General features: G+C 34.3%; 12 protein-coding genes and 1 long non-coding RNA gene across 23 annotated transcripts in view; 2 read left to right on the top strand and 11 right to left on the bottom strand.

Annotated features, from left to right (window-relative positions):
• Nucleotides 1–11,352: 11,352 nt before the first annotated feature.
• LOC126659808 (PLAT domain-containing protein 2-like) lies at nt 11,353–12,349 on the bottom strand. The gene is made up of 2 exons (XM_050353136.2): nt 12,272–12,349; nt 11,353–12,194 (listed from the first exon to the last, which is right to left on the bottom strand). The coding sequence occupies exons 1-2, from the start codon at nt 12,335–12,337 to the stop codon at nt 11,727–11,729; spliced, it is 534 nt and encodes a 177-aa protein (XP_050209093.1). The 5' UTR covers nt 12,338–12,349; the 3' UTR covers nt 11,353–11,726.
• A 12,601-nt stretch (nt 12,350–24,950) lies between these two features.
• Nucleotides 24,951–28,636, bottom strand: LOC126662260 (RING-H2 finger protein ATL38-like). Its single transcript, XM_050356185.2, has 3 exons — nt 28,068–28,636; nt 26,926–27,023; nt 24,951–25,619 (listed from the first exon to the last, which is right to left on the bottom strand). The coding sequence occupies exons 1-3, from the start codon at nt 28,224–28,226 to the stop codon at nt 25,196–25,198; spliced, it is 681 nt and encodes a 226-aa protein (XP_050212142.1). The 5' UTR covers nt 28,227–28,636; the 3' UTR covers nt 24,951–25,195.
• A 3,083-nt stretch (nt 28,637–31,719) lies between these two features.
• Nucleotides 31,720–41,398, bottom strand: LOC126661886 (uncharacterized). The gene is made up of 11 exons (XM_050355768.1): nt 41,339–41,398; nt 41,198–41,281; nt 40,768–40,855; nt 37,558–40,259; nt 36,847–37,311; nt 36,003–36,764; nt 33,399–34,226; nt 33,168–33,283; nt 32,663–33,069; nt 32,358–32,422; nt 31,720–32,068 (listed from the first exon to the last, which is right to left on the bottom strand). The coding sequence occupies exons 1-8, from the start codon at nt 41,396–41,398 to the stop codon at nt 33,230–33,232; spliced, it is 5,043 nt and encodes a 1,680-aa protein (XP_050211725.1). The 3' UTR covers nt 31,720–32,068; nt 32,358–32,422; nt 32,663–33,069; nt 33,168–33,229.
• Nucleotides 41,399–57,784: 16,386 nt separating this feature from the next.
• Nucleotides 57,785–65,964, bottom strand: LOC126660727 (uncharacterized). Its single transcript, XM_050354378.2, has 5 exons — nt 65,633–65,964; nt 64,714–64,834; nt 64,146–64,576; nt 63,373–63,703; nt 57,785–59,078 (listed from the first exon to the last, which is right to left on the bottom strand). The coding sequence occupies exons 1-5, from the start codon at nt 65,665–65,667 to the stop codon at nt 57,969–57,971; spliced, it is 2,028 nt and encodes a 675-aa protein (XP_050210335.1). The 5' UTR covers nt 65,668–65,964; the 3' UTR covers nt 57,785–57,968.
• A 4,590-nt stretch (nt 65,965–70,554) lies between these two features.
• LOC126661885 (uncharacterized) lies at nt 70,555–78,786 on the top strand. The gene is made up of 5 exons (XM_056104159.1): nt 70,555–70,760; nt 73,911–74,023; nt 75,760–75,944; nt 76,265–77,905; nt 78,370–78,786. The coding sequence occupies exons 1-5, from the start codon at nt 70,555–70,557 to the stop codon at nt 78,784–78,786; spliced, it is 2,562 nt and encodes an 853-aa protein (XP_055960134.1).
• Nucleotides 78,787–79,083: 297 nt separating this feature from the next.
• LOC126660181 (uncharacterized) lies at nt 79,084–84,052 on the bottom strand. Its single transcript, XM_056104158.1, has 10 exons — nt 83,375–84,052; nt 83,137–83,253; nt 82,850–82,945; nt 81,711–82,532; nt 81,235–81,615; nt 80,802–81,147; nt 80,426–80,552; nt 80,221–80,338; nt 79,603–80,126; nt 79,084–79,518 (listed from the first exon to the last, which is right to left on the bottom strand). The coding sequence occupies exons 1-10, from the start codon at nt 84,050–84,052 to the stop codon at nt 79,299–79,301; spliced, it is 3,429 nt and encodes a 1,142-aa protein (XP_055960133.1). The 3' UTR covers nt 79,084–79,298.
• Nucleotides 84,053–84,805: 753 nt separating this feature from the next.
• LOC126660510 (uncharacterized) lies at nt 84,806–89,478 on the top strand. 2 transcript variants are annotated; one of them, XM_050354062.1, is made up of 3 exons: nt 84,806–84,985; nt 85,646–88,365; nt 89,214–89,478. In XM_050354062.1, exon 2 carries the CDS (start codon nt 85,871–85,873, stop codon nt 88,142–88,144), a length of 2,274 nt encoding a protein of 757 aa, XP_050210019.1. In that variant the 5' UTR covers nt 84,806–84,985; nt 85,646–85,870; the 3' UTR covers nt 88,145–88,365; nt 89,214–89,478. The 2 variants fall into 2 exon arrangements, with proteins under 2 accessions (XP_050210019.1, XP_050210018.1); XM_050354061.1 differs by having other exon boundaries at nt 85,635–88,365.
• A 3,281-nt stretch (nt 89,479–92,759) lies between these two features.
• On the bottom strand, nt 92,760–97,274 carry LOC126660704 (uncharacterized). 8 transcript variants are annotated; one of them, XM_050354341.2, is made up of 3 exons: nt 94,464–97,274; nt 93,880–94,357; nt 92,760–93,414 (listed from the first exon to the last, which is right to left on the bottom strand). In XM_050354341.2, exon 1 carries the CDS (start codon nt 96,792–96,794, stop codon nt 95,520–95,522), a length of 1,275 nt encoding a protein of 424 aa, XP_050210298.1. In that variant the 5' UTR covers nt 96,795–97,274; the 3' UTR covers nt 92,760–93,414; nt 93,880–94,357; nt 94,464–95,519. The 8 variants fall into 8 exon arrangements, with proteins under 8 accessions (XP_050210298.1, XP_050210299.1, XP_050210295.1 ...); XM_050354342.2 differs by having other exon boundaries at nt 93,880–94,051; XM_050354338.2 differs by having other exon boundaries at nt 93,880–94,560; nt 95,472–97,274.
• Nucleotides 97,275–109,954: 12,680 nt separating this feature from the next.
• LOC126659879 (putative disease resistance protein RGA4) lies at nt 109,955–115,698 on the bottom strand. Its single transcript, XM_050353198.2, has 3 exons — nt 115,222–115,698; nt 111,247–113,815; nt 109,955–110,502 (listed from the first exon to the last, which is right to left on the bottom strand). Exons 1-3 carry the CDS (start codon nt 115,513–115,515, stop codon nt 110,033–110,035), a joined length of 3,333 nt encoding a protein of 1,110 aa, XP_050209155.1. The 5' UTR covers nt 115,516–115,698; the 3' UTR covers nt 109,955–110,032.
• Nucleotides 115,699–118,997: 3,299 nt separating this feature from the next.
• On the bottom strand, nt 118,998–120,863 carry LOC126661884 (uncharacterized). Its single transcript, XM_050355766.1, has one exon. The coding sequence runs from the start codon at nt 120,861–120,863 to the stop codon at nt 118,998–119,000; it is 1,866 nt and encodes a 621-aa protein (XP_050211723.1).
• A 2,424-nt stretch (nt 120,864–123,287) lies between these two features.
• On the bottom strand, nt 123,288–127,810 carry LOC126659898 (putative ALA-interacting subunit 4). 3 transcript variants are annotated; one of them, XM_050353220.2, is made up of 8 exons: nt 127,565–127,810; nt 126,851–126,904; nt 126,543–126,622; nt 125,845–125,961; nt 125,695–125,765; nt 124,871–125,168; nt 124,114–124,403; nt 123,288–123,547 (listed from the first exon to the last, which is right to left on the bottom strand). In XM_050353220.2, exons 1-8 carry the CDS (start codon nt 127,677–127,679, stop codon nt 123,487–123,489), a joined length of 1,086 nt encoding a protein of 361 aa, XP_050209177.1. In that variant the 5' UTR covers nt 127,680–127,810; the 3' UTR covers nt 123,288–123,486. The 3 variants fall into 3 exon arrangements, with proteins under 3 accessions (XP_050209177.1, XP_050209176.1, XP_050209178.1); XM_050353219.2 differs by having other exon boundaries at nt 126,548–126,622; nt 126,846–126,904; nt 127,565–127,807; XM_050353221.1 differs by lacking the exon at nt 127,565–127,810 and having other exon boundaries at nt 126,846–126,864.
• Nucleotides 127,811–139,419: 11,609 nt separating this feature from the next.
• LOC126660833 (ATP synthase subunit epsilon, mitochondrial) lies at nt 139,420–141,788 on the bottom strand. The gene is made up of 2 exons (XM_050354526.1): nt 141,561–141,788; nt 139,420–139,675 (listed from the first exon to the last, which is right to left on the bottom strand). The coding sequence occupies exons 1-2, from the start codon at nt 141,730–141,732 to the stop codon at nt 139,647–139,649; spliced, it is 201 nt and encodes a 66-aa protein (XP_050210483.1). The 5' UTR covers nt 141,733–141,788; the 3' UTR covers nt 139,420–139,646.
• A 2,294-nt stretch (nt 141,789–144,082) lies between these two features.
• LOC126660835 (uncharacterized) overlaps nt 144,083–144,179 on the bottom strand; it is a 4,659-nt gene continuing 4,562 nt past the window's right edge. The window contains exon 3 of the long non-coding RNA XR_007635451.2: nt 144,083–144,179. This exon is cut by the window's right edge and continues 50 nt beyond it. This is a non-coding gene — a long non-coding RNA (uncharacterized LOC126660835).

The raw sequence follows: 144,179 nt of genomic DNA, 5'->3' as shown, positions 1-144,179 counted from the left end.
TTCCGATTGAGATCGGAAAATCACCTCCTCCCACCTTTTAAGAGATGAAGCAGAGAGGAAGTCGTTTAGAGAGAGGGGTTTTTTTAGAGAGAGAGAGTGTGCTTCTCCATATAGACTTATTTATATTTCATATTTTATATTTATTTTCGTATAGAATTTGTCAAAAATAACAAAGTAGTGTCACGTAATCTCTGATTAAAAAAGTGTCACATAACTGGTTTAAACTGGGGACGCGAAAAGCACATGAATGGTTTACATCAGTCCATATCTTATTTGCTTTCAATTATTCCCCATCTTTAGAAAAGCATAGTATATATAAGAGATTTTAACTTTTTAATAGCATTCCAAAATATTAAATCAAAATTGGGTTATCCGGCAAAGTGGATAAACTTACACAACTTTATTTGTACCTTATTTTTTTTTTCTTTTTCTTTTTCTTTTTTTTTCCCATCTTTAATAAAGAAAAGTAATGGGTATAATTTTGTTCAGAAAAACGTAATAGGTATAAACGTATAGAAGCAATTTTTTTAATATCATATGGATTGTAAGCGTCAGAGTTAGAAATTTCATTGAAAATAATGCAATTTTCTTTAGCCAAATAAGGTCTAATATTTTTTTTAAAAAAACCCTATTTTTAATGCTAACCTGATATTAAAAACTGATTAATTTTACTCTATTTCGCATTTTCTCATTTCAATCGTGCTTAAAATATTAAATTAACGCATTTCTCATTTGAAAAAATCAAAAATGCTCTCCATATCTGACATATTAATTGTATATGTTGAAAATTTATTTAGATTTAGTTAATTTAATTAAAAATTTAAATTAGTTTTAATTTTATTATGGTTTTTAGTTAGTTTTTTAAAAATAAAAGACTTTGTACTTTTTTAAATGAAAATGAATCTAATTTTCTCTTTATATTTAGTTAATTGAATGATCTCATCCTTTAAGTAAAACAATAGTCAAAAATTGAAATATTGGGCAATTGAAATGAGAAAATGCGAAATATAATAAAATTTATCAGTTTTCAACGTCGGGATAGGATTGAAAAGGGGTTAATAGGTAGGGGTATTTTAGGGCATTAGGCCGCCAAATAATCTATTATTCGGCTAATACTTTTAGAAATTTTAAAGTCAAACGGCAATATTATCTTGCTATTTCATAAATAACTAGACTAAATTACTCTTAAGTTTTTTTTAAAAGGGTAAATGTCAAAATTTCAAACCATTCGAGTGAGAATAATTTTCAACAAACTTTTTAAAAATATCAATTTTATCCAATTTTCGATAAATGTATTTCAATTTCAGCCAGTCATTTATTTTCTTAGAATACCAAACTTTTTTTATTTGTTTCAATTATTGATCATTTTGCTAATTATATCTTAGTTTCGATATGTATTTTTTAAATGAAAAAAATTGTTAGGTTTGGTTAGACTTGAAATTATTATAAAAAATTTGGTATTTTTTTAAAAAACAATTAGCAATTGCTAAATTGAAATTTACATATTAAAAATTAGCTAAATTAGTGTTTTTAAAAGGTTAGATAAAATTGACCGCACCTGAATTTTTTTGATACTTTTAAGATATTGATAAATAAAAAGTTATTTGACGCACCAGAAGTAATATATATGGGCTTTATTCAAAAATACTTGAAAAATGGTCCATATGATAATTATACTCCTGAACATAAACTTTAGCATTTGTACGCTTTTTTATTTTTCAACTTACAAGCGTACGCCATTAATTTTTGCTCCATCGGACCACATGTTCTTTCTTTAATTATGTAACAAAGCTATCCTATTCTCTTATGCATCTTATATTAGCGGCTCATTAGCTAAAATGGTACCCAACTTTTGCACCTTGTATCAAAATGGTACCTAACCTTTAATTTGTATCAAAATGGTACCCAACCTTCTAACATTTGTTTGAAAATGATTTTTTTAACATTTTCTAGCCACTTTTGATGACGTGGCAACCAGAAAAATATTTTTTTTATTGATGTAAAATAAGAGTTCGTTTTAATTTTTTAAAGGGTTAATGTCAAATGTCAAAAAAAATCACGAACTTTACACGTTTTCTCATTTTAATCACGAAGTTTAAATTTTCTCATTTTCATACACGAACTACCACTTTTTCCCAAATTTATACAAGGTGCTGAGGTGGCACTCATTTATTGGTGTAAAATGACCTCCACCTCAACGAATTAAACCAATGGAGCCGTGACACCTCAGCACCGTGCATGAATTTGAGAAAAAATGGTAGTTCGTGCATGAAAATAAAAAAATTTAAAGTGCATGATTAAAATGAAAAAACATGTAAAGTTCGTGAATTTTTATGACATTGCCCTTTTTTAAATTATATAAAATCTTATTTGTCATGGGATGTGGCAAAAATATAAAATCTTAGTTTTCCGGATTTTGACACGTGACAATAGAATTTTACTAATTTTAATTGTACAAAAGTAGGATTTTATTCTGAAAACTTGCCATGTATGCATAATTCGGCTCAAACGTTCCGTTTTAAATATAATTAAACTTACGTGATAAGATTTCAAATAAAAATAAGCAAAAACCAATTGTAAATTATGTATTTTTTTCGAAAAACTTTCCATTAAAATAAAATTAAAGATGGTAATTAAGAGGTCTAATGGTGTCAAGAAGCGAAACTTGTTCGATTTTTAAAAAATCTATCGAAACCTTTTAAAAGTTATAAATTCTATCCAATGTAACAATCTAAATCTATCAATTTTTTCAAAATTGATTTAATTATGCAACTAAATATTAAATGTATTTTTTTAATTGAAAAGAAACAAATTGTCGATATACCACATGATTCAAATAAATTAATTTAAAAAATAGTAAATTGAATTTGAAAATTGAATAGAGTTTTAATAAATTGGCTAAATTGGAATAAATTGGAATAAATTTTAAACTTTTTAAATGTCGGGGGATATCCAAACTGATACAGGTCGAACTACGAAGGTCGCCCGTACTGTTTTCCTGCACAAGTAACAAATGTAAGCTCAAAGGACCTCAGGCTGGTTCAGCCTGGAAGCCACTCCGATGCTTAAGTCAATAAGAGTTTTTTGGTAAGTAAATGAGTGTTTATGTGTTTAAATCTGATTTGTGCGTACCTCTCTCAGCATTCCGTGGCTTCCTTTTATAATGAGTTTATGGCGGTTGTTATCTGGTAGTTCGTGGGTTTTCCCCACGATCTTTGATAATGGTTAAGGCACGTTTCCCGATTATCCCGGGTAGTGGGTGTTTAGCAAATCAGAGTGGATGAGGTCGGCTTGATAACTGACCGGGAGGAGTCTGATTAAGATTGATATGGGCGATACTCGTATTATCACTGGGCGATGTATCTTTCGGAGACTCAACGGGCGAGCATAGCATTTTCTAGGCGATGCTTGGAGTTCGGATATTCTTAGGTCGGTATCAGATGTCCCCCCCCCCCCTTTTTATAATCTTGCTAAGTCAAAGACTTGAAGCGCCAATTTTCAAAATTCAAATTTCCGGAATTTTTGAAACGATTTGAATTTCAAACGTTTTCTTCAACGATTACGAATTTTAAGCGTCTTTTGGCATATAAAAGAACGCGACCTTTGGGTTTTCTCATTAATTGATTGATCGTTTCGAGGAGTTTCCTGCTACTAGGTACTTGAGTGCCCTATTTCTGACTTGACATATAAAAGAGGTATTATTTTCTAATATTAGTTTTTCACTCTTACTTTCCTTTTCCTTTTTTTTATCAGTCTAATTCTTTGTTTTTGTTGATCATCTTTTCCAGCCAGGCCTTCTTCAAGTTATATAGTGCCAGACTTTCTTCTCTAATCAGTAAGTAACTTAGTTCTTTTTACTTGTCTTTTTGCGTTCTTTCTTCTGTTCCAGTCTTCAGTTAGCGTTTTTAGGATGTCTCCTTCCAAGGTTTCTTTGTCTACTTCTTCTGAGAGTTCTTCTAGCGATTCCTCTTATCCTGCTCCTCTTGCAACCCTGGTGGACTTGGTTTCTGATGAGGAAGGGTTATCCCAAAAGGTGGTTCCGGACAGTGAGGAGGGTGTGTCCGCCGTAGAGGATATTGACACGTTATTGGGGGTTAATAACAGAGAACCGGAAGGCGAGGTTCCTTTAGAAGGTGATGATGGTGATGATGGCGATGATGGCGAGATGGGCGATGATGAAGAGGATGAGGAGGATTTCGTTTTCAAAAAACGTAAAGCATCTTCTGGGACGTCTTCCAGCAAGAAAAAGCCTTTGTCCGAATGGACTATCGACCTGGGTCAAAGCGCCCTTCTATGGATTAGGGCGAGGTATGAGATTCCCTCTTCTATCGGGCTTCAGATTCCGTCTGAAGGTTCTGCTGTTGAACAGATCCTAGATGATGACGAACAATTGATCTTTATTGAAGATTTTGAGGCGGGCTTAAGGCTACCACTTGATGGCTTCACTTAGATGGTGTTTGACCATTTTAAGATCCTCTTAGGTCAATTTCATCCTAATGCCCATCGCCATCTGACCGGGAATTTTCATTTGTGGGCTCCATTTGAAGAGGCAGGTCGGTTATGAGATCGTTCGGTCGATCTATTCTCTTGGAAGGAAGAAAATTGACGAGTTCTTCTACTTACAACCTGGCCGATCTCCCTTTAGTGGTCTTCCCAATTCTTTGAAGCGGTGGAAAGGTTCTTTTGTAATTGCCAAGAAGGAAGGGGGTTGGGGCTCCATTCCAAACGTATTTTTGGAAGGGCCCAGGAAGTTGGACAAGGCGAAGTTGAGTGAGGCTAATCAGGAGACGTTGCTTCTGCTTCGAGGTCGTGCTAAGGTGCATGTGGTGAATTTGATTGACTCCTATTTCGGCTGGGATCAGGGTGTTGCTTCCAAGATAAGTAAGAGAGTAAATGGTGAAAAGAGGGGGAAGAGGAAGAAGAAGAATAATGACAAAAAGGAGACATCGCCAAGACCGGAGATAAACCACCTTCTTCCCAGAAGGATGATGGCTCCGCCCCGAATCCTCCTACTTCATCCAGGGTGGTGCTCCCTGGTTTCAAGATTAAGGAGCCTACCATGAACCCTCCTCCTCCTGTTGTTCTCTCTTATACGGGTAAGGGGAAGAATAAAATGGAGGTTCCCTCAAAGGAGAAGCAGCCCAAGTCCATTCCTCCTCAAGGTGTTTTGACTGCTTCTTCGGGCTCGAAGAGGCGAGGTCCTTCTTCTGGGAGCGAGGAAGCTGCTGAGGAAGGTCCCTCGATGAAGAAGCCTCGGAGGGATGTTATGGTGACTCAGGTCGACCTGCTCCTCCAGAAAAATGGGGTGGAGGCAACCAGCCGTTGTCCTGCTGTTGCTGCTGACATCTTTAGGGGTTCTTGCTGCCCTTCTGATGTCGATTATTATCTGAAGAGGCCGGATAACGTGCTGATCGACGACTGTTTTACTGGCCTGCTGAGGGTGATTATTTCCTTCTCTCTCTTTTTCCTTTATTATTATTTTTTTGACTTCACTTTTATTTTGTTTTTAGACTGCCTTCGCCCTCCGTCAATATCGTTCAAACCGTCTAAATGATGACGAGATGCAAGTGAAGATAAAGACGGAGTATAAGATTTTGAAGGGAAAGTATGACTCCCTTCATACTGAGCATGGCGGATGCGCCCTTAAGCAGACCTCTCTTCATGCTGATGTGGAGAGGTTATCCAAGGAGAGGGAGGATGCCATTAAACAGCAGCAGGCGCTAACAGAAGAGGTCGCCCGCCTAAAGAAAGAAAACACTAGTTTGGCGGCGGAGGTGGTGGTGAAGGGGGCTGATTATAATGAACTGAAAAAGGAGTTCGACATCACCGTCCTGGCTCTTACTGAGAAGGTGTCCGTTGCTGAGAGGAAGCTTTACTTAAAGCGAGGCAGACTGGCTCGTGAGACGGAGAGGCGTCGCCGAAATACAGCCCAGCTTGCTAATGACCTGACTGACTTCACTGAAGCTATCGTGGGCACATATTTAGAGCGTCATCCTGAAGGTGACACTGATTTTTTGTATGGCTTTCCCTCCGGGGTCAACAATGAAAGTGATCCAGACTCTCCTGAAGACTTGTTTGTCTCCTTCAAGTCTGAAAAGAGTGAAAGTGCTGCGGAGGTCACCGAGTAGTCTGCCAAAGTGGCCGGTGATTTTGCCAAGGTTGGCGAGAAGCCACTTGTTCCTGGCTTGGGGGGTAGTCCTGAGGAGAAGGACTTTGGCTTGATTATTTCTTTCGAGCGCCCTTTTGCTGCTGTGGAGTTATTGGATCGGCCTTCTGATCTAGAATCTATTCTTCCTGGGGCCGATCCTCTTAGTCTTGCCGATGTCCCTTCTCCTACCCGTTCTGGCAACATTGTTGTTGATGATTCTTCTTCCGCCAGGCGGAGTTCGCAGGAGGGATTATCTGACCCAGCTGCTTCTGGAGAGGATAAGGAGGCTATCCCGGAGAAGATCGAGCAGAAGATTAAACTTTAGCCCCCCCCCCCCCCCCCCCCTTCTCCTTTGTCTTTTGTTATGTACTGTGCATATTTTTTTTTTGCATAGGAATTTTTATTTTTCCTTGTAATCTTCTGGAGGGCGTATTTTACCCTCTTTTTAATATATATATTTTTCTTCATTATGCTCTCTTCGCATTTTTTATTTTGAGAAACGCTAGTTATTTTTCTTCTTATGCTTTCTTTATTTTGGGCGATCTTCATTTAGATCGCGTGTTTTTTGTTGTTTCCTTTGTGGGGTTGAACTCGTCAGTTCTCCTTTCTGGAAATATTTTAAATAAACAATAACTATAGCTGAGAGACAGTATCTGTGAATCTTCCTTGTCCGAGCAAGGGTAAATTAAAATACTTGGAGAAATTCGAATACAATACTGTGATGAAATATCACTTGGAGGAATTTAAATACAATACTGTGATGAAATATCTCTTGGAGGAATTTAAATGCATACATAGTAATTCTTAAAGAAAATGAAATTGAGGAAATAATAGCTACTCATGCTGAGTGGTGAACTATTATTGCTAAATTTTCCTTAGGTTGTTGGCGTTCCATGTCCTTGGGATGATTCTTCCCATAGAGTTGGTGAGTTTGAATGTTCCTTCCTTAATGACCTCGCTGATGGTGTAAGGTCCTTCCCAGTTTGGTTGCAGCTTTCCGCTCCCTGCTTCTCCTTTTTTGACTTCGGTCTTTCTCATGACGAGATCGCCTAATTTGAACTTTCTTTTCTTCACATGGCTGTTGAAATGTTTGGCCATTTTTTGTCTGTAGGCTTCCATTCTGATATCTGATCTGTTGATTTTTTCGACCAAGAGGTCCAGATTGTTCCTGAGTTCTGCTTCGTTTTCTTCTGAGTTCAGCTGGTTGTCTTCTGTCCTTGGTGTGGGTGCGCCAATCTCTACAGAAATTACAGCCTCCGTTCCATAGGCTAGGGCGAATGGAGTTTCGCTTGTTGATTCTCTAGGGGTGGTACGGTAGTTCCATAGGACACTGTAGAGTTCTTCTACCCATCTTCCTTTGTATTCGTCCAGTCTTCTTTTTAGTCCGGCCAATAGAATTCTGTTGGCCACTTCGGTTTGCCCATTTGATTGTGGATGGTAAACCGAGGTGAACCTTAGATCGATCTGATATTCTGCACAGAACTTTCTGAATTTTGCTGAGTCGAACTGCTTTCCATTGTCTGTGATCAGCACCTTCGGTATTCCAAACCTGCACAAGATAGATCTGAAAAAAAAGTTAGTTATTCGTTGTTGGGTGATTTTTTCCAGTGGTTCTGCTTCTATCCACTTAGTGAAGTGGTCGATCGCCACTACTAGGAACTTTCTCTGTCCTGTGGCCAGAGGGAGAGGTCCCAGGATATCCATTCCCCACTGGGCGAAGGGCCATGCACTGCCGATTGATTTCATTTCTGAAGCTTGTTTTCTAGGTACCAAAGCATGTTGTTGGCAAGGCCAGCATCCTCTTACCAGTGTTGTAGCTTGCTCTTTCATCATAGGCCAATAGTAGCCTTGTAATAGGGCTTTCCTGACCAGAGTTGACGCTCCATCATGTGCTCCGCAGGTCCCCTCGTGTAGTTCCTTCATGATATACTCTCCCTCTTCTTTGTTGACACACCTTAGCCAGGGATGGGTGAATGAACGTTTGTATAGCTGGCCATTATATATTCCGAACTTGGATGATAGTATCACTATCCTTTTGGCTTCCTTTCTGTCCTCAAGGAGTATTCCATCAGCTAAATATGCCGTGAGGGGAGTCATCCAGGTTTCTTCCCCTTCCACCATTAGTACTTCGCCTTCTTCAATCTCCTCTTGAAAGCTGGGTTGTCGTTTGATCTCGTGAGGGATGTTTTTCATTAATTGAATCATAATTTCTTGTTGCGGCCCACTTTGCCAATTCGTCTGACCTTCCATTCATTGCTCTAGGTATTTGCTGTAACGACCAAGATCGCCCATTGTTGACAAAGAAGGTTTTGGCTTGCTTGGCGTATTTCTTCAGTGTAGCTTCCTTTACTTCGAAGTTCCCTGAAACTTGGTTCACGACCAGTTGTGAGTCGCTGTAGATCTGGGCTTCGGAGATATTGAGTTCTTCACACAACTGTAATCCTGTTATTAGCGCCTCATATTCCGCCACATTGTTGGAAGCTGGAAATTCGAGTCTTGCTGAGTATTCCATTTGGACTCTCCCTGGTCCTTTGAGTACGACACCGATTCCTGCTCCTTCTCCACAAACTGCTCCATCAACGTGTATTTCCCAGGGAGTCGCTTTGTTTTCCATCGGTTCTGTAAATGTTAATTCTGCGAAGAAGTCGGCCAGTGCTTGAGCCTTTAAGGCTTTCCGGGCTTCATAGATAACGCCCAAGCTTCCTATCTTGACAGCCCATTCCGCTATACGTCCACTTGTTTCCGCCTTTTGGAGGATCTTGCGTAATGGTTGGTCGGTCCGTACAATAACTTGGTGTCCTTCGAAGTAATGTCAGAGTTTAATTGTGGCGGTGTATACACATAACGCCAGTTTCTCCAACTTTGAGTATCTTAGCTCGGCATCCCTGAGCACCTTACTGATGTAGTTGATCGGGTATTGTTCTCCTTCTTTCTCCGATACCAGTACTCCTGCTATTGTTTCGTCAGAACAAGAGATGTATAAATATAATACATCGCCCGGATCTGGTCTCGCCAAGAGTGGGGGTGACGAGAGGAAGCTTTTCAATTCCTCAAACGCCGTCTGGCATTCTTCCGTCCATGTGAAGTTCTTGATCTGCTTCAGTGTCTTAAAGAAAGGTAAGCATCGCTTCGCCGAGCAGGACATGAATCGACCTAGGGCCGTGATCCGGCCATTGAGCTTCTGGACTTCGTGTATGCTCCGGGACGGTGTCATTTTTAGAACTGCTTCAATTTTGTCTGGGTTGGCTTTGATCCCACGCTGAGAGACCATGTATCCCAAAAACTTGCCCGCTGGTACTCCGAATACACACTTCTCCGGATTTAGCTTTAATTTGTATCTTTTCAGTGTCTCTAGGACTACCTTCACATCTGCTGGGTGGTCTTCAGTCTTGACGCTCTTAACAATCATGTCATCCACATAAACTTCCATGTGTTTTCCGATCTGATCTCTGAATATAGATTTAACAGCCGCTGATATGTGGCTCCTGCATTTTTTAAGCCGAATGGCATCATCTTATAACAAAATAACCCCTGATCCGTTACGAAAGCCGTTTTTTCTTGGTCTTCTGATGCCATGGGTATTTGATGGTATCCTTCTTTGGCGTCTAGGAACGCGTATAGGGCATGGCCTGCTGTGGAGTCCACTAATTGATCGATGCTTGGCAGCGGGAAGCTATCTTTGGGACATGCCTTGTCCAGATCTACGAAGTCTACACACATTCGGTAAGTACCATTGGACTTTTTCACCATTACCACGTTTGCCACCCATTTGGGATAATATGCATCTTTAATCACGTTTGCTTCTTTTAACTTAGCGATTTCTTCTGCGATGGCTAGTTGTTTTTCGGGTGAGTGTCTTCTTTTCTTTTGTACTACGGGCTTTGAGTCGGCCGCTATGTTTAACCGATGGCATATGACATCCGGTTTACTCCGATCAGTTCGTCTGTTGTCCAGGCAAAGGAGTCTCCAAGTGCTTTGAGAGTTTCTGTGAGAGATCGTTTGATTCCTTCTTCCAGCTCGTCTCCCACCACTATCTCTTTTCCTGGGGAAAGCTCTATCTTCGAGGTTCGCCCATAATGCTCCGCCCTCTCTGTCCTTTCCGGAGTCATACAGGTCGAACTACGAAGGTCGCCCGTACTGTTTTCCTGCACAAGTAGCAAATGCAAGCTCAAAGGACCTCAGGCTGGTTCAGCCTGGAAGTCACTCGATGCTTAAGTCAATAAGGGTTTTTTTGGTAAGTAAATGAGTGTTTATGTGTTTAAATCTGATTTGTGCGTACCTCTCTCAGCATTCCGTGGCTTTCTTTTATAATGAGTTTATGGCGGTTGTTATCTGGTAGTTCGTGGGTTTGCCCCACGATCTTTGATAATGGTTAAGGCACGTTTCCCAATTATCTCGGGTAGTGGGTGTTTAGCAAATCAGAGTGGATGAGGTCGGCTTGATAACTGACCGGGAGGAGTCTGATTAAGATTGATATGTCCGATACTCGTATTATCACTGGGCGATGTATCTTTCGGAGACTCAACGGGCGAGCATAGCATTTTCTAGGCGATGCTTGGAGTTCGGATATTCTTAGGTCGGTATCACAAACTATCATTTTTTTAATTTTTGTGAGCAAACTCTTTTTTTTTTTGTTACTAAAGTTTAAGTTTAGTGCAACAATAGATATTTTGGCCAAAATTGCTTTTTGGCAGCTAAATTTAATTTTAATTTTTAATTGAAAAATTACTATATATGTACACAATTTTGCCTGAAAATTCTCCTCCAAAATAAAATTATGTATTTGTGGAAAGTTTTTAAGGTAATAGTAATAAAATTTGATTGCTATGTGTTAAAATCCGGTTGACATATATGCGTTTTGGTTGTAAAATCCTAATTTGAATAAAATTAAAGTTCGTTAATCAAAATGAAACAAAATTAATAACCAAAATAAATAAAAAAATTGGTCATCATAATGGAACAAATGATAGTTTTGGTACTCACGTGGTCAATTGCTAAAAAATTAAAAAGATTTAGATAGACTCTTAAAAAGTAAAAAACAATTGTCTTTTCAACCATTATTAAACAAAATAACACAGATAAAAATTTGATCTCCAAATTAAAATAAAGGATATATATTACTGAAATAGGAAATATAATCATTAAATATAATTTTATTACTTATTAAACAAGAAAAACTATTCAAACGAGAAATCCATAACAAATTAACAAACCTCACAAAAAAAAAAACCTTAATATTTCTTACATATAATTTCGAACAAAGTAAAGCAAATACAAATATCAACATCTCCAACAAAAAAAGATGTAAATAATAGTTATTTGTTTTACAATTAAACACACCAATCAAACATATTAAAACAACCATGCAGACGATCAAACGGCAGCATTAACAACTGGTACGGGATACAGACAGTGGTGGAACGCGAACTCAAATTTAAAAGGGTCGAAATTTTCGCTTTCGACTATTTAGAAAAATAAACAGCAATAAACACAGTCTAACAATCGTAATTTTTACTTGTAAGGGCGGTTATAACCGCTCCTACAAGAAAAATATCTTTGATATCTATATTTCTTTTTTTTAATTTTTTCTGGCGAGGAAAGTTGGCCGACCCTCCTGACCCTCCTCTGGTTCCGCCCATGGATACAGAGCACATCTCTCCCGGCACGTAGTTATCTTATACGGTTGCTCATCATAGGCAAGCCACTGTCCGACGAGGAAATGTTGTTTTGGATACTTTGTTTGACCTCCATGAGTTTCTATTTCAACGTAATCAACATACCAGCCGGAATGTTCACCGCCATTATTATGGGACAATTTCATAAAACAGATTGGATATGTAGAAAAGCAGCTGCCGGTATATTTGAAAATGTCCAAATTGCCATTCTCAAAATAGTCATGGCCCTTCTCCATAACACCATAGTTTTCGAGGACAGGAATGTCAATAGGGGTCTCCATTAGATCGGAGAATTTAAGGCTTACGACGGCGTCTGTTCCGGCATGACTCTCCGTTCCGGTTTTTACTGATATTGTATATGTACAATAGTCCTGCAAATGTTTTGTTAAATAATATAAATATAAGCAAAGAAATTATAAGTCAAAAAGAATAATTCAATAATACTTACTGAAAGGACAATGCTGGAGAAAGTGAGACAGATGAGAAATGAGAGAATGTAAGAAGCAATTGCCATTTTTGTCACTAATTTGGTTCAATCTATATGCTATTTGCTGCTTTAGGAATCCATATTTATAGAGCCAATTTCAGGGTAAAAGAGTAATTAATCTTGAAGGTATCTAAACTATTGCGTTTTTGCAATTTGGGTACCAAACTTTAATTTGTTTCATTTTGGTTTATAAATTTTGATATTATCTCAACCATGTTTACCAGATTCACGGTATGCGCCATATGCGGTACGGAACGGGTACTCAATTCGCTTGTAGTCGGGGAATCCGATACTCCGGGGATAGGACTCTTCGGTGTTCTCTTTCTGGACCGGTATTCTGAAACAATATTATAGTCAGTAATGTATTTCTAATTTATTCATATATAGCCTTAAAATATCATATTAACTATAAAAGTAAATGATGTAGCGGAAGTCACAACTCATAAGGTTGTTTAAATACTAAGACAAAATAAAAATCCTAAATTGGGTGTAAAACGAAATAAACTAAAGTCTTAAAAGCTGCTGAAATCACAAAAACGCCATTTTGAAGGCCCAGATGATGGAATTCGGCCTAAAAGCGACGTAGGACATGGGTAAAGCCCATTGAAATCGATCGTTGGCCCGTTTCCAATAAATTTAGACTCCGGAACCGCCCAAATCGCACACTTTTCAGGTTCGGCAGAATCTACATCACTTTGCGTTCCCGTTTCTCCATGAACTCAAAATCTGTCTCCGCAACCGCATCAGTAAATAACAACTCAAAAAGAAATAAACATTAAGACAATTAATAATGAATGTTTTTTGACTTCTGAGTTATTAAATATAGGTTTAAATGCACCAAAAATCACCAACTTTCGCGTGTTTTTGGTATTTAATATAATTTTTTAATTTTGGCATATTTAACATGAAATTTCCAATTTTTGCAATTAATACCACATGTGTTTTCTTTTGAAAAATAGTGTTGTTTTACATCCAAAACGGCGTCGTTTGATGGTAAAACGGTGCTGTTTTACATCTAAAACGTTGCCGATGTCGTTAATTGTAAAATTTTGAAAGTCATGTATTTTTTTGTCAAAATTAAAAGATTATGTTAAATACTAAAAACACACAAAAGTTGGTGATTTTTGGTGCATTTAAACCTTAAATATATTAATTGTCCGTTTTGAGAATACATAGAGTCAGGTCTAATAAATTACTTGCTAAACAAGAAATTCTATCTTAGGGGAAAAAAACTATCCTTTTTTTTATTTGATTCTTATTGAAAATACCCATTTCATTAAACATAATGGGTCCAAAAACTTCCCATTTAATAAAGTAAAAGTCTAAATAACGTGAACCACTTTTTCAATTATAAAATCCTAAAACCTGCAACTTCAACTTCAACATTGGCCGGAAAATAGGAGCATTACTCTGGCAAATCAATACGTATCCTAAGACGAATCAGGACATTGGAGAACCGCAAACTGGGACGTACGAACCGATACGCGCTACTGGGAGAGCGAATTTGATAACTGTGATCTCAATAGAAGGTTTTCCAACCAAAATAGATATGTGATAACTGGATTTTTTTTTTATTTTTTTTAAATTCGTTATATATACATTATTTAATCTAAAAACTCACTTTCAATATTAAATTATGAATATGTGATAAAAAATTTTAGATAAAACTAGTAGATCTTGTTGTTATACTCTGCTAAAAAGTTGTTGAGTAGTGACACAAAATAAGTCACAACTACCGTTTGTAAATAGATTCGTCATAAATTAGTGACAGAGTTTTTCCTTCACAGATCTTATATAAATCATTAAACCGTAATAACTATTTATATTGACTATTATCTAATAGAAATTTCAAATTTTCATGTCATTTTTAAGAGTTTTATAAACTTTTCAATAGGTCAACCATTTTCAAATTACTCCACCCATGACTCATTTAACTGTAAAGTTGTCTCGTGCTTTATTCCACCTTGACCAACTCAAATAATTGATATATCTTTGAATAATTTATTTAGTCATAACAAAAATGAACAAATACATATTTAACAAATTTAATTATTTTTTAAAATATTTTATTTTTTAAAAATCAAAATATTTTAAAAAAAACACCCACCTTTACTAAATAGGTCTTTAATGTTAGGATTAATTCCAATAAAATATCAAATGTTTCTTAGTTTTATCAGTTATATTCAAACCTTTCAAAATCGATTAGTTTAGCCCATTTTGAAATATTTAAAGCCTTTTTTTAGCTACTCGTGAATCAAGCCTAAAATTTCGAGATAAATTTTTTCTTAAAATTGACTAATATTTTTGATATGATTCACAAATGGATAAAAAGTTTTCAAAAATCTCAAAATAAGTTAAACTAGTCAAGTTTGAAAGATTTGACTATAACTGACATAACTCGTTATCATTTGGTATTTTATTAGGATAACTCTTAATATTATAAATGCTACTAAAAATCCTTTTTTCCCATAAATTTAAAAAATAATAATAAATAAAAATAAATTTATTTAATTTATTTTAAATCTATTATCAATAATGTTTTAACTCTGATAATTAAATTAATTTCTATAACACAAATTAATTATTAGTTTAATCACTAAAAATATTAAATATTTTCTATTTAATTCTAATTAAAACTAATTTAAAATTTTAATAGCAATCTATCAAATTTCTTCCACTAACATTATAATTATGCAAACGAAAAATTAAATTTCAATACCTGTATAAAATGGTGGTTGTCCAGTTCCTCTATAGCTAACCATACCAGAAACAGTTGCTGGATATTTATAATCGATACACAAATGTTCGAGCACAGTTCTAATGAGCTTACATGGTCTCAAATTATTCAAAACCAAATTCGTCTTCCTCAAGACGAATAACATCGGGTCTGGTCCTCTGAGGACGAATATCGGAGGACGGTGGAAAACTTTGGGAAAGCGGCGGTGGGATCGGAAGAGGGCTTATTTAGTACCATTTATAATATTAAGGATTTATTTAGTCTTTGAGACAAATACCAAGGACATATTTGATGTTTTTTACGAGCGGAAAAAAGTCAAATTCTAAAAATTGGGTACAATTCAAAGTGAAAGGTAAAGATTAAGGTGAGTGTTTTTTTTAAAAATATTTTGCCTTTTTAAATAGTTATTTTTTTTAAATAAGATAATTTTTTGAGACTTATTATTTTTTTAAATAGAATAATTCTTTTTTAAAAATTTAATATTTTCAAACATATTGTAGTAAATTTCTGACATAAATTTCTGACGGGTTTATGATAAAAATGGACGTCAAAAATTTTGTAAAGAATATTTTCAGACACAAAAGTTTGTGACGGATTTTGGTCGTCATAAAATTTGTGATCGATTTTTCTATCACATAATTTACTGATGGTCTGTCACAAATCTTTCACTAATTTGTAACAAATTTACGAGAGATTTTTTCCGTAATAATTTTCATCACTAATACAATTTTTTTAGTAATGCTTTTTGATCAGATCTATCTCATTTAAAATTAATATTTAGTAGCAAAAATGATACAAAATAATCTTTTGTCACCAAAATGCAAAAAACAACAAAATACGATAGTTTGAATACTTTATGATCGATTACCTGTTGTAAAACTATTTTATAGCTATTGAATTAAATGTCTTTCACATACTGGATATTGATGGTTGTTTATAGGAATAATTAGGAGAATATTTAAATAGAAAAAATATTAGCATTGTTAATTTCAAAATCCCAACTTGATTACCTATCCTAGCGTGTTAAACATTTATTTTTTTACTCTGCTATTTATATTTATACTCCATTTATGCTTTACATGTTTTAGTCATAGTTTCTTCTATTTCTTTTTTTTTTAACTCATTCAAAAAAAAAATTAACAATTCAGCAATCCAATTCAAAATCTTCAACTCATACAATTCAACAGACTGATTTCTCTAATTCTACCATTATTTCTTGAAAGTATATCACGAATGTCAAATTTAAATTTTGATCCGCTCAAATTTTTAATTTGTAACCAAATTGCTCAAATTTTTCTCGAATGCATGTTCAACAATCATAACTTTTTTCAAAAAAGGAAAAAAATGGTAAACTATTAGTTTATTTTTTTCTAATTGAAAATCTATTAAAAACAGTTTCAAACGGTTTCAAAAGGTTTATGAAACACAATTTATGATCATTTAAAATAAAAATATAATGATTTCAAATAGTTTACCAAGGTTTCAATCCTTTAAAAAAATAGTCTCAAACAGTTTACAAAGGTTTCAAACAGTTAACAAAGGCTTCAAACAGTTTCCAAGAACACATTTGAACCTTAATTTAAAAATAATTTCAAACAGTTTATAAATAATTCAAATAGTTTACAAAGGTTTCAAACAGTTTCAAAAAATAAAAATTTCAAACAGCTAACAAAGGTTACAAAACAATTTATAAAAGTTTTAAAAAATTCACAAAAGTATCAAATAGTTTCAAACATTTCATTAAAAATTTAATTTGTTATAAAAAACACTTTCAAAAATAAATTTTGCAACCTTTATCTAAAAACAATTTCAAACAGTTTACAAAGGGTTTTAACCGATTACAAAAGTTTCAAACAGCTTCAAACTGTTTACAACCGTTTCAAACATATGAACAAAATTGTCAATAAAAATTTTCAATTAACATATAAAAAAATAAAAATAAAGAAGAAGATCCAAATAAGAGGATAAAGTGGTGGTGATGGCAGAATCGTTGCTTCAACTCTTCTGAGACAAATACGATCGATCTTTTCATCGGCGATTTCTTATTTGTTTTAGATCTAAGATTGTTTGTTTATATACGTATTAGATGAATTATACAAAACATAAATAATACTCCCTCCGTCTCATTTAGGAATCCCATTGTTAATTTTCACACATATTAAGAAGACATAAAAACATTTGTTTTTCTTGTTTTACCCTCATTAATTGTACTTTAGAATTATGCATGTCATTAATGGTCTTGTAAATGAGTTTTGCTATTAACATAAGATAAGGGGTAAAAATGAGAAGTTATGCTAAAAAGATACAATGGGACTTTTTAAGTGGGAGATAAAAAAATGATAATGGGACTTTCTAGATGTAACGGAGGAAGTATTTGCTAAGCAATTTTATTGAGAAGGAAAAGATAAAACAATTTACAGAGGAAAAAAAAAATAAGATGAGAAAAGGAAAAAAAAGGAAAGAGACAAACGATAAAAGAGAAAAAGAAAAGAAAAGAAAATAAGAGAAAAGAAAAAGAAAAAATAGAAAGAGAAAGAGAATGAGAAAAAATGTATAAAATTAGATATTTTTATAAATAAAAAATAGGTATAACTAGAGTACAACTAAAAACATTAAAAAAGGGTAAAAAATAATTTTTCAAAACTGAAATACTAAATGCAAATAGATTTATAATTAAAAATATTTCTGTAAATTCCTCATGTTTATACCAAAACAAAAAAAATTAGAAATGTAGGAGTCGAGAATTTGAAAAGCCCAGAATCTCTAAAAGATAGAAGCCCAAAAATAAATAAGATAAGAGTTAATTTAGCACTTTGCAAAATTTTATAAATATAACAATTTTTACTGAAGGGACAGTTTTCTGAAGTGGAACTTTTATAAGTAGAGAAAAAAAAAAGGAACATGAAAGTTGACTAAAAATGTGGGTAGGTGACAATTTCAAAAAAGAGCATATAAAAGCAAGAAGACAACGACGACTGCGAAATCCGAATACATCAATTTAAAACTCAGGAATCAATGAACTATTCGGATTTGATTTTTGTTTGTATTGTAAAAGGAGTGAATCACTACAAGTTTCATAATCCTAATTTTTGTTATAGTAGTAATGATTCATTTCAGAACTTAGCTTTTTTTGCCAGAAGCTAATCTTTTTTTATTTTTGCCTTCCATTTTTTATGGTAGTGCTTATATAATCATCATTTAAAAAAAAAAAAAAAAAACTCAAGAACCCCCGGAGAAAAAAATAAAGTCAACTTCATAATTTTTAGAATTCATATTTACTGTAGTTTGTGTTCAAATCTATATCTTCAACTTCAATCTTAATTTTTTTTATAATTACAACTTCAATTTCAGTTTTCAATTACAATAGTCGTCTTTTAATTTTTTTAACTTTATACATCGATTGTTTAAGAACCAGAAACCTTTTTTAGACCCTTTTAAAATTATCACAATCACCTTATTTTTATTCAGAATCTTTAATTTGAGATATTACCCTATGTCGGGCTCACACACAAAAGGCTATTGACCGTTTTCTAAAAGATCACGTGAAGAAAAAGTATATCCTCTAAAAATTCTACATCGGCATGCAAATAAAAAGTCTTATTGAAACTCAATAAAAGGGCAACACTCATCATTATTAGATTAAGTTATTATTCTTATTTCAATACATTGAAAAATCTATTTATCTTTACTGACTTAAGCATCCGAGCGGAGACTCTAGGCCTAAAAACCAAGGCTCATCTTCCTTTTGTCTACGCATATCTGCACGTCTGGTCCTGACCAACGGCCAATGGATCTCGTTCTACATCAAACCGCCAACCTCCATTTAGGATCCATTATTTGACGCTTCTGAAAAACACATTCTAGTGATAAGGTTGCAAGATTGAAAAATTAGGAAAATATCCACCAGCAACAACCAAAGAAACGCCACCATGACCTCCCCTGCCAACGTTGAAAGATATTATGATTCATCCTCAATACGCGCCTAGAGCGTACACACCTATGTCATGATCATTCATCGAAAGGCTGGTGATACCCTTACAAGGATATTAGACGTGACGAAGACCAACGCCCTATACTAGTCTTGGGGAATATTCTAAACCCACCTTTCAAGAATTAATTGACTAGGCTATAAAAGAGATTGTATGCCAGTTTTAGAATGGCATAGTTGCATATGTTAAAGATGTGGCATCAACACTTTCCCTGCTAACACAAATGAGGAGCAACAAAACGTAAAACAAAGATTCAACGAACAACGCCTTAACCAACGCAACCTCTAGAACACGAAATGAAGGAATGCCAACAGGAAGAGAGGAGATAACGCGAGAAAGAAGGGAACCAAAAAATACTAGAGATACCAACCGAGCGATACAAATATTAACAGTTAGTGAGAAAGAACCAGCATGACGTCACTAACGACAACAAGCATCCGGGAAAATGGTGACCCAGATGAAGCATATAAAGAAGTGCCTAAAGGAGTAATGATGCAAGATATGATTGATTGTTGAGCAATGAAAGCAGTAGTTGAATGTAAAACAACGTATCATGCCAATATATAAAGTGTGTCAAGTGGAAAGTCATCTCTGGTGACTGACATCTTGTTAGAGCGGCTACCGTACAAATGGAAGATGCCCAATTTGGACAATTTTGATGGAACAGACTATCTTAAAAATAACATGACCGCGATGTAGGATATTCAATGATTGATTGGTTAGCTGTAAAAGCAGTAGTTGAAAGTAAAGAAACACAATATGCCAGTATGGAAAGTCTCTCAAGAGGAAAGTCAACTATAGTGACTGAAATATTGTTAGAGCGGATGCCAAACAAATTGAAGATGCCTCATTTGGACAATTTTGATGGAACAGGTTGTCTTAAAAACCATATGACCAAGTTTTATAACAAAATGATGATATTAGACATGTCCGACGCCATCATATGCAAGACATTCCCAACCATTTTGAGTGGTACTACACAAAGATGGTTCAATCACATCAAGACAAGATCCATTCAGACTTGAAAGCAATTGTGCTAGAGGTGATCATGAGATTCTTCACAAACATCCCGCCGAGTAGAAATTCAGAGAATCTATATCGGTGTAAACAAGACGAAGGTGAATTACTAAGGACATACATCGATTGATTCAATAACGAGATAATAAAAATCAAAGATTTAAAAACAACGCGTTCATACAGGCGTTGAAGAAAGGGACAAGGCTTGGTATTTAAGAAGACAAATTTAGCTTAAAAAAACTTAAAACATGCCAAGAAATAATGGCAGTGGCACAATTGATGATGGGAGAAGGCAAAAGAACCAAGAAACGCCCTAGAAAGAAGAAAGCAAAGGTAGCACCACTTAAAAATAAACAAGTCAATCAAGATAGGATCCTACAGCAGGACATCACAACATAAACGGGTACTCTCCTTAATAAGAACAAGCATTATGGCGCAATAATGGAAGGTATAATACTAGTGACCATAGAGCTGGAGGATATGGAGACAATCAAAGAATAGGAAGATATAGGGAAGAGAACTAGATATTTATCCAACTAAACACGACAAGGGACAATATGCTGATGTAGGTCAAGGAAAACCAAAAGGCGGTTAGCTAGCCTAGGAATGTGATCCACATGACTGGATAAAAAAATGAAAACATGTATTGTAAATATTTAAGAACATCATGGCCATGACAAGGAACAATGTTCCGATCTTAAAAGAGAAATAGAAAGGATAATTGAGAGTGGCGTGCTGAAAAAGTTCACATACCAAAAGGAGGATAAAGAGCATTAGAGGGGATAATCCAAAAAGAGGCCAAGAAAGAGAAAGAGAAACCAAAAAGAAAGGAGATATCTAGAGTATTGATTATAGAAGGATGGAGAGTAGCGTTTAGTCAAAAAAGTTGAATGGCGGAAGTGTTGCAAGTTATAGCAGGTCATAGCGGCAAATTCATATTTTTTTAGTATTATCACGTTCAGACACGAGGATGGAGCACACGTCAAAAGGCCACACAGTGAGGCATTAGTCGTGTAAGGTATTATTAATAACTTTCTGGTCATGAAATTGTAGGTAGATGAAGGAAGTGTAGTTAACCTTATGACATGGGAAGTATTCAAGGAATTGGTGTGGATTTGGGGAAACTACGGCACTATCCAATTTTGCTAGTAGGCTTGGGAGGTGCCCCTATTTAGCCTAAAGGCCTAACGAACCTCATTTTGGAAATGATTAGGAAGGGAGGAAGTGACAAAGAAGATCAAGACTCGATTTAGCAAAGTGGACATGATGTTAGCCTACAACAGAATTTTGGGATGATCCTTCTTGTACAACTATGGAATAATAATCAGCAATAAGTATTTAACAATGAAGATTTCAGCATTGGGAGGAATGATAACAACGAAGGGAGATCATAAAATAGCGGCTTGGTGTTGCACACTTGCCCAAAGAGAAATTAGTAAAAAAAAGGAGTAATAAACGCCGAAAAACTGAAGGAGAGCCCCGAGGGGATGCTGACAATTTACTATTATCTTTTATTTTGAACCTTTTTATAATCTTAAATGATTAATTAAATGAAACAAACTTTTGAGTGGCGATAACAATACGAGAGATATACTAAAGCTATGCTCCTCGAGTATGTTTGCGTAAAGTCCTTCAACCAATTTACTTAAGGAGCTGTTCTCAAAGGGCAACTGTCAAATTACCCGAGAAACATTTCTCAAAAGGCAACAACCAAATCACTTGAGAAACCTTTCTCAAAAGACAACAATCATATCACTTGAGAAACCTTTATCAAAAGGCAATATGATAAGCCTCCATTTTACATTAATTTTATACCATTTATGTAACGTATTTCAATGTCTTATTGCGTAAAACAGAGAATTTCATAACAATTTTATCTTTTGGTAGTTTTTGAGCTAAAATATAAATATTTAGCATTTTTTGAGTATAATTAAATAAATAGAGCTTAAATGAAGTGAAAGTAAATCAGGATTGATTCTATTAAGTCCACGAAGAAAAATAATGGAAAATTAAGTCTGAGTGCAAGCAAAGTAGTCGCTAAATCAATCTCCGAAAGTTTGAATCAAAAAGCTGAAAATTCGGACATAATTTTGTTTTCATATCATATATGGATCTAAAAATATCTAAATCATATCATATATGGATCTAGAAATATCTAAATCATGTGATTAGACATCTTTTGGAAAGATAAAAGATAAACCTATGACTTTCAAGAAGAAATTGAGTCCAAATTCGGACTCGAACTAGCTCAAAATTGGCCTTTAACTTGAAACCTGGGCGAACTAAGAATGCAGTCGGCCAGAGTCGGTGAAATTGTGTGATACATCCCCTGAGCCGGCCCACGACCTGAAAAAATAGTTTTTAACATTTCGAGAAAGTGCAGAAGTTTTGGTGAGCACTCATAAACCTTCATATTGACATATCTTTGATTCACACTCAAAACAAATTTTCCTTGACTTACAGACAAAAAAATGTACTTTGACTCTAATAAAGTTCATTATGGAAATGAAAAATACAACCGTAACTTCAATCAAGCTAATTATGGAAATGAGATATGTCAAATGCGATTCACTCAATCTCATTATGGAAAGAAAAGAAAGACTTGACCATCATTCAAACCCTTTATTCCAAGAATATATGTCAAACTTGATTATCACTCAAGTTCATTATAAAAAGAAAACAATATTTGGCTGACATCACTTCTAGTTTCACTATAAATAATATTTCTTTGAGTAGAAAAAATCATTTACTCCTGTATTGGCTTATACAGGTTCCATAATATAAATTCTCTTACCAATTTTTTCATTTCTCCTTTATTATTCTTTCATTTTTTCAAGGTCTATTATTGTTATTTTCAATATGATAATGGATTGCTAAATTTCAAACTAGGATTAGGGATGTAACATAAGCAAGGTTTTTCTTTAAATCTCTTTTGATTATTATGAATATTAAGATTGACCATCTTTATGTTTTTATCCTATAATTCATGTGAAGTATTTAGTGGTGAAGTATGAAATTGGATTTAGAGATTTAAACACAATTCACTTAAAAATAGAGATATGTCTAAGAAATTGTGATGACGTTAATTGTTTTTCTTATGAGTAATTAACTAATATGGCAACTGGAAAATATCCAAAATTAATTAAACACAAATTTGTTCCTCGGGAGAGATAACAAACATATTTTGAGAAACGTACAATTATCATGCAAAAAACTTTTGAGATGTAATATTAAGTATGACAGAGTTTCCCTCAACTATGGTGAAACTCGAAGTCCTGATTGTTTCAAAAGCATTCTTTTAATTTTTATTTACAAATTAATTGTTTTCAAACCAAAATAAATTAACACAATTGTTCAAATCAATGGAAAAGATCAAGTATGGTCATCTCCATTGAGGGAGAAGACCAGACCTGGTCTTCTTCAATGGAGAAAATGATAGATAATGAAGAAGACGAACCATAGTGGCCGTAGTGGGAGTTGAGGAGGCGGCGGTGGTCGGAGCGCGAGGCGGCGGTGGCGGAATTACTATTTTGGAATAATATTTTTTAGAATAACAAATTAAATTTTGAGATAAATATTGAGATTTAATTTAATTAAATAAAATTTTAAACTAATTATATAAATTTATTAAATAAATTTATTTAATTTAGATTTAATTAGATTTTATATTTAAATTTAAGTATATTCTATCTCGGAATAAAAATAAAATCTCGAGACGATTAACGTTTAATTTAATTAATGTAATTTTAATGATTTTATTTAGTATAAAATTAGATTTAGTTAGATTTTAAATTTTAATTAGTTAATTAAGAAATATTAATTATTTTTATATATATAAATTTTGTAATAATATAATTAATTTATTTGATTTAAACATTGGATTTGTTTTTAGTTTGTTTGTCATGTGGTTTGATTAGGAATGCCTTTAATTTAATTGGATTTGTAGATGCTGCCAACTCAGCTTCACTTAATAACTTCTACTGGTAGCGATGTGGCGAGTGAGATAACAACTTTTTCGGTTTCATTTACGAATGGCTAAAAACGATTTAAAATATCCCAAAATTGGCTAAACTAGCCGATTTTGAAAAATTTAAATATAACTGACGAGACTCGCAAATGTTTGGTATTTTATTGAGATTAACTCTTTTAATTATCACTAGTTTTTTTGGCCACGTGCTACGCACGTTAATGATATCTATATGACCCGTTATTTAAAATTATAATTGTATATATTTTTGTAATAATATATTATTATTTAAATTTTATTGGACTTGTGTTTTTTTATTTGTTTTTGTTTAATTATTTTATAAAATTTTAATTTCTTTTATTGGAAATGTTAAAAAGTTAAAATTAAGCAATAGATTTAATTTTTGTTACTAAAAAATGATAATATGATTGAAGCAATTTTATATTTTTATAGTAAATAACTAATAAATAAAAAGATATCAAAATTTCAACACAAATATTATAATATAATTATTTAATGTTAATAAAACTCATCATATTTTTTTATATATAGTGATATATCTGTGCAATTTCTTTTAGGATTAGGAATTTAACAAATATGATAATTGTTGCACAATTCCTTTTAGGATTAGGAATTTAATACATAATAGTAGTTACTGCGATAATTAATTTTAATATGTTTACTTTATAGATTAGGAATATCATCTTTCTATTTGTTAAGCACAAATATTCTTATATGTCATAATTAGGAATATCAACTTGGATAAAATACATAGAGGGTATTTTTGTCCGTGAATGGAAGTGTTCCCCCGCGAATACACTTTTATATTTGTTATAGATTGTTTTTTTTAAATGTGGGGTCCTCCATCTAGAGGAACCCCAAACATAATTTTGACTATCAAGGGATGATATATAGTTATTATTCCAGAAAAATACAAATATCATCTCATTGAACAACTTTTAAAATTGATTAGAGTTGTACGGCTGAAACTAACAAAACTGCCCAGAAACCAAACAGTTTCCTTTATGTAATATATACATAACATAAAATACAAAGCAGTGAAATTCATGGCAAGATTCCAGAGGAATTAGATGCCCACCTTTATGTATATGAGTGTTTGAACTCTGAAACCTGAAATTGTCATGAATAAAGCTTACATTTTGATGCTTGAGGATTCAGGGATCTGACACGCTTTCTACATGCTTGTTTCCCGAGTCTTTAGCATTCTGGTTACCTTCAGTTAACGGGGACAAACGTTGTGTAACTTCTGCTTCCTGATGCTCTGATGCGCAATGACCCTCCTGAATGGAGTCCATACAGTTGTTATTGGATATTGATGAAATACCCTGCCCTGCCAACAAGCAGTTGTAAGAATGGGTATCGAAGGACTCTGTGCTATATGGCGAGCGGATAGCTGAGCTGAACAAGGGCATCATGCGCTTTTTCTCAGGAAGTTGGCGCAACGATATTCGACAAACAGGACAAGTGGAATGCTGTTGCAGCCATATGTCTATGCAGGTCACGTGGAACGAGTGACCACAGTAGGGGAGAATACGCAAGACATCATCTTCATGGTATTCTGTTAGGCAAACTGTGCATCTGCCGCATACAATAGTTCACTGCTTTATTAGTAAGAACTGGAGCAACAGAAATATAATGATCGCGAACACAAATAGAACAAGTAATAAAATAGTATCAATGGCTTGATTTCATAACGATTATTACCAATCCGTTCATATTTTAAATGCTTTTTGACAGATATAAGTAATGACAAATAATAGTACATTTAGCTAACTGATCTAAAAGCATCTTGATAAGGTGCATATAGGTCAAATAGCCTGGTTAAAGTGACGGGACGACAAAAAGAGAAAAAGACGACAGGCAATTAATAGCATTACAACTATTTTTATCACATGCATCATGTATATTTGTAATTTTGGAAAATCATTCTTGTGTTCAGATTATGTTTTTGTAGTTTACCAGGAAGACATGGCTACTGTCTTTCTTGCCTAAGCCAAATGGACCAAGAACAAGGTCCAAAAAAATAACGTCGGCATATATTGACAAAGAAAACAAAGAAATACTGAGACTTTCTACACAATTCACATTTTACCAAATCCATTGCTATGAGATATTTGCCAATTTGTTTTCTCAGTATGCTGACCTCTGCAAATATGGACTTAGGGAGACATCATTTTAAGTTGAAAACAATAACAAAAATTGTCTTAGTACTAGCTTTCTAATAACTATCCAAACAATTGTCCCGCGGAAGGTCTGGTATGCTATGTAACCCGAGTACAGATTTTGACAACTTAATCAAAGTATTATTAATGGTCATGAATAAAACCGTATTATGATTTATAAGCTTCGTAAACCCAACAAAACAAAGGCTATTAGCTTACAAGTTCTGGAGACCCCAGGTTGTAAGAGAACATACATGGAGAAAACCATCAAATTATCTTCATTCAAAAGAAATATCCTCATCCTATGTACCACGGAAACAAGATTGATGAAACCAAAAATACCGATATGGAAAACAGATAAAACTACATTTTTTACTTAGTAAATCAGTTAACTAACAAGGGTATGAAAATGAAACCCTCTAATTTAAGGATGGAAGTTTCAAAATGTCTGCTGATGAAGATATGCATATAACACTAGTACTTAAGTGAGGCAATTTGGATAGCAACAAATTAAGCTCCTATTGCTTTCAGAAATTCTTAGCATCTCGCTTCATTGAATCAGAAAATAAACTGATATCACAGAACACAATAATATGACCAAAAAGGATCACTCTCAATTTTGTGCATTTTTACAGTAATCTCGAAAGACTTTTACGACTTACTTTATGAAGGCACAAAAGAGACAGTCGCAAAAAGAAATGAAGCAGAAGAAAAGGACATACTGAGCATCTTCTGAAGCAGAGAAAAGGTCATCACTGTACTTCTTTGTAGGAAAGTTGGCTACAATTACAGGCTCAAGACCGTGCAATCCTCGTTCTAGCTATAACACAGAAGTTAATGATTAACAATTCTTATCAAAATGATAGCATATTTACGAGTAGCTTTCTAAAGCATGAAATACACAATGGAACAGATCAAATGTTAGGCACAATTAAACTTGCTCAAAATTAAGAGTGCGCAAACCGGTTTTTAGTTTTGTTCGTTAGTGAATTTGTCAAAAACGATCTGTTTTAAAGGAAATAGAAACAAGACTAATTGGAGGATAAATCTTGGTTTGGTTCAGTTTCCGATTTTTCCGAATATGTTAAATATATAGATAGTTCAGTTTCTCTAAATTAAAAACCAAACCAAACCGAAATATTTGTAACTTATATAACAAATGTATCAAGCCAATCATTTTCTGTTCGGTTTTTTCAGTCAGTTTGGTTCCGTACGTAATCCAGCTCAAAATATGTTAGAACAGATTGTCCATGACATATTTCCATTCTTATATTTGTCATGAAAGGAACAACTTGTAATTAGAGGGAAATGACATTCCTTCTAAGATGGCTATTTGAGATTTTCATTAAACTATATCAATCTGTCCATAATAACATTAATCTGTAAAAAGTCTAACAGCTCATAAATTTTAAAACAAAAAATCATCAAAATTCAAATTTCAGTATTTCCACAAGACCAGTACGAAACAGTGACGAAACAGATTAAAAAAACAAAGAGAAAAGAATTATTTGCATATTAAATCCCAACGTTTCACCTTTTTAGCAATTTAATCTCATTCACTAAAATTAGCATCGCACATCCCAACCTTTCAATTTCTTGGCATTCTGTAACCGTATAACCGTTTTTTAGTGTCGTTTCATACAAAACACTGCCGTTTTGCACACATTTTATAACTTTATATTTGGTGAAAAACACTATATGCTACAAAATGCTAAAAGAATGCCAAAAAATTAAAAAGTTAGGATGTCCAATGCAAATTTAAAAACATGAGAATACATCGCTAAAATAGTGAAACGTCAAGTCGGGATTTAATATGCTAAAACACAAGAGAAAATAAAAAGTTGAAGGGAAAAAAAAAGCTTACAATGCTAAGATCAGATCTGGAAGCAACAGGAAACGAACGTCTAGATGAGTTAAGTTGAATCCGAGCACAAACCAAACGTGTGCACACAAACACTATAAACATAGTACTAACACCAAATCCTATCACTGTCATCACCAAATTTAAACCTGAACCCATCATTTTTCTTTTCTGAACTCAAAATTTCAGTACATGCCCAAGAAAACAGAAAAAGAAGCAAACTTTCATGGCTATTGTAAAGAGGTTAATATAAACAAGCATATCTCAATCTTAAGTGGGAAAAAAACAGAAACTGAATCTGCATGAGAAGGGTACTGCTGTCTGTTTGATTTTGTGAGAATCCCATGAGGTAAAATTGGAGAAGAGGGGGGAAATTTTGTATCTTTTTTGGTGTTGGGATGTTGAAGAGAATTGGGTAGTTATAGTTGTTAAGGTGGTTTTGAGAAATATAGTTAAGGTAGTTGAGAGTGAAGAAGTGAGGAGGTGAGTTTGTTTTTGAGATTGATAAAGAAGAGAAAGGAGGGAGAGATTAGTGATGTTGGAAGTGAGATTTGAGGGAAAAGAGTGATTAGTGGGATCTAATATTAATTATGAATTGACTCTAAAAAGAAAAAAAAGATTTAAGAGGAGATTTTTAAATAAATAATAAAAGTTTAATCGCCTAAAAATATCCCATATTTTTATTTTTTTTGAGCAAATTACTTAAAGGCTCCTGAGCTATACTATAATTAACAGTTTGTTATTTCTTGTTTTAAAAGTCTACTTGATACGTTAACTGAGAAATCCTTCTGTTAACAGTCTTGTTACTTCTTTTTTATTTATGAACACATCTTTTAAAATCTTCGATTTTAACCCTTTTTCAATTTTATTTTTTTAGCAAAACGTTACAAAAGAAGGACTCCCTTTTTCTCTCTCCTTCTTCCTTTTCTTCTTCTTTTTTTGCTTTTCTCTGCAACTTTTTTTTCTTTTTCTTCTACCTTTTCTCTTTCCCACATAATATAAATGAACTCCAATACAAAGAAAAAAGTTTGTAATTGTGAAAAAATTGAAGATATAATATGATGGGTAGTAGATGAGAAACGTCTTTTTTTCCTTTTTCTTTTTCTTCTTCTTCTTTTTCTTTCTATGTTGTTTTAAATTATTGTAGTATCGTTTTCTGGAATTTTTTCAATATTTTTTAAAAAAAATCATCATTTTTCTTCATTTATGATGTTTTGACCTAATTTTCAAACGTTTTTTAATTAATTTTAAAAATCGTTTGAAACTGTTTTTTCGAAACTGTTTTATACTGTTTGAAACTTTTGTAAACGGTTTAAAATTATTTTATACTGTTTGAAACTGTTATTTTTTAGACTATTTAAAATGTTTTCTAAAAACTGTTTTAGACTGTATGAGACCCTTGTAAACAGTTTGAAACTGTTTTATACTATTCGAAACTTTTGTAAACAGTTTGAAACTGTTATATATTGTTTGAAACTATTACTTTTTAGAATGTTTGAAAGTGTTTTTGTAGAAACTGTTTTAGACTGTTTGAGAACTTTGTAAACAGTTTGAAACTGTTGTATACTGTTCGAAACTTTTATAAACAGTTTGAAACGGTTTTTTTGAAAATGTGTGAAACTGTTATTTTTAGACTGTTTGAAAGTGTTTTTCAGAAACTGTTGTATACTGTTTGAAACCTTTGTAAACGGTTTGAAACTGTTGAAACCGTTTTTAATAGATTGTTTAATGAGACAAATAAATTACAATTTACAGTTTTCTTTGTTTTTGAAGAAAGTTATGAACGTTGAATTTGAATTTCAAGTGAAAATTGAAGCGATTTAATTAGAAATTAAAAATTCGAGCGGATTCAAAACTATCAATAAAATTTTAGAAAATAATAATAAAATCGCAGGTATTAATTTCTTGAAATGCTATGAGTTGAAATTAGAATTAGTTTGTTGATTTGTTAAATTTTTTTGAAAATAAATTGAAAAAGAAGAAGAAAAGAAGAAGACAGAAAGAAGATGAAGAAAAAGAATAAACTGGATATAGAGTAAATATGGAGTATAGAAACAAAATAAAAGAGTAAAAGAGTAAACATAAAACACTCTAAGGTAGACAAATAAAGATAGAGAATCTGGATTAACAAATGCTAATATATTTTTTTAGGTATTTTGCTATTTCTTTCTTTAACCTACTGAGTTGATTAACAAAAAAATTAACAGATGGGTGTAACATATAATATATCCAAACATGAACGATGTCATAATGGATTTGTATAAATTAGAGGATGAATTAGTATATTTTATTACAACACAAAAAATCTTCACTGGTTTTTTTTTTGGAGAAAAAGTTTAGCCTATGAGTTAAGTAGGCTCTTAACGTTCAGAAAGATGCAACGAGGACCCTGACATTTTTAAATTGCATTATCTAAGCTCTCCTTAGGAGTTCTCGTTGATACGATTTAACAAATGTTATGGTCCTCGGTGACTCCTAAGAAGGGATTAGATGATACAATGTTTTAAAACTTTAGTGGCTTGTTTGACTCTTTCTGAACGTTGAGGGCCTACTTGACCATAGGCTAAACGTTAAGGGTTTATTTGGCCATTTTCCCTTTTCTTTTTTTACCATCTTCATTATTAATATAAGGCCTAATACCTAAGAACTTCGACCTCGTAACTTTTTTTCGATCCTACCCTGACGTTGAAAATTTGTCAATTTTATCCTATTTTGCATTTTATTGTTTCAAATGTACCCTGAAATATTAAATTGACATCTTTTTCATTTGAAAAAAAAAATTCAAAAATGTTCTCCATATATAGCATAGCTTAAATGTACATGTTTAAAATATATTTAGATTTTTAGTTAAATTAATTAAAAATTTAAATTAATTTAAATTTAATTATGATTTTTAGTTAGTTTTTAAAAATAAACGAATTATTTGTATATTTTTAAGGCCTAATGTCTTAAAAAAACCCCGATCTTTTAGCCCATTTTCAACCATACCCTGACGTTGAAAATTTGTCAATTTTACCCTATTTTGCATTTTTGTGTTTCAATTGTACCCTGAAAAATTAAATTAACGTCTTTTGCGTTTGGAAATTTGTTTAAAACATTCTCCATGTCTCGCATATATTGATTGTATATTTTTAAAATTTATTTAAATTTAGTTAAATTAATTAAGAATTTAAATTAGTGTTAATTTGATTATGGTTTTTAGTTAGTTTTTAAAAATAAAGGACTTATTTGTACTTTTTTGAATAAAAAAGAATTTAATTTCATGTTTAGACTTAATTAATTGAATGATTTCATCATTTAAGTAAAAAAATTAACAAAAAATAAATTATTGGGGTACAATTGAAAACGGAAAATTCAAAAGTGGGTAAAATTGACAAATTTTCAACGTCGGGGTGGAATTGAAAAAAAGTTTAAAGGTGGGGAGTTTTTGAGTGATTAGGCCTATTTTTAAATGGAAATGAATTTAATTTTATCTTTAAACATGGTTAATTGAATGATTTCATCATTTAAGTAAAAAAATTGACAAAAATTAAAAAAATTGAGATACAATCGAAATAAGGTAAAATTGACAAATTTTTAACGTCAGGATAGGATTAAAAAGATGTTTCGGGGTCTTTTTTTAAGGCATTAGGCCTTAATATAACAGCCAACAGGATGCGTTCTTAAACACGAGCATAATCCTTTTCAAACAAATGGAAAGTACTAGGAAATTTTTGATCAAATTTAGTGACATACAGTAGTTCAGAATTTGGTTTAGTACCTAAAGGTGTGTGTACAACAATTACACCTTAATTTCCTGTCCATTGCCAATTTTCACTCTTATTGATCAACTTCTGTCAATACTGCTGAAGAAGCTCACATTGTCGCCTTTTTTCCGATCTTTCTTATAGTTTTGCAGTATTTTCCTACGCGCTTTCTACCTGCAAATCCCACAAGTCTGGAGCTTGTAGCATTTGATCACTTGAGCTGGATGAACCTCTACTTCTTTGTAAAGAGAGCTCCTTCTAAAACACAAACAACATTCTTGTGACAAATAATTAATATTCAGATTTCAGGGATGAGAATTTTATGCACATTAATAATTGTGGCTCTGATAGAGTGATACAAGAGACTCATGGATAACATTTAATCCCAACAGAATTAAAAAGTGAATACTGATTATATAACCATACATACAGGTCGGCTAATATTTGGATTGTCTGCTGTTTTCAAGAACATAGCAGTTAGAATATTGACCAGAATTAAAGCATAGGTGAATCACAGCTCCACCCATAAGTGAATAAAAAGGAATACCTTCAAGTTCAACTGGAGAACTATTGTGCAGTCTGTCAATCTATTGTCGCAAATCTCATCGCACTCTGAGAAACATTCCAACATCAAAAAAATATTAGGGAAACTTGGTCAAGAACTGTACAATGATGAAATAGCTTAGATAATTCTTAGTTATACCAAATGTGGGATGTAAATCCTCTTCTTTGATAACTTACTATTTTGAGATAACTTAATCATCAACAAGAAGAGAGAGTTTCACTCCTATACAACTTTACTTGCTCCTATTTAATATACTCTAAAATTGCACTCTAGAAAAGAATCTTGACCTGTTCTTTCTATTCGTGTCGCCTGTTTGAACTTGCCATAACTTTGATGGCGTTACGACTCCTTGAGCAGAAGTCTCCATTTTTGGGACATTCTCTGATAATCGCGTCTTCTAAATATGGGAAATTTAAGGTAAATCTACCTGGCCAAAAGCTTGTGAGGAGTGGCAGACCATTAGTTTCAAAACAAAAATTAGCTGACTCAAGAGGATCTCATCCTCTACTCCATCTGCTTCACTTGGAATTATTCCTTTATAACCATTCTTTCGAGTTGCGCAAGACTTCTATCAGTTGTCAGAGCCATCAAAATTCTCAAATCATAACTTTCAATACTTGTAGGCCTCTTAGATACTGAGGTAAAACTAAAGCTTCCATTCTACTCTCAGTTCTTCCAAGCTTGGTAATGCAACCTATAGAACAAAAAAAAAACAGTATTAAATAAAAGAAACAAGCGATCAAAACAATAAAATTAAACAAAATAGTCTGATAGTCTGAACTGATATGATACTTCACACTTTTGAATCAATAGCTCTCTTGTAAATGATGTACAGCCATCCATTTTCAGAGTTTCTACACCGAGGAAGCGCCTCCCCAGGTGCTGGACACTTTGATATAATCTTCAACCTATTAATACCAATCATTTGAAGTTCAGCAAGTAGTTAGAATGAATACATTTAAATTAACAGATTAGAATATCATGATAAGAAAAGTAGAAGAAAAAACCAAATATGAAACACACCTCTTGTGGTAGTAGACACTCCACACACAGATATGTGATGGTTGCGTTTAGGTCTCCCTCCCAAAATTGATTATCCGGTGAATATTTGGAGTTTCTGACTGACCGTAGCTTAGGTGTGCTCAAGACTCCAGCAGAGAAAATCTTCATCTGAGTGCATCCAGAAATGAATATTTCTTCTAACAATGGGAAACTAAAGGCTTGATTTCCTGGGAAAAAGCTGGCGAGACTATCCAAGGTCTCAAGTTGCAAAGTTTTCAATTTGTTAAAAACCACTTCATCCTCTGTCTGATCTCCATCGGTTTCCACCACTTCAGTCATCGCATAACAGTAACATAAGCTCATTTCGGTGAGGTTTACCATAGTTTTTGCTGTCGACACATTGAACAAGCTTTTCAACTTATTACAATGACTCACTTTTAGAGTCACTAAATTTCGGAAGGATGATGATGATTGCACTATTTTGCGTAAACTAGAACAGTTATAAATTGTCAGTGTCTCAAGATATTGAGTAACTGGTTTCAGTATGGCGTCTTGCTTCCATATATGCTTTAATCTATAGGCATTGTCTATGCTCAGATGTCTCAGTGGCACAGAAACTGCATCATCCTCATCCGAGAATAGCTCTTGAAAAGAACCTACGACAATAACAAGTTCTTCCAAACTGTATAGTGTTTTGAGGAAACTAAACAGAACAATGCACGATTCGGGACTCAAGGAATGCAGTGTCAGTACTTTTACTTTGGAAAAGCAGTTTGCAGGAGATTGACCAATCTGTATTCTCAGCAAATCATTGTGGTGTAGAGTCAATTGCTCCAAGTTGTGATTGAGCTGCATGTGGCAATAAATAAAAAATTCAACAAAATAAGTAAAATAATAATAAACAAACCTCTATTTTTATTACTCTCTCTATATATACATATTACATAACTATTAGAACCACATACATAAATTACAATGATAATCTCTATTAAAAATCATTTATTCAATTCTTTAAATTTTACAGAATGAAAATTTATAAATAATACTAATATAATGTCTACAGCCCATTCACTAGTAGTGCTTAATTAGGAAAATAATGACCATCGCATTCTAAATCTAATAACTGTATTAAGATTAAGAATATAAGGAGGGGCAAAAGCCTTAAGCATTTTGCATACTGGTCCGATAATCAAAAAATGAATAAAATATACTTTTAACAGGTTGAAGCACTAATGTATTTTTTTTAAAAGTTAAGACACTAAACTAATAAATTCATAAAAGACATTATTGGCATAATATTTACTAAATTATCAACTTCATAAGTTTCAATTCAATCTATAAATAATTAATATAATTCTAATTTATTTAAACTTTAGATATTATTTATAATCTAATTATTATGAAATGCATAAATATAAAGCTAAGCAAATAACAATAGTTTATTTATCCTTGAAACACATGGCTAAAATTTTCTAAAATTAATTGATGAATGCATATAACATGTGCATTATATTACAATGAAACATTTATCAGTGAACCTGAAAATTAATTGATTTAAATTCATTTATCAATTTAATCTCTTCACTTTGGTAATAAGAAAGTGAAAGATATATAACAAAAAATTCACAATTTCAATCAATTAATGACTAAATTGCATATAGATCACCAAAATATCGATCTTTCAGAATAGATATTAAAATTTAATTTTTTTTTTGGGGATAGATCATCACTTGATACATCTATTTTATAATCAGTAATAAATTACAATTTATTTAAGGATACTATATTTTAATTTCATTATCTGCCAGGGAAAAAAATTAGAATACATTTTACATTTTCAGATTGGACACCTCACATGCTGCATGTTTAAATTATTTTTGTTAAAAAATTAAAAGGCTTAAGGTCTGAAAAACTACCGACCTTTTATTTTTTTTTCAATTGCACCCTCACCTTGTAATTTCTTCAATAACACCCTATTTCGTATTTTTGACTTTCAATAGCACCCCGACCTTGTAAAACAATCAATTTTACCCTATTTTGTATTTTTGACTTTCAATAGCACCCTAAATCATCAAATTAAACTCATTTTTCAAAGACTTATTTGAATTTTTTAAAATTAAAGGACTTGTTTAAAAGTGTCCAAGTAGAAAAAAGTATGATTTCACCTTTAAATTTAATTTTTTTGAAAATTTTCATCCTTATAATAATCAAATCATCTAACTTTTTTAATTTAGAGTGCTATTGAAAGCCAAAAATACAAAATAGGGTGCTATTGAAAAAATTACAAGGTGAGGGTGCTATTGAAAAAAAATTGAAAGGTCGGTAGTTTTTCAGACCTTAAGCCAAATTAAAATAAGGGTAATTTTGATTATTTTTTCTAATCCATTTAGATTTTAAATAAGTGAATGGCTATGATTTTAATCTTTTAATGGAAATATGTGAAAAATGACATGACTGCTAATGTGCAAAATATTTTGAAAGTATTTTTAAACAGTCACATATAATTGAGTGACCTAGTACTAGCATAAATTATGAAATGTGTAAATGTAAAACTAAAATGAATAATAATAGTTTATTTATTCATCAAAACATGGCTAAATAGTTAATAGAAGAAACAAAACTTACCTTTTCAAACATAAAAAACGGTTGAAATGGGATATTGTCTTGGCTGCCTCCTCCTCCATGTGCTTCTTCTTGATAACGGTTTCTAATTTCTGAACCAAACATGATTGCGCTGTTACACTCGACCAACTCCAAACATTTCAACTTTGGCCACTCAACACTATGCCTCCCCGGGTAGAAACACTTTAGTTTCGTTAGCCCATGGAGTGAAAGAGAAGTAAGTTGAGGAAACTTAAAATAAGGGTCTGATTCTGCGCTTTTACTTTTCGCAACAATTCCCTCTACTCCACATGTTTGCCATTGCGAACTTCTAATTTTTAAACTTTGAAGCTGAACAAGGCCTGAGATTATGGAGGCTGGAAATATACTTTTCAAAGCGCCACAAGCATCGATTTCCACTGACTGTAGTTCTTGAAAAGTAAAACTTGATGGAGGATCCTTACTCCATATGATCCTCAGTTTCTCAAGGGAGGAGATTCTCAATTCTCTCAACTTAAATTCTACCACAGCATCTATATCGTCAGCATTTGGTTCTTGGAATTGAAATATTTCTTGCAGTGAAGAACAATTCATAATTATCAACCTCTCCAGCCTGTGAAATCTTGGCAAGTCATCAGGAGGAAAAACCGTTAAGAGCTTGTGGCAACCATCGATTATCAAGGCTTTTAGTTTGGAGAAGGAATTAGGCATGAGCTGATGGTGCCATATATTTTCCAGGTTGAACAAAAAGGTAAGACTCAATAACTCTAACTTGGGGAACCCAACCTGAAATGCTAGTTCGAGTTAGTACAAGAAATAACTGTAAACACGAAAAAACAAAGACACGAAGAAAAACAAAGAGTCTCACCATTCTATTAAAGAGAGATTCTGTTTCAGAGTTGTTGTCGGCCTCTGAATTAACTTGTTGGGTGCAGGTAACAAAGGTAGTAAAAACAGAGCAGCTTTGAACATACAATTCTGTAAGAGACTGAAATTCAATCGGATGCCCAGTGCAGAATCTACTTAACTTCGGAAGACCTTCAAGCCTCAAACTTTCCAGTTTAGAAAAGAGTATCTTCTCCGTTCTCCCTGTTTCTTCTACAAATTCCTTCGTCAGAATTATCTCTTTAATGAGCTCACAGTTTCTTATCTCAATTCTTTTGAGATGAAAAAGACTTCTAACCATTTTACATGTCAATAGATGCCGCAAATTATGACAGCTATCAACAATCAAGCTTGTTAAATTTGAAGATGTTATGGAGAGGTGGTCTTGCCATATCTTTTCGCAATAAACTGTATTTATTGTAAGATTCTTCAACTTAGGAAGAGAGACCTGCAAATGGGAATTACGGTAACGAAGAAAATTAGTCTTCCTTATTAGGTGCTACATAAATAAATGAGTGAATGGTTGCAAAGTAAAGTAGACATAAAAAAGAAACCACCAAACTAATATTGTCTATACAAGCTTAATAAACTGAAGTTGAATGTGTGGAAGTTTGCACACATAGTCACTCTCCTCCATCAAGAATATAAATAAGTTACCAATTGAAAATGCCAAGAGCTTAGTGCATAGACATACCAGTTCGTTGAAAATTGATAATGGCTCATCCTCTAATGATACACCTTCCTGACATGTTGGACCATCAACTCTCAAATGATTGTGTCTCGCGTAAGATTCTAGTGGTCGGTTCATTTTGTTGCAAAAGCTTCTGAGCGTTGGTAGATTGACCAGTGTCAAGGAGCATAACTGGCTCAACTCAACTTTGACAATGCCATCATGATTATTGGAGGGCAACGAAAACAGAGTTGTTAATTTCTCGCAATTTCTGACTTCTAATCCTTTCAATTTGCTGAAAGACCCAGCTACCGGCTGCCCATTACAAAGGTTTTCCAAGCTCATTAGATTACACAGAAATAACGACTGTAGAATAGGAAATGCAGGACACGAAGACAAATTTGTTGAATTGGCAATATGTTGAATCACAAGATCATTCTGGACTTGAAGATGCTTCAATTTCCGAAAGCCATCCCCATCAAGATCATACAACACACTCTCAATTCCCCATATTTCATCTAAATACAGATCATCACTTTCCTTCAATAACTTTAGTAACCCTGGCTCTAAATGAATGCTTGTCTTGAACTTGAGCTTCAGCGTCCTTGAGGATTCATTGTTCACTCTCCAGTCCCATCCATCTCCTATGACTAATTTATAGTTTTGCAATCCTTTGAAACAGAAGAAAAAAGACCTTGGTATCATCTCGGGATCCAATACTTGCATTTCCAGAGTTAGTAGGCGGGGCAAATGCTCCAACTCTTCAAGGCTCGCGTTACCTTCGGCATCCCACTCTATAGAGTTGTTGCTCATATACAACTCTTCTAACTGAGTCAACTTTGAGAAAACATTGGCGGGAATAATCTTCAATTTGGAGCAATTGCTCAAATCTAGAATCTTGAGCCGAGTCAATTGCTCTATTTCCTTGGGAAGCTCAACTATATAAGCGTCAACAAAACTCAATACCTTTAGCTGCTTAAGCTCTCCAATGATAGATAACTTATTTAAATGGCAACCATGTAAACACAAGGTTTGTAGGTTTGTTAGGAATTTGATGGATGAAGGAAGGCATAAGAAACGCATTCCTGTAAAATGCAACACTCTGAGTTTAGCAACTCCCTCAAAAAATGAATCAGAAACTTTCAAAGACATATCTTCCGTAAGCAGCAACAACAACTCTGCATTTGGACAATCTAACTTAAACATTTCCGAATCAGGCCCAATAAGTTCTTGAAAATCACAAAATGGAAGAGATATTCCAGTGCAATCCCTATCTGGCAATTCCATCAATTTAGCACCACTTTGACAAGTAAAAACATGTTTCTCTCTACATGCAATAGACAAAGCAGCATCTCGAACGATGTCATGCATTTTGACATACCCATCCATCTCTCCCTTCATTAACAAGGAGCAATCTTGAAGTTCATTGATCAAATAGTCTACTCTTTTTCTTGCATCACTGACAATAGGCCTCTCCTTAAGCAAACCAAGACCAATACAATACCTCAACAAGTACTGGATCCGAATGTTAGAGTGTCCACTCAGAGCACAAAGCAAGAAAAATGATTTGATTTCATCGCCAATCAGTTTCTTGTAGCTTGACTTTAAAGACTCATGCACTTTCAAGTCTATTTCTTCATCCTTAAAGCTGGATAGTTGTTGTACCTTCTCCTCCCAAATTCCCACCTCCTTACAATTCCGCAAGTACCCAGCAACAAGTTCAATCAGCAGTGGCACTCCTGCACATCGTTTGACGACTTCAATCGCAATGGCATCAAATGCTCGATCTTTAGCATGTGGGACAGTCTTTGCAAACATACTGCAAGCCTCTTCATGTGTTAGAACTTGAAGCATGAATTCTTTTTCTACCCCCATCTCATTTAGTAATACACGTTTCTCCCTCGAGGTTAGCAGTATTTTGCAGTCTTTGCCGTCAGCTCCCGTTGGTATTCCTATTTGATTTAAATCAATTTTTTGCCAGATATTATCAAGAATTACAAGAATCTTCTTCTTTTTTATCCTCTCAAAGAGATGACTTGCTCGAACACGGCTATCCTCCACATTGAAGTTCACACCCAAGACACCCGCAATTAATTTTTGAATTTCTCCAAGTTCAGGTTTTTCAGAAACGGAAACAAAAACCACATCATCGAATAGCTTTTCTTTGGAAGCAAGGCCATGGACCTCCTTTGCTAGTGTAGATTTCCCCACACCGCCCATTCCCCACACGCCGACCCTGGTTAGATTAGGATCCTTAAGAGCCTCCATGACTTGCTTCAGAATGGACAGCCTTGATTCCAATGCTTCAAAATCAAAAACAGACGGATCAACATGCTGTTGAAGATGGGGACGGTGAGAAAATGGATGGAGACCAGCTTCCTGCTGATCCAGCTGATCAATCACGAAAGCTTTCTCCTCTGCGTTCTTACTAAGCAAATATCGCGTCTTTAAATCGGGACAAAATCCCACAAAACACGTCTTCTTGGCAGCTTCTTCTTCCGCATTGACAAGCACCAGTGCCTCCTCAATGGCCTTCTCTGAATCGGACAGCCAGTTTCGAACATTATCATAAACAGTTTCCCCATTTCTTTCAGCATCACCAACAGAGTCTTTCACCCTGTCTCTCTTGTCCTTCAACTTGCCAGCCAAATCTCGGAGTCTCCGAACTTTGGCCTTGTAGATGAAGGGATAACTGATCCTCCGTTCGATAGGGAGAAGAACATACTCTACAAAAGGGTCCTTGCAGATTTCAATAAACGGGGAAAGAAGAGTTTCCAGTATTGCAGCCATAATTCTTTTCTTTTACCAGTTTGTTTAATTAAGTAAAGATAATAAGCTGGAAGTAACAGAACGCAAACTAGAAAAAGAAAAAGTGAAAGAAAAAGAAAAAGTTGTTTGAATTACTTCTTTTGAACTGATAAACTTAACTTTTCATTTACCAACATAGCTCAAATGGTATAAGCGTTAGACAACAATCTGCCAAAGTCGTGGGTTCAATTCCCCTCCCCTCTCCAATTATAACAAGAAAAAAAATACTTAAATTTTTGTTTTAGCAAACAAACAAAGGTTTTAATGAGGTTAAGACATAATAAGTTAAATTGAGAGAAATAAAAAGATTTGATTGTATGTCCCACAAATGGAGGTTTCACTATCAAACATGCTTTGAGAATTTAATAAAGTATAAATATAAAAATGTATTTGAAGTGAAAAGGAGTTCCAAATCTAGTGTATTACCTGCAAACACATAGGGTTGTAACTCTGAGAGTTCCTTAACAGCAACTTTTTTTCGCCGCCGGGAATGGAAACGATGAGAATACGGGGACTGCAACAAGATTCAATCACAAATATAACTCAAATTAATTCAGTAAGGGATAGAGAATAATAGCACAATTTAATTAGTAAACATGATAATGTGAATGAAATTAATTCAGTAAGAAGTGTATCGACTGCACTCAAACATGATAGTGTATGCACCGGTTATTTTGTGAATGAGAGAGAGGGTTAATGCGAACAAAAAAACTTATGGCCTTTTATTTTGAAGGGTTAAGGTACAAAAATGACCCTAATGTTTACTCCCTGACTCACATTTCCCCCTAATGTTTTTTTTGTGCTCAAAAATGACCCGGACGTTTACAAAACGGAACAAATATGACCCCCGTCTAACGGCAGGTTGTTTCAATGTTAAATTTGCTGACTTGAAATTAAAAAAGTCGTTGCCAATAGCCCATGTGGCATTTACTCTAGCCACCTACCCTTTCACCATGGCTTTAACGAATTGAAAAATCAAAATCTCTAATTTTCATACAATAAAATTGAAAATTTCTATTTCAGCTCTCAATTCATCAAAAACCGAAGAACCCAACATGTCCTCTTCCTCATCCACAGTCGACTCACGCACTCGTCGGAATGGACCAGCTCTTCAATTTAATAATGAAGGTCCACCGAATTTCTGCTATTGTAGAATTAGGGGAGTGAGGTTGAAAACTCCATTGAGAACCTCATGGACTGTTGACAATCTGGGACGAAGGTTTTTTAATTGTCGTTTTTCAATGGTAAGTTAGTTTTTAACTTAGTTTATTATTTAAAATGGTTTTAATTGTTGTTTAATTTGCTGAATTGATTGGTTTGCGTTGGTAAAAAAATCAATTGAATTCAAGCAAGTGTAATTTTTTTCGAGTGGATGGATGATCCAGTTAATAGTAGGAATGAAGATGTGATAAATGATCTTGTAGAAGAGAACTCGGTTTTGAAGAGAGAAATTGGAGTCTTAAAGTTGCAACTCAGGCAAAATGGAAGGGCAAATCATAGTGAGTTTGAAGCTGAAGTTGATGGTATGTTGATAGAGATGAGGAGATTGAAAAGAAAATTTGTGATGCGCAAAGAAGAAATCAAGAGTGCAAGAAGAAAGAAGAATGTGGCATATCTTATTGCTTTTCTTTCATGGATTGTATTGGCATATGTACTATTAGTGTAGGATTGTTTGCTGTAATTGGAAATAACTTAACCTTTAATATAAATGTCAATGATTTAAAGATAATACAAAAAGGACATTCAGACCCTAACAGATTGAGCATAAACATTTCATGTCACTACCATTGCACCAAAAAGCTTACAAAAAGTTTTGTTCATTGTACCTAATAAATAGAGCATAAGTAGTTCAAGTTCATTGCCCTAAATTACAAAAGTAGTGCATGACATACACTAGTTGTTCATGTCATCACTATTGCACCAAAATAATACTAAACTGTTTTGAAACCTAATAGATTACAACAGTTTTTCAAAATAAACAAAAATAGCCTATAATATGATCATAAACTCTGGTCATTTTCCATATTTTGCAACCCAACAACTTGTTCATCCCTTTGTTGTTACAGTTGAGATGTTGTGATACTAGGACCCCCCCCTCCCCCCCCCCCCCCCCCCCCCCCGCTTCCATTGCAATCCTGGAATTGAAAAAGGCAAGTTAGTGGCATAGCGAAGTTCAATTCCATCACCAGTGAATTGAACAGTTCTTGCATAAGACTTTGTATGTGCCTGAGCCTGAGTCTGAGTCCTTTCCCTTCTTATTTCTCTTTCATTTGCAATAGTCCTTCTAATCTGAGGATCTGGATCAGTCATCATAGGTGCAGGCACAGGTGTAATTGTAGGTTCAGTGCTCCTTTCTGTTGCCATTCCAGGCTAACAAAGACAGAAAACATATCAACACCAAACATAAACCACATATCAACACAAACATGCAAAACATAAAATATCAACTTACATCCATGACTACATCCCCTATAACCTCATCATAGATGTACCCATAGCCTCTCTCTACAGTCAAGTTTCTTGTAGCCATCATGCTTCTTCTAGCCATTGCTGCAGCTTGCATCCATTAGCCATGAACTGTTCTCCTTTTGCCACCTGTATTAGATGTAGCTCTTGAACTAGACCCTCTACCAATTCCTCCTCTTGATGGGGCAGAACATGTACTTGGGCCAGCTGATGTACTTGCACCAACAGATGATGTAGTAGGGGCACCAGAAGGACCCATACCTTCTACTGGACCCATCCCAGCTGCTGCACCTATCCATATAGGGGCATTTGGCCCTTGAGGTCCTGCTGAACCACTGATCCATGTAGGGACAGTTGGACCTTGTGGTATTTGTTCTTCTTCTGGCCGAGCCTTATAAAACAGAGAACAACTTTCAATAAATCAATACATCAAAGCAGAAGAGAACATGATATATTAACCAAAAACATTCAAAGTTATATTTGTACATGTGGAGGTCTATGCATGTTTTGACGGTTCTTTTTGTTATGGCCCTCTACTCCACACTTGCCACATTTCTGCTTTCTGACTTTCTTGCTTAGCCTTGTTCCTGGTTGAGACTCATGCACACCTCTAATCCTTTTCTTTCTTGGCCTCCCAGACATATTTGTGACTGGTGGTGGATCCATTGACTTGAACTCATGTATTTTAAAAAAATTCTTCCCAGGAACTGGCTGCATAGAAAACTGATATGCTGCCACATATTTGGACTTATGATAATACAATGAAATGTGAGCTTTTGGATCAACCTTCAGGTGGCGCATTGTTGTCATTGCATGGGCACAAGGGATTCCAGTGAGTTCCCAAGCTCTACAGGTGCATGCTTTCATGTTCAGTAAGACAGTGTGCTTGTCCTCCCCATCACCAATTTCAAACCCATAGTCCCCACTGAATACAGCTTCACATGTTTCAGCAGCAAGCTCCTTGTTGCTTGAAATAAGTTCATACAAACTGGACTCCAACTTGTAACCCGTTTGTCTACAGGATTCCTATTTGCAGCAATTCTGGTCATTGTCTTCAGTCCAATTTCCTCAAGCATAGACACTATTGGCTTGTGTCTTGCTTCTCTAATCCAAGCATTGAAACATTCAGATATGTTGTTGTCTACTGACCAAGATGAGCACCTACTTGTGAAGTAGGCTCTTGACCATGTGTGAGGTTGATAATGTATTAGGTCCGTCACTGCTTCAAATTTCACCTCAGCCAGCTTGCAAAGATTTGCTTTAAAATCTTCTGGAAATATGCTCCAAGCACATATCCATAACATTTTCTCCATTTCATCCCATCTCCATATTTTGCCCCAATTTAGAAGGATGTGCCTTGCTCACATACGATGCTCTACTTCTGGCAGCAAGTTTTTAATTGCTTTGGTTAAACCCTGCAAGTGAGCAAACACCACAATTATAGGATATCACCACAAAAGCAGCCTATGCTAATGACAACCAAAAATAAATAACAACAAAGTGAACCAAATAGCATACCTTTTGCATGTCTAAGATTAGTGTAAGTGTTTTCCATCCTCAAGATTCAGCTCCCTCCTAATCCACCACAAAAACCAACCCCAGTTATTCTTAGTCTCTTTTTGAACCACAACCCAAGCAATGGGGAACATCTGGTCATTACCATCCTTTCCCACTGCTGATAATAAGATGCCCTGGCAAGTCCCTTTAAGGAAGCATCCATCTAAGCCAATAATTGACCAGCCCCTTCTGCAAGCATCAAAACAAATGAACATTCTCTTAAACACTCTCTTGCCTTCTTTCAAACTCTGAGTACGTAAATCTATATGAGCAGTGGTCCCTGGATTGCTACTTTTTATAGCTGCAACATAGGCCTCCAAATACCCAAATTCAACCTTGTGACTCCCATTTAACTCTTGTAGACTTGGACCCTAAGTTTCTCTTCTACTGTAGCCTTTAAATCCTTTGTAGACATGTCTGGCTTTTTATAGAGTTTCTTCTTCATGAAATCAGCAATGAACTTCACAGTACAACTAGGATTTTCAAAAATCCTATAACAATCATGCTCTGGGTTTAAGGTCTTCACACACAGCCCATCAATGTCTCCGACTTGTGAAATGTGTATCAGAAATGGACAGTTAGCACTTGTGACACATTTGGTCCTAATTCTCTTGGTCTCATTTGGCTTGATCTTCAATTTAACCCTCTTGGAAACAACATATTTTGCAAGTGCTAATCTAGCTTCCTTGACATTAGTGAAGGTCATACCAAGTTGAAAATGAGGTTGTCCAGGCCTTACCTCAAATGGCACCCCTGCATTAGGCTCATCTTCACTGCTACCATAACTGTCAGCCCCTTCATCTGCACTATCATCACTGTTATCTATTTGGGGATAATCATAGTCTTGCTCTCCAACCCCATCCCCTGCATCTACTCTATCACTGTTAGCATGCCAATTTTGTTCTGTTTCACCCCCCCCCCCCCGACCTGCACCCTTCTCTATTCCCCTGTTATGGATCTACCTCAGCCCTACCATCTCCTTGTTGCCCCTCTGCATAAACACAACTATGTTGTGTACCTAGGTTACCATCTTGGTACATATGGGCCAACTCATCAATCCCATCCACATCAAACAGGCCAGTCCTGTCAAAATCCTGCCCAGCCACCTCAAACAACCTACCTCTGTTTAACTGCTGACCAGGCCCATCTTGACCAAGCCCATCTTCCTTGTGCTGTCCAGGCCCATGCTCCCCATGCTCACCAGCAACGGTTTCACCAAGGACATCTTCAGTAGGCCCAACCTTCTTATTCCCTAGCCCATCTTTTTCAAGACAAACAACCTCCTCAACCTCAGCAGTACCTAACTCATTATCAGCACCTAAACCATTGTGGTCTATGCTAGCAGACTCAGCACCTTCTATACTCAGTAGGACAGCAGGAAATATGGATTCATCTACTGCATGATCAGCATATAATTCTATCTCTGACAACCAAGAATACTTATTAACATACTTAAGCATTTTCTGAACTCCTTCATCATTATGTAGTAAAAACAACCCATTATTCAAACTTCTACCAGGCTTAAGGACAAATATATGTTTCACATTTTTAAACTCGAATCTCTCCTCATACCTAAACACAATGTCATCATATCTTAGGTAATCACAATCGAAATCGTAAATTGTCTCAACATCTCCATTTATGTACTGTAATTCAGGGTCTGAAAGCCATTCACCTCCATAATGAAAATTTATATTGATCCCTTATTCCATGCTGTATATAAATGTATCAAATTAATTCACAACAAATTAGGACTTTTTAAATTACAATTTATTAATTTTACCTCCTTACCCAAATCCACATAAATTAGGGTTTAATTAATCAAAACAGTGCACAATATGGTCCCCTAAGAATTTATTCCTTTTTTCATCTACCCCACAACAACAGTTAAATAAGCATATATTATTGAAGTGTTGTCCAGAAAAACTCATACATTAACATCAATCAAAGAGAAAAATAAATAAAATTAAGTCAAAGAATCTTACCTTTTTCAGACCCAATGTGCTTCCCTTCGTCACCTTCATCTTCCTTTATAAAAAAATCGAATAAAGAAAGGAATAAATAAAGACAAAGGGTACTGACCACACCAGTGAAAAATAAATGCAAACAGAGAAGAGAAACACGGTTTTTTGAAGAAAATTGAAGAAAATTAAGGATTTGATTTTTCAATTCGTTTAAGACATGATGAAGGGGTAGGTGGACAGAGTAAATGCCACATGGGTTGTTGGCAACGACTCTTTTAATTCCAGGTCAGCAAATTTAACGCTGAAACAACCTACCGTTAGACGGGGGTCATATTTGTTTCGTTTTGTAGACGTCCGGGTCATTTTTTAGCACAAAAAAACATTAGGGAGAAATGTGAGCCTAAGGTCATTTTTGTACCTTAACCCTATTTTGAATTACTTATAAAATAAACAATGAATTTTTATAACTACAAGTTACAACACACGCATTTTAAATTTTACAAACTATCAACATTACAATAAACTTTTGCAATTCATTGGGGGCGAAATAATTTTTAAAAATATAAATATGATCGACTTTAATAAAATGGTATCATCGTATCCATCGACTCACGGAAATATCAATCTTGACTAAAGATACTTTAAATTCAGGATTGCCTTAAGTTTTATCTCGGACCAAAGTCATTAAATGCATTGTCGTGCTTGTAAAGGAGATTAGAAAGACCATTTAATTAAGGGGACCACAGAAAATTCTCTAACAAAAGAATAAGCACCCTTATATCTATGCTTAACACACACACACCTCTTTTAACAAAATAACATAAAGATCAGGTCAGCCTACAATTAAAGGACACCTTACCATGAAAGCACGAGTGAAGAAAAAAAATAACACTCCCTCCGTCTCAAAACAATAGTCCACTTTCTCCTTTTCACGCATTTTAAAAAAACACAATTAATATTCTAACTTTTCACAACTTTATTTTTATTTTCCTATCATACCTTTATTAAATGTTGTGACTAATTTACTTTTTAGGCTAATGACAATAAATGATAAATTTTAAATAAGGGCAATATGGAAAAATTAACACTTTAAATTGTGATGTACAACGAATGTGGACAACTATTCGGAAATAAAAAAGAGGAAAATGTACTATTGTTTTGGGACGGAGGGATTATATAAATCACTTTATCCTAAAACCATAAGCTACTTCTTATTTATCTCTATTACTTTTTTCTTCTTCTACACCAAATATTTATTTGAGTGTAGCGGTGAACGTTTAGAATTTGTTCCGGTGTTTTCTTTTTTATCGTGTTCTCAGTTCTCAGGTCTCGGAGCTTGGTTAGATCATCCCTTTTTTTTTGGTGATTTATCACTTGACGCCATTTTATCGGAAACTTTTTCATCTTTGATGAATATGTGATAGAGCAAGTAATTTTTTCTAGAACCTTAGAGGCTGTAGTTACAGTCGATGGGTCCACTGGAATAAATGGTAGACCCATAAATAGTTCGCTCCCATATGATAATTCTTTCATATCACCGGTCACTTCTAGAGTAAGTAGTAGTTTGGCCACCGGAAATAGAGTATTAGTTGAAAATTCTCTTGAAATGTCTGGTTACCGCATAGGGAGGCCATTTGTCAGGCCACCCCCACTTTTTTTTCGAACTTCTGCTTGACACAAACCAGACTCCATATTTTACACCACCATCTCAAATGACACAAAGTTTTATATACAATGCAACTCTGGCTCCGAGGAATCTTAGTTTTCCAGCCACCATGTCCACTAGAAAATGGGAGTGGTTGCTCCGAAACCCGTAGTAAGTCTAAAACCTTTATAACTTTTTCGCTTTTCAAAACTTGTAATCTATACTATATATAAAAGCACGGAGGGAGAGGGACAAACAAATTTACCGAATAATCCTTTTAAATTTATTACTAAATGAAGGTTTTATAGTCATTAACTAATTAGTTGTTTAATTAATTAGTAAAAATATATTTTAATTAGAGTCCTAATTAGAACAAAATTATATCATAATGTAAATTTTTTCTTTCCTTATTGTTTTTCTTCTTTTATGTTTAAAGTGGCAAAGCATCTAATTCCTATTTCTTTTTGCCTTTTTCTTACATTTTAATTTCTAGCGATGAATTTGAGTTAATTAGGGAAGTAAATGTTAACTAAAAATATTCTGATTTCCAATTTGAACAATTGAATTGTTTGGGAATTGATGCTAACTGCTCCATGCAGTTTGTTTGTTGGCGCTACATTAACGTATGCTTTTTCTTTTTTAATTTTTCAATATATAACATACTAAGAATTGTTTCTCATCCATCCCATGCGGGTCGAACAATTATTATGGACGACGGTTGATCTGTAACATATAAACTTGAGATTGGGCGACGATTGTGCTGTGGTTTACTGTAACAACACCATTGGATGACGGTTGTGCCGTCCCCTTCTTCCAAAAACCCGCTGCCTCATCTTCTTTGTGGTCTGTTGTTGTTTCCTCTTCTTTTCTATCGTCCATTGTCTTGATTTGCCACTGTCGCCTGCTCTCCAACAAGTTAGTTATACTTTGTATTTTGTCAATGAAAAGTAACTATGAAATTTGACAACTGTTTGGTAGAATTAATTAAAACACATCAAGTAACTTTTCGTTCATCGTATGAATTTGTTTGTTTAATAAAATAAAATGAATTTAACTTCTATAACCAATTGTTGATGGGGCTATAATTAAATTTAGTTACTTTAACAACCTCTTGAATTTAACTTTAATCCACTACAAACTACAAATATTTAATAATTAATCTAATACTAGAATTTTCTTTATACATATATATGACAGTGTTAGGTTTTGAGCGACTCTTTTTATGTAATTGCTTAGTAAGTTTATGAACATACAGAGAAATAAGTAATGTTTTAAAGAATAATTATTTTAATAAGAAAATATAAAGTTTAATCAGAGTCTAATTCTACTAGAAGTATGACATTAAGGCCTCACTTGGTTCGTAAATATATACTTTCCGGAAAGTATATTTCCAGGAAAGTTAATTGCTGAGGAAGTTAGTAAAAAAGAAATTGATAATTGTTTTACTTGGTTTACTTACTAACTTCCAGAAAAATTGTAATTTAATTTTAATTAATTAAAATTTAAAGACGATATTATCCTTAATAACTAACTAGACTAATTAAATGTAGGGATATAGTTGTATGTTCTATCAAGTTAACTAGGGAAGTTCTACTTACCTAAATTTGGCTAGGAAAGTCACTTCTCTAATCAAAGGGAAGTCACTTCTTTAGTTAAAGGGAAGTCAAATTGCTAATTTCCCGGTAAGTAACACGTATAAGTTGAACCAAGTAAGAAAATTTTGCTACTTTCCGGAAAGTTAAACTTTCCTTATTCACTTACCCCCAACTAAGCGAGGACTAAGTCTAACAAAAAAAGATGGAACAGCTGCAAGGAGTTATTGTTGAATTTGGAGTCCATGCAGCTAAATTTTTTCATAACTCAAACTGAACTTTATTTTAATAAAAACTCAAGCGCATCCTAATAATTAAATTTTGATATATATCTTAATCTAATTAAAACTTTAATTTTAATAGTAATTAATTTTAATATAATTTACAACACGTCATTATTATGATGAATTTAAATAAAATAATAAATTTAATCCAACTAACAAGATATTTTTTAATTCAGTAAAAATTCTAAATAATTTAACATCGATTATACATAAAATGTTTTAGCGTAATTATAATAAATTATAAATAATATTATCAACGTTAATTAATTCTATAAATTAATAAATTGAAGTATTATATTTATTATAATAAAAACCTAACTAATTTTAATATTGATGTGATTATAAATAAAAAAAACATTTCCATAATTATTATTAATTTAATAAATATATAAGTTGACGAGTCACGTTATGAGCTACGTGCGTAGCACGTAATGCGAAATTAGTCATATAAAACACATACATACAGAAGCTATTTCAAAACATACCACATACACATAACATATTTTTGTTATATAACATAACCGGTAATTACACATTCTTATATAAGAGCGCATAACATTCTTTCATATATCAAATGTTGCCCGTGCCATACATACATAAATATACCGATTCTGTGAAAAACAGTTTCAAAACATATATATATATATATATAGCTATGGCTATAGCAGGCTATACACTACTGCTATATAGTGTAGCCAATATATACAAAAAGTGGTTTCATACTATAAAACACAAAACTAAAACCACTAACCATGGCCACGACTCTACTCGGTCATATTCTACTGCAGCTTTAGATTGTAAGTCATACTCTGTACATGAAAAAGAGACTTTTGGAACAAGAGATAGAAGTTTGGTCATGTCAACCTACTAGACACTTGAAAAGGGGTAAACATCAATGGAGTCAGTCAAAACTGAGTGAGTTCACGTTTACTAATGAATTTTTAAATAAAATAGATCGCATATAAAAACATATTTACTAACATAGCTGAATATTGGATCCGATCGAAACCCCAACCCCAAATGTATACACTATTCACGTATTTTGTATAATTGTACATCTATTATAAATCATATCAATCCATGTGGTACTGTCCTGACAAAGCTCACCGAGTTAACCGATATTATTCTTAATCCCAAGATATGAGTCCCGAGACATCTTTACCGAGTTAACTCACTAGATACCAGTCTAGATAAATTACTCCACCAAGATCCCTGTCCCGAGAGCCTCGACCGAGTTAACTTAGTATCTAACAAACAATGCCAAATTTACAGACAAACACATACCTATAAGACTTTAATCAACACTGATGATCACACAATATTCCTATTGACAACCAATAGGTAGTACGTTCTCTCGGATCTATACTGGTTTTCATATTTCTAAACGAAATTACAGTATAATAATAAAATAGCTATTATCACAAAATATGAGAAGTAGTTATTATAATATAGTATAACGAAAAGCTTTTAATATTAATACGCATAAGCAAACATTGTAAACTAACAAAAACTGCTTTCTGATATATAATTACTCTCATGTGTTTGTTAATTCCCCTAATCGTCTGACTCGTCTGCTTGATAACTTGTCGAATCTAGAGTTGGAATTAAAATGTCATAGTACAATTTAATTAAAGAATACTAACCCTAGATTTTGACTCTAGACCAGTACACTTGTACTTTTAAAACATAGACAAGACGGACAATATTTCTTTCTTTTATGCACACACACTTTTCATTCTCGGCATACTCTTACAACCTTATATCTTTAATCGTTTTAAGCAATCATAACTTGATTGGCATACCACTTTAATCTAGATAAACCGATTACTAATCATGTCATGACCTTTTTACTCATTCAGAACGTCCTTGTTTACATTTTGAATATTTGAAATTATGGTTTGCGATAGGGAGAAAATGCCAAAACTGGTCTTTTGGTCGTTGTGCGGTCGCACAGCTCTGTTGTTCCTCCACACAGCTCGGGATTTGTATCATGGGCCATTCCGACATGCTTTAAACTCCGAAAACACACAAAAATAATCATACAATCAATACCCAATCCATTTTTATAGTCAAAACGCTTTAAACATCGAGAAATCGATGATTCGATACGAAAAACCTTACTTTTCACATATTCGTCCATTTTCATCAAATTTAACTTAAATTTCAGAATTCTAACCTTGAATTTCAATTCAGGTGTTTGATGAAAGAAACCGATGAAACAAACAAGGATCACTCAAACCCTCGCTTTCGCCGATTTGAACTTATGTGCGTGTGAAGGAAATGAAGCTTCTGTGCTTTCAATTTCATAAACAAGAGTATTTATACTCTTGACTAACTTCTCAATTTGTTTCCTTGATTGTTTTAGTAATACCAATGGCCATTTTGTTTTTCATTAATATCTTAAGTGATCGTTTGATCACTTTAATCCAAATATACAAGTATCGTCCACAAATAATTATTCAACTGACTTTATAATTTTACGAAACTTTACCTATAAATTTCTTAAATTTATTATACGGATAATAATATTAAAATTATTATCTAGGGACTTATACTTTATTTTTATATTATTTTCTTAATTTTTTTTGGTCCCACTTAACTCTCCTTTAACCAATAAAATATTCAAACATAAATTGTTAATTTCTGAAAATTAATTTAGACCCACTTTAGGTAAAAACATTTATATTTCACACAGAAATGTGAAATTTCACAATCTCGATCCTTGCTATTTTGATTTATAGCATCTATTTAGACAATCAAAATATGACATAAATGGGGGGTATTACACCTGCACTAGGAATAAATTGTCATGAGTCGTCTTTACCCATACGCTTGCAGGTTCAAGAGTATATGGAATACCTCAGCTGAAAAATGGTATTATTACAACAGGTCCACCAAGCTATCCTATCTCAGGAAACACCTCATACTCAGGCTATCTCTCTAACTAGAGTGTCGCTACCAACTCTTGATCCTCAAGGACTACCTCATATATAACAAATGAAAACAAAACTATGCCAATTACCAACACAACTCTGCCTCCACGACCACTAGGAGTAGATCCGGCGATAGAGCCTTAGAAAGACAGACGTCTAGATCAAGTGGAACTCGGACCAGCAAAGAAGGATATAGCGGAAAGTATTCATAGCTCTGAAGCAGATTCAACATGGAAAAATAATCTCAATAAGGGCATTTTTAAACAAGTTCGAAAGGAATTGGAAAAGTAGAGAGGAAGTAAAAAGTGATTAAAATAACATGGATCCTTAAAAGTACTATTCTGAGTTTTTTGGCTCGTTTTTTGGCGATGCAGACATAGAATCCTGCTTTGGATTGACAGGAAACAACGCGTTCTTGAGCGAATCAAAGCTTAGAAGCTTGTTTAATTGACTGGTGTGTGTGTGGTGGTGGTGGATGGTCCGGCCAAACTTAGTAGATTTTAGGGTTTTGTACTTTTGTTCGTGCTGTATTAATTTCTGGTCTGATCCCCCTGATTAATGAGCTAAAGATGTTTAAACAGGATTTGGTTGTCACGACCCAATTTCATGGATCGCGACCGGCGCTAGGGTATGGGTATGGTCGTACCAAAAGCCGTAGCAAGCCTCGCATTTGAACATTCAAACATATAAACCTACAGAAAAACACTGCTCGGGGGCAACCGAGACTCCAACCTAAGTCTAGCAGTTTATATATAGACAATTCTTATATAAATACTCGGCTCAAATCCGAGATTCCAAGTCTGCCTCAATATATAATTGATCCAAAGTATAACACGCCAATATAATATAAATCAATCGGACCAATCCGACAATCCAAAGTATATGACATCCAACATAATAATAAACTAGTTCTACTGCGGTTTAAGAGTTTGAAAACAGTTGACTAGTTCAAATAACATAAAAACCTTCGAGGAATCAAAGAATCGGAGTTGACTAAAGCTTTCAAATCATGAACATGGAAAATTAGGAACACAACGGGATCAGATATACTGAGATGAGTTCATAATGCTATTTACATTTATTAAGATAAAAACTTTTAAAACAAATCCTTTTATACTAATACACTTATATACTCGATTATGGAATGCAGTATTGAAATGAAAACCAAAGTAGATGGGAACTCATCAATTCCCAAAGTAGGCCAGACATTGGTCAGCCAATCCCAAAGTACTTACCGGTGCACACAGTCTCGATAGTCGCCTATCGAGTAGCTCGTTTTAATCCAGATCCATAATCGTTTAATACACTTCATAAACATTTGATATACTAAAATAATTTACGGTACTTAATAAAGCGGTAAATAACAGTATAAACTCACTGCTTGCGAATCCACGTGATAACCTAGCTAGCAACTAAACCTGGTTGGACTCCGAAGAACGATCAGTCAACGGGTCTAAGAAATAAAGCATAAGTTAAAATCGATTCAACCCCTAACTCTAAGAATACTTGACACCAGATAAGACTAGCATCTTGAACACAACCAAAGTACAACCCAAGTAAGGTAAACATCCATGTACCAAAAAAACCAAAGAATTCATACCATTCACTTTAAACACTTTAGGCAAGTTAGCTTAGATGAGTTCTTATCCTTAAAAACAAAACCGAAGTCCTTTTCATAATTTAAATAGTTCTTTTAAACCAAAGAGTTTCCCAAATGTGTTAGCATTAACTGCAGTATAGCTCAACATAACATGTCTGACGATACAAGTCTAACCCGACCCAACCATGAGCCAAATCCAGAGTTTAAACTCAATCCTTAAATAAAATCAAAATCATTTGAAAATAAATCTCAATCCATAGCTTAACAATGCCAACCTTAAAAGCAATAAGTCACATAGCTTGCCAACACTTGGCAAGTTTCACTCAAAGTATACATCACTTAAAAATTCCACCTTAAATGCAATCAATAGGATTTTAACACCTTTTAAAAGTTTAAACTAAAATCTGAAATATTAACTTAGATAGTCATAACACCTTTGTAAAATTTACCATAACTTATCTACCATTTCAACCATCGATTAGCAAACAACATAAGGTAAAATTAACACTTTATAATTGCCCAAAATATTTTATAAAACGTATTTCCAGCCATTAACAATTTGATCAAACCAAAATTAAGCCAAAGCACTCAAATACTCAAATTTGGCAATTTTGCCGAAAATTGCCTAAACTAGCCAAACGATTCAAAACCAACAATCGATGAACCAAAGTATGTTACTACTGATTTAATAATATCAAAACATCATATATAGAAAACATTAGATCAGTAGGTATAGCATTTGAAAACCATTTTACAATCGTAGCGTTTAACTTTCATCAAATTGACAATTTCGTAAATCGTAGAGATTTTACACAACAATCTTAGTTCCAATTTCCATATTCAAATCCAAACTCTTTAGATCAGTATCTATAGATGAGAAACATAAAAATATCATGCCAAAATTAGATTTAACATTATATACAAATCGCTTAACGAATCCATAACGCAAAAAGCTTGAAAACGCATAATTATCACTTAAATCATGCCAAACCAATTCCAATCATTATACATCATAAAATAATCATACTAAACTTCATTTTAAACATATATTTCAAACCATAATTCTCAGACCATCAATCATAACATTTAAATCTCCAAAACCCTAAAACATGCAATTCTATGCATTAAACATGAACAACAATCTAACAACACATAAGAGATGAAAGACATTACATTAGAGTGATGAATAATTCAAATGAACAAAGATTAACCTAAAGGAATAGGGTCTGGACCGAGACAAGGAAGCCAAAAGCACCCCGACGAAGAACACCACAAGGAACTGCATAGGAATCGCAAATAGGATGAATAATCACAAAGCGATTGTTAAAAACCACCATGAATCATCGAGGAATGATAGAAAAAGAGTTTTTCTGAGTATAGGGTTGCTTTAGGTCTGATAGAGTGAAAAAGGGCTGAAGAAATCGAGTTAAAAACTTATTTATACAAAAACAGTGAACCCTACAGTGTCGTGTCGCGCCCGAGACCCAAACATGTCGCGCCCGTGACAAATATCTCGCTTGCGACCTCCATATCTCGCGCCCGCGACAGAAGAAAATAATCTCAACATACCAGATTTTAGAAAATTCTCTCAGGAACGACATATCCAAAGGAGAGCCCGATCCAACGGTGCATTAGGGAGATATGGACCTTTTACTAAAGCATGTCACATTTAGAGAACACATAAACACTTATTCGATAAATCTCAGAACCTAATCAAAATAACACACCAAAGGTTATGCAAACCAAACCATGATTTCAAGGAAGCAAACCACCAAACACCAAACCAAAACACATCGAAAAAATCATCGGAACAAGCCGGAAAAACACGGGATATTACATAGTTTAGCTCTAGGGTTTACTATGTGTTAGTATAAAGTTATTAATGTATAAGTGATTTAGGTTAGCTTAAAACTAAGTTAGATAATTAGCAAGTTAAATTTGTATTAAATTAGGTATGCCATTAAAAAAATGGCTAAAGGGTTATTTTAGTCCCCTCGAAGTATTGAAAAGGACTTTCAGAGCCGCATGGATTTTGGTATGGTCAATTTATCCCGTCAAACTTGCAAAGTGGCCCATAAACTTCTAAGGTATTACAATTAATCCAATGTTTATTCTGACCCTTCAAAACTTGTATGTGCTATTTGCGGCTAATTACGCTTTAATCTTTTAAATCTGTCGCTGTGCACGGATTTAGTCCGCTTGAATTCAAACATGCGGGTCGCTAGCTCGTCACTCGGACGAGTTTCTCTGAAAATCATCATTGGATGCTTCAGTCCCTTATCACCTTTTACCTGTCTGGAAAATAGGTGTCTACACCATCATTAATCAAAATAAGTGATTTATAAGAAAGTAATAATTTACAATTATTCATAAGTGATCTTTTTATATTGTTAAAAATAATTAAAAATAAGTAAAAAGAATTGCTTTTAGAAATATTATGCCAATTTAATATTTAATTTGTTGGATATTAAAAAATTATTATAATTAATTATTATAATTTTTGATTTTTGTTTAATTTTAAACTAATTTATATTAAAAATAAATTAAGGGGATAAATTAAAATGAAGTCTCTTATAATAATAGTATGATATAATTGATAAAAATTTACAAGTTGAAGGGGTGAATTGATAAAAAAAAAAACTTAATTGTGGTGTTAATTGACCACATCATGCAAATTTAAGGAGTCAATTGAAATTTAAATAAATATAAGCATCAATTATTAAGATTAACATCACGCGCTGGATGAGATAAAATTAAAATATATAATTAACCATCGCTTACAAATTGAGAAAATAAATTACTACTCAGGTCCTTTTTTTTATCTGATCATGAGGTGTCCTGAACGGGTTTCAACTATGAAACGGCACTTTTAAACCTTCCACATTCAGACTAATCCCCACTCGAGTCAGGTAGGTCCCTTGCAGGAGGCAAAACTCTGGCCCCAAGCTTTAAAAGGTTGCATACATGAGTACGGTTCGAACCCGCGTCCTCGCTTAAGTTAGAAGAGCGCCTTACCAACTCATCTACATCCAAGTTCTTTTTGTTTCTTTAGTACTTCGGCTGGGAGTGAAGTTTGTAAAGAAACGGATAATGCATTACTCAATGAAAAGAAAGATGTAGATGAAGAGCTACTAGAGCGATCCATTTGGTGTGAACCAAACCAAATTAAAATTCCGTGTTTTATTTAACCGAACTGAATTTAAAAGAAAAAATTAAAAATTTCAACCAAATCAGACCAACTGGTTTGGTGAATTTTCTAAGTCTGGCTCCTTTAAAAATTTAATAATTTAACTAAACTATTTTTTACTTTTAAAAACCAAATTTATGATTAAATTTGATTATTCATATTGGTTTGATTTTCGAGCACCCTATTTATAATTTTTAGAAGTGGAAACAAAAGCATTATAACCTACAAGTAATCATCTCTCTTTACAGAACCCATCTTACAACAGAGTAATACAACATACAAGTAATACAAATACATGCCCCTTCCATGGGTTCTAACATTCACCTCTATACTACAAAATGATCTATTTCCGAAGCATCGACAAATCTGGCTAGCTGCATAACCTAACAAACTGATCTACTATCGATAAATGTTCGGTCTATTATTATCATCAATGAACGCTGATGTAGAAGAACCAACAGTTCTGCCCAGATTAGATGTTAGGAATGCTTCTCTACTGGGCATCCGCGGCATCAAATCAGGATACGAGGTATTGATCGGAAAATTGGGATAACTGTATCTACTTGAAGAAGGTAACCCCGTATCCAAGTAAGGGTCAAAATATGGTTTTGGTGAGGAAATTCTTGACCCACCTCCGACATATTGGCTGGCAACAAGCTGACTCTCCGTAGACAAATGTGGCCTGCTCTCCGAGTACGGACTTGAGACAAAATGATTATTGGCTGTTACTGGAACTAAGCTGTTAGAGTAATGATTTCCCAAACTGAAACGAGCACTTGAACTAAGTAAATCAGATCGAGTATTTCCTTCCACTGAAAAGTCAGTTGGCAACCTGAAAAGTCCAACACATCCAATAGGAACCTGAACCTTATCCCCTGGGATTGAAACAGGAAAACAAGGTTCAACAGATTTTCTAACAGATTCGGCAACTGGTGGCAATCTCTTGATTTTCTGTTGGAGTGATTGCCTTGCTTCTTTAAGCGCCTCAAGCACACTGCCCAAACCATCAGATGCTGTGTGTGGAACCAATGCATAAAGTTCATTATCGCTTCCAGAAGCAGTTTTCCCTTTGTTGGAACTACTATCTGCATTTGAAGGTAAGTCCGCAGCTTGGTTCCCGAGGGAATATTGCGAGCAAAGTGAAGCTGAATCATGGTGGGGAATCTGAAACGATGAATGAGAGTTTCTCCCAGGGCTCTCTTTATTTGGCTTTTCCTTGGACACGGGGAATGCAGAATCTTGAGTGGACAACTCAGAATCAGGCCTGCTAGCACTTTTTTGTTTCTCCAAGAATACTGCATCAACATGAGAGGATGGTGGAAAACCATTGGACTGGTTTTTGGATAAATCTTCGACTTCTGACGTCTTCTCTTGAGTTTGGAAGCCATTTGGCATAGCAGGGTCTCTAGCTGGTGCCCTGATCTCATATCTTTCCTCGGTAATATCTGAGTGGTTGCCGGGATCACAAGAATCGTGAATATCTGAGTGATTTCCGGGATCACAAGAATCCTGAATAGTTGTGACGAAGAGACATGAATATCAGCAGTCGGCACTCAACAGAACAAAGTAGAAACTATGTAATGCACAACTTCAAACCAGACAGTCTTGTGCTTCTTGACAACAAAAAATAGTACAAGCAGAATGTAGAATTAAGCACAGATCAATATCATAAAGAATATGATAATTATATCGCATTCATTCATATCAAGGTCATAGTTATTTAAAAAGGAACAAATATACTAGTGATGTCTTAAATGTTTTGGATATTGCATGCTTGAACTTTTATTTCTTTTACATTAGTGGTTTAACTATTTAATAGAGTATCAAATGAGCATTTTGAGTTATTTTCCGATCACCGGACTACTAACAAGGCCAAAAATAAATTTTAAATTACCAGGCAAGTGTATCATTTGCACACATTACCTTGTTTTTTTTTGCTAACATAATAGAAAATAAAATAACGTAGGGCTTATCTTTGTCTTTTTAGCACATCAATGATTAGAAAACATTAAACCACTAAGTCGATAAATTTTAAAAAGTTAAAATACTAGATTAAAAGAAACAAAAGTTCAGATTTTCAAATAGTAGATTCAGAGAAGTTCATAAGCACTGATGCAATTTTTTCAATTTAAAAATTTAAAGCTTGGCTATCAATAGTCTTAAGCAACATTATAAATAGGATTCACCTTATTCATGATGCGACGACATAGGAAGTATCCTATGCAACTTAATCCAAATTTAGGACAAATGCAACTAGCAAATAAGTTCCGCTAAAATAATGAAGACAAACTTGCTCTTCTTAATACTGTCCAAGCATGCACACATGCACAAAATCACAGACAAACAGGTATATAAAGTGACATTAAAGGCAACCTGTTTCAAGCATGAGTTTTTTTTCCTCCTGTATTTATCTAGTGACCAATATGAATGTAGAATTATACTCAGATCTTTAAATATATTTTGATAACTTACTTGCATCCTAAATAGCACGGAAACGGAAACGGACACGTGGAAAACCACATTTTTCTAAAATGAAGGACAAGAAACGTGGAGAAAACGTGTAAATAATAAAAATATAGGTTCATATTTATAATATTAGAAATTATAAAATGCTATATACATTAAATTTTTTGAATATATTTATGCCAATGAATAAAATAAATCAAACATAATTAAACCCAACAAAAATAAGAAAAGTTTTATTGTAGATAATGTGAACAATAAAAATTGTGGGTAATTGATTAAAAAGAATTATTTGTTGAGAATTTTTTAAGTTTTTATCTTACAGCTGTCTAATTTTTTTATTTAGAAATACTCCGAAAAATTTCCTTATGAGTTTCGGAGAGTTTCGAGTTTCCGAAACTGGACACACATCTTTGTCAAAGTTTCCGTGCTTCTTAGCTTGCAACTATCTGAAGAGCCTCACACTCTAGCACTTATAACTAGCATGTCATAGGGTCTGAGTTACAGCATCTCTCATTAATTTAGTTCTTGAATTAGTTCCAAAAGAAACACTTGAAGCCTTTTTAGGGTAATATGCCATAACAGAAAGCTTTTAATTTAGAACACTGAAAAAGAAAGACAGATTTATCATTTATCGCATAAATAAAGCTTTGTTATCTTAACCCAACAATGGGATATCTCAAATAGACTTCTAAGTAACAGTAAAGAGAATGAACAAAATATAGTTAACTTCCAACTTTGTCATCTCATATTTCTTCTCACGATTTAACATTTTTGCACTTTAAGAATAGTTAGCATCAGATCATAGCTCAAAGGTCCTTTCCTATTCTTATGAAATGCTCTCAACACGATCATGATGCATTTTGTTGCCAATAGTTTTCTCATGTTTGATTCCTTATCAGACTATTGGTGGTACCATTTTTACACCCTTGAACTTTCACAACACCTAGCCCGCTATCAATCACATCCATTTGGTCCTCCTATGATCCAGCTATCCTGCGGTGGCTATGGATCCACATGCATGCATTCCTCTTTCCTAACTTTTCAGGTTTGCAGCCCAGGCCTTAGATCAAGGTCTTCTAATGCTTACACAAACTAGTAGAGACTTTTTACATTTTCCTAAGCGCAGACGTATCACCTCTACCAAACGTTACCCATTTTCTAGAAACACAAGGCAGTGAAAAGGTTCCTTCATGAAAATTGTAACATTCAGAAAAACTGCCAAAACTCCCAATTTCCCAAACACGTCTATATACATATTGCAAGTCCTTGTAAAGTTTAATGCTCGGTTAATTAATAATCTCGTTTACAAAATAAATGGCGTCCGTCCAACTCGGGAACAATGTGCTGATTTAATAATTGACTAAGTTTATAAGATAACACGGTTAATAAATATCCTTTAAAGCCCACTTAATGTATAAGTTGAATCCTAATATGTCAGTATAACAATAATATATATTTATACATATACTAAGAACTTTTTGAGTTCATGTTGAGTAAAACTGTATCATCGACTTTTGATAATAAGAAAATCATATCATATGTTATGTAATTAGACTTGCTAGTTAAAATAAGGGTTTATGTCAAAAAAAATCACGAACTTTACACGTTTTCTCATTTTAATCACGTAGTTTAAATTTTCTCATTTTTATACACGAACTACCATTTTTTCTCAAATTCATACACAGTGCTGAGGTGGCACTCATTCATTGGTGTAAAGTGACATCCACCTCAGCAAATTACACCAATGGAACCGTGACACCTCATCACCGTGTATGAATTTGAGAAAAAGTGGTAGTTCGTGAATGAAAATGAGAAAATTGAAACTGCGTGATTAAAATGAGAAAACATGTAAAGTTCGTGAATTTTTATGACATTAACCCTTAAAATAAAACTGGATATTAATGAACTAAAAGTATATAATACTAAATCAGATAAAACATAAGAATTAAGCTCAATACTTTACAGTGTAGGAAAGAACATATCCTAACAACAAACATTATTCAACATAAATTGTAAGATTATAGTGAACAATATACAAAGTATATGAAAAATAAATGTTGACTAACTTTACCTAATTAAGAAGCTTGTGAACTTGTAAAAAATAGTGTATTTTAACATCTGGATTTTTTGATATCAAACTTACTTAATAATTTTTATTAGTCCAAACTCCAAAGTACATTAGTTTAGAGGTTTTACATTATATACACGAACATACAGTGAAATTTGTTTCTTCATTTATCAAATTAAGGAGCACCAGAATGACACACATTCCAAAATATCTCTACATATAAAAGACAAAAGCAGGCTCTAGATAAACTTTAATCTATCTAAGACTCATCTAGATAAGTTAGTTTCTAATTTTGGATCAGAAATCATATTTATATATTAAAATAAAATTTCCTTTTCATCTTTCTGAGAAAATAGAATTAAGTAAAGTGTCTAGATCACTACAATAGAGTGTCTTATGTGTTTGTGTATGCCCAAATTTCAGATTAGAGGACATGTGCTTTACAGTTTACAGCAATCGTGGAAAAGTAAAGAGTTCTGTGTAAGAAACCGGCTCAAAAGCACAACTCTGTCTGTGTTTGTTTGCTTGAAACAGGACTGAAGAAACTTGAGATTGTCAGGTAAGAGGCATGCATATATGCAACTCACATGATATTTAATGAAGATGCTGATTTTCACAAGCCATCAAACAAAGAAAATTCCTACAACTGCTAACAAGTCGGATAAAATCGGTGATCTTATAATATGGTATTGCCAAAATATGAGATGATGTCCTTCAAAAGAAGTTCCAACAAATGAGCATAAGCAGTTGATGGAGACAGCCTAAAGGAGAGCTTTCAAAGAAAGGATGGAGAGGAAATGCACATGAACTGTATGAAATTCTGAAGTCTGCTCTGATAAGCAAGGATTAGAACACTGCAACAGGAATCAATTTATTTCATAAATTTAACACTAAAGTATTGAAGGTAGCAGATACCATTCTTATATCAGAAAGAAATGCAAAGTCACAATTCTAAATAGAGGGCAAAAAAACTAAAATGCACAATACATCTCGAGAATTTCCTATAAGTCAGCCTTGCATAATGCACATGCACTCGATTTATTGTTTAAACTGAATTTCTGACAATTTGTAAAGATATATTCCATAATGGATCTGACACTCAATTAGTTAAACACCTTTTCTCTTCTAGCAACTAAGTAAAGACAAAACTTAAGTGCCGTGATAGGACCATTACTTTGTTCACAAGAAATTGTAACACGATATTTTAATATGTGCTTTCAAGCAAAGAATTGATAAATTATTAAGTTAAAAAAGTTTTATCAACCATACCGGTGTACTGCTGCTATTTTCTCTGAATTTCTCTTCCCATTCTCTTTGAGTGTTTTCCATTGCTTCATATTGGCCGATGAGTTGTGCCTGGTGCTCAAGAGTCTTCTCTATGTCTCTGTCTTCTCTATACACATTATAGTCAAGGCCAGTATTACATGCATTGTATTCAGCTCCTGCGCATTCTGAATGTGTATCCTCCAACATCATTTTGTCTTCTCCTGTTTTAGGCTCAAAATCTGAGCAATTTGGAAAATTTTCTGAAGTTGCAACAGCTTCATCTTCTAGAGAATCATGTTTTACAGGGTTGGCTTTGTATTCCTCTGCTACAGATCTGGAAATTAAAATTTAAGCATCTATGAAAGTGAAGTCTAGCCAAAGAAAATTTTGGCTCAGTTATTCATTTGTAGAAGTTGAGGCACCCCGGTTTAATTTTTCATCCATTCTTTTGTTTTGTGGGCCTGCTGGAAGAGGTGCATACTTTTCCAAAAAACAAAAAAGAATACTAGCCATTTAGGACAGTACCAAATATAAATTATGTAACTGTATGAGGTGTGTACTAATACGAAAATGGCACGTGAATTGGGAAGACGAATTCAAGTAAAAGATCTAGAGACTGATAAAATTATCCAGTTTATTGTCGAGACCAAACTACAGAAGCAGCATCATAGTAGATAACTACTTTCCTTAGCTTGACAATATATGGGGAAAATAATACAAGTGTCGTTTTATTGATTTAAGTCAAAAATAAAGAGGATGAGATAAGATGAACAAACCTAGATTCGTTGCGTCTTCTTTGGCGGCAAGACTTGCCCGGACGTTGTTTTGGGGAAGAATCAACAGATGCAAAACTACTCCGTCTACCTAATGATGGATCTTTGAATTTTTCAAGAGAACGTGAACTACCCTTGCGACCTTTCCAAGACAAGCTTCTACCATGTAGCAAAGAAGAATCACGATCGGAGCCTGAAAATTCTTCCGACTCATTGTTTTTTACTTTTGAATTAACAGAATTTTCTTCTTCTTTCGATGACCTATAACCCACTTTAGATTCACAAGGGGTATCCTGATCAGAACTTGAATCAACTGTCTCAGAAAAATCACTAACCCCATTATCCTCCAGAATAGCAAGAACATCTGCTGTTGCCTTCTCCGCCTTCATTCTTTGACGAGATACAATTCTTAGATGTTCCTCGAGCTCTGCTACCTATTAAGATATAAACCAACTTTAAAGCAGTACTAGAGAGGAAGGGCAAAGAGGGGGAGAGAAAGACTAGTGTGTAGACATATAGATAACTCTCCTTGTCAAAAAATAAATAAACCATAGTACGAAATGGAACGCACCCTCTTTGCTAGTTCATCAGCTCTTTGTCTCCAAGTTCTTGATGCAGACCTTTCAGACAGCAGCCTTGCCCTGAGGAATTCTATAGTCATTGCAGTGGAATCCTCCATGCCAGAACTAGAACTGAAAAATGGTGAACAAATATGAGAAAATATCAAATTAGTTTACTGCCAATAGCATTAAATTTGAACTAAACCTCTACCCTCTTGATTCTTTTTGTGTAATCTACAACATACATACATCAAGATTCTATTTATTTCAACAAAATAGATGTTTTAACTTTTAAAAAGAACGTCGTAAACTCCAGAAACGAGATACTATTCTCTTATTATCCTAGTAAAGGGAATACATTCATCCATGTATCACAGGAAGTGCATGCAATCCCTAAAGTACTGAATCACAGTTTGTTTGTTCGACAATAATCCATTCTAAACAATGATTTTGAAGAGTAAGTTATGAATTATATAAATACCTTAAATTCTCAGCTTAATTGGCAACAGAGCACAACATAAAAGGCAAAATGTAAATTTGAGTCAATGTACTCTCAAAATTATAAGACCAACTAAGCTAACTAGCAGAATAAAGCTCAATTCTTAGACAATCTATAATTCAAAGCTAACTTCTTTATGTTCTTATGCACTTTTCTTGGCAATCAAATCATACTTAGGCATCTAAATCTCACCATATATTCTTGTCAGGAACTTTATACCAAAATTCTCATTTCTTTAATTTTTCCAGGACAAATTATTCACTAACTTGATACTATTTCTACTATCAAAATTATTAATTTAAAAAGTACCAATAGAATCTCATTCCAAAACAACAAAAATAAGTTCACAAGCAAACAATATTGACCCATAACCAAGAACTACAAAGAAAATTAAAACCAAATAGAAAAACAATACCCAGATGGATTTTTACCTCTGATTTTGCTTCTCCTGATCAGAATTATTCATACTTTTGGATAATAAAAACTACCCACAAAGCTCCCAATCAAAAAGCTAACAGCTTTACAAAAAAAAAGAAAAAAAAAATAGAACCAAGCAGTGTGTTAAAGAGTTAAAGAAACCCCAGAAATGGAGTGTGATTTACACAAAACATGAAGAAATAAAGAAAAGAAAATGGTGGGGTCAGCTTGGGTGAGATAGAGAGAGAAGTGGCTAATTAGCATGGAATTTCATAAAGAGTGAGTTTTTTTTTTAATTGCTTTTAGTAAAACTTAAGAGAGTTTTTTTTTGAGTCTTTGGGAATGAGCAAAGGAAGGTTCTTTATTGAGACCATTTACTTTTGAACAAAACCAAAGAGATGGGACCATTGTGTCATCAATGGCTTCCTCTACTACATCCTCGTCTGATGTTGTTTTCTTCAACTCTTTCAATTACCATTTGCTCCTTTTTCTTTAAGTATATTACTACTTTTTTCAGAATTTTAAAAGTTACACGTATTTTACAAGTTTAATTGTGTCAAAAATCTATAACTATTTGAACAAGTCGCTGAACATTTATTAAATCTTTTAAAATGGATTTAATTATGCATACCTGGCAACTGGGTTAATTTTTAATTTTTTTTTTGAAAAAAAGATGTTTCGACCGGATGCAGCATAATTCAGATAAATTATAATTTTATAAATACTCAAAAAGTTCAAACGTTTAGCGAAAATTTTCATTCTGTCCAAACTTTTAATATGTCTAATAGCTAATATCGTATTATATTGTTTTAAAATATCCCAAATCGAAAAGGAATGTGTTGATGCTTATGTGTTATTGACGTGGACTGCATCTATTTGCCTGTATAAAAAATATAAAGCAAAAAATGCAAATAATAACCGAAAAGACCAAACATTTAGCGAAAGTCTCCATCATTTCCAAACGTTTAGCGAAAGTCTCCATTATTTTCAATTCTTAAGATGTTTTTCATACATGAAAAATATATGGAAGTCCACGTCAGCAACACACCAGCATCGGCATACTTCTTTTTGGGTTAAGACATTTTAGAAACGATATAATATGATTTTTAACATTATCGAGATGTTTTTAAGAATCGGCCTTTTGGGGGATTTTTTGTCGAAATATAAAATTTTATTTAATGAAATAAACCGACTATAATAGTCTTAGATTTAGTTATTATATTTGTACTAGATATTACACCAAACCTTCTAAAGGCTTTTGAACTACTAAGAGCTGAAAATTACTAGATTAAAGAAACTCTCAGATTATCCAGCAATAAAGCAATCACTCATGAAAAACTTTGGTGGATAGAAGCTTTAAGAAATAACTAATTTTGTTGTGTCTTATCCATACCATCAACATCTATTAACAAAGCAATTTTTTGTCGTTTAACAAAATGAAACGAAGATGGAAGTAGTTTTGTCCAAGATAAAACGAAGATAGAAGCGGTTATTGACAGTTTTTTTCAAGATGAAATGATTTTGTCCATGGGAGATGGAAGCGTTTTTGGTCCAAGATGAAATGAAGATGGAAGCGGTTATTGACTAGAGGCGGATCCAAGGGGTCGATGAGGATCAGCCGACCCTCCTCGCCAGAAAAATTAACAAATACAAGTGTGAGTGGAGCGGGGTTTGGCAAGTATTGCATGGGATTGGCAGGCGGAGCTATCATTTGTAATCTTTCTTGCAACCAGATTTGCAGGAGAAGAGGACTTCCAGAAAGTCTTTTAGTAGTTCGAAAATTGTCTAGGCCGGCTAGTGGCTCGCCTAATATCACCGGAAGAGGAATAGTCCCTTCTTCCACTTGTTCCATTATGCGTGCAATCATGGTATTAGCGTGCCCCTTGACCGAGCAGAGCAAGTATTATGCGTAGAGACAAGCTGGTTATCCTAACCCAACTATTGCTTGTCATGTCCATTTCTTCAGCTACAACCTTAGTAGAAGGAAGGTGAAGGTGGTCCCCTTCTCTTAATTTTGCCATCTTATCAAGTGGAAGTGAGAACTAAGGTACGAGTCCTCTTACTGTTGGGTAACCTGTGATGGGTAAAGCGATATCTCAGGTAACGTCCCCATTTTCCCCAAGGATTGCCTCAAATTCTTCGAGAAGTGGGCAAATTTCGACATTGTGGAATCTGAACACACGAGTCTTCGAGTCCCAAAAATTAGCAGGAGTATGGAGAAATTCTTGATCCGCTTTAAGGTGAAACATGGACCTGAGATTCTCCAGGCGGCATTTACTCAGTTTTATCCATTCTATTGCACGCCGGTTTTTCAGGAATGGTAGCATATGTCTTCTCCCTTCTTCCATCTCGATGTCTCCATTTCTTGTTTCTGCATGGCGTTGCCCTTCACTTAGGATACTTGGGAGCCAATTTTGATTGTTGGTGGTCTGTTCCATGATCCCATCCTCGGGTTGGACAAGTGCTATTTGGCGTCTTTGTCGGTTTTCAGTGATGACATTTGCCCTCTATCCTGGTTCGTTCATTCGGATGGTCCCTGGATGATTGTATGAGGTCATACAGGTCATGATCCATTGCTTCATTTCATCTGTCTGCTTTTTGACTGAGTCCATAACCTCATTCCTTAGTTGGTCCAGACTGGCTTCACTTGGTCCTGACATATTGCTGTATAGATTGATTTGGTGAGTCTTTCTGATTGTCTTTACTAGAGAACAGTAGAGCGAGTTCTTTTAGTGGCTGCATCCACAAGGGGTTAGTATATGATGTGTGGCATTCTGGATGTATGAGATGCGTGATATGTAAATGCATGATATGCAGGGGTTAGCACGTAGCAAGTAGGAAGTTTAGCACATATAATAGTTGATATCACGGAGACAAATTGTTCCTTCCAACCTTATTTCTCCCACACATGTGTTCCGGGCGAGGTTTGATTCCTAGGATTTTTGGTTTGGACCCTCGCATCACAATGCAAGAGTCAGCGTATATCTACAAACTCTCTTTAGCAGTTTTAAACAGACAAGCGGCAATAGTCGATGTAAGAGTCTGTTTGTCCCTTCTAAAAGTGTGCAAACATAGAATGAACATGAAAGTCTGTTTTGAAATCTAGAATAAATTAGCCTTTCGGCTGGTCAAGTGCATGGATAGATACTTGACTGGACTGTTATTGGAGTTTGTAATCAAGTGAAGAGGTTTTACTTGATCGAGTTTTCGTATTTTTATGTCTGGCCTTATAGAATGTTTTGGAAAATCTGGTTTTGAAAACTGGGAAATTTGTTAGGCCGGACCTAAGACTGGGATTGAAATGGTGATTTTGAAATTTGGACTTAGAATCCTTACATCGACGTACTGTCTCAAATACAATCGTTATTTTTGGTGCTTTCCTAGAGGGTAGTGTGTAAGCTGAATACATGTGGAATGAGTCATTGGATTTTTGTAGTAACCGGTTAAGACTCCCATAGACTGATATATTTTTTACGGGTCTCCTCAATCACGAGTGCAAGTGACTGAGGTTTTGGGCTGTGAGTGATACTACTCTGCATAAATATGTTCTAGACGTTGGAGTGCAGCGCCATCACGTGAGAGCTGCTATGAGTATAGGGGCTGGAAAGGGACTCCTAGAGAGCATGTCAGAAGAGAAATTATAATGCAATGCAACAGGTGCAAATATATCTGGCAAATAAATTTGGTGATTGATAAGGCACAAGCCGTGTGGTTTAGGTCCATGACAATCGTTTTTGAAAATAATTATGAAAACATTTGTTGTTTTATGTTTTTAAAAACAGTTATTTTTAATCCCCAGTGGAGTCGCCACTGTGATCGGAGGGGGCCACTCTCACAAGGCTTATGGATGACTTCTTGATCTGAAAATGGATTTTGAAAATGGAGTCGCCACCTAGTTCAACTAGAAAATGCCTTTTAATAGACTAACCTTACTCGCTTATGGGTAAGATTACCATACATCATACCAAAAGACCGGGTTCGTGGACCTCTCCGTGACTCGTGTGCTTGGCTTATCGGTTATCAGTATTATTTTCCAGACATATTTGCATTAATCTCATCTCAACAATATATGCAGTTCATAGTATATAAAGCTAGTAAATAAAAAGGTTTGACCCACATATGACTCGATCTGGACTGGCATTTGAGGCAAGTAGCAGGTACTCCTAAACATTCATCTAACCTTAGAGGTTTCTAACAAGTAGCTAAGTCTGGCTGGTCTGGATACTTTACATGCACAAAGCCTAAATCCGGATGTAAAAGTTTGATTTATTGATTTTATTAGTGAGTCTTGAAATTCCTATACAACCGTCACTACATTTTCATGGCAGTTCTACGATGTATAAATGATGGGCTAAAATTGCATTAATTGGCTAATTTATGTGATTAGTCTTATAACCGGTTAATTGATATGCTTTTGGAAAGCGGTAAACATTACTGGCATTGCCTAAGTGCAGTTGCTATACATACAAGGTTATAAATACTTTTTAAGCTCGTTGACTTTGAGTTCCTGGCACTCGCGCGGGTTTTGACCATCTGTCTGGTTGGAACCGGCTGTTGGTCAGATCACGAGAGTTGTGCCTCTCGTTGATCTGGTTCTACTGGTTTAAATTGCGATTGATTCCAAGTTCTGGTGAACCTGGAATCAGCTCTGGAAGTTGCAGGTTTGATGGGCCCGGTTTATACTTTATGTTACATCGATGGAATTCTGGGTCTATTTTGCATCACTTTTGGCCCGTTACAGTGCGGATAATTAAAGTACATAAAAATTCCTATTTCTGGGTCAAAACTGAGCCTAATTCCGAGCCCGAATGAGCCCGGAAACACGTCTGGAAGTTTGGATCGAGTCTGGAAGGATCTGGGTAGCAGGTTTTTAAAAGGCAGGGACGAGGAACTGGGCGCCGGTGTGACTGCTGGCCCGGACATTAGACAACTGGCGATGCCGCCGGTTGCGGTTGGCGGCGGCGCCACTGGTAGTGGCAGCGGCGGTTCTGGACAGCAGGTCAACAACTCGTTTTTCAACAGTTTTCGGTTCATTTTCAGCTCGGTTCTCACCCGTTTCGGCTCCGCTTTTCGTGTAAAAATAGTCATAATGCATAAAATTGAACATAAAATTCAAAAACAACAGTCAGGAAGTGTTTTAAGGTGATTTGAACATCAAAAATATAAAATTACAACAACTTTATATTTGTATTTTTCATGGCAAAAGAGCTAAAACACCTAGAAACATGCATTCTAGAGGTTTTAATTAATTGGGTTTCTGGATTTAAGGATAACAACAGTTAATTACAGCTAATTAACATGCCTATCAACAATTTCATGGAAATTTGATAATTTAATTATTGAACCTAACATGACAATTTTATGGCTAAAATTGGCAAATAAGCTAACATACACCCTAAATCACATAAATATAACAAATATAATGATGATTATCGCATATATTCATGGAAAATCAAAGGGATAATAAAAGGGTCCTCATAATTATCGGTCTGAGTCCTTGGCTTGTTTGCTGGCGAAGTGGATGCGGAATCCAGCTTCGAATATGGTGCTTGCGCTGCGTTTTTGGAGAATTAACACGTGTTTCAGTGTTTTAAGATTGAAAATTGGTGTGATTTTGTGTGTGTGTGTGTTGAAAAATTCGGCTATGGTTAGTGTATGGGGGATCAAATTTTTTGTCTAATTTTCTAGGATTTGTGTGCCACCTTTAACTAGTCTGACTTAAGTTTGAATTTATAGTAGTGTAATTAGGGTTAGGGTTTGTGTAAGTCTATTTACAGTCTTGTCAGAATTTGGATTAGGTTTAAAGAAGTTTTAAGTGATATGCTTGCAGGATTATAACTAAAATTTTAGAATTTAACTATTTACTGTAGGATTATGACTATTAAATTCGGATTTTGACTTGCTGGCTAATTAAAAATGTATTAAAAGTCTATTTTTTGTGTCTAAAAGTGTCAAAAAGGCTACTAAGACCCTATGGGTCTGGTTATGGTCAATTTTAGTCCGTAAAACTTACAAATTACCCATAAATTTTTAAGACATTGCAATTAGTCCAAGTTCTGGACTTAGACTACAAGCTCTTTGGATTTTTATAGGCTATTTATGGCTAATTTCGTTTTAATCCTCCAAACTTGCAGCTGTGCACAGATTACGCTTGCTTGGATTTTTGCAAGCAAATTTGTAGCTCGTCACCCGGACAGATTTTTTTGGAAATCACCGTTGGACGCTTCAGTCCCTTATCACTTTTTACCTGTTCGGAAAATAGGTGTCTACAATGCTCATCGAGTAGCCCGTTCCAATTCACATCCATAATTCCGAAAAATAGTTTAAAATCTGAGTATACAATATATATACAAAATATACAGTTTACTTAATAAAGTCGTAAATAGCAACATAAACTCACTACTTGTGAAAATCCCCGTAAAGCCTAACAAGCACCTGGACCTGGTTCAACTCAGAAGCATGTGTAGTCGATAGGTCTAAGAAATAAAACATAAGTTAAAATCAATCTCAACTCTCTAAAAAGTACTAGACACCACTTAGGACTAACACAACACACAAAAAAAGCTAACACAAAAGCCTAAAATAGAGTAAATCCACGTATTTCTTTCGCTACATTGAATATTCGTACGTACAATACGTTATTTCAATTCTAAGACAATACTCAAACAATAGCCAAAGTCATACAACAAATTAAGCCCTATTGAGTTGCACTTGAAAACATAATCCGAAAACCTTTTCAAATAACTTGATAAAAGAAGTCAAAATTCTAAAATTGTGACTTAGCCGAGTCAATCAAGACTTCCAAAATTATCTCACGTGTCGAGCGACCCAAGTCTAACCCAATCCAACATAACCAAACTGTAAACCAATGTTTAAAATCCAGAAACCATTTAATAAATCAAAACCAGGTTTGAAAAGTAAGGAACTTAATATCGCTTAACTAACCAACAATTAATCAACACACATACAAGGTGTTTGATAAAATCCACAATGAACCAACATCCTTGAAATGACAATACAAGCCACAAAATGTCTTAACAAACAAATAAAAAATAAATGCTTCCATCATGCCCAAGCTGTGCCAAAATCAATCTAAATATCTATCCAATACTTAAAAATAGAGCATGGTATAACACAACATTTCTTAACTTAGTTTGGACATAATCTCACATGAAATGAATACCGAACCCAAGTGTAACATTGTCATTCAGAGCATTATACAAACAACCCTAAACATCTAGATTAAGCCAAAACAATTTATAAATACAATCAACGTACAAACTCGCACAAAATCACCAAATCTTGGATTTGCACCGACCATAGTTAAGCCATTAAGTATGAATCACAACAACATACAAACAGTCCAATAAACATGCTTGGACAAATCTAACAACCCAACAATTTGCAATACCAAAGAATCCATAATTTCAAACCACACATGAACTAACAATTTGGATAGCTCAATTCGGATCTAAAACCCAACCAAAAGCATATTAATCAAACGATACAAGGTATAGAAAAATAACACATCAATAGGCATATAACATAACCTTCATGATAACGTACGATCATAGGGGTGAAGCAAACTCGACAAGATTAGAGGATACTAAGTCTAGCAAATAAAGCTCCTGGCTATGCCAAATAGATTACTGAGATACCATTGGACGAGATACAAACACATCTATCTTATAAAGATCCATGATGACCGAGATACAAATATCGAGTTACGAATTACCCATACCTAGCATCACCGCTATGACAACATGACTTACTCTTCGGCGTTTGCACCTAGAATCCGAGATACAAAAATTGAGGTACAATACGGGACCTAATTAATAGGGGAAATGGGACCACCAAACATAGTCAATATAAGTCACATTATGGAAAAACCCTAAGGTACTTAAATTTCTATTCACTCAATATTACTTCTTTCTTTTCTCTCTTATTTCCACAACCAAAAAAGCTGATTTGAGCGTTGGAGCGAACCTCCGGAGATCTCCTCCGGCGTTCTTTTTAACCTCGTTTTCTGGTGTACGCGGGTACCCCGGAGCACGTATCCATTTTGTGATTCATCAATAACAAAACTAAATTGAAAGTTTAAATATCATACTAACTTTAAATAAAAATTTAAGGACCTTTTATGCCCTTTTTGTATTTAATTATCTTTTTTGTTTATTTCTTCCACTAACCCACCGATGCATCAAAAATCATCACCACGACCTCTATTGCATGTGGCCTGCCGTCATCCTAACTTCGTATGTTGATGCTCATTCTCTCCGGTACGTTGTTTAGCTATTGCATCATTCGAGGGTTTTCTTTGTCTGTTTGTTTCTACTGCTTCCGTCTCTTATCTACCGCTTATCATCCGTTTCTACTGTTGTCAACTGATGTAGAGGTTGAAGGAGGTATAACAAAAGAAGGCGACGACGACCGTTGAAGAAGACGTTGACTAGAGCAGCGGAGATGGCTGGTGTGCAACCGACAGCCGTTAAAGAACAATACGTTTTTACATTTAATTTTGGTTAATTAGTGATAATAAGGTTAGTTAAGGATAATCAAAGTTTTAATAAATTAGGGTTAATTAGGATTAAATTAGGATTTTAATTAAAGTTAATTAGGTTAAATTAACTATAACATTCTTTTTTTTTGTTAGAGGGGTGTTTTTGAAACAGTTTACCTAGCCTGTTTGGTTTTTCTAGAATTGCCTTTTTTGATACTTCGTGCCGACTTCACGGGGTGAATTGATCCTTTTTTCCATAATGAGAGACATAAACTAATATATCTTGCATCATAGTTTGCATTTTAGTGTTTTTTGATCATCTGGTGGAAACAATTTCAAATTCTCCCCGTTATGTCTCCCGTCTCCAAAACACTGACTAAAAACATAACAACAACATTTTTGAAAGAAATCAAATCACTTGATTTTTATAATAACTCAATTGTATATAAATAATTCCAAAAAAGACATAAAAAAAACCTAATTAAGCATCGTAAGAAAAGCCGATGAAGCAACAAGAGACAAATGCTAAAATCAGTTTTACAGGCAATAAATTTATTGATAACACAACTGAGACAAAAAGAAAATAAACAACAACAAACATTGGTCGCAGTTAGGATTTTATAATTGGACTGTAAATCTTATCATAAAAAAGGAGGTAAATGACATAGTATGAATTTGAACGGAGGATAATTACTATCTTATAAGTGATTAGAAAATGGTGACTTTTGATAGTTTGTATGAAATAAGTTCGAGTTTAAAAGGAGATGACAATGGCGTATTTTTGCAAAACAAACAATTTTTTTTAAAAAAAAACACACTGGCAATGAAAAAGGACATGAGAATATATTTTTGTGGAAGATTGAGAAAAGCGTAATCTGTGTAATTTCCTCATTCTGTTATGTTATCTTTGAAAAAACAAAGCCCATCGAGTAATGCTACTTAACCCATTGAACTTGTTATTACTACATGGGCCGAATTTGGATAACTTCATAAGTTGGAATATCCAAGGGCTTCTTACCCAAACAACCAACTTACCCTAAACAAATACTTTTATACGGACTAAATTTTCCTATATGAAAACTACCTTTCACGCGTTAAATAATAACTTTTATACGTTTTCTATATAAACTGCCCTAACTGCACAAAAACTCACAAAATCGTTATTTTCTCTCTCCTCAATCAATTCACTCTTCCTCTCAGCTCAAATTCTCTCTCAATTTCACGATCACCGGCTCCTATTTTCTCTCAATTTCACGATCACCAGCTCCCATTCTCTCTCAATTTCACGATCACCGGCTCCCGTTCTCTCTCAAATTAACGATCATCGGCTCTTCTTTTCCTTCAGCTCCCGTTCTCTCTCTCCATTCACAAACTCTAAACTTCAATATCAACAGTTCTTCTTTTCCTTCAGCTCAAGTTACAAGTTTCTTGCTGTATACAACAGATCTGAGATTTCAGATTCAAATATACAAGAAATCTTCACCTGAAATATAACAGTTAAGATATTACAAATTCATATTTGCTATGTTGTTGATGAGTTTAATTTTAATATAATTTTTAATGTTAGTTATATAATCAACAGTAACTATCATGCTATTTTCTGTTCTAATTTTTAATGTTAAATTGTTGATTTCAATACAGGAATGGACAACATTGCAACTTTTGTTCAGTATAATGGTTTTTGGAATGATAAGCTTCAGTATACAGATTTTGCAGTTAAAGGACTTATAATTCCAAGAGAATGTAATATCTCTAATCTTCAACAATTATTGGCAAGACAGCTGGAAATAGATTTAGAAGAAACATATGTGCAAATCAAATATCAGGTACCAAAGAATTAATAATAGTTTAAATACTCACTCATAAATATTTATGTTGATTTGTTGTTACTTTCTTGTTGATATTGTGTTGATTAGTATAGTTTTTCTACATAATACATTTATTTTGTTTCCTTATGTTGGTTTTTTGTTGATTTGTTGTTATTTTCTTGTTGATATTGCGTTGATTAGTATACTTTTTCTACATAATACATTTATTCTGTTTTCTTATGTTGGTTTTTGTTGATTTATTGTTGATTTATTGTTGATCGTTTGTTGACATTATGTTGATATGTGTTTGAACTGTTCTTCAATTTCATTGTATACAGGTTAAAGAAAATTATCCACCAATTATAATTCAAGATAATGATTCTTTGGATTTCTACTTTCAGATGAGAAGCAAAACAACAGATCCAACTCAATTTCCAATTTGCATAGAAACTCACAAAAAAATAAGAGATATATCATTCTATGTATCATCATCCAGATCAATCCAGCAAAATGTTGACAGAAATGCAGAAATTTGTGACCAGCAAGAATACTCAGTAAATGCCCTTAATTCAACAAATGTTGATAATTCCAATTCAGTTTCAAATATGTTTCAGTACGCGATAGATATGGGAAATCAGTTAGATGAGGATCAAGAAGTACAAAGTCAGTATGTAGAAAGCATGTTGATTAATGAAATAAAGCCAACAGAAATTGAAGAAGGTCAAAAATACAAAGACAAGCACACACTCAAGACTATATTAAGCATCTATGCCATCAACAATCATTTTCAGTTCAGATCTTACAAGTCGTGCAAAATTGAGTATATTGCAATATGCAATGAGCACGGCTGCGACTGGAGACTAAGGGCGTCGAGAAACAAAAAGTCAACTGCGTTCGTTGTTCGAAAATTCAACAATGTACACAGTTGTAAAGTTGGGGAAAGGATGGCTAATAAAAGGCAAGCAACATCAAATTTGATTGGACACTTCATAAAGAATAAGTATTCCAACGTCAAAACTGTTTACACGCCTGCCGATATTATTCGAGACATGAAGAATGAATATGGAGTTGACTTAGCTTACCAAACAGCGTGGAGGTCAAAAGAAAAAGGATTGGAGCTTACGAGGGGACATCCGGCAGAATCATACCAATTGTTGCCTTCCTATCTCCACGCGCTCAAAACGACAAATCCAGGTTCTGTTGCTGAACTCGAAACAATTGAAAAAAGATTTCTGTATGTTTTCATATCATTAAATGCTTCAATTAAAGGTTGGGGTTTCTGCAAGCCTGTAATGGTAGTGGACGGTACGTTCCTAAAAGTAGCGTATGGAGGAACTCTTCTAACGGCAGCAACACAAGATGCAGCCAACAAGATTTTTCCTCTTGCATTTTGTGTCGTAGATTCTGAAAATGATGATTCATGGGAATGGTTTTTTAAGAAAATTAGAGAAACATTCGGCATGAGAGAGGGCATGTGCATAATTTCCGATAGACATAAGAGTATTGAAAATGCAATCGAAAAAATTTACCCGGAAGCAAATCATGGCATCTGTACTTACCATCTCTTCAACAATGTCAAGGCAAGATATAAAAGAGCAAAAGGTGAAATAAGAGAACACTTTTTTGGGGCAGCAAAAGCATACACACTTGAGCAGTTCAACAAGCACATGGAAGAACTTGACAAATATGACCCAAAGATAAGAGAGTACCTCACTGATATTGGTTTTAAAAAATGGACGACACTCCATTCCTCAAGTAATAGGTATTCAACAATGACTTCCAACATTGCCGAGTCTTTAAATGCAACAAACATAGCTGCAAGAGAACTGCCCATAACGACAATGCTCGAGTTTTTACGTTCCCTTGTGCAAAAATGGTCTCATGCAAACAGAAATTGTGCAAGATCATTAAAGACAGATATGACAAGGGTTGCTGAAGAAATATTGAATGAAAACTACATTCGATCTCTGCATCTGACGGTAAAAACTTTTTTATGTAACTGATTTTGGTTGTTGATATGTTGTTGCCATGGTGTTGACATTATGATATTTGTTGATATTATTTTATTTGAATTGAGAGAAAATTAAATTCTTTAATGGCATTACTCAAACATTATTGGTATATGGTTGACATGTTGTTGATATTGTGTTGATGAGCAAAAGGGAACATAAATTTCTTAAATGATATTACACAAACATTGTTGATATATGATTTACATGTTGTTGATATTATTGTATTTGAATTGAGTGAAAATTAAATTCTTAAATGGCATTACTCAAACATTATTGGTATATGGTTGACATGCTGTTGATATTGTGTTGATGAGAAAACGGGAACATAAGTAACTTAAATAACATTACACAAACATTGTTGATATATGGTTTACATGTTGTTGATGTGGTTGGGTAAAAATTTATTTCCTAATTTAATTTTATATTATCAGGTCACACCTGCAGCTGACAATTTATACACTGTCACAAAAACAAAAACTCCCTTCTCAGTGGATTTGGAAAGAGGAACATGCTGTTGCAGAAGATTTCAAACAGATAAAATACCTTGTGCACATGCAATTGCTGTGATTAGGAAATACAACAAAGATCCCTTGTTATATTGTTCTAAGTACTACATGAAGGAGACATACATCAACACATATGGCAGCACTGTCTATCCAATGACAAATAAGTCAACATGGAATACACCTCAAGAAGTTAATGATGTAATCGTGTTGCCTCCTGAATCAAGAACAAAGTCTGGCAGACCGAAGAAGAAACGCATATTGGCGGGAAATGAAAAAAGGTTAAAAAACAAATGCGCGGTTTGCAAGAAGGTGGGACACAATAAAAAAACATGCAAAAGATGATTGAGATTAAAAATAAATAGTTTTATTTGTATCAAGTAAAAGTACTGTCATTGAATTTCATATCTTTCATAACATATTCAGTAATCTGATTGCAATTTTCAATTTTATAAAATACATGTTGACATATTGTTAATATCATGTTGATATTTCAAATGATTAACAAAAAACTTTACGTGGTCATACTTTTATATTGATAATCTGTTTACATGTTGTTGTTAATATGTTGATAAATTGTAAATTAAATAAATAATTGTTCTCATTTTACAAACATTATCAATAAATCAACATCCTGTGTTGACATTATGTTGATATGTTGTAGATAATACTTATGATGAAGAACAGAAATACAACAAATTCAAATAAACTGAATTAGATAAACAAATTAACATTCCTGTCCTCAAAATAATATAAAAGATAACATCAGTAATTCAAATAAAAATAAAAATCATTCGTAAAAACAATAACAAACTAAAAACACTAAAACCAACACAAGAATTCACAAATTCAACTAACTATTTCAAAGCAGGATCCTTGTTCAGTTCTCTTCGAAGCTTCACTGTTCCTTCATCCTCACTTATGTAATTGGTTTCCAACTTCCATCTCCCATATGTAATCAGGCCATGACAAAGCCGGTTTCGATACAATTCCATTTCTTCTACAGAAAATGATGAAGGAATACGCTTGCCATCAATCAAACGCTCAGCAAACAAGCAAATAAACGCCCCGCAATCACTACAAAATTAAGAAGAAATTAAAAAAGCACAAAAAAGAACATGAAATACAAACTTATAGGTAAACGGAATAAATAATACTAACCTCTTAACTTGAGTTGGCAAATCAGAAACATTGTGAAAAGAAAATGAACTGTATCTGCTGTCGTAGCTCGAAGATAGCGCAAATGATACAGATTCCTTCCTCAAATCATAGAACTTGGTTTGTTTCAAAAACAAAGGAAGGTACTCTGTAAAAGCTCCTATTACAAGTTCTATATTCTTTTCAATCTTCTCAGTCTTGTAAGAGTTGTAAACATACACCTTGCATTCTTCAAAATTTACCCGCACAAGTATCCAATGATTTGGATCTAAAACGAGCAAAGGGCAAAGAAGTTCATCAACATCTTTCCAAGGCTTACCGTAACGGCAGACTCCTCCCGAAAAGTATACAAAAAGGGTGTTTCCAGCCCCAACTTTAAATACATTCGGTGAACCAGATGCCTTCCAAGATTGATATTCTGACACTAAAATCTGGCTGAAACAGCTGTCCGTAGTTGAAAATTTAATTTTCTTCTCTTTCATCAATTTAATCCTCTTCCTCAAGTAGTAAAAAATAACATCGATATGCTGTTACATTCAAAAACATATTAAAGGAAGTATAAGTACAACACAGCAAAACAAAGCAACAAAAATAAAACTAAAACAATAACAATACACTTACGGAAGTAGACAGTTCGCCACCGCAAAAATTCAAAGTATGGAAAAAAATCTTTTTTGTAAGTGCATCACCGCCAACTTCCAAAGGAGGATTGATTACAGAATATTTACCGGTAAGGCAACTATAGAACAAAAAAAATATTAAAACAGCCAATATAATAATATGCAAAACTAGTATATAACAAACAAGAATAATAAATGTCAATTACCAGAGTTTACTATTCCACCCTTTCTCAATCCAGTTAAAAATTTCAACATCTCTAAACGCATCTGAACCAGTGTAATCACTATTGAGGAAGGGGCAAGGAACGTCATTAAAAGACAATGCAGTCCCATCTACAATAAATAAGGAAAAAAAGTCAACAGACATAATGCATGTTGCTATGGTGTTGAAACTATGTTGATATCATATCCATGACATGTGTAAATACAAAATAATAACATAAGCTAACTGTTGATATCATGTTGATTGGATGTTGATTTCAAATTCTTTTTTACAAAATTAAATAAAAAGTATAACAAACAGGGTAACAAAGAATGTTAACAATTTCAAATAAAAAAAACATAAAATATATAAAACATTACCAGGTTTGCAACCAGCTTCAATTAAAGAAGCAATATCACGACTCTTATATAAGGACGCAACTGTTTCATCCAATGTAGCAATCACAGAATCACTAAAGATTTCATCTGAATCCAAAAAATGAGTTGGATTTGCATCAGCCATACCAGTATCTTCATCAGCTTTTTCGGCATTTGCTCCACAATCTTGAGCAGACACATCCTTAGTTTTCCCATCAACATTCGACACAACAGAAGTCGCTTCAGCCTTCTTAAGCTCATAGTCATTTTTCTTGTTATCGTCCTCACTTTCAGACGAAGAACCAGACAGGTCACGTGCATCACCATCATCACCTTTATCGCCGCCACGCTACACAATAACAAATATATATAAAGACATCAATTTCAAAACAAAGAGAATGTATAAAAACAAAATAAACAAATTATATAATTATACCGTAATATTTTCTGATTTTGCAAAATGACGTTCCATTTTGCTGACAAGATCCTTCAAAACACCTCCAATTTCAGCCATACCCTTCTCCATATCAACATGATATGTCTTTATTTCATTCTTCATAGCAGACATATCAGAAATAACAACTTTAAGTTGCTTTTCAACATCAACAACCCTCTTAGACATGTTGTTGATTTCCTGTTGATTGTTTGTTGATGCAGACAACAAAGAAGAAACTGCTGCATCATTGAAAACAGGAACCTCCTCATCAACAGAACTCTGAACATTCCGCCTACTCGCCTTCCTCTTTCCAGAGAAAAAACCATCCAGCATTAAAATCCTCTTTTCTTCAGCAGTAGGCAAAATTCTTTCAAACCGTAGCTGCATTTAAATATTTAAGAATGCAAGAATCTTAGAAAATGATAAAAACAAGAATGGAAACTAAATAAAATTAAAATATTAGTAAAATGAAATACCTCCGATCCTTGATTATAAAAATTACTTTGCAGATCATCCACTGTAGGGGTAATACTTGAACTCCAATTCAAGCATCTCGGCACTTTATTACCGACAAGAGTGCATATCTTGCCATCAACAGTAGGAAAACACTCATAGAACAAAAACTGTAGAATAATTGGAAAACCGAGCAATCTACAGTACCCTTCATTCTTAAACTTCTTCGTAAGATCCTTACTTTTAAAAGACTTCAGCGTGTAATAGAAAATTTCTTTACCCCACGGGTAAGAGTTGTAGTCTTCCGAAGCTATAACATCCAAGTGATGAGCTTCAATGAGATTTGAGTCAAGTGCACACAGGAAATAAAGTTCCAATACATACAAAAATGCAATTTTTACAGCGTCTTCATCGGACTGCCACCGCTTGCACGCAAAACACTCAGCCACAGACTGCCTATTCAGTTTCGACAAACCACCAAAATACTTTTCGGCGAAATGATTGGCACCATCTTCAAACCCGACCTTCTGAATTTCACCCGTACAGTTTAAACCGGTCAATATAGCAAACTCCTCAATGCTGAATCGAACTTTTAATTGGCCAACAGCAAACCACATCTCATTTTCTCCAGCATTATCAAACTGCCTTGCCAACATAGAATGTACAACCTGACCTTGAAAATTACACGAAGGCATATCCAGCACAAAACCAAAACAAGTCGCTCGAAACATTTCCAGCTGCGAATCAGTCAAGTGGCTCTTCAATTTATCAACAACTTTATGTTTCATGCAATGATCAACCCTTGTCGTAGGAATCTCTTCAAGTTTCCAACGAAGAGACCACATCTATTGACAAAATTAGCAGATAAAATGAGCAAAATATTAAACAAAACACATTCAAGCAATGAACATAATATTTACATTATGACTTTTTCTAAATAAATCTTAAAATAAACAATGTCAACAAGATATAAACACAATGGCAACATAAATACAACCAATGCATGAAATTTTTTAAATTTCAAATTTGAAAAGAAAGCAACATAAAATCAACATTATATAAACAACAAATCAACATATATATAAGTAATTCATTTTTTTAATTCCAAATTAAAACAAATGAAAGTAAGATAACATTACAAAACAAAAGAAAGGTATAATACCTCTTTCGAAGCATCATTCAAAACCTTTTCAGGTTCATGAGTTGCAGTGGAAGGTTTCTTCTTTGAAGAAGCAGAAGCTGATCTAGTCTTAGCTGACTGTTAAAATCAACAACATAACAACCACTTGTCAACAAGTATATAAACAAAAAGTAATAAAACATATAGAAACATAAACAAATAAAGACACAAAACACATACATCAAAAGACAAGGAAAAAACACAAACATCAACAAATAAGAAACATAACAAAAAAAGGCACTAAACACATAAAATCAAGTACAGAATACCTTAATCGTTGTCTCGGCCAATACTTCTTCAAGTTCAGAAGGTTCAGCAGAAGCTTTTCTCTTAGCACCAGCGTTACTCTTATCAGTTTTCTTCTTAATAGGCGATTTAGGAGATTTCTGTGACAGAAAATTCATACGCAATTAAATAAACAAAACAAAATAAAAATACATTCAACCAAACAAAAACAATATCAATACTGAAAATCAACATAAAATAAACAAGTTACATAGTTCATACCTTAGCAATTTTATCAGCGCCCTTATCATCAGCCGTTGATTCAAATACAACTTTCCTCTTCGCAGCAACGGGAGGTTTCTTTTTTACTTCTTTAACAGGAGCAGCCGCTTCTTCCACATGGCTATCATTCTTCGCAATTTCAAATGAAACATGCTTAACTGTTTTTTTGCCAGCATACGACGCCTTCAGCTTAGCCATTTCAGCAACGATAGAAGAAGCTCCACCCTTCTTTGAACGCTTCGAAGATCGCCCAGCCGGATTCACTAATGGTTCAACAGTTTGTTGTGAATCAGATTGAACAACTTTTGCTTCAGGAGTTTGTTTAACATTCGCAGCCGCAGCACTTTTCAGCCGACTTTCAATTATCATAGCTTTTGTTAGCGTTGGTCTAGGAGATCTTCGAAGCGACTCCACTGCTTCCCTAGCAATGTCTAATACGCTAGGCTGCGCAACAGTCTCATTCACATCAACATTTGGAATTTGCTGCGACAAATCCACTTCACTATTGTCAACATGTGAGGACTCGACTGCTCCAGTAGTTTCAGCAGCGGGAACAACATCATCAGGATGCCGGGATATGGCTTCATTGCCAACAGTTTCACGGTCCGACGTATCAGAACCAGAATCGAGCACTGAACTGCTACTTTCCGGTTTACGACCAGCCCTCTTTTTACCCATTTCAACAAAATATTAACAAAACCTGAAAATCACAAACAAAATATACAAATAACTACAACAAAAACAGAATACAACAAAATCAGACTACAAAACAGAGAGTAAAAATTTCAATACAAGCAACAAATTGGAAAAATATTAACAAAGCAACAACAAACCCTAAGTCATTTTACATAATGTCAAAACTTTAAAAATAGAAGCATAATTACACAAAAACATTTTTAATAACTGATTTCAAATAACCTTGAAAACCTAGAAAACATACAAACAATAATCAAATCAAAAACAAAAACACAGTTAACCTAAATTACAAACAAAATCAAATTCGTTTAATAAAATACAATGCAAGTACCTAATATAGTCAAATTAAACGAAAAAAAAACAAATAAAGGAAACTTACGGCTTTTTATAAGTGAAAAAACAAAAAAATTGGAGATAATGAAGAAGATAACTGAAATGTATGAGATAATGGAGATGAAAACTTACACGAATGTGATAATGGAAGAAACCGAGTAAGAACGTGGAGCACCAGAACTTTGATCGCAGCGATTGTGGAGGAGCAGAACGAGAATCACGGAGAAGAAGAAGAAGAAACCGCCAAAATCAAAGGGAAAAGCAAAAAACGGTAAGAAAGTTATAATTCAAAGCAATTAGGTTATAATTTTTATTTTGGGTGGTGTGAAAAGTAAATAATAAGTTGGGTCAGTATAAAAGTAAACCTGGCCCAAAGTTTGGTATATTGGGTAATTAGCCCACCTCGAGGCTAACAACACCAACAAGATTAACGCAGGAGAAGGAAGTCTAAAAGCTAAATGGCGTGAAACGGACGGTTGCGGAACCCTAAAGTCGAACCACTACCGGGAAATCACCTCGCCGGAGAAGAAATCATAAAGCAGTAGCCTTTGCTTAAATAATCGATCTTCCGTATAAACCCTGGTACTTTAAAGTTTTTCTTTTTCGCTTCTTGGTTTTGGTTTGATTTATTTTTTCGCTTGTTTAGGTTAATATCGAGAATTATGAGTTTAATATGCATATAAGGCACAAGAAATTAGTATTCATTGATCTGATTATTGAAATTTTCATTTCTTTTCAGGTATTACGTGATTATTATTGTATTATGCTTCTTTGTTATGTATACGAGTGCCTAGTTTTTTTTTTTCATTTATGCTGCTAGTCTAGGTAGCAAGGAAGCGGGACACGGTGAAACAGTGTTATTTTAAGGTTTTCTGTGTAAAAAGTGAGTTTTCATGTCCGAAGCGTCAAGTGTGCGGAACGTTTCGGAAATAAGACACGTTGATTGAATGAAGTGTCCGTGCTACCTGGCTGCTATTCACCAACAATTTCATACATAATACCAATTTAACAACCATGCCGTTTTTGAGAATTTACTAATAAACGCTTCTACTTTGGATATCTTATTCCAGTTAGGTCTCAATTTTGGTTAAGATAGGTTTTTGGGTTTAGTATTAGAGTATCCTGCTTGTATCATGATGATTATACTGTTATAGTCTTACTTAGGTCTATATATGATATGTGTTGTTTTTACTTTTGACAAGGATTGATAGTGTTTTTTTGCGACCGCAAGTCATCTTGTAGGCAGTAGGATTAAAAAGTTTGAGTGGAGCATTATGAAGAGAGGAGTCTCAGCTATTCTGTGTACCTCCTCATTTCAAGAACCTTGAAGAAACTGAGATCTTTACGCATTGAAAATGTGGTAGGAGTTTTTGTTGAATCTAGTGACGCTCTTCTTCTTAAAGTCTCGGGAAAAAGCAGGAATTAGTTTAGGACGAGAAGGCAGCAGAGAAGCTAGAGTGTGAGGAAATGGAATGTAATAAAGATGAGTCCGTAAAGGCAAAAGAAATTGCAGAGAGGAAATTTTTGGCTAAGGATCTCGCCGGAGCAAAGAGATTTGCGTTGAAGGCCCAAAGTTTGTATCCTAGCCTGGAGGGTATTCAACAATTCGTGGCAACACTTGATGTGCATGTAGCAGCAGAAAGTAAGATAAATGGGGAAGCAGATTGGTATGCGATTCTTGGTGCTGATCCACAAGCTGACGATGAGACGATACGAAAGAAGTACAGGAAGCTTGCCCTGTTGCTTCACCCTGACAAAAACAAGTCTATAGGAGCTGATGGAGCATTTAAGCTTCTTTCTGAGGCATGGAGTTTATTATCAGATAAGAATAAGAGATTAGTGTATGACCATAAGAGGCGGAATGTTAAAGTATCTCAAAAGGTTTCAAACCCTGCTGAAGGCACATCGACAACAGCAGGGTCCAGTGGTTTTTATAACTTTACAACATCGAATACGAAGACACAGAAAAATACTCAGACACAGAAGAATACTCAGACACAGAAGAGTAATCCTCGAACTAGTCAATCCTCAGCTACAGCAGCTTCTCAAAAGCCGAAGTTTAGTACCTTTTGGACTGTGTGTCATAAATGCAAGATGCAGTATGAGTATCTTAGAGTTTATCTTAATCATAATCTCCTATGCCCCAACTGTCACGAGCCATTTTTAGCGGTTGAGACAGCTCCCCCACCTTCAAGTGGTCCTAAAACTTCTACTACTTGGAACTTTTCTCAGCAGCGACAGAGCTCAAATCATCATTCTTCTAGTAAAAATACATCTGGTAGTAACAATATGGCCCCTCCAAATGCCGGATCAGGAGGTTTCAGTGGGCAAGATTCATCTAATCAGACCAACTTCCAATGGGGTCCATTCTCCAAAGTAGGCGGTGCATCATCTGTTGTGCAAGCTGCAAGTGTGGTTCATCAAGCATATGAAAAAGTTAAGAGAGAGCGTGAGGAATCACAGGCAGCCATTAAAAGAGAGGAGGCCCTTAAGCGAAAGAATAATGTCTCCAAAAAAATGGGCGGTGCATCATCTAGTGGGTACTCCGATTCTGCTAAGAAAAGGAGAAACAATGAAGATGTTGGTCCGAGTAACTGTGGAAGCATAAATAAAATGGGTGCAGGGGGAGAAGCTAGAAAATTTGATTTATCTGGATCTAAGATGGGAAATGAAACAAGTAGAGTCAACGGAATCTCTCAGCCGCATGGCCCTAGGGATGGTACTCGATTTGGACGTGAAACCATTCTGATGGAGAAGGCTAGGAGAGATATTCGTGAGAAACTAAGTGAGTTTAACTCACGTAAAATAACTCAATCTGCTGTTAAAAATGTGACAAGCAATGCTAATGAAAGTAACGGAGAAGTATTTCAGAGGGAGTTTGATATGTCTGATCAGAAGATGTCTGCCGAACCATCAGATGTAGAGAATGGTAAGTGTTCTTCTGATACTTCTGGTGCAAAAGCAGACGGAGAAGCTCTGGAACAGATATCAATAGGTGTTCCTGATCCAGACTTTCATAATTTTGACAAGGGTAGAACTGAGGAGTGCTTTGGAGAAAACCAGGTATGGGCAGCATATGATGGTGATGATGGGATGCCCCGGTACTATGCCTTGGTCCATAAAGTAATCTCTTTGAATCCATTTAAAATGAAGATCAGTTGGCTTAATTCAAAAACTAACAGTGAACTGGGTCCCCTAAACTGGGTTGGCTCTGGATTCTCAAAAACATGTGGTGAATTTAGAGTAGGCAGATATGAGATCTATACCGCACTTAATTCCTTTTCACACAAGGTAAAGTGGACAAAAGGCAATCGTGGGGTTATTCAGATATACCCTAAGAAAGGAGATGTTTGGGCTCTCTATCGGAAGTGGTCTCCTGACTGGAATGAGCTGACAGAAGATGAGGTAATACATAAGTATGACATGGTTGAAGTGCTTGAAGATTTCAGTGATGAACAAGGTGTCCTTGTGGCTCCGTTAGTAAAGGTTGCTGGTTTCAAGACTATATTCCACCAGCATTTGGACCCTGGAGAAATCAGGTCTATTCCTAAAGAAGAGATGTTTCGGTTTTCTCATCATGTTCCCTCATACTTGCTTACAGGTCAAGAAGGTCCAAATTCTCCAAAAGGTTGTCGGGAGCTGGACCCCGCAGCTACTCCACTAGATCTACTTGAAGTGATAATAGATGTCAAGGACAAAGAGATAAGCAATGAGGAAAAACTGAAAGAAGATAGAAGATAAACAGGTGGTGATGATTGGAACAAATCTCTAATAGCTGTGGATACAAGGGAAACTATAAAGATAGAGAAGATGTAGGAATCGAAGAGTATGAGTAGAATATGCTGTAGACAGGCAGCACTAGGAATTTTTGACAATATATATAATCTTATTCATCTTATTTAGGTCGACTGACGGGCTGCGATTTTGCTTCAAGTTGTGTCAGCTGAATCTGATAAACCACGGTATTGTCATTTTTATTTCTTAGCTGTAATTCTCTAAATATGAATTATTGGTTTTCTATTTGTACAGATGTTCACTGTTTTTGGTAGTTTTCACATTTTCTTTTTAACTTATCTAATCTTTATGACTATTTTTTGGTAATCTCCACTTGAACCCTAAACACTAATGTTCAACTTCTCATTTGTTTTTATTTGAAATTGCTGGGCTTCTTAATATATTTACTAAATCATAATCTAATTGATTGGATGTGCATTTGATTTTTAATATCTATTGACTTTTGAAGTGATCTGTATTAAAAAAATTGCTAAAAGCATTTTTCATCGAAATAATCCAGTTTCTTATCCTTGCATTATCTGTGCCCTTTGCTTCTTCTTCGTTGTGTATGTTACATTAATCATTTCTGTAAGTTGCTCTTATGTTGGTCTTTGCAACTAAATATCCTTATTAACATTCTGTCAAGTTGTCATTCTCGTTACTTCATGACTTATAGCTGTAATTTCAAGATTTGGTTTTGATATTTGAAGAGTTTTGTTGTGATTCAGTTGCTATTGGTCAGAGTCGAATGTTCATTATTTACAATATTTGGAAAGTGGCAAGTGTATGTCTCACATGAATTATAGCTGTTGTTTCTTGCTGAAACTTGGGAAAGCAATTTATACTTATTTGCATGAATCATGATACCCTTTACGACTATCATTCTGCTCAGATCTGGATTGTGAATGGAAACATTGGAATTAATTTGGTTTAGTTGAGTTTTTTGTTGCATTTTTGTACTCCTGAAATGACTGGATCAAATTTCCCATGGTTGCTGATCATGTTTACTTTTGTTTGTCCGTGATTCATTTTCCAGATGATGAAGATAACGTAGTGAAGGCATGACCATAGTCTATGCTGATTTTGTGAGATGGTGTCTCATATTTTTGTCCCAGCAACCTGTAATAGACACGAAAATGCTTTTACAGGAACAATGGTTATTATTTTCCAGAGAAATCATATAGGTCTTTTTGCTCGTTGTAAATCAAGAAGATACCTTTGAAACGATTTGTATATTCTTGGTCGATGGAGATAGTCTTTTGCATAGACTCTCCTAAATTTGTGATTATCATCTGTCTCTAGCTTGTTGTCTCTTTCATTTCTTGGTTGATGGTGCCGGTTCCTTGTGTTGATGGTGCTGGTTCATTGTGTGGATGATAGCGGTCAAATTTCTGGAATTTTTGATAAAATCTTAGTAGTTTGATTATGATCACAGTATGATTGCAGATTAGATAGACATGTTGTTGGCCATGTTTACTTTAAGATTACAGTTTTTCTTGCCTTTGTTTATAGAGAATATTAGGAAAAACATTCCATTTTTTAAAATAATAGTATTTTTTTGCCTAAATAAAGAAAAAATACAGAAAATACTTCCTTTTTTAGCCCTTTTAATTTTTACTTTAAAGTTTTTTTATTATAATAATATTTTTTTTATTACTTTTTACTCTAATTTTTTTTATTCTAACAGGTGTATTTTTTTCTCTTTTTTTTTTCTTATTTTCCATATTTTCTTCTTCAAATTTTTTTCCTTCATTTCTTTATCGCTCTGCCCGACGTTTTTTTATAGATTCGTTGTCGTTCCGCCATGACATCGCCGACGATTAGCCATCACGTCGCTGTCGATCCGCCGTTTTTTCATATTTAATTTTAGTGATTTTTTTTCTTAGATCGTGGTGGTCATTACAATTTATTTTAATTCTCATATCTATAAAAATTGCTCTTTAATTTTTTGTCAGTTTCAAATCTAAAAAGTTGCGTAAAAAACGATTTTATGATGAAAAACGATTTTTTGTAGAAAACAGCGTCTGATTATCAAATGAGTATCACTATGACATTATCATATTAGTATTATAACACTGCAGTGAATAATTTTGTCAAAAAAAATGCTTGATAATCATAACAGTATCATTAACATTAGCATATCAGTATCATAACGTTATCATATCAGTATCATAATATTATACGGTTATGATAATAGTATATGGTAAAGTTTATGATAACATTATGATAATAATATGACATGATTAATATGATATAGTTATGATAATGTTATGATAAGGTTACGATATAGTTATGATAAAGTACGTCATGATAATGTTATGATAATATTTTATGATAATGTTATGATAAAGTATATTATGATAATGTTATGATAATTTTTATAAAAATAGGTTATAATAATAGTATGACAAAGTTAATGATAATAGTATGATAACGTACGAAAAATAATTTTTTTACAAAAAAATTATGATACCGAGAGATAATGTCATTGCTGCTTTTATGCTAACAGAGTAAAATTATAATTATTTTAATACCGAAAGTAAAAACATAAATATGAAAAAAACGTGAGGTATTTTTGTAACTTTTCCGTGTTAAGGTAAAAAAGTGCAATTTTTTTTGGCTAATAATCACCCATGACACCTCAACTTTAGGGGTACGGGCGCTAAACCCCCTGATGTTTAAAAACGGGCGCTAAACCCCCTGAACTTTGAGGCGGCGCTCACTAAACCCCTTTTGGACGAAATATGACCAAAATACCCCTGGCGCCGTTTTTTTGGTCAATCGACTTTTTTTCAAAAAAAATAAATAAATAAATAGTGGCGCCACGTCAGCTGCCACGTCACCAAACTACCCTAAAAAATTAAAACACCTAAAATACCTCTAAAACACCCAACCCAATGACATCCAACCAAACCACTTTCACCCGAACCGCCACCACAACCACCACCACCACCACCGCCACCACAACCGCCGCCGCCGCCGCCACCACAACCGCCGCCGCCGCCGCCGGGATCTGTTCCTCACTGAGGAACAGATCCCGCGATCTGTATCTGTTCCTCACTGAGGAACAGATCCGGAAGATGACCGGAAAATTTTTCCGGTCATCTTCAACAGAGAAGATGACCGGAAAAATTTCCGGTGTGGTCCGGTCGGGTGGAGGTGGTCCGGTCGGGTGTTGAGTTAATCTTTTGATTTAGATTGGGTTGATTTATTTTTTTGTCTTTTTCTAAATCAAATTAGGGGTATTTTGGGTGTTTGAAATTTTTAAGGTATTTTACTGACGTGGCAGCTGATGTGACAGTGTCAGATTTTTTTTGAAAAAAAGTCAGTTGACCAAAAAAACGGCGCCAGGGATATTTTGGTCATATTTCGTCCAAAAGGGGTTTAGTGAGCGCCGCCTCAAAGTTCAGGGGGTTTAGCGCCCGTTTTTAAACATCAGGGGGTTTAGCGCCCGTACCCCTAAAGTTGAGGTGCCATGGGTGATTATTAGCCATTTTTTTTAGATAAATATGTAAATCTCCCTTGTTTATATATGCCTTGAGACTATGGCCGTGATCACCGGTCTGGTTATGTTATACTGGAAAAATGTATAATAGCTTGACTAGCTTTATGTTTCCGGATTACTAAACACCGTCCCTACACATTACCTTTTTGCCCTTTTTTTTATTAAAAAAAAACAAATCCTCTGAATTCATTCAAACCTATCAAACGAAAACCATATTCTATGGTGTAAATGTTGAATTTCGGGGAAAATAGAGGTCGGAAATCGCCGGTAAACATTCGATTTTAATTTTTTTATCGTATTAATGTTTTTTAATTTTTTTAAAAACTTTTTTTGGGGGGACGTCCCCGTTTGGCGTCATCCCGGAAGACGGACGTCACTAATCGGCGTCCGTCCTCCGGGCTGAAGCGAACCGGGGACGTCCTTCCATCTGGGCCGACGCCAGACGCCAGATGCCAACTCAAGGCGTCAGTCGTCTGGGCCGACGCCAACTGGGGACGTCGGCCCAGATGTTGGTTAATAAAAAAAATGAAAATTAAAAAACCGATTTTACGTTGGAAATCCGGAAAAAGATGTTGCGAAATGTCGATACTCGTTATCCGACGAATTGTAATCGTTATCCGTCATTTTAATCGACGTATTCGAATTTGATTAAGAGTTTTTTTTATATAAAGAAGGGCAAAAAGGTATTTTTAGGGACGGTATCAAGTAATTAGGGGCGGTGAATAGTAAAACCCTTATGTTTTGATCACTTCTTCCCGACTAATCGGGTTGATGTTGCCTAAAATCCTAGTCTCATCTGTTTGCTTTCAATTCAACTTCTATTTGGGTTAGTTTGCTCAGGGCGGATCTGTTTCTGGATTCCTTGTAGCAGATTTTGTAGTGAAAATCAATTTAGTCAAGTTAAAACACTTGAACTTGAATTCAATTTTTATTGTAAGAATCAAAGCTAAATTTAGTAGAAAAATGATAATCAAACTTGATTCAGTTTGATTAGATTATTTGCATAAATGTGTTTGTAAAAATTAAATTCTAATATAAAGAATACAAAAACCTGGATCAAAGTTTGATTGAACTTGCTAGACTGTCAAACGTAAACTTGTATTTAACTTGATAAGTAGCTGAAAGATTTTAAATATTTCTAAAGTCAATTTCGAATAACTTGGTTAGAATTGTATCGCCAAGTTCATCCCTTTAGCCACGGAGGCCGTCGTTATTTCAGAAACGCATGATGCAGGAATGATTAGGCATTGAACATGGAGCAATATAGCTGCATACCTAAGAACTGTTTCAGAAATAAATAGATATGACCAATAGAATATTTCTACTACCAGGGCATATAGTTCTGTGTACATCTCTTAACTTTTTCCGCTTCATTATTTCCACCCGTACTGAGTCTTGTTGTTAGCTTTGGCTATCAGAATACGGAACGAGAACTTCTTTTTGTAAAGGATTACCCAGTATCAATGATGGTGGTGGCAGCAAAAGGTTCAGATCCATTGTGGCGGTAATATGAAGATGATTTAAATTTTTATTATTGAAGCTTCCTTGAACGTGCCTCAAAATACGTTCTCGCATGAAGCATCCATTCCATCGACTCTGATTTGCGGAAAAGCAAATGTAGCCTGATACTTGAAAGCAAAGGAAGACAATGAATCACTCCTCAAAGATATACCTCGCTATTCTGTTTCGGAACCTTCGGCAAGGTTTACTTACTAGAAGCTGGCTCTGCCTTCTGCAAGTTCAAGTTCAGACAATGATTGACAGAAGATTTAGAAAACTAAAACTCAAGCACATAGGGGTGTAAATTTGGTTTGAACTGAAATTTTGATTTTTTTTTTCTCAAAACTGAACTGGACCAAGTTTATAAGAATATATAAATATTTCAAACTGAACCAAACCAGCCAGTTTGGGTGGTTTGTACTAAAACTGAATTAAATTATTTTTACTTCACCGAAAACTAAAATTCTTATATTGTCAAACCGAACGTACCGATCGGTTACTCGGTTTGGTTAAGTTTTTGCACACGCCTATACAGACACAAAATATGCAACATTCTGGTTTCTTCCTTACAAAAACTCACAACCAGGTGACGAAAAGAAACATAAATCAGGAATATAAATATGTTAGAATTGAAGTTCCCAAAATCTTTGAAGTTTGAACTAGTCACAAAGCATTTCAATTGAGAATAGTTTCTGACCTGATGCATTCCAAGTTCCAACCGCTATATATTCTTGTGCCAACATGAGATGATTTTCCCAGATAGCACCGCAGGAACCCCTTTGAAGGTGGAATGGGAAAGCAGAGATGGAAGAAGGTGGAATTCACGGAATTTTTTTTACGCCATTCAACCCATGAAAGAAGTCACATAACTGATTTTTCAAGTGTGTTGGTTTATAATAATCAAATGAACAATTAGACAACAAAATAAACTTAAATAATTTCTAATAGTCAACATATATCAGCGCTTCAGTCCTTTTTGTCAGTTACACGAACAAGAAGAAAGCGAGGATGATAATAATGAATAGTAGCAAACAAGATGATGGTAATAATGAAGAAGAAAACAATAGAGAATAATTGAGGAAGACAGCACAATGTAAGAAAGAAGTGAACCGCATTGACTTTGCGCTAACAATAATAGAACAGCTTGGAACTTTCACATACTATAACTGCCATATCTGCAAGATAGCCATATTCAGAAATCACACTTATTATCCCAATCCCATCTATCATCTTTTAAGTAGGGATGGGCAAGAGGCAGGTATGGGGCGGGTTTTACATTACCTGTCCCTCCCTATTTGGCAAAACATGCCCTCGCCCCACTATATGCCCCGCTAAATGGCAGGACGGGTATATCTGCAGGCTTTTTTTGTCCCGTCAGCTGTGCAGAAATTATAGAAAATGACAACCAAAAGAGTTCAAGTTCCATTTAAAAATAACAGCTACAAGTTCAAGTTACAATTTCATACAGATTGTTAAACATAAAAATTCATCGCTAAATATCTAAAATCCTTCGCTAATTCTATATTTTTTATTTTAATTTTTTTTTTTCACTCAACTAGTTGAACTGGCGGTTGAACCAGTTAAACCGGAAAACGGTGGCCCACCGGTTTGTCCACCTGTTCGGTTTTTAAAACAATGTTACCATCCATAATTTAAAGATTTAATATAATTCTCAATGACTTCCAAGAGAAACTGATGCAAATTATTTTCCGGCTGAGTACTTTAACCATCAACACGAGCAATAAGCGGCTCAAACATGATATGTTTAAAAAGGATGTGAAATTGTGTAAAGATCAGTGAGGAAGTGAAAATTATGATGCTAATACGGAGAGAAGAAAGCTTTGAACTTAGAAATCATAGTAAAAAATTAGCAAAAGCTCCAAGAAGAAGAAGAAGCTACGGATTATTTTCTAGGCAACTTCCATATTTCTGATTTGCTCCCAGATAATCTAAATAATACTATTCAAATAGTTGCTAAAATCACAATTAAACCAACTATTTTCCTATAAGGTAATTACCAGTTAATGAACTTTTTAAATCAACCCTATACCTATGCTAGTATTAGTGATAGAGCCAGAAAGGTGATGGAACAGTCTATTATTATGTTATAAGCAGTTGGCACAGAGTTTATTTTCAGAGAAAATTTGAAGCTTAAGGACAACTTTTCGCTATAAGAAAATCCTTTAGAAAATAAAAGCAATGATCTCAAGAAAAATCTGACAGTTGAAAAAAAAAAATCTGAAGAGAATTTTCTCCAGAAGCAAAACAACACTATAGAGATGGTATTACCACTTACATACATATTGGCACCCTGGGGAATTTCCAGATGAACTCTTCTTAGTTTAACCGTCTCCTCCTAGGAGCACGAGAATCCCCGCTGTCGACATCATACACTCTCGAGGAGTCACTTCTTCTTCTAGATGATGAATTTGAAAAAGTTCCCATAGAATCAATTTCCACAGCAGTGTCAACTTGAGACTCCGAGTTTATAACTGCTGCGATGCTCGAGAAAGAATCTCTGTCATCCAGTGGCTGGGGCTGCTCTTGATTCATTCCTATTGGATGGCTTCTTAAAAATGCCTCCAACAACCTCTCAGAAGGATTTGAAGAGGATGGAATTGAAGTTTGAGCTGAAGGTCTTTGAGAAAGTGAATGTGATCTTCGAAGTAGCAGTGAACGAAGCCGACGTGCTGGTGTTACTTCAGGACTAGTTGTTCCACTATGTGTCAGGTCTACTATGTCATCAAGAGGCACATTCGGGTTCTGGTCGGATTGAACTCCCCCAAGTGTCATAATTGTATTTGGAAAGGAACTAGTCCTCTCTACCATTTCAGGAGCACCATTTGAGTTTTGAAACAGATTGAAATCCCGTGTTAAATTAAATCTACTTCCAATTCGCCGAATAATCTCCTCCAAGGGGAAACTAAAAGGATTCCGGTAAATGGCTTGCCTGAAACTCTCAACCCGCCTAGCGCGGGGTCTAATGGGGATCTGAAAACTCAAATCTATAGGTGCCTTACGGGAGTTACTCCCACGGCCATAAATTGGTGTCACATTCTTAACGGTTATTTCTTCCTTACAAACAGGGCACTCTTTCAAATCCGAATGCACATGTAATAGTCGATAAAGGCACGACCAACAAAACAAATGGCCACAGCTACTAACAACAGGATCCGTAGCCAATTCCAAACAAATATTACAATCAAAGAAACTCCCACAATTACCATTTCCTTCCTCAACGTCGCCTTTTCTCATAGACACGTTATTCTCCAAAAATCCACCGTTATCCTCACACGTCTTTGACAGCTCTCTAGTTCTCTCATCAGCAGCAGTACTACCCTCACCAGGCAGTAAAGTACCCACATCGCCAGAGCTCCCTATTAGTTGATCTAACTCTACCGAAAGAGTATGCGTTTCCTGTGGCATATGCAATCGTTGTAACCGCCAATGCTGTAAAGCCCGAATTCTAAAAGCTTCATTAAATCCCTGAATAGGCTCATGAATGAAATTTTCCAAATTTAGTGGTTCACTTTGCAGTGATAATGATCCAACCTCAGGAGCAGGACCCAGATTTAAATCAAGATTAACAACATTAGAAGTCTCCTCTCCCATCACAAAACTGAATAATAAAATAGAAACCGCCCCTAGATTTCAGAAGTTGAAATTAATAAGGCAGACCAAACCCCAATTAGCAAATTCACAAGTTAATCAAAAGAAACAATCTTTATCACAAATAACAAATACCCAAATCAAGAAAACCAATTGAATCCCCCAATAATGAGTTATTAAAGGACTATAAAAGTAATGATAACTTAAGAGGAAAACCTAGATGATGAGCTTTGAGAGACCCAACGAGTGGAGGGAGACTACTGAGTTGGGTCCGAGTTGAGACATTTATGTTGTTATTGCAGGTGAATACCTGGTAATCGGAAGACACGTGCTCACAAGTAAAGCCGTAAGCTTGGAAGCTCAGACATTAAAATAATCCCAACTCCACTGATAATCATGGGTTTGCCTGAGTTGGATTTTGCCTTTGTTTTTCTTAAATTTTCTATGTTAGGTACTGTAAGATGTAGGTATTATGTGTGTATATACGAGTTTTTCCAGCATTTGGGCTTAAGTGGCTATCCCGAATCCAACTTTTGCTAATTTTCTCTAAATTATCTTACCATAATTTATTTTTTTTATGAATGAAAAATTATATTAAAGCTATAAAAAGTGGTAAAAAAATTATTAAGACACCTTTTGTCGGATAGGTAGAAAAGTGATAGACTGAAGCGTTCAATGATGATTTTCAGAAACACTCGTCTGTGTGACGAGTTAGCAATCCACTTGTTACAATTCAAATGGACTAGATTGATGTACATCGGCAATTTGAAGAATTAAAACGTACTTGTCGCAAATAATCAAAAAAATTCAAAGGGATTGTGATAAAAGTTTGAGAAATTAGACTAATTACAATTTCTTAAAAGTTTTATGTGCCAATTTGTAGGTTTGACAGATCAAATTGTCTAAAACTTAACTTTAGTAGCCGTGAAGGCCTTTTAAAAACTTTCAGGGACCAAAATAGCCCTTTTGCCACATGTTTCATACGATAATTCCGAAATTACCTTCTAATTAATCTAAAATAAGAGTTTTAATCTAACTTAGTCTCTAACTATATCTAATTCTAACCCTAACTAACCCTACACTTAACTCTCTAATTAGGGGCGACGCAGACAAATAACAAAACCATAGATCTCATACACACCAACCCCAAATCTCATCTACCAAACACCAATTTCCAGCCACCAAACACCACTTTTAATCGATCAAACCAAGCTTTTGTGCTTCAGATCTTCAAAGATCTAGTGTTGCACAACGTTCTATACTGGATTTCGCATCCGAATCATCAGAAAACAACCCCAAGACTCAGAACTTTATTTCTGAAGACCATAATCAGTCACTTCATACATAAGTATTCTTATTCATGGATTCGTATTCAATTTCAATTGATTAGCACGCATGACTAGGATTTTTTTTGTATTCTCGAGTAATTTTCCATGATTGCGATTAATTTCACTCATATATCCATGTGTAGGGTGTTTTTGATTGTGTTTATGTATTATTTTGATTAATTATTGATTCAAGAGGTTTCATTATGCATTTCTTTTATCGTTTGTGCACGTATTTTGGTCAAAAATCAAACCCGGGCAAACCTAGGAGTTGTGGCGCCACCGCCACAACATTGTTGCGTCGCTGCCACTTTGAATTGGCGGTACCACCAGTTCAATTGGCACCGTGATCTTCATTCCTTCAGCACTCCCGGGTCTTTAATCCTCATCCACCGCCTTCTATTTCCAAACATCTGGATTCATAATCGCTTCCCATTTGAACCAACGGCTATATAATTGTTATAGTTTAATTTTATATAATTTCCCGAACCCATCCTAGTCATCACGTTGCTGGCACATTAGCAATGTAGCATGATGCCATGTCATCAATACCATAATGGGCCATGATGCCAGATCTTCGGCTCATCAACGTCTTTTGGAGTTTCCCGCTTTATTTGGACTCTGAATCGATCCTGATTTGAACTAGTGGACTCGTGTCGACCAGAGGAATAACATTTTAGTTTGGACCTGATCTTGAATCTAATTGTATTTAAAGAAAAATTAGAGATAATTGTCAAATACTCTAGAATGAGGTTTAAAGTGTTTCTAACCTTATATGTGTATTGTTGTATTGAGCATGTTGAAAATATTTATTACTTTGAATGTATGTCCAGATCCAATGTTGACAGGGTTAATTAGATAGAAAGTATTTGTTTCTTGCTCACTATGTCAGTCCAGATCGATTCATGTGCCATTCATGAATGTAATGTATGTTTACATTTATTTCCGCACTTATTTCCAGTATTTATTTCTAGACGTTCTATTTGATGAGATTGTTATTTTCTATATAACGTGATTTATTCTACTTAAGATATGCCTTCTAAATCGATAAAATTTATAAACCAAGTGGTCACGGCCCGATATCTCGATTCGAGACCGGCACTAGGGCATGAGAGTGGTAGCTCCGAAACCCATATCAAGCCTAAAATCCTCTATTATTTTTTTGCATAATAATGCAAAATATGTTTCCAGAAAAACTTGTTAAATCATTACTTTTATTTAACATACAACTCTTTCTGAAAATTGGTGTAGTAACACTAGAAACAAGAGCATAACTCGCTTGCCTTATAAGATAGGCAGCCATGTTTCAAATTAAACCAAAACCTTTACTATAATAATATGTTTACTGAAAATAATGCAACATGCATATACTTTAGAAGCATTATATTAAATATATTAACATATACATAGTGGACCGGTAACATCTAACTGGCATGTAATATACCTACTACTTATGTAACCAAAATATACGACCAGACCATATATACATAACCAGTAACTAAATATACCATCTATACAGCCAACAAAATTGATATATATATAAAACAACAGTTTCATATCAGAGTATAAATAAAGAAACACTGATAAGGCTGCTGACAAACTAACATATACTATGACATCATCTAAGAGTTCAAAAGTATATACATATCAAAAAGAGAGAGCCTCCCTGAAGTAGAAATAATGAAGCTCGACCACCTCAAAGCTAAACACCTGAAAAATTGTATACAACAACGAGATCAAAAATATAAATATTTTTGAGTGAGTATACATGTTTACTGTAAAATATTAAAATTGCATATACATAAAATACTTGTATATAAACATATTATCAATTTGTCGATTCAGATGAAACCCTGGACCTTAATACCCTAATAGACAATCTATAGTATGATCCCCAATACACACACCATAGTTTGATACAGAATGTAGGCCGTAACAATGTTACTAACATCTTATTTTTGTATTGGGTATCTAGGTCGTGAACCATGTTACTAACGTCTCAGGGTTGATAGTGATTTGTACTAGATCAATCATGTTTGACCATGTAATGACTTTATCTTTTGTTATTTATTAGTTGGCACTTTTATCATCATTATATATTATAATTAAATGCTTGAATGATTAATTCTTTTTAAGGTCATCAAGTATGTGATTTGATAGTAAAATGAAATAATGTTTATTGTGAATTGAATGATTTGCATTATTCATGTACAGGTATTTATACAAGTGTTTGTGTGATAAATATGGCAACTAATCTCTACATAATTACAACAATATATTTATGATTCATTGACTGATCATATCCCTTGATCTATGTCTATATCAGTGGTATTATGCAAGATTATTGCTATTATGCCCCCGCAAGATAGAGCGTCCATCAAGGATGCCTATCTTGAAACGATGAAGATGAAATTGTTTGCGTGGAAGAGCCTTTGTCAAGGAATCTGCCAGTTGATCATTAGTGTGAACATGAGAGACTCACAACTGTTGTTTGGCAACTTGGTCACGAACAAAGAAGAAATCTATGGCGACATGCTTCATGCGGCTATGAAAAATGGGATTTGCACTGACATATGTGGCTCCAACATTGGCACAGTAGATGACAGGAGGACTAGGGAGTTGAATCTGAAGTTCAGATAGGAGATGACCGAGCCAATTAAGTTCAGCAGCGGAAGTTGCAATTGATCGAAACTCAACTTCTGTAGATGAGCGAGCAATAGTGTTTTGCTTTTTAGAGCTCCAACTGATGGGGGTAGTGCCAAGGAAGACAATATAGGAAGTAGTAGATCGTCGATCGTCGGGATCACCGGCCCAATCTGCATCTGCATAGGCATGAAGGCTTAATGTGGGCTGGTGTCGGATTAGGAGGCCATGAGTAAGAGTTCCTTTAAGATAACGAAGAAGGCGCTTCACAGCATTCCAGTGAACTGTGGTAGGTCGATGCATGATCTGGGACAATTTATTAACTGCGAAGGAAACATCAGGACGAGTTAATGATAAATATTGAAGAGAACCAAGTATTTGCCGGTATTGAGTGGCATGTGTTGGTGCGCTTCCATCATTTAGTTTCAAGGTTTCAGAGGTTGAAAGTGGAGTGGACACAGGGTTGGCATCTTGCATATTGGCTTTAAGAAGAACGTCATTGATGTACTTTTGTTGACAAAGGAAGAGGCCGTTGTTTGTGATGGTCGCCTCTACTCCAAGGAAATATGACAAACTTCCAAGATCTTTAATTGAAAAGCGGCGAGCAAGTGTATTAATGAATTGTTGAACTTCTGAGGCTGAAGAACCTGTAATGATGATGTCGTCGACATAAACAAGTAAAAATATGGTGTGTTGATGCTGATGTCGAATAAACAGAGAAGCATCACATGTAGAGTTAGTGAAGCCTTTGTGAAGTAGGAAAGTGCGAAGTTCATGGTACCACGCACGTGGTGCTTGACGAAGTCCGTAGATTGCCTTTTTGAGTTTACACATGGCTTGGAAATTGATTATTTATGAATCCTGGAGGTTGTTGCATATAAACATTATCTGTGAGAGTTCCCTGTAAGAAAGCATTATTAACATCTAGTTGGCGCAGTAACCAACGGTTAGAGACAGCTATAGTTAAGATTAGGCGAACTGTAACAGGTTTTATAACAGGACTAAATGTCTCAACAAAATCAATTCCGGGTCTCTGATGGAACCCTTTGGCTACAAGCCTTGCTTTGTAACGAGCTATAGAGCCATCGGGGTTACGTTTGATGCGGAAAATCCACTTGCATCCCACAATGTTATGAGAGGGTTGTGGTGGTACTAAGGTCCATGTAGAGTTGTGAACAAGGGCATCATATTCTGAACTCATGGCATTGCGCCATTCTGGGTGTTTACAAGCTTGGGTGATGGTGGTTGGTTCAGTTTATGGAGGTGAATTGGTGGTGTTGTTTAAATTAAAGATGGGTTTGGGTCTAAAAATGTTATTTTTGGAACGGGTTTCAATGATTCTTGGGGGAGAGGAGATTGGTTCAAGATTACTTACCTGCAAGGATGAGTGCACGGGATCTGTCCTGGTTCCAGCAGTGGAATTCGAGGAATCACTATGTGAGGCGGATGGCGAATGGGCATTGTGTATGTCTGCTTGTAGAGTGTGGGTTGCAACAGGTTGTTGATCAGTAGAGCTGGTTGGTATGGAAGGTGTTCTTGTTTCTAGAATGGTAAGAGGGGAAATAGATGTATCTGTTTGTTGAGAAGGCGGATTAGAAGGTAGTGATGGAGGTGTATGGTGTGTCTGCAGCCAATGATCTATAGTTGGAGAAAGATTACTTACAGCGGTGGAATTATTCTGAGAGAATGGGAATATATTCTCAACAAACACAACGTGACGCGAGATGTAGGTGCGATGAGTTTGGGAATCAAAACAGATATATGAGTTATGTTCTGTGGAGTACCCGACAAAAATACATGGTTTAGAACGTGGCTGTAATTTATGGGTGTTGTAAGGGCGTAACCATGGATAGCATAGACACCCAAAGACCCGTAACGTTTTGTAATTGGGTTCTTTGTGGAAAAGAGAGAAATATGGACTTTGATTTTTGAGTGTTAGTGTGGGCATGCGATTTATGAGATATACTGCTGTTTGGAAGGCAAGAGATCAAAACTTTAAAGGCATGGAGGCATGATGGAGAAGAGTAAGGGCTGTTTCAACAATGTGGCGATGTTTACGTTCCGCTGTACCAACAAGCTCAGGAGTGTGAGGAGGTGACTTTAGGTGTTGAAATCCATGTGTGTTTAAAACAGTACCAAGAGATTGGGCTTCTCCACTACAATCAGAGTAAATTGTTTTTATTTTGGTATTAAAGAAATTCTCAACAAGTGTTTTGAAGCGGGTGAAGATTTGAGGAACTTCTGATTTATGTTTGAGCAAGTATAATCAGGTGTACTTTGTATAGTAGTCCACAAAAATGACGTAGTAACGATAGTGATTGAATGATGATATGTGCGCAGGACCCCAAACATCTGTAAACAAGATTTCCAATGGTTTATTGCAAGTAAGCGTTGAGACACCAAATGGTAATTTGTGGCTCTTATTACATAAACATGCATCACAGTGAGTAAATTTAGGTTGAGTACTAGTAAAATCTAGATCTGGAGAGGATAAAATTTTGTTGAGAATTTGGATAGAGGGATGTCCGAGATGGCGGTGCTAGGCTAGTGAAGATACTGTTGATAGTGGTGAGATGGTGGCCATGTAGTTCTTTGGGATGAAATTGCTGTTTGGCGTTGAGGACGGCCAAACATAGAGATTCCCTTCATTTCGGCCGCGGACCAAGGATGCCCCCGTGTTGAGATCCTTCACATGAAAACAATCAGGAAAAAATTCAATTGAGGTATTATTATGAGAACAAAATTGCGAGACAGAAATTAAATTTTGTGAAAGTTGAGGTGCACATAAAATATCTTTAAGATGAAAATTATTAGAGAAAGTTGAGAGTGTCGTGGATCCAACATGAGATATAGGTATTGTTTTACCGTCTCCAACAATAATATCTTCGGTACCACCGTATTCTGAGTGAAGTGAGAGATTTTGGAGGTCAGATGTCATGTGGTGGGATGCCCCTGTGTCAAGTATCCAGTTGCGGGGTGTAGATTGTTCAGTTCTCATGTGATTTGCTTGAGGATAATTCTGAAATCCTGGAGATTGGCGAGAACGACATGTTTTGGCACTATGGCCGAAACTGTCGCACAGCTGGCATACAAGCTGTTGAGATCCACTAGTAGAAGGAGGACGCCACTGATGTTGATTGGGAGAGTATGGAGCAGGTCGATATTGATTTGAATATGCACCGCGATTTCCACCATGATTGGGTTGTGAATTATACCTGGTATAAGATTTGTGTTGTTGAGAGGATCCACTGCGAGAGGAGTAGTTTTGCTGTCCACGTCCTCTGTAATTTGAATTTTTCTGATTGAATTGAGCAGTAATTTGGGTACCTCCCTTTTTCACTTCCTGACTGCGTAGGAAGGATTCATAATCAAGAAGCTTATCATACAATTCTTCATAAGAGATTGGTGCATCTCGAGCACGGATAGCAGCAGCGATAGAGGCGGAAGACGTACTTAGACCATTTAGGACGTAAATGACAAGAGCCCCGTTGTCTACAGGTTGACCAATCAGCTCAAGATCGTCAATTATAGTTTTAATTTCCTGCATGTAATCAGAGAGAGTTTTTCCATCTAAACTGACATTAGTGAGAGATTCTAGGAGTCCAAGCTTACGAGTATTGGATCGGTTTGCATAGGTGGCCTTTAGATTTTCCCATGCTGCAGCAGAGGTTGTGGAATTACAGACAATAGATTGTGCAGCTCCTGTACATGAGACATGAATAGCATGTAATAGTAACCTGTCCTGACGAAGCCACATTAGATGAGCTGGATTCGGGACAAGCATATCTGTTGTTCCATCTTTAGTATTTTCTGGTGGACATGGGTGTGTGCCATCTAAGAATCCCATGAGTCCGTAGCCAAATAGCATATTTTCAAATTGTGATTTCCAGGCAGTGTAGATACCACCTTTGGTGAGTTTGATTGGAACCTGTGTTGCGTTGATTGCAACTACAGATGTGATTTGATTGGGGTTATGTGTTTCAGAAAGGGTATCTTGAGGTGAAATAGGTGTAGAGGAGAAGGAATTGGTGTCTGATGCACTAGGAGTGGCCATTGTCGGCTGTTAGGGTTAGAAAAAGAAAAGAAAAGAAGAGAATGGTTTTGATTTTGACTTTGAAGCAGGATCACAAGCCTTTAGTATAGCTTGAGCTCTGATACCATGAAATAATGTTTATTGTGAATTGAATGATTTGCATTATTCATGTACAGGTATTTACACAAGTGTTTGTGTGATAAATATGGCAACTAATCTCTACATAATTACAGCAATATATTTGTGATTCATTGACTAATCATATCCCTTGATCTATGTCTATATCAGTGGTATTATGCAAGATTATTGCTATTATAAAACCCTTAGGATTAATAAAGAATTATATTCAAACTATCCCTATTCTTAATAGTACATTAAGACTAGTATGATGTTAACTGATGATTATGTTTTACTAATCATGTATATGAGTACTAAGTCAAATCATAGGTGCCATTTAAGAAATGAAATATTGGATGACCCATTATGAGAATACTATATAGATCATGGCCATAAGTATCTCTCATTATAGTAATATTAAACTAATCCTTTGACCTTGAAATCACCATGGATTTCTACATAGCTATTTCATATTTTGATACAGTCTTATATTATCTTTAATAGGATAATGGAATAGATTGTTGTTAGATATAAAAGTAACTATGTGAGAAATGTGAGTGACTGAGAAAGAATTTTCCCCTCAATTATTTGAATAAGATATCTATGGGCCCTTTAAAAAGATAGATTAAAAAAAATATATGGCCATGCTAAATGAATTGATAAAAATTCACTCCTTCCATTCCTAAAAGTAAGTCGTTCTAGACTTTCCAAAAAAATTCTAATTTATATGACGTTTTCAGTTTCACGAGGCTTTTTTTCCCTGAAATAGCCGTCATATCACAGACCAACGCAAAGACCATACAAGCTTATGTATTAAGCCGATGATAGTACTAGTTTGCAAGAAATCATTTTGCAAAACGGTGTATGACAACAGCATAAGCCGATCCCAAAAGATGATGGTAGTGGTGGTATGAATCATCACAAAAAATATTAAGGTCGATAAAAATAGGAGTAGATGAAAAATGATAATTAGTTTTAAAAGCTCTAATTTTTCTCATGTATCTCTTATTAACAGATGCAAAACTTTTCTGTTGCCAATTTTTAGCACATGTGCAGTGACCTTTCCATGTAGCAGTAGAAGTAAACTAGTAGCAGCAAAACAAAGAAGAAGCCATGAGAAGTAAAGAAGAAAAACAAAATAAGTAAAAAAACCAAATCTTATCTAAGATAAAGATGAAAAGGCTTTTTGTTTTACACCGTAGGATTACAAATCAACAGTGATAAGTATCGTTTGAGAAACTATAATTAGACAAAGGGCACACTTGCGTGAGTAATAGTACTCATATTTATTAAGGGCACTGTGGGGTTTTTATATATATTAATTCCATTCTTAATAGGTGTGCTCAATCCTAAAACGTCATACATTTAGGAATGTAAGGAGTATCATTTTTAGTCTACTTGAGATCGGGAAACTGATGGTTGATTATTATAAGGATGACAATATTATCCCTTATATTCAATCTGGATATCGCGAAATAAAGGTATTAAAATATTATATAAAGGTTAGGATAATCATTTTCATATGGCTTGGATAGTTATAATGTCTTGCTAGAGGCCGCTTATGACTTGTAGATCGAAATAGAGATTTTGAGCTCACTGCCAACGCTATATGAATTTACAGGGTCGCAAACTAAGAACAGGCCCGAAACAGTTAAGGGTTGTACAAGCCCAATAAAATAAAGTGATTAATTATTATTATATATAAATTTGTAATATATATAATAATAAATATATATTAAATAAATTTCAAAATTCAAGGATAAGTGTCATCCTTAAGATATTATATTTTGAATATAATAATAATATTTAATATATATATATATGTGTGTGCGCGCGCGCGTGTGTAATTATCAAAAATGAGTTTTTGATATACATAGATTTAGAAGAGTTATAAAAAAGGTAGTGTTTGAATATGATTGCAAAATATGTTTTTGAGTAAATCATAGATGTGTTATTTTCCTATAAATACACTCTTAATTCTAGGGTTTTACATATGTATTTTTCGAAATTAATACAAGACATAATCAATAAATAACTCGTAATTGCTTTGTGAAACAACGCTAGCACACAAGCACTCGTTTTGGCAAAGGTCTGTTTATGTGGATATTTGTAGAGAATGCATTCTTTTGAAAGCGTTTCTGAATCAGAGGTAAGGTATCACCAAAGTGAAACACCTTCTTCATTCCGACATTGCTGTTTGAAGACATTCAAGTAAGTTTTAATTATACAATTTGATTATCTTTTCAAATTACATGGATCTTGTTTTGGGTTTTTAATAAAAAAAGTTGAAATTCCGCTGCGTTATAAACATAAAAAACCAACAAGGGTTACCTGTTAAGTCTAGGCCGTGAATTATCCATCGTCGTTATGACTTAACATAATCATACTTAACTCTATGACCATTACAACTTAATCAATTATTTGTACTGGTAATCATGCAGTCCTATTGCCACCCAATAGGAAGTTTGTTCCAAATGGATCTTTATTGGTTTGAGCTTGACACATAGTCTGATTTGTCATTTTAACAGTTTAAATATAAATATTTAAAAGCAAACACGTAAACTCATAGACACCACTACCTCCGATACTTATCCCTTGGGCAAGTCTATTAGACTACCTAATGTCTCGATCTAACGGCCTGATAGCTGATCGGATCAAACACACAAGATAAAACATCAAAACATGTTTCAAGTATAAACTTCTATGTCCAGAAATTAAATACCAGACGAAGCACATAATCATATAAGAATATAACATTTACGACATTTCTTTTTTTAAAGTAGTATAAATAATTTCATACTCTGAAATTTATTTAAACTCATTATAAAACATTTTAGTTATTTCTATGCCTATCGAAATCATTTTATAATATATACTTAATTGTTAAAACAATTAATAGTACCATACTAATCGTTTCGTAAAACAGATTACTATTCTTTTTAATATCCATTTTATATTGTTTAAACGTTTACTTTTATTTTGAAAACGTCCGTTTAAAACATTTACTTTTACTTTGAAAATGTACATTTAAAACGTTTTCGGGCCAATAGAAAGCACGTCGAACGTTTAGGGCAAAACCCCCTCAGAAGTCCCCCTCTTGAAGCCGCTATGCGTTCGCACAACTAGGTTGCTAGCGTGCTCACATCATGCCAGCCCTAGGAATTGCAATTCCCGGGCCACTCTGACCTCCTTCGGATGCTTGGAACGCTTCAAATACGCTAAATTCGATACCCACAATACAATTATATAATCAAAACACTTAAAACGCGTAGAATTTGATAGATCGGTTCGATAACCATTAATAATCGAATATATATCTAAAATATATCAAAAGTAACTTGGAATGAGATTAATACCTTAATTACATGCGGAGTAGTCCAAGAATCAGAGTGAGAACAAAAATAGGACGATAAGCTTAATAAGATAACATATTGCAAGAGTTAATTATGTCTGCGAACCCGGATTTTTTAGTCCACAAGCTCAATAAGATAACATATTGCAAGAGTTAATTGTGTCCACGTCATTTAATGTATCCATAATTGAGAGAGAGATATACTAGTCGATATAAAAAATGTTCTTAGTATCACTAGCGGGCGACTCCATTCCAGTCCAGGTCAATAGGTTGCCATAAGTCTGAGCAAAATCGAGTACTCCGAGTTCACAAACCGCTCGTTCTGGTTTCAAAAAAATATATTCTATTTTTTAGAATATTCTCATTTTATCATTAAGAATACAAGCTGATCTTCAATCCAGAATATTGCTAAATAATTACATATTGATTGGTCTAAATATAATCTACATCTAGTGAAGAAGCACAAAAATATTGACAAAATTGCATGTCCCGTTTCAGAAATATTTAGAAACGAACAAACTTTTAGAAACCCATAAGAAAATATTTTGGAGGTTTCGATAAATAAAAAAATAGACTATTGTAAAGAAAACCTAAGGATTCATCAACAAACAATTTTTTTAATCAATTACCTACAAGTTTTGTTTTCACATTATCTACAATAAATTTTATCTTCTTATTTTTGTTGGTTTCATTGTGTTTGATTTATTTTTTAATTAGCATAAATATATAAATAAAATTTAATATATATATATATATATATATATATATATGTATATATAATTTTATAATTTCTAATATTATAAATATATTCCTGCAGTTTTATTATTTACACATTTTCCCCACGTTTCATGTCCTTCACTTTAGAAAAATATCATCTGTTTCATGTCGTTTCCATACTATTTATTAAGAAAAGTATAAAAGATATACAAATATAATAAATAGTTGTCACAATTATATCAGGCATAAAATATAGGCTTAATCATCCAAAAATATCTCATCTTTTTGACTGTTTCCATTTGTATAAACATTAAAAATTGTTAATTTGATCATATTTTTCAATTTTCAGTTATACCAATTATTTTCATATTGGATTTTTTTTTTTCCATTTGAAGAAGGTTCAAATATGTTCTTATATCACAACACGGTCTCAATTTTAAGTATTCTTTAGAATATTAATGGCATAGCTAGACCTCGTGTCGAATATGACTGATATATTTTAACTTTTTTTGAGTGGAATAATTCTATTTAAATTGACAATTTTGAAAGTTTTATAAACAACAAAATTTGAAAAAATTGGGTTATTTTGGATGATTAGGCCTGAAATGTACTAGCTTTAAATGGTAAGCTAATTCCTTTCAAATATATATATATATATATATATATATATATATATATATATATAAGGTGTTATATTAGATGGTGTGACAAAAAAATTCAAGGAATATATTTTATTATGTCGTATAAGATTGAAAAGTAACAAAAATAATAGTCTGGAATGAAAATTAAATTTCTAGTAACACTTTAAAATAAATTGGAAATTCCATGCCAAATTCCTGAAACATAATGTAAAGATTTGGTACTATTTAAGCTTGTTTTGGCATATAACATATATGAACCGCATGAAATTTTTGTGGAACATATACCCTCTCTAAAAGTGAAAAATACATGTATATTTATTATTTCATTCCACACACAGTTAGTGACTTTAATAGTGAAATACAATGTGAGGTTGAAGCATATGAAATGAAATTCTGAAGTTACCTCATTCGTTTCATTGTATTATGATATCAGGAATATGTGAAATCTTAGGCCATTCAGAGCCACTCCCCTTCTCACAACTTTGCTTGAGAAGTGGACAACTTATTGTGATCAAACTCTTCAATCTGGAGAGTGATTGCATGGCTGTTCCGGACGGTAGAAACTTGAGATCCGGACAGTAAAATATTAGAAGTCTTTGAAGAGACGAAAGATTTCCTAACCAATCCGGCAAAGCTTTCAATCCTCGGAAAAGAGTTATGTTTAACGTTGTAAGAGCGGTTAAGTGTTGAAGTTGATGCGGCAGATTGTCGTTCACCTTTTCGCTTTCAACACTTCCATACAGTTCTAGTCTTTCAAGAAACTGCAGGTGTTGGAGTGAATCTAAATTTGGCAAATCGTTCCATTTCTTGTTGAAATCTCCAATAGTTAATGATCTTAATCCGGTGAGACTGAGTAACATTGTGTGTGGAAAATAATTCAAACCTGTTCAAAACCATTGAAAATATACCTAATTCACTTGAAATTTATAGGCAATATCTTTTACTACTTACTTTTGGGTAACCAATTGATAACCAAACTATCATTTTTTTACAGTTCTTTAATTTAATTTCTTTTCAATTTGATTGCAACTTTGTTTTTTTTTTTTCAATTTGATTGCAACTTTAATTTTATTTTATGAGACGCTTTCCGGCAAGAAGAAGAGCATATGTGGGAGCCAGATTTTATTTTATTTCATTTTCATTGATACTTGTCATATATGCATAATTTGGTCCAAAAACTTCTTTTTAAAATGAAAATATGTATACGTGACAAGTTTTTATGAAAATACAAGTAAACAATGATTGCTATGTTGAAAAATATGGCCACCAAGTGTGCATTCTTGCCGGAAAACCTCAGATGAAATGAATACAAAATTTAGTAATCAAAATGCAATAAAACGGTAGTTAGGGTTCTTAGGAAGTACCCAAACTATCACAATTATTGCATTTTGGTGAGCAAACTTTGATTCTTTTCAATTTGGTTAGCAAATTTCAATTTATTTTTTTCAATTTGGTTACCAAATTTTATTTCAAAAGGAAGTTTTCTGGCAAAAGATGCATATGTAGCAGCATGATTTTACTTCTTCTTTTGCCTAGAAACTTGACATGTATGCATAATTTGACAATAGTTTGGGTATCCTCAGGGTCAATTTCTCAAATTATTAAGAACAGAAAAATTCGGACAAACCTGTAGTTATTCTTAAAGAAACAAGAGAAGGCAGTTCCCCCAATTCTTCAGGAAGAGATGTGATCCCATAGCATTTGGTTATGACCAATTCTTCCAGACAAGTGCAGCATTGTAATCCTCTTGGAAAAGAGGTTAAGTTGCTACAATCACCAATTACTAAGCTTTTAAGACATGGGAAAGAATGAAGCTCATCAAATAAGTAACTCAGTTCATTACAGCCATAGATCTCCAGTTTTACGAGCGATGAACGATTGATCATCGGAATTTTCTTCAACAATGTGCAACTAGTTATCGACAACTCCTCAAGACACGGGAATGCGACTGTGTCATCTTCTGTTTCGACCTTCCATGCAAGTAAACTGCTCATATTCTCTAGACTAAATATTTTTAGTGCCGGAAACAGAATGCTCTGTTTTCCAATAGATTCTACTTGTGTGACAAGATGCATACCATCTATAACAAGAATTTTAAGATGCGGAAGATGACCAAGCCTCGGGATTTCGTTACAGTATCTGCAGTTGTTCAATCTCAGCTCCACCAACTGATTCAAGTCACTACCGTTAATGTTCATACTCAACAACCATGATGGCAAATTGAACCCCATGTAATTCTCAATTTTTATTCTCTCAATGTTTGGATGAGGCTCGAGACCTTCAAGAACTTCTTCATGATTGTTTACAAAATTGTCTCCTGTTTCAACCCAATTGAACCGCAATGCTGTTAGTTTTGTTTTCGCCTTCAGGTTTGCTTTTTCGGCTTCTTTTTTTTCACCCACGTTTTCGAGGTTCTTTATCGCTAAGCTCCCTCTTAGTTGGTTCAAGTTTTCTAGTTCTTGAATGCTACCTCCTCTATCAAGACCCACAATAAAAAATGGGAGAGTTTGGAGATGAGAAAACCTCCCAATTTTAGAAGGCATGTGATGATCCTCACAAAAAGAAATATGCCTCAGGTTGATCAGATTGCTCATTTTACTAGGAAGCTTCGTAAGTGACGTGCACACGTCGAACCTTAGTGTTTGCAAATTGTAAAGCTTGGTGATCGATTCAGGGAATGCTTTGATTGGAGTGAACGAGACATCCAGATATCTTAAATGTTTCAGATTTCCTATTGAAGACGGCAATTCTTGGATATCCGCATAGTGAAATTTCAGCATCCGCAAGCTTTTCAGCTGCAACGACTTGTAAATAACAGCATCGTTTGTGAATAGGGAACGCAGTCTTTTCGCAGCTATTTTTGGAAACGTCGACACAGTTTCCCTATCGCAAATGAGATTCAGGTGACGAGTGTTCGATATAACATCTTTGATTGAACGAGTGTCGGAAATCAATATTTCAGACTTGGTCATAGACAATGCAAGATCATGGATAAGATCATGCATCTTATACTTGTAGACATTATCTAATTCATCCACTTCTGATATCTGGAAAAAGGAGTTGAGAATCAAGGCATTAAAGTAATTATTGGCTGTATCACCATTGCATTGCTCAACAAGACCTTCAGCCATCCAAAACTCAGTTACTTCCTGCTTCACAAACGAATAATCTTTCCGAAAAATCGAACAGTACGCAAAACATGACTTCAAATGAGAAGGCAAACGATCAAAACTCAATTTCAAAATGGATTCAACATTAGTAACCTCATCATCTGATGCATTCAGAATATTACTGTTTTTTATCGACATCCATGATTCCTTGTTCATTTCAAGACGCATTGATCCTCCTAAAACTTTTGCAGCTAAAGGAACTCCTCTACATTTTATCGCTATCTCCTTCCCAATCTGCTCCAATTCCGAAGGAATTGATGCTCCTCCGTTCCCGTCCCCACACACCCTTTTCTTCATAATAGACCAACAATAATCATCAGACAAGCTACTTAGCCTATGCCGAAACTCAGTACTAGTTTCCACCATGGACGCAACTTCTTCGCTGCGAGTTGTGACAATAATAGCATTCCCTTCCTTCCCGCTAACTCGTAACAAACGATTTACCAAAACACTCCAACTCTTCGACGCATCATTCCAAACATCATCAAGAACAAGAAGAAACTTTTTCCCTGCCAACGATATTTCAAGATCTTGCAGAATCGCATCCCTATTGGTCTTCCCGCTCATTCCTCCGCCACACATTTGCAACATCTCCCCCAATATTCTTTTATCATCAAAATTATAAGAAACATAAACCCATATTTTCAAATCAAACAGCTTCCGTTCAGTGACTTGTTCGCACACGGATTTAGCTAATGTAGTCTTTCCTAGACCACCCATTCCTACGATGGGGATGATGTTAAGCAGTTGTTGAGCACAGAAGTTGCTGGTCAGCAAGTTCATGATCCTATTCAGATCAGCATCCCTTCCAACAACAGATACATCAAGCACGGAGTCGGTTTCAAAATTTGTTTGAGGCATCAAACCAACACATTTCACTTGTTGGATAAACTGAAAATTCAGAGCTTCGGCCTTCATTTTTTCGAGGGCCTTGCTCATTTTCTTAACCTTATGAGCCATTATGAGGAAATTAGCAGACTTTCTTGCATATGCAACAGGTTTAAAGAATGCAGAGAAGTTCTGTACCTGTTGGAAACTTATTGTATTTATTCATGCATATAAAATGGGAGAACTTATATGGAACAAAATAGCTTGCATAATAAGTTTTCATTAAAAAAATATAGTTTGGATAATTATTGGTTACTCTAAAAATAACTATTGGTATAAATATTTGGAAGTTACTAATCTTATTTGATTAATAATCATTATTATTGTCTCTGATATTGTTTTCATTGTTAATACTGTACCTTTCATTTTTATATTTTTTATCGTTTCTATCTAAATTTTATTGTATTAATTACTTAAAAACTATTTTTTAAAACTAAAATGTTTTGTCTAATAAATGACTGAATAATACCTTTAAAAGATAGATATTCCTTATTATTTAATCAATTTTAAACACATTTTAATTGAAAAATAATTAAGTCCATTTAATTACACTCTTAAATTCAATTTATTAAAAATAAAAATTTTAATAATATCACTTGAAATTGTTTCTGAAGTACATTACATGTCTAAATGGTATATGCACTTTGTAAGTAGCTCAAATAATAAGTTTAACATTGATACTACTAGATGCTTACTTTAGCACAGGGGTTGCAATTATTTGATATTAAATAAGTTTACATTTGAATTAATTTAAAAAAAAAAACTATTATTAAGATGTAGTAATGTTTTTATTACAATAAAGTAAGTATTTAAAAAGTTTATTTAGCAAGATAAATTTAAAATGTTTTAAATAATAAAAAGTTTAATTAAAAGATTAAAATAATGATAAGTAAATAGAGTCTAATTAGTTATATTTAATAATATAAAAATAGATACTCAAGGAAATATTAAAAAATAACAAATAAAAACTATAGAAAAAAAAACTCAAGATATTATAGACTAGTTTATAGAATGATAAAAAAAAGGATTAATTGCACAAAAGTCACTTATTAAATAAAATCAGTAATTTTTAACCTTGTGTTCCTTACTTATTTTTATGTTTTCCTTTTATTTCAGGATTTTCATGCTCCCTCTTTAGATTTAAAACTCTGTTATAGTCGTTGAATTGTGTTAATCGTGTTAACCGCTTATCTTAACGTGTTAATCGTGTCGTATCGTCTCACTCGTTTAAAATTCATGTCGTGTTAGGGTTGAAAGTTGATTAGTTAAACGAGTCGTGTTCATATTGATCCTAGTTGTGTTAACAGACTCGGTTGAAACGACATGTTTACGACCAGCCAACCCATTTTGCCATCCTAGAAATAAATTTTTACGAAAGGCCAATTATGACTCAAATTTTAAACGCCCGCAGCCTCAATTAAAACTAAACTGAGCCTATTTTCATGAATATTTTGTTCGTATAAACTATATAATTAAATTACCACTATTTTTAATAAACTACTGAATAAATACCATATAACCCCAGGTGTTGGCGATAGAATTACCTGGGCATGTCGAATCTCCACAGACTGACGAAGAGTTTCATAAGCCAAATGATCAAGCACATCTTCAGTATCATAAGCGATTCCTTTGAGTTTCTTAAGCCAATTTCTCACAGCAGTCTGCGTCACTTGCTTCTCTTCCGCATCTTGCAAAGCTCCAGAAATGACAGTCAGCGATTCTTGAAGGCTACCGAGCTCCTCCTCAAACCCCCATATACCCTTCACTTCTTCTGTGATTAGTGAAAATAGCCTGGAGATTGCAGCCTCCCCCACCAACACTAAAATTTGTTCGCCCATTAATTTTGCTTACTATATTAATGTCAAACTTAGTATTCAACGGATTACACTATGTCTGTGAGTTTATAATGCAAACATAGCGTGTAAGTCAATGGCCTCGGCACGTATTAAAAGAGTGGATTTTGTAATTACAGAGGAAATGAGAATTGTTCTTCACTTATATTTTATTTATCAGATTTATCTTTGCGCGTAGATGGAGGTGGCAATGTTTAGGAAACTTTCTATGTTTATCTATAAATATATATAAGCAAAAAAGACATCAAAAAAAAGTTAAACAATTAATCCCTCGGTCCCATTTTATTTGTCCACTTCCTATTTTCACACATATTATGAAAACATTAAATACTAACAATTCTTTATTTTATATCCTTTTTTGGTTCTTGAGTTAATTTAAAATTACTATATTGAAAAAAAAATAGTCAATACAATAATAATAACATTAAATGACAACACAAATGCAAGAATAATATCTATTAATATTAAGGGTAAAAGAGAAAAATATGTGTATATAATACAATTGTTGTTGAAAAAGAAGAAGAAGAATCTTTATTCATTTTATCAAAGGTAATGAATACAGATTTGATGTTTGCTTTATATACTCAGCTAAACGTTAGAAGAAAACAGAAGTTAAAATAACTGTCTAACAGAATCTAACAGTCATTAACAGAATATTCTAATTCTGTCAACATAACAAATTTCTAACTAACTAACTAACACACAGAGCTGACTTGACTCTTGATATCAGCATGCTTGTAGTCACTTCCCACGTGATCTTGAGAGCCAATCAACTGTTGCTGAGCTGGCAATCTGTGTGCTGAATTCTGCTGACCAATCAGCTGTGGCTGAGTTGGTATGTGTAGTTCATTAGCCCCCTGTAAGCTGGCAGTATGTATGTCAATCATACCAAGCTTAGAGATAGCTAAGTTGAACATAGCAGGAGATAAAGGCTTTGTAAAACAATCTGCCAATTGCAATGAAGAAGGCACAGGTAACAAGTGAATGATGCCAGTACTGATTTTTTCCCTAATCAAATGGCAATCTATCTCAATGTGCTTAGTGCGTTCATGATACACTGGATTATGTGCAAGTTGTATGGCAGATTGGCTGTCACTATAAACCAGAAGAGGCTGAGTGTGAGAGAGATGCAGATCCTGGAGAAGGTATAGAAGCCATTGAACTTCACAAGTGAGAGAAGCAAGGGCTCTATATTCTGCTTCTGAACTAGATCTTGAGATGGTGGTTTGTTTCTTAGCTCTCCAAGAAACCAGAGAAGAACCAATAAAGACACACATTCCATAGACAGATTTTCTACTATCTACATAGGCAGCCCAGTCTGAATCTGTGAATCCTTTAAGTTGAAGAGTGTTGTTTGCAGGAAAGAACAACCCTTTTCCAGGAGAACCTTTGATGTATTTAAGAACTCTATGAACAGCTGCCAAATGTTCCTGAGTTGGTTTATCAAGATATTGAGACAATTGTTGGACAGCAAATGCCAAGTCTGGTCTGGTATTGCAGAGATAAAGCAGTTTTCCAACTAACTTCTTGTACAATGTATTGTCTTGTAATGGTTCTCCATTGAGTGACAGCTTGGATGTCTTTAACATAGGAGTGGGAGCTGGTTTGACTTCTAAAAATCCAGTTTCTGCAAGTAAATCAAGAGAGTACTTCCTTTGGCACAAACTGATGCCTTTAGAGGATCTGGCAACCTCAAAACCCAGAAAGTACTTGAGACCTCCTAAGTCCTTTATAGAGAACTGATCATGTAAAAAACTTTTGACATCTTGAACAGCCTGTAGATCATTGCTAGCTATGATCACATCATCAACATAAATCAAAAGGGCAATGAAAGAAGCACCTGTTTTTTGAATGAACAATGAAGGATCAGCAGTAGCTGGCAGAAAACCTTTCTGTAACAAAGCCTGTGTCAATTTGGCATTCCACTGCCCACTGGCCTGTTTGAGTCCATACAGAGACTTTTTGAGCTTACAGACTTGATGAGGGTGAGAAGTTTCAAAACCAGGAGGTGGCTTCATGTAAACTTCCTCAGTCAGATCTCCATGAAGAAAGGCATTGTTAATGTCAAGCTGAAACAAATGCCAATCCTGTAAAGCAGCAATAGCAAGCAAAGTCCTGATTGTTGTCATCTTGGCAACTGGACTGAATGTTTCAAGATAATCTATGCCTGCCTGTTGAGTGAAGCCCTTAGCCACTAATCTGGCTTTACACCTTTCAATGGTACCATCAGCCTGATACTTAATCTTGAATACTCATTTGCAGCCAATTGTGTGTTTACCAGAAGGTAAAGAAGTCATTTCCCATGTGTTGTTAAGGTTTAGAGCATCAATCTCAGCTTTCATAGCTTGTTTCCAACACTCATGATGTATGGCCTCATTATATGAGGTTGGTTCTTTGAGATCAGTTATGGCAGCAACAAATGCTTTATGAACAAGAGATAGGTTTTTATAAGAAATGACTGATGTTAAAGGGTATGGAGTAGTGGTGTGAACAGGAGAGGCAAATTTAGATGTGTTATGTGTGGAGAGAGTATAGTCCTTGAGATGGTTTGGTAAATGACTGGTTCTAGTAGATCTCCTTAAGGCAGGAAAGTCATGATCCTGGAAAACAGAACCAGGTGTAGATAAAGAAGATATAGAAGTGTTTGAAGGTGGAGACCAAGGACTATGAAGAGAAGAGTTTTGGGATGTAGGTGATTGGGTGCTGGTGTGACAAAAATCATCAAATAAAGTGATAGATGGAGTCATGGACTGTGCTATAGGCATGTGAGTTATATCAGTAGAAACCTGTGAGAAAGGAAAAATATTTTCATAGAAATGGACATCTCTAGAAATCAAAAATTCCTTAGTTTGAATGTTAAAGAGTTTGTAACCTTTAATGCCAGGATGATATCCTAAGAAAATGCACTTAAATGCTCTAGAATCAAACTTAAATTTGTGAGAATAGGTATTTGTTGCAAAAGCAAGACATCCAAAAACTTTGAGAGAAGAATATGAACAGTGTGTGTTATGCAGTTTATAAAAAGGTGTAGTATTGTTTATGATAGGAGAAGGAATTCTGTTAATAAGATGAACTGCATGTAAAACACATTAAGACCAGAAACAGATTGGAAGAGATGCTTGAAAAAATAATGCTCTTGCAACATTAAGAATGTGTTGATGTTTTCTCTCAACAACACTGTTTTGTTGAGGTGTATAGACACAAGACCTTTGATGTAAAATGCCATTAGTTTGATAAAAATCATTCATATGAAATTCCAGACCATTATCTGATCTTATAGTTTTGATTTGTTTCTGAAATTGAGTTTTGACAAAAGAACATAAATTTTGTATATGCTTTCTAGCTTCAGATTTAGATTTGAGAAGGAAAATCCATGTGAATCTGCTGTAATCATCCACAATGGTTAAGAAAAATCTGAAACCTTTTAATGAAACAGATTGAAAGGGTCCCCATAGGTCTACATGAATTTATTCAAATGAATCATTAGTGACAGATTCACTTAAAGGAAAAGATAATCGTTTTTGCTTTGAAAAATGGCATGTGTCACATTCATCAGAAGATGAACAAGATATAGAAGAATCTATTTCTTGTAGAGTTTTGAGTCTGGCATTTGACAAATGTCCTAATCTGAGATGCCAAAGACTCTTAGAAGCATTACTGACAGAAAAAACCTTTTTACAAACTAGAAATTTCTTAATCTCTAACTGATATAAGCCATTTCTTTTCTTAGCTAGCCCAATCATCCTCCATTTGATTATGTCCTGGATATAACAAAGAGAGTCATGAAACAATAGGCAAATTTGAAGATTGTTTGTTAGTTTACTTGTTGAGATCAAGTTAAAACTAAACACAGGCACATATAGTACATCATGTAAAACCAATGATTCTGTCAATTTGACTTCACCAATATGACTTACTGTAACCTGTTGGCCATTGGGCAGATTAACTTTGACATCATTTATGGGCTTAAATGTGTCAAATAGATCAAGAGAACAGATAATGTGATATGTTGCTCCTGTATCAACAATCCAATTATCATGTATATTTGTTGCAGTTTGCAGACAAGTATGAGTAATGTTACCTGTAGTAAAGTCAGGTTTGAAAGTTACTGAAAGGGCATTGACATGATTTGGTGAGGAGCTACCTTCACCATTTGGCTGAATCATAGACATGATCTTGGCATATTGTTCTTGAGTGAAAGGAAACTGCATATTTCCATTATCTGCTCTACTGAAATCTGATTGAGTATTCTCAGATATGAAGTTCTTTCCACTGCCTCCATATGATTGATTACCAGAATTGATATCAACCTGATTCACCATATTGCTTGACTTGTTCCTGAATTGGTATCCAGGTGGATAACCATGCTTTTTATAGCATATATCCACAGTATGATTGGTAAATCCACAATATGAGCACTGTTGTTGTTTCTTGCTATTAAAATAGCTGTTCTTCTTAAAATTTGTAGGTCCAATCCCTAATACTCCTTTTCCCTTTGCATAGAAAGCATTTGCCTCACTTGTCATTGAGACATTATCACTTTGATTATTTCCATTGACAGTATTGTAACTATCATTTCCTCCTGCAGAATTGCCTCTAGTATAGAAAACATTAGATTCATTTACACCAGCATGAACTAATCCAGACTGTCTCTCACACTGAGCTACCATGGAAAACACTTTGTTGATTTTGGCCAAAGGTTCCATCATGATAACTTGTGACCTTACTTGTGAAAATTTTTCATTAAGTCCTTTTAAGAACTTGATAACCTGATCATTCTCATAGTATCTCTTAACAATATCTCCAATTCCACAAAGACATCTATGTAAACACACACAAGCAGGTATAGGTCTCATATTCATCAATTCATCCCAATAAGACTTCAAAACAGTATAATATTCAGTAATTGTCATATTATTTTGCTTCAAAGCATAAATTTCCTCATAAAGATCACCAATCCTTGTAGCATCACCCTGGAAACATCTTTCCCTGAGATCATTCCAAATGTCAACAACATTGTCCATGGAAGAAATGCTTTGTGCAATTGTAGGTGAAAGTGATCTAGTTATCCAAGAGACAACCATTGTATTACATCGTTCCCATACTTCATGAATAGGATCAGTTTTAAGAGGCACTGGTATTGTACCATCAACAAATTTGTATTTGTTTTTAGATAAAAGAGCCATTCTCATTGCTCTAAACCATACATGATAATTTCCATCAATCAACACATTACTAACAAGAATCAGTGAGGGATTTTCACCTGGATGTAGAAAATAGGGACTGGAAATGCTTTCTTCAGGTCTGAGTTCACGATGAACCTGATTCGCCATTGTTGCGAGCTTAAAGCTTTAGACAGAGTGAAGAATTATGCGGAAGAAACAGAGAGAATCAATTTCTGCTCTGATACCATGTTGAAAAAGAAGAAGAAGAATCTTTATTCATTTTATCAAAGGTAATGAATACAGATTTGATGTTTGCTTTATATACTCAGCTAAACATCAGAAGAAAACAGAAGTTAAAATAACTGTCTAACAGAATCTAACAGTCATTAACAGAATATTCTAATTCTGTCAACATAACAGATTTCTAACTAACTAACACACAGAGCTGACTTGACTTTTGATATCAGCATGCTTGTAGTCACTTCCCGCGTGATCTTGAGAGCCAATCAACTGTTGCTGAGCTGGCAATCTGTGTGTTGAATTCTGCTGACCAATCAACTGTGGCTGAGTTGGTATGTGTAGTTCATTAATTGTGATAATCATTTTGAGACATCTAAATATAGTATAGTGGACAAACAAAATGGAACGGAGGAAATATTACTTACTAGATTGTGAAATTAAAAGATATTTTCCTGCTGCCTTTCCTACAACCTGTGTGGTGGCACTTTTCTATAAGCTGCCACCACACAGTTTTTTATTTACTAAATTTTATAGTTTAATTTGGTTAATTAACAACTTCAGTCTTTTTAATTTAGAAACTAAACTAATTGATTAACTACTATATTGAACACTGTCTGTATGCCTTTCACTTTTCATTTTATTCATCTTTTTTTATTTTTGCACATTTAAAATATATCAAATGTGATAGATAATTTTTTATTTAATTATTTTATCCTCGTAAAACATTTTTATAGTTATATTTTTACTTTAAAAATATTTCCTCCGGTCCATAATATTTGTCGCATTTGAGAAATTTTGTTGGTCTATAATATTTGTCATGTTAGAATATCAAAAGAGCATTAATTGCTATTTTTTTCATGTTTACCTCCCATTAATTTATTGAAAGAATAGAATAAACAAATGAAAATGGTAGTCATAAATGTAAACAAGTTTCAATGTAGGGTTAACTTAATAAAAGTGTTTACAAATTCAGACATATTAATTGTTTTTTTAGTTTTTGTGCTAAAGCCAAATGCGACAAATATTATGAATCGGAGGAAGTATGATATAATCAAATACATCATTAATCTATCTAACAAATCCATTCATGATTTAACGTTAAGAGTAAAGTGTGTTAATAATAATTCATAAAAAAAGTGTGTTAATAATAAAAAAAATTACATTCTTTTTGACATTAAAAACATAAAAAGTGACAAACAAAATAATACGTGGAAGTATATATTAAAAACAAAAAATATTTAGCTTTACTTTTAAAATTATCTAGTAATACATATATATACACATTAAATGGATGAAAAATATCATTTACCAAAAAAAAAAATGGATGAAAAATAAATGATACTATGATATTCATAAGATTAATATTTAAATATATATACATTATATCAGTATTAAACTACTAACTAATTAAAATTTTTACATAATAATATTGAATATTAATATATAAGTGAAATAATTTATAAATTTCAATTGATATAAAATTTAAATATAAACCAAATTTATTTTAAAGGAAAAATAATTAAAAAAAGTGCTTTGTTTTTTAAAATGATAGTGGTCACTTTTACTATTTGCAGTGCTTGCTTAAATTTTTGTTCAAGACTTTGATCAATTGATTAGTTTACTTCCTAAATTAAAAGGACTTGAAAAATAATAAGGACTAATAGGTTAATTGATAAAAGACTAAACTGTATTATTTACCTATTTATAATAAATAAAAGACTGTGTGATGGCAGCCTAGGAGAGTGCCACCACACAGGTTGTAGGACTTCCTGATGCCTTAGGCAGCAATATAATACTGTTCGTTCAAATTAAAATTACACGAGATTTTGAAATAACACACAACTTGTGAAAACATATTTATATAGATTTAAGTTGAATAAGTAATAGTATTTGTTTTTTTGGCCTATTGTCTTAAAAAGTTCCGACCTTTTATCTTTTTTTCAATCCTATCATGACGTTGAAAATCAGTCAATTTTATCCTATCTTGTATTTTTTCATTTCAATTGTGGCAAAAGTTCAAAAAAGATTTCTAAATTGACCCTTTTTGCATTAGATTAATTTTTTATATTAAATTGACCATTTTTTTGAACTTTTGTCAAATAAATATTTTATTTTGCCATAGCAACATTTGATATAATGACAGAGCAAAATATTTTATTTTGCCAAAATCACCTTCCTTTATTAATAATATAGAAATAGACTCAAATTAGAAAAGTTAATTTTGTCAAAATAAAAAATATTATTCTATCCCTATCAATTATTGCTCTGGAGATAGCGTCACCCTGAAACAAATTCATTTACTAAATATTTCACCATCTGTTACCTCTGTCCCGGCTTATATAACTATATATATATAAAATAGACACAACTATCATTTAAAAGTATATTAAAAACACCAGAATAATGGCTATGTCATAACTCTGTATACCAAATTCGATTTGGATGTATCGAGAAAAATTAATACGTTGAAGCTTCATATTGGCAAGAAGATGAAGTATAGTTGATGCTTTAGCAGTAATTAATAGTATAATTGAAAGTTGTTCAAGTCAGCCTAATTTGTACTCTTTGTCGTGTGCTTGTTCCACGACAGATAGCTTGGGTCCCCTGAAGGCCTACGGAAGCCAAAATAATCAGTCATGAATTTCAATTCAATTTGTAATAATCTTTTATCAATTCAAAATTTCCAATTATTGTGATATAAATTATGGAGTGATCTAACTCGTATGATCACTTTACGAAAATTTCGTACATATTTCGCGTTCGAACCTTCATATAACCATATTCATCAATTTACATGAAATTTACTTTTTCGGTGGAATATAAGACAATGAGCTACATTTTGTTGTGTAGCTCACGGTCTATTGGGGTAACTTATCAAAAAGAAATTATGAAGGGTTAATTACAGCCATTATTTTGCAATATGTCACACCAATCAATTTTCCGATAAAAAATGATGATGTGGACGCTATAACATTATACATCCGTTGTCTACATCAGCATTTTTTATCGAAAAATTGTTCGGTGTTCCAATTGCAATAAAACATGATAGTTTGTGTTTAGATTGTCAAAACTGAACGTTCACATTAAACATGCTAAAGTTCAGGATTTGTTTTGCAGTTACCCCAATCACGAATACGAAAAGTTAGATAAAATAAGACATTTGGAACTAAAAACTCACCTTGGCTTAAAAACATACACAAGGATGAAGAACATTGCCAAGAGCAAGTTTAATCCACCAATAAATAGATACGCGACGCCTAGAAAATCGTTTCTTCCACCAATCCAAGTGGTGGTTGAGAGAACTAACTTCTTCTTGCCTCCATAGCCATATGAGTTATAGTTATTTTGGATTTGGACTTCAATTACGTCATTAGCTTCAAGATCTGTCTCAATCCTTCCGTATAGTTTTCTAAAAGTTGGCAATGCTGCCGTACGCATCCAAACTATTAGATCTTCTTGTTCACTTAGCTGGTATATACAAAATCAACATAAAACTAAACTCATTAGATTAAATTTTTATTTTGTGTTTCAAACTAAAATATGAGGTGGTATATATTCAGTCAGAAAAGTATAGTCAGAATCTGAGAGATGTTTATTAATTTTTATCAAAATGGTTAATCATTCAACTTTGTATATGCTACCATGTAACTGTTCCGGAGTCCAAACGAACATTTTTTTATTGATAAATTGTTCGCTAGTCTGAATTTTGAAAAAAATTAATCGTTCGTGTTTCAAATTCCAAATGTTGAAAGTTCGTGTTAAGATTGTAAAACACAATAACATTCATAATTTGTTTTGCATTTAACGCTAAAACAATTCATATGCTAAAATGTTCAAAATCTTATATTAGAGCTAAATCTTGTTATATTTCTAATAATTGTCCAAAAACAAATGAAATAATGAAGAAACTGAAAAAGATAGAATGATAAACTTACAGGAATACTGGAATTGAGGGTTCCACCTCCAATAAGACCATCAGCTTGGAAATTTTTAGGAAAGACATCAGAGCCAAATTTACTTTGTTTGTCGCTTTTCCAAGCAATGTCCTTCTTATTAACCTGTACCGCCTTGTTTTGCACCGTAAATGAATAAGTGTCGTTAAATAAACTCCACGCGACAAGGCCACATGGTACTATCGGCTTTCCGTTGTCACTGTCTTCAGGTTTACATGTGCTTACTACTCCCTCACTTTGTCTGCTCTTCAGCTGTTTGTCACTTCTACTTCTTACATATCTGCAAACATCATTGTTTCTTGCATTTTAAATGAATGAGCTACTTATGCATATGGCATTTTATTATGTTGACATTCTTCAGACAGATTATAACATAATCAAAATTCATTATAACATATCCATTATAACTTACAAGTGATTGGCTAAAGACCGTGAGCCTAATGCCAATCGTAGTTAAATTAGGTGCATCATACTTGCTTGTTACTTATGTACCACGGAAACGTAAACACCAAAATGAGAAAAACTCAGGAAAATACATCGAAATGCCATTTTTTATAAGAATGTGTTAAAATATAGAGTTTCAAAAGTATTTTCGGAAATGAAAATAAAACTAGAAAACTTTCCATGCAATATCACAATAATATTGATGGACAACCACAGCTTTTTTAATTTGATCCTCTGATGTTATCAGTCAAATTCGAGATTATACAATGCTAAAAATAAGTATCATACCAATTGAATTACAATGATTTAGATTTAAAAATAAGTTATTCATTGAATAAAGAAATATGTATTTTTTTACTAACCGACGATGATTTTGGAAGAAATTATCAAGCTGATAATACACATAAACTGGACTTTTCATTGGCTTTGGAACCTGAAAATTTAACCAATAAATGCTATAGTATTTCTAATATAAATTCTCAATGAAAAAAAAAGGAAGAAATTGAACTCACAGTCAACGTTCTTGTACAAGTTTTGTCTAATTTACTGCTCTGTATAAATTGAAGTGGAGTGTTGCTATAATTACTAGGAAGGCAATCTCTGTCATAGCGATCTACAATCTCCACCACCTACACATCCACCAAATTTTAATTACGGTCGATGTTTTATATGTAGACTATCATAATGCAAAATATAAATGTTTTAACTATTGCTAGTTCTTTTGTTATACATTCGAACACTAATATGCGATGTTACATCATTGGATATTCGGAACAAACTTTTAATCGTATCATATACTCAAATATGAGAGCTCCTACCTAATTCACATATTGTAGAATATTCATTGATTGCTTATTTTTTGTTTTCTTAGTTCTTGTTTGTTCGTTTAGTATAACTATGATCAAAACAATATCTTTTTTGGTATAATCATCTGGTATTCTATTATAGCCGACTAATCTGAATTTGAACCGCGTAGGACTACATATATGATAAAATTATTTCCGTTAAAACTAAACAGAGTTGCGCTTGCGCATTCAGGATTTGAATTCCAAATCTTTTATTAAGTTAAAAGAACTTTTTACCAGTTTATCAAAACACTTGGTGGTGAAATGATTACTTATTTAACATTGATATTTTAAACTTGATTTGTGACCTAAAGAATAAATGAATATAGAGCTACATAGGGTAATTATTAGAGCATTAGAGTTACATTACACTTTGTGATGCAAACAAAGATGCGAGGCCAAGAGGAAGGAAGATAACACCAACTATAGTGAATGATGCAATCACCTGCAATTACATACAAAAATACAATTTATTATGATAACGATAAACTAAAAAAAATTATATTTTATTTAACAAAAAAAAATTATATTTTATATCGCCAACTAAAAATTTCAATGTTACTCAATTCAACAATTTTCATCACCCAATTAAGTGAAAATTGAGTTAATTTTGAAAATAAAGTTAAATTAAAGGACAACAAAACATAAATTTTATTTTTGAAACATACCAAACCTGGAGTTAGAATAGGTTTACAAGCAGGAAGCTCTTGTTGTGAGAACTTTGAACCTGCATCAATCAATAAGTAATCAGCAAAAATGTAAATCCAAATTTCTTTATTCATCATATCAATAAAAAAGAAAAAAAAAACTAGTTATCATTTTTTTGGTAATGAAAACTCGCTCCCCGAGCCCAAGCCCATAATTATTGTCAAACCCGGGAGGTGGACCATCCAGATACCTGGCAAATCTGGACTATAATAGCCAGCAGTCTAGTTTCAACCGGTCGATTTATTGGAAAGGGTGTAGCCGGGATTTGAACCCGCAACTATGGCGCTTATGGATGAGACTTAAACCACTAGGCCAAACCCGTGAGGGAAAAACTAATTATCATTATTTGACAAAAAAAGAAGAGAAATTCATAAAATTATTATTGATAAAAACAGAATGCAGGAACTTCATTTCATATTCATAAAGCTAAATGAAAATGTAAATGGCAATAATTTATCACAAATTCACCAATGTCAAAATTCCACAAATGTTGGTCGCTAAACAGAACAAATCCGCAACGACATATAAAATCCATCACTAAAAATAAAACGTCGCTAAAAACTAATCCATCAATAAATTCAAGGCATCCACTATTTAGCGACGGAATAGCCCGCCAACAGAAAAATTATCGCGTAAATCAAAGAAACAAATAATAAATCAAAATTAGAATATAATTGACCTTTAGGTTTTCTAGAATTCTTCTTCAAAGCAATAGCAGCCTCATCTAATTCACCATTTGAATTTTTTCTTCCTCTCATTCTAATATCAATTACGATATTGCTAGTCTCTGGCATCAATGGGAACGATCAGTATATTATGAAATTATAAGTAGTTTTTTTAAAAATTATTTTGACAAAAGAACAGCAAAATTTAGATTATATTTTCTTTATCATTTATTTTTCATTTTGAGAAGTTCATGGTTTGGTTAATTTGTTTGTTTTGGAAACAATAAAATTGTGATTGGTAGAGTAAAAAGAGGTTCAATTGCGGGGAACCACCAGAAACAATTGTCATTTTTAAGGAACAAATGGGCAGTGATTATGATTAATATTTGTACCCTTAATTAAAATGTTTCTTTTTCTTTTCTGTGTCTTAATTAATGCATTGAACCTATAGTCTAAGCTAAGTTAAATTTTGGCAAATATATATATTTGGTCTATTGTATTAGTATTTAATTTTAATTTAAGACCGTGTACTTTTATTTTTAAAAATCTAACCCTGCACTTTTATTTTGATAAATATAGGTCTTTTTATTTAGGAAAAAAAAAGATGGTATCAACTCGGATTAAAATGTATCTATTTAATCTCTACAAAAAAATCTACATGCATTTAACTTTTAACTTTTATTTTTATTCAATTATAGTTTTATTTCAAAATTCCTAAAATATTCCAAGTAAAATAATGAAAAACATACTTTTCTAATAAATTTAATAAATTAATTAGTTGTATATTTATTAGATTATATATACATTTACATATATGTGTGTATATATACTATCCTATGAACACTAAAAGATAGTATTAAATTTTCAAATATTATTATGATATTTTTCATAATTCATCAAACTAAACAATATTATTATAATTAAAGATAAAAACACATCTATATATATTTTATTAATTTTTTTTAATGGAATTGTATTTTTACAATACTGAAAAATAATTTTACTGGTCTATTTTTATCTATAATTGTTTTATATTGTCTTAATTTTAAATTAGTGAATGTGATTATTAAATGAGTGTTATGTGAATTTATCTTAATAAAATAATTAAATGATTATTTTTAAAATTTTATAAAAGTCTATAATCAAGATTGAGAATAAGATAGGGATCAAATATATATTTTGCTAATCACCTTGTAACAAATCAGCTGAATAAACAATTAAAAAAATTCACTTTTTTAAAGATGATCATTTAGTTTAAACAAAAAATGGTAATAATATAAATAATTAATAGTTTGGTTAATTTCTAAAGTTTTACTTTTACTTTTTCAAAGAATAAATAAGAGTTTGACAGTGAAAATAAATCAAAATCGTTAGTATTAATTTTAAGTAAATATGACAATGGTATAGATATTGTGGTTACTGGTTAAGAAAGAATATTTTAATAATTGAAATAAAAGTTGACAATGAAAATAGAATTATATAAAAAGAGGGAGTGGGAGGGAGGTAGAAGAGAAATTAGAAGGAAAATGTTTATTTATAGTACAAGCTCATTAAAGAAGATAGTAAAAGAAAAATGAGGATACTATTTTTTTTATTTTTTTTTATTACAGGAGACGGCCAAGGCCGGAAAACACCAAGCTTCTAAGACCCTTTATACATACGAGGGAAAGAAACTCCAACATTATCATCAGCTAAGAATCTATGGATATTTGCAGGAACATCGTGTTAGATCATCAGCCCTAAGTTATGAGAGTAGCCGAGGTTTGCCATGCGATCAGCGCACCGATTACCTTCTCTGTGAGTGTGACGAACAGATTCAGACCAGTCCATGCACAACAACTCCTTGATAGCTCGTCTGAGATTTTTATTTGCATTAACATGAACGGCATCGCTTTTTAAAATATCAACAGCAAGTTTGTTGTCCATTTCTAAGATGATGAAGCGATAACCTTTATTCCAAGCCATTTTGACACCATCAAAAGCACCTCATAGCTCAGCTTGAAGAACTGAACACCTGCCAATATTTCTGCTGAAGCCAAAAGTCCACTCCCCGTTGCAAGACCGAGCCAGACAACCTGCAGCCGCCATGTTCTCTGGGGGATAAACTCCATCGTCGGTATTAATTTTTAGCCAGCTGCTAGGAGGACTCTCCCAACCAACTAAGTGTTCCGTTCTAGGAACCAAACCAGGCTTAGCCAATTTCTCATAGTTAATCGCTAAAGTGGTATGATGCACCATTTGAATGATAGACTGAGCTATCATTCCTGAGCTCCGTCTTTCCTCTGCGAAAATAAATTTGTTGTGATAGTTCCACAGCATCCAACACGTAATGCCAAAGGTGATAGCCCATAGCTCGCTGTTCTCAAAATTATTACCCTGCAAGTTATCAAAAAACCAATTCTCAAAAGGTAAAATGAAAAAATTGAGATCAGGAGTAGGAGGAAAAATTTTAGTCCACACTTCCCTTGCAAAAATGCAGTGCCGTAAAATATGGTCTCTATCTTCCTTGTCGTTGCCGCAAATTTCACATGTTTCGAACTCAACCATATGCCTTCTTCGACGCTCGCTGTTAGTCAAAAGTTTCTCCTTCGTCGTGATCCAAAGCATCGTTCTGATTCTCTGGGCCCCTGGCCAATTCCAAATGATCTTTCATTTCTCACTTTCGTTATCCAAAATGTTGGTTTGCTGAAGCTTGTAGGCCGAGCTAACGCTGAAAGCACCGGAACTGGTTAGACCCCAATATAGCTGGTCCGAAACATCCGCCGACGATGGAGGCCTTATAGCTGTAATACGAAGCAGGACTGCACAAGGAGCTAAACCCGAAATATAATCCCAATGTCAGTTGCCATTGCTCGCCACATCGCTAACCTTTTTAGCAAGATCAACTTCAGTAAGTGGCCTGGTAGCCAAAAACTTCAGAGGACACAGATCACCTATCCAATTGTCGCTCCAAAAATTTATTTGATTACCATTTCCAAGAGCCCAATGAGAATAGTTGAAAATTTTGTCCCAAAGGCAGCCAAGACTCCTCCAAACAACAGAACAAGGACCTTTAACTTGATTCAGAATGTTATTGCCAACCCATTTGTATTTTGAGCGAACAACCTGAACCCAGAAGAGGTTCGGCTTGGTGATAATTGAAAACCCCAACTTCATGATGAAAGCATTATTCTGATCCTTTAAATCACGAATGCCGCCACCGCCATGGTTATAGGGAGAGCACATATCCTTCCAATTAACAAGGCTAGGCTTACTAGTCCCATCAACATTCCCCCAAATAAATTGCCGAACAATGCGATCAATCTTGTGACAAAGCCCTTTCGGGATAGAGGTGGTTTGCATAGTGTAGCCTGGAATGGTCATAAGGACAGACTTAGCGAGGGTAAGTCTACCCGCAAAAGAAAGCATTTTAGCATTCCACCCGGACAATTTAGTGACCCGGGAGTGTAAAAGAGGAACTCCCAAATATTTTCCTAAATTTTGAGACTTTTTGAAACCCAGAATGTTGCTAATGGTGTCTGCTTTATGCGGCTCCGTATTAGGGGACAAAAAGATTTTGGTTTTGTCCAAGCTAATCTTAAGCCCAGAACTAATCGAGAACTCATCTAGAATATTCTTGATGATATTTGCTTGCTCAATTTTCACTTTCCCAAAAATAACAAGGTCATCTGCAAAGAAAAGATGCGAAATATTAGGGCCATGTTTGTTTAAATTAATGTGCAGCCACTCACCTTTATTGATAGCTAAACAAATACGATGAGATAACTGCTCCATACATAAAATAAAAAGATAGGGAGAGAGGGGATCCCCCTGACGGATGCCCCGAGAAGGTTTAAAATCTGGAGACTTAGCACCATTCCACAACAGATTCATATTCGAGGTCGAGACGCAATGCATGATAGTACGAATGAGTGGAAAAGGGACACCAACATCAATGAGGGTATCCTCGATAAAATTCCAATTCAAACGGTCATAGGCTTTTTCAAGATCCACTTTGATCGCGAACCATTTCATCCTCATAGAATGAATAACTTCTTGAGCTATGATAATGTTGTCCGTAATACTACGCCCCTCAACAAAACTAACTTGAGTAGGGCCAACAATGTGAGGCATAATAGATTTGAACCGATTCGTAATGATCTTAGTAACTAACTTGTAAGTGACAGTGCAAAGGCTAATAGGACGGAACTCTTTGATAGTAGACGATATACTATTTTTAGGGATGAGGGAAATTAAAGTTTTGTTAAAATCTGGATCCAGTTTCCCCTCCTTAAAAACTTGTTGAACCATCTTGCACACTGAATGCTTAACAACCTCCCATTGATTTTGATAAAAGGCTGCCGGGATGCCATCGATACCCGGAGATTTCCAAGGCTCCATTTGAAATAAGGCTTGATGAATCTCCACATTGTTAACATGTCTATCAAGAATGCTCACCATAAAAGGCTTAAGATGAGGAAAAAACCCATGAAGCACATAAGGGGGCCTGTTAATAATGTCTTCGGTATAGAGATTGATATAATAGGAAACTGCCATATCCTTAAGCACATCTTGGTTTTCACACCAACTACCATCATTAATTTTCAGAGTGCGAATATGATTTCTCTTCCTTCTGGCGATAGTATTAGCATGAAAATATGATGTATTTTTATCGCCCAAGGTGATCCAATTGGACCTAAATTTCTGCTGCCATATGCTCTCTTCTTGAAGGAGGATCTCATATAATTCCTTATTCAACTGGATCTCCAGATTGTTGAGAAAGGCGGACGATCTGAGCTCAAGAGCTCTCTGAATACCATTAATCCTTGCAAGCATAATCTTCTTTTTCTTGAAAACATTGCCGAAAGTATTAAAATTCCAGTCACGGATACTGTTGGCAAAAGAAGAAATGTTAGCATGAAGATAATTATCATTATTCCAATAATCTTTAACAAAATTAGGAAAATCCTTATGAGTTAGCCAAGGCGCAAGAAAGCGGAATGGCCTTTGGGTAGAGTCTGAATGGAGCCCGTCATTAATCTTGATAAGAATAGGCCTATGGTCGGAATGGATTCTCGGGAGATGGTGGGTGATAGCATCAGGGAATTGAAACATCCATTGCTTGTTACAAATTGCCCTATCAAGACGTTGAAAAAGTGTCCCTCTCCTCCAAGTAAAGTTTGGGCCTACAAAATCAAGCTGCGTAAGACCATTAGTACTTAAAAATTGATTAAAAAAAGGACACCCGCTATTCCTGAAGGCAGAGCCTCCTTTCCTGTCCTTGGAGCTAAGGATGGCGTTAAAGTCTCCAGCAAGAAGCCATGGTTCCGAGATGTTTGAGCTTAGGGAGGAAAGCTCTTTCCAAAGGAGTTGGCGATAGAAAGGTTGGGGACTGCCATACACAGCTGTGAAGTTGAATTTCACATTGTTGCTCACGTTAGAGTTGTTAATGTCCAGATGGACAAATTGACGATGATTAGCAAGAACTGTAATATGGAGGTTAGAGTTCCAAAGAATCCAAATGCCGCCGGAGAAACCTCGAGCTTCCACACGATGAGAAAATTCGTAGCCGGAGCGACGAATGAATCTATCCGCTTTGTCTCCTGAAATACGAGGTTCAACTAAAATGACAAGAGAAGGATTATAGCAATCACGGAACGAGAGAAAAGTGCGCATAAAATCACTACTAGCTGCCCCTTGGCAATTCCAGATAAATAAATTCAGGTTTTTATACATCATAAAAAAAATAAACAAGGAGAAAAACCAACAAACCAGCATTACGCAAAAACATGATTATCGCTGTCAAGCGTGCCAAGTACAGCTTGAGGAGCCATGGCCAAGTCATTAGTCTTTGAGCTGCTATCTCCAGAGTGGATACTAGCTTCTGAGAACATGTCCTTGATAATAGAATTAGGAAGCAAATTTGCCTCTTTCTTTTTTCTAGTTTTGACATGTCCTTTAGAAATTTTATTAATCTTAACTCTCCACTGGTTGTTAGATTTATCCAGGCCTTTAGGACTAAATTTATCTCTGAGAGATCAATGTTTCATATTGAGAACGTCATTATCATGGTCCTTAGTAACCGGAAAAACGGCAACAGCCGAATGCTTGGTTGGGTCCAAAGAAGTGTTAACAGCCAAAAGGGAGGGACCTGCAACATTAGAAGAAATAGGAATAGTAGACTTTATGGAAGAGGTATCACCTGATTTTAATATAGTGGAAGAAGCAACGTGTGTTGCATGGCATTGCATGGGAGACGCTTCTTTGTTGCTTGAGGGACTGGGCCTGACATTTTAGGCTTTTTGTTTACCTTTAATCTTAAGATTAGCAGTGTCGTTCTTCTTGCCATTATTTAACGTCAACTCTGCTGTTATGGAAGGAGTTGTTGGGGTTTGAGATTCTTTCCTTCCATCAAGAGGATTTTTCTCCTGATTACCTTCCCCAAAATCAGCAATGGTGGAAAATCTAGAACCTGAGGTGTGGTTTCCATTCTTATCTGATTTATTCCCATAGTTGTCTGGTTTCCTTCTCCGATTTGTCACCTGCATCCATGGACCAAAAATGTAATGTTCTTCGGTGGTTGTCGGCGTTTGAACATTATCCGCCGGAATAGAATTTGACAGAGGGTCATGAACCGGAGTTTTCTTGTTAAAGGGGCATAACACCTCTCAGTGTCCATATCTACCACATTCGAAACAAATGATAGGAAGACCTTCGTATTCAATATTTTGAAGACGACCATCGATGAGGATTCTGGAAATCAAGGGCTTAGTAAGATCCAAATTAATTGCTATCCTCGCAAACTTCCCCCTTTCCTTGGCTTCCGTGGTATGATCGATCTTAATCACTTGGCCAATCGTAGCGCCTATGGCTTTTAGAATATGATCATGGTAGTATTGAACTGGGAGGCCAGGAAAACGGACCCAGTCCGTAACCGCTGCAACCTCAGTAATATCCGAAGAAAAGGATGGATTCCAAGGTTGTACCGTCAGGTAATGGCCAAATATCACCCAGGGGCCTCCACACAAAGCATTAGAGTAATCCTCCATGGAATAAAATCTGACCATGAAAAAATTATTGTCTAAATCTATCAAACTGGGATAAGTTTTAGGATTCCATAGCTTTAGAAGGCGGTTCAACAGAGTTCTATAGCTAATAAACTTCCCCATGAGTTTGACAATAACACATAATTTCATACTTTGTGCTATCAAATTGTGTACTCTATCCGAGAAATTAATAATTGGAACTCCTTTTTCTACTCCCACCTTAAAATCAATGTCAGAAAGGTTAAGGCTAACCTCATCTTCATCTAGGTCAGCCTGACTGGATCCGTTGCCACTGAGTAACTTGTCTTTGAAAGTGGTTTTTTGAATAACAGGTTTCTCAAGTTCAGGTAAATAGCAGAGTTATCTACCTCCATATCGATGCCAACTGATGAACCAACATTGGTAGCATCCATATATGCTTCACCACGATTCTTCACCTTTTTAGTATCTTTGCCAGGATCATCAATAGCTGTTGAGTCATTTTCGTTGCAGGGGGAATTCTCCATTTTTCGGGGCAAATAGCATAGTCTTTTTGATATTACTATATGAAATGTCCTTGAAAACCACAATTATTCAATGATATTTTATGAGAATACTATGGTGAAATCAACAAATTGTGGAGTGCAAAAATGAAAAAGTGGAGTGCGAAAATCTCTATCCGAACAAAACAGGAAAACAAACCCGTGAAATTTTTCTTTTTAAGGAATAAATTATTGTATTCTTCTATTTTATAAAATTAAAAAACTGAGTTAAAATAAAATATGGAAAAAAAAAGTAACGCGAGTCTGAAATTACGTAATTGGATTAAATAAATTATTTTTAATTTTTTTAATCAATTAGATTTTTTTTTGGTCAATCAACCAAATAAGCAAATATATTGCTAAAAAACGGCCTGGAATACAACCCACAAGGGGCACACAGAGCAGCTCAAGGCACAATACACCCAAGCTAACACAACAACTAATCTACCTGCACAACACAGGGACTCAGGAAATCACACTACAACCTCAACAACCAATCCTAGTTTTAACATCAAAGACAATTCTAGAAACTATCTGCTCTGAAATCTGAACTTTGCTGTTAAAGACAGAGTCATTCCTGGCTTTCCAGAGATGATACACTGTGGCATTGAACCACAATCTTCTAGCTTTTGCCAATCTAGATCTCCCTTTGGCTCTTCTAGATAGGAAACTGATTTCCCTTCTCTAGTTCATCCTCTGTCTTTGATTACCAGAAATGTAAGGACTTTCTCCCAGACTGAGGTTGAGAAGCTGCACTTAAAGAACAGGTGCTCAATGGATTCAGACTGAGAATTACGGAGGCTACATATGTTGGTTTGAATGACACCCCAATTCAGCAACTTATCCTTAGTATTTAGCCTCCCTTTTATGGCCAACCAAACTACAAAAGAATGTCTAGGGATGGAACCAGAAAACCAAGTTATAGTATACCAAGGGACCCTGTTATGCCTAGTACACAGGCTCTTCCAAGCACTATTAACAGAAAACACACACCATTTTTATTCCCAATCCACTTGATCTCATCTTCTTTCTGCAAACTAACTTTGAAATTACTCTTTAAATGATCCCAGGCATTCTGAGTTTGCTCATCCATAGGGTCAGGAAGGTTCCATTTGTTGTTTTTCCAAAGGTCTGCCACATTAGCCTTCTTAGAGATATCTGCATCAGTAATACTAATCTCTGGGAATTTGTCCCTGATTGACATGCCATTCAGCCAAGGGTCATGCCAGAATGAGAAATTTTTTCCATTTCCCAAACTATAGGAGAACATATTCTTTACTCTCTCTCTCTGATCATAAGAATTTTCCTCCAGACCCAGGAACAATCATGGGGCTTCTCAATACCCCAAAATCTTAGTCTTTTAAGCTTATTTTCATTAACCCATCTGGCCCAAAGAGATGCTTTCTGAGTTACAAATCCCCAAATATGCTTCACAAGAGCAGCTACCATAACAGGACAGACTTTACACCTAGCCCACCTGTTTTCTTTTCATAACAGACTTTGTCCCAGCTCACTAAACCATGCTTCCTATTAGTACTGCTACTACTGCACAGGAACTTCCTGCAGATATCTTCAACTCCTTCGATAACAGCTTTTGGGAGTAAAAAGATAGCACACCAGTATATCTGCATGCTAAGGAGGACTGAATTGATCAGCTGCAGTCTTCCTGCATATGAAATACTTTTAGCAGACCAGGAATTGACTCTGTTGGTGATCCTTTGGATAAGGTTATTACAATTTGCTTTAGAAAGCCTTGTAGAGATTAGGGGTAACCCCAAATACCTCACTGGTAAACTCCCCTCCTAAAAACCAATAATCCTCAAAATCTCATTCCTGTCTATTAAACTGACACCATTGAAGAAGATGGTACTTTTATTCAGATTGGGAGAAAGCCCTGAGATGTTTGAGAAGGAATGGAGAGTATTCTTCACTATCTGAATGGACTTCTTGTCATCATTGCAAAAAATGAACATGTCATCAGCAAAATATAAGTGGTTCAGGTCTATGGCTTTGCATCCTTTGTGATATTTAAACTCTGTACCTTCCTTAGTGTGTTTCTCTTTATCAATCTGGAGAAATACTCCATACACATAACAAATAAGAGGGGAGAGACTGGATCGCCTTGTCTGAGACCTCTACCACCAGAGAAATATCCTTCAATCTCACCATTAATCATGATTGAAAACATGGCTGATCTAATGCACTTCATAGTCAGATTAATAAATCTACCAGGAAATATGAATCCAATCATTACTTCCTCTATGAAGTCCCATTCTAGATTTTAAATTTGTGTTTCGAAATTAAATTAGTCATTTCTAACCGTTTTAGTTGATTAAATCTTCAAATTTGTATTTTAGAAATCATGAATTCAAGAAGTAATTATACCTAAATTAAAAGAGTTTGGAGACATAATTGACTGATAAAATGAAAAATGACATTACTTGACCGAAACAACAAATTTGAGAATTTAATTGACTTCAAAATATTAAAATATACTTATTTAATTTTGATATACAAGGTTGAGATCCACGTTAATTTTTTATTCAATAAAATATTGTAATGTCAAAATTAAAATAGAGGTCATTAATATTTTTTAAAGTCACAGTTAAATATGAAATAAGGTTTTTTTAAGGATTACTATATATTAAAAATGTTGACTCGTGAGTTTCAATATTGTTGTTGGTGTTATATGATTCGATTTGGAATATATTTTTTTGAGAGAAATTCGATTTGGAATACTATGGAAAGGATAGAGTTTTTTACATAAATGACAGGAAAATCAAAAATATTTACAAGGATACTATACGAACATTTTATTTACAAAAAGGACTATCTATTAAAACTTAATTACAAACATACTACATTTTAATGCTTACTAACAAATATACAGTATTATATTTTGTTAGAAAAACTTCTTTTAAAAATTAACGAACTGCTCTACAACATTGAAGATCATTCTTGTATTAGCCATAATTAGAGAAAATTAGTAAACCTCAACATGTTTTATAGTAATTCAATGTTTATATACAATAACTCAATAACTCAATAAGTATAGGCCATGTTTGGTTCATGGAATAGAATAGCATGGAATAGAATAGTTATTCCATAAGGAATGGAATAGCCATTCTTTAGTTTTTAAAAAGAGTGTTTATTTCACAAAATCATGGAATAGCTATTTTTTGGAATAACTATTCTATGAACCAAAGCAAAGAATTGTCATTCTATACGGAATAGCTATTCCATTCCGCACCTATTCCATGAACCAAACATGGCCTAAAACACCATTTATATAGAGTAAATGTATTATATACAATACAAATATCTTGAATACAAAAAAAAAACAGATCTGAACCGCAACCACCATCACTATAAACTGAATAAATGTGAATGGAATCATCAGCGTCGCACGAGCAAGCTATAGACACCATTGCAATTAGCCTTGTCATTCGACGGAGCATTTCTCGATGTAACGCTCGCGTTTGTAGCCGTCGATCAAAAGCTCTTCAAAAATCAGGAATGCTACGACTGTTAAAGTTTCTGATCTCCGCTCTCTCCTCGAACTTCCTCCTCCTCCTCCTCAGCCATCTGATGAGAATCATCCCAATAATCTCGTTGAAGGTTAAAAACTTGTGATTTTATACGGATAGATGGAGGCTAAATCAGCCGTTGATAGAAACTAGAAGAGAGAACGCAGTGGTGTGCGAGCAGATAAAGAGTGAAACGGCAGCGGGAAGATATCGGCAGTAAAATTAGGGATGATGGCGTGCAATTTAGAGGAAGAAATTGAAAGAATAGAAAAAGAATCTCCAGAGGAAGAAGTTTTTGAAAAGAATTATACATAAAGCGAAAGAAGGACAACAAATGTAATATATCTATAATTAAAAAACTAAATTAAGTATTATTGTGCACTGAATGTTAATGAAGTATCGTATATCGTGTAATTTCTTCTTTCACCAATCAAACTGCTTTAAGCGATTGATCTTGATCTAATAAACTTTTTTAACAATATATTATTTTCATAATTTTTCAATTTTTTATTTAAATATAAAATTACAAATATAAGTGATTCAAAATTTTGATCAGACGAGTTAAAATCAGTCTAATTGACATTTTCAATTCTTTTCCTTTCCAAATCAAATCTGTCACAGGTTTTTAGTCGAACCAGTTGAATGGGCTAATTTTTAAAACAGAGAAACGGAAGGTTAATTTACATTTACGGGACTGACTCGAATCAAATTTCCAATAGGTTGCCCGTAAAACATAAACCACTTTCATTACATATATCAGACAGTAACAATGAAAGCATAGGAAAAATCAGTGTACTTGAAGAAAAAGGCTCATAATTTTCCTTTAAAGTTATCAAGAAACAGTATGTAGGCCAACATACATGAGTTGCATTATTAAGAGATTGATTCCCAAAATAAGATTGTCATCTTAATATACTCAGAAAAAATCCAATCCACCAAACAGAGAAAAAGATTAAAACTCTATTCTAAGAGGACATCAACCTTCATTCAGCCATGCGAAAGACGAGCATCACACCTCACACCTTACACTTCAGGTGTATCTGAGCGAAGGGCTGTTACAAAACCAACAAAACGATTTATCAGATGGAATTATACGTAAAGAAACAACAGTGCATAGCCAGAAGCAAGTGATGCAAAGCAAGAAATGAGAATAAAAGAAATGTGCATGGATATGACTGATGTATGATGAGCGGATACCATTTTGCACATATAAACAGTAGAAGCACAGACCAATCCCTTACATGAATATTTAGTCCTTATCATTACGCCTATATTGATAAGCTACGTTGCATGGAAACATATCGAGTCTACGTATCAGCTAATCATTAACATTTTCAAAAACGCTTAGGAAACTCTGAAACTTTAGATTTATAGCCTTCTCTTATAGAAGTTCATAGTCAGTGTGTCGTTTAGCTCATTCCAAAGACAACAAGTACACCAGTTGCCCACTCAGGACTGTTGCTAGCTATCCATGAGCTCATGAATCGTGATTGAAAAATTAAATTTTTTCATATCTATTGTGAAGCTAGCTTTACCTATTTTCTTGAACAAGAAAAAGGAATACATGAATTTATATTTAAACAGATTTGAATTTGAATAGATTTTATTGTATAATTTTCTTACTGTTACCATTCCAGTCTAGAGATTGCAAAGAAAATGATTTTGAGTAATTTTTAGTTTTTAGAATGGATTTTAGTTAAAATTTATTATAGTTGTGTAAAAAAAATTATGAGTGGATACCATTTTGCACATATAAACAGTAGAAGCACAAACCCGTACCTTCCATGACTACTAGTCCTTATGATAACCCCTCTATTAATAAACTATGTTTCACAAAAACATATCGAGTCCTACATTTTAGTGTTTCATTAAAATTTTCAAAAATGATCAGGAAACTTCAAAACTTTATATATATATATATAACCGATTCTTATAAAAAAAACAGATCATTTTGCCATTTTCTATTTCAGCGTTTCAATTTTCGTGCAACATAGTTTATAACTGTTGATCCTAATGGATAATTGACTGACATAATTCATTAGGAAGGTCCCAATTTAGTAGACATGTCAAATGAAAAGAGAAAAATCTCTAATCAACATTTCAACACTCCAAAATATTTGATGTCATTCACAAGCATGATCAAAAAAATTCCATACTTAAGACTATTATGATAGATAAATTCGTCTCCCACATTAAATAAATTGAATAAATATTTTGCTCCAGACAAAAAGGAGAGGAAATAAACAATTCAGCAAAGTCAGTTACACCAAAGTAATCAAAACAAACGAAAATTAACTGGAAAGACCAATTACACAGCCTAAATTTGGTTAAAATAGCAATAATTTTCCCCCTTTCTTGCCATTTATCTAGCATTACAACAGCATATAGACAAGTGCAACGAAAACAAAAGGAAAAAATTCTAGAAAATTAGCCAAAATGGATCCAGTTGGGTATCTATGAAATGAATTAAATCAACAATGCAAATTCACAACATTTAAAAACTTCATAAACACCAATACATTTTCATATAGTGCAGAAACCTGTCAATTGCCGGAATACTTAGGTGGCAATTTTGCCCCCTCAACTTGCAAGTGAGGGTCAGTTAGCACAAATTTTAACTTTATGGTCAATTAAATCATAAACTTGGTTTTATTTTTATCAATTTGTCTCATTCTAGCATAATAATATTTATAGTAGGAGGTGAGCAACACGCGCCGAATCGAGTATAAAAATGGGGTAAATAGATTAAAAAAAGCCAAATTCAGGACTAAATTGACTAAAAAATTTGATTTAAGCAAAAAAGATCAAAACATAACAAGATAATAACATAATCCTTAACAAATCACAGATCAAAAACCCTAAAAATCAACAAATCAATCGATCAACAGAATAAACGAAGAACGAATCAGATCTTGAAAAAAAGGGGGGAAATCGTACTAGGTTTTTGGGGCTTGCCGTCAGCCCACTTGGAGATGGAGAAATGGACCTTCTCGCGACTGAGAGCTTCACTCCGGTGAGGTTCTTTGAGGCAATTCCGGACAAAATTAGCGCAGATGTTGGAATAGGTTATGTAAGTCATCCCTGCTGCTCTCCAAAACGGCACTGCCATTGTTTTCTTCTACTCGTTCGTTTGGTTTTCTGATTTTAGGTTCTTTGTTTTTATTTCGGGTAGGTTTGATGAATTTGAGTAGGGAAAAGAGGCGGATATACCCTTGATATCTATAGCGGAGATTAAATAAGCCCTTCATATTTAAAAGGGAAAAGAGGCATAAATGACCTTAGAGTGTGTTTGGATACGTCAAAAAGATTTAAACTTTCAATATAATGTTTAAATAATAATTAATTATAATTTTTTGAAAAAATTTAAAATAAATATTTAAAAAATAATAATTCAAAAAACTTAAACATATATTAAAATTCAAATGAACTAATTTTATTTTATTTTAAATTAAAATTTGAAATTAATAATTTTTTTCAAACAAAATTGAAACACTCAAAAAAGTCAATTTTGTTGGTTTGTTTTAAATTAGAATCTATTATATCTTTTTATGTTCAAAATCAAACTGGCAAAAAAATTATAAAATCAAAGTAAACCGAACAAATTTTTCCTTTTCATTTCTTTCTAAATAAAACCAAAACTAGGAATGATCGGCGGTGGAAGAAAATGAGTTGGATGGCGTATTCACTTCATAAGGAAAAAGATGATATTGAGGTTAAATTGAAAAAAGTGTTGCAGAAACCTATTTTAAGGATAGGTCAAAAGTGATAAGAGACTGAAACGTTCAATGATGATTTCCAGAGAAATTCGTCGGACAACGAGCTATCGATTCGTTTGTTGAAATTCAAGCAGGCGCGATCAGTGCATAATTACGAATTTTCGAGGGGTTAAAGCGTATTTTGCCATAAATACCTATAAAATCTAAAGAAATTATAGTTTAAGTCTAAAAATTGGATTAATTGCGATATCTTAAAAGTTTATGCGACAATTTACAAGTTTGACGAATTAAATTGACCATATCGAAACATGTAAGGCTCTAGAAGCTATTTTTAATACTTTAGGACATCAAAACTAACTTTCAGCACCCTTTTACTTAACTAGCAAGTGTAAATATAAATTTTAATTAAAAATAGTAAAATTAAATAATTTAAAGACAATCATAATTTTAAGGGTTTTTTAGATAAATACCAAAAAAAGATAAAATATTCTCAAGAATACTATCTCAAAGTTTTTTTTTGAAAAATACAATATGTACCTTTTTTTTGAAAAATAACTTTTGTTATGCTAAAAAATATCTTTTTTAATCTCAGGAATACGATTTTGGTTATCTAACGGTATACTAACACATTTGGTTAACCAACAAACAAAACTATTACAAATTCAAACCTCCATCTTTATTAAACTAGTTGAAAATTCTATTACAAATTCCTCCATCTTCATCACCGCAAGAATAATCGTCAAATAAAACCTAAATCGTCTTTTTAAAATCTAAAATTATTGATTAACCATTTGTTAACCAACAAGGTACTAAAAACAAGGTCATTGGTGTACTATTAGTACACCATTGGTTAACTAGCAACAAACATAAATTCCAATACATGTTTAGGTGTTTAATTCGATTATATACGTTGTATATCAATTCAGTACATGTTTATGTGTTTTCTTCGTTGGTTTTATGTGTTTTCCCCGTTTGTTTTATGCATTTTTTGAGTTTTTACATGAAAACCGAGCCAAAATGACAAACTCACGCGAAGATCGACGGAGCAACACTACCTGAAGAAGTGGCGTTGGCGCCAGAACAAAGTGACGTCGGCGCCACTATAGAATGGCGCCACCGCTACTCAAATCGGCGTAGTGGCGCCACCAATTCCCCAACCCATAACTGTTTTCAGATCATTTTGTACTCGATCTAGACTTATTTTCGTGTTTTCGGTTCGTTTTGAACTTGGAATTGGGTCCCGTTTGAGTCCACGTGTACATATTTATTTATAGGCCATGGTCGTAATATTTAATGGGCATGTCCCTTTTTGTTTCGGGCATCGAAGGCCAAATTTGTAATTTGTCCAGCCAATCGGGCCTTAAAGCATACGATCGATGAAACCAGCAACTTCCAGAAGGGATTCCGGATTCACCCAAACTTGAAATCGACCGCGGTTTAAACCAATGGATCTGTATCAACGAGAAAAAGAATTTTCGGGTTCTGATTGAGTCCAGATTCCGACCACATCGACCATTAGACGACAACCAGTGCTAGACACTCCGGGTCGACAAGGTTTATGTCACAACCCAAATTATTGAGCCGAGACTGGCGCTAGGGAATGGGAGTGGTAGCTCCGAAACCCGTAGCAAGCCTAAAACAGTTATAAATTTTTCCTTTTAAAGTATAATATTGTATATAAAATATGTTCGGGAAACCCTTTTAAATAATATACTTATAGATATTAAAATATCATATCCGAGTTTACATTAAGAATTAACTACTTAAAAATCAATTCACAAGTCTTCTATTAACGCCTACCGACTACTGCAGCTCTAGGAACTCATATTTGTGCAAGTCC

This window comes from Mercurialis annua, linkage group LG8, assembly GCF_937616625.2.
Source record: "Mercurialis annua linkage group LG8, ddMerAnnu1.2, whole genome shotgun sequence".
In the NCBI taxonomy this organism is placed as follows: Eukaryota; Viridiplantae; Streptophyta; class Magnoliopsida; order Malpighiales; family Euphorbiaceae; genus Mercurialis; species Mercurialis annua.
Note: the sequence above shows the minus strand (reverse complement) of the source record. Positions and strands in the feature narration are given on the sequence as shown.

What these genes read in the sequence shown, in the direction of transcription:
- LOC126659808 (XM_050353136.2), bottom strand. Translation starts at nt 12,337, where the DNA reads ATGGCAATTGCTTCTTACATTCTCTCATTTCTCATCTGTCTCACTTTC. An exon ending in TCTCCAGCATTGTCCTTTCA is followed by an intron (nt 12,195 to 12,271) that starts GTAAGTATTATT and finishes AAACATTTGCAG; the next exon opens with GACTATTGTACATATACAAT.
- LOC126660833 (XM_050354526.1), bottom strand. Translation starts at nt 141,732, where the DNA reads ATGGCAGTGCCGTTTTGGAGAGCAGCAGGGATGACTTACATAACCTAT. An exon ending in CGGCAAGCCCCAAAAACCTA is followed by an intron (nt 139,676 to 141,560) that starts GTACGATTTCCC and finishes GTTTTGTAACAG; the next exon opens with CCCTTCGCTCAGATACACCT.
- LOC126659879 (XM_050353198.2), bottom strand. Translation starts at nt 115,515, where the DNA reads ATGGGCGAACAAATTTTAGTGTTGGTGGGGGAGGCTGCAATCTCCAGG. An exon ending in TGGAGATTCGACATGCCCAG is followed by an intron (nt 113,816 to 115,221) that starts GTAATTCTATCG and finishes AGTTTCCAACAG; the next exon opens with GTACAGAACTTCTCTGCATT. An exon ending in TTCTTTAAGAATAACTACAG is followed by an intron (nt 110,503 to 111,246) that starts GTTTGTCCGAAT and finishes GGTTTTGAACAG; the next exon opens with GTTTGAATTATTTTCCACAC.
- LOC126660181 (XM_056104158.1), bottom strand. Translation starts at nt 84,052, where the DNA reads ATGGGTAAAAAGAGGGCTGGTCGTAAACCGGAAAGTAGCAGTTCAGTG. An exon ending in TGGCCGAGACAACGATTAAG is followed by an intron (nt 82,946 to 83,136) that starts GTATTCTGTACT and finishes TGATTTTAACAG; the next exon opens with TCAGCTAAGACTAGATCAGC. An exon ending in TTTATAATCAAGGATCGGAG is followed by an intron (nt 81,616 to 81,710) that starts GTATTTCATTTT and finishes ATTTAAATGCAG; the next exon opens with CTACGGTTTGAAAGAATTTT.
- LOC126661886 (XM_050355768.1), bottom strand. Translation starts at nt 41,398, where the DNA reads ATGTTGGGTTCTTCGGTTTTTGATGAATTGAGAGCTGAAATAGAAATT. An exon ending in AATCTCTCTTTAATAGAATG is followed by an intron (nt 36,765 to 36,846) that starts GTGAGACTCTTT and finishes CTAGCATTTCAG; the next exon opens with GTTGGGTTCCCCAAGTTAGA. An exon ending in AGTGTCTACTACCACAAGAG is followed by an intron (nt 33,284 to 33,398) that starts GTGTGTTTCATA and finishes TGGTATTAATAG; the next exon opens with GTTGAAGATTATATCAAAGT.
- LOC126661885 (XM_056104159.1), top strand. Translation starts at nt 70,555, where the DNA reads ATGCCGCCGGTTGCGGTTGGCGGCGGCGCCACTGGTAGTGGCAGCGGC. An exon ending in TGATGTAGAGGTTGAAGGAG is followed by an intron (nt 74,024 to 75,759) that starts GTATAACAAAAG and finishes ATTTCAATACAG; the next exon opens with GAATGGACAACATTGCAACT. An exon ending in TTCGATCTCTGCATCTGACG is followed by an intron (nt 77,906 to 78,369) that starts GTAAAAACTTTT and finishes TTATATTATCAG; the next exon opens with GTCACACCTGCAGCTGACAA.
- LOC126659898 (XM_050353220.2), bottom strand. Translation starts at nt 127,679, where the DNA reads ATGCCAGAGACTAGCAATATCGTAATTGATATTAGAATGAGAGGAAGA. An exon ending in TTCTTCCAAAATCATCGTCG is followed by an intron (nt 125,169 to 125,694) that starts GTTAGTAAAAAA and finishes TGATGTTTGCAG; the next exon opens with ATATGTAAGAAGTAGAAGTG. An exon ending in CCCTCAATTCCAGTATTCCT is followed by an intron (nt 124,404 to 124,870) that starts GTAAGTTTATCA and finishes TGTATATACCAG; the next exon opens with CTAAGTGAACAAGAAGATCT.
- LOC126660727 (XM_050354378.2), bottom strand. Translation starts at nt 65,667, where the DNA reads ATGAATAATTCTGATCAGGAGAAGCAAAATCAGAG. An exon ending in CAGGAGAAGCAAAATCAGAG is followed by an intron (nt 64,835 to 65,632) that starts GTAAAAATCCAT and finishes ACCATTTTTCAG; the next exon opens with TTCTAGTTCTGGCATGGAGG. An exon ending in AAAATAGCAGCAGTACACCG is followed by an intron (nt 59,079 to 63,372) that starts GTATGGTTGATA and finishes ACAACTATTCAG; the next exon opens with GATTCTTGTGATCCCGGAAA.
- LOC126660510 (XM_050354062.1), top strand. Translation starts at nt 85,871, where the DNA reads ATGGAATGTAATAAAGATGAGTCCGTAAAGGCAAAAGAAATTGCAGAG.
- LOC126662260 (XM_050356185.2), bottom strand. Translation starts at nt 28,226, where the DNA reads ATGATGGGTTCAGGTTTAAATTTGGTGATGACAGTGATAGGATTTGGT. An exon ending in CCAGATCTGATCTTAGCATT is followed by an intron (nt 27,024 to 28,067) that starts GTAAGCTTTTTT and finishes TCTGTGTTATAG; the next exon opens with CTAGAACGAGGATTGCACGG. An exon ending in TCTGCTTCAGAAGATGCTCA is followed by an intron (nt 25,620 to 26,925) that starts GTATGTCCTTTT and finishes TGTATGCGGCAG; the next exon opens with ATGCACAGTTTGCCTAACAG.
- LOC126660704 (XM_050354337.2), bottom strand. Translation starts at nt 96,794, where the DNA reads ATGGGAGAGGAGACTTCTAATGTTGTTAATCTTGATTTAAATCTGGGT.
- LOC126661884 (XM_050355766.1), bottom strand. Translation starts at nt 120,863, where the DNA reads ATGGCGAATCAGGTTCATCGTGAACTCAGACCTGAAGAAAGCATTTCC.